Source organism: Augochlora pura, chromosome 7, assembly GCF_028453695.1.
Source record: "Augochlora pura isolate Apur16 chromosome 7, APUR_v2.2.1, whole genome shotgun sequence".
Lineage (NCBI taxonomy): Eukaryota > Metazoa > Arthropoda > Insecta > Hymenoptera > Halictidae > Augochlora > Augochlora pura.
The window spans coordinates 18,538,273-18,651,497 of record NC_135778.1 but is presented as its reverse complement, the minus strand read 5'-3'; the positions used below and the strand labels follow the sequence as shown (position 1 = coordinate 18,651,497).

At 34.5% G+C, this 113,225-nt stretch overlaps 5 protein-coding genes and 1 pseudogene across 10 annotated transcripts; 4 read left to right on the top strand and 2 right to left on the bottom strand.

Moving 5' to 3' along the window:
- The first annotated feature begins 22,153 nt into the window (after positions 1–22,153).
- Positions 22,154–40,493, top strand: LOC144473435 (aquaporin AQPAn.G). 2 transcript variants are annotated; one of them, XM_078187295.1, is made up of 5 exons: positions 22,154–22,330; positions 34,656–34,913; positions 35,771–36,055; positions 38,248–38,445; positions 39,281–40,493. In XM_078187295.1, exons 2-5 carry the CDS (start codon positions 34,656–34,658, stop codon positions 39,317–39,319), a joined length of 780 nt encoding a protein of 259 aa, XP_078043421.1. In that variant the 5' UTR covers positions 22,154–22,330; the 3' UTR covers positions 39,320–40,493. The 2 variants fall into 2 exon arrangements, with proteins under 2 accessions (XP_078043421.1, XP_078043420.1); XM_078187294.1 differs by having other exon boundaries at positions 22,155–22,330; positions 39,429–40,492.
- Positions 39,913–46,143, bottom strand: LOC144473432 (uncharacterized). 5 transcript variants are annotated; one of them, XM_078187288.1, is made up of 3 exons: positions 45,666–46,143; positions 43,477–44,970; positions 39,913–43,407 (listed from the first exon to the last, which is right to left on the bottom strand). In XM_078187288.1, exons 1-3 carry the CDS (start codon positions 45,816–45,818, stop codon positions 41,536–41,538), a joined length of 3,519 nt encoding a protein of 1,172 aa, XP_078043414.1. In that variant the 5' UTR covers positions 45,819–46,143; the 3' UTR covers positions 39,913–41,535. The 5 variants fall into 5 exon arrangements, with proteins under 5 accessions (XP_078043414.1, XP_078043415.1, XP_078043416.1 ...); XM_078187289.1 differs by having other exon boundaries at positions 39,913–43,700; positions 43,785–44,970; positions 45,666–46,142; XM_078187290.1 differs by having other exon boundaries at positions 39,913–43,697; positions 43,785–44,970; positions 45,666–46,142.
- Positions 45,385–58,473, top strand: LOC144473433 (sodium/potassium-transporting ATPase subunit alpha). The gene is made up of 11 exons (XM_078187292.1): positions 45,385–45,696; positions 46,349–46,501; positions 47,331–47,534; positions 48,008–48,320; positions 48,859–48,987; positions 50,666–51,072; positions 53,044–53,313; positions 54,015–54,329; positions 55,254–55,671; positions 56,279–56,567; positions 57,705–58,473. Exons 1-11 carry the CDS (start codon positions 45,640–45,642, stop codon positions 58,273–58,275), a joined length of 3,126 nt encoding a protein of 1,041 aa, XP_078043418.1. The 5' UTR covers positions 45,385–45,639; the 3' UTR covers positions 58,276–58,473.
- A 130-nt stretch (positions 58,474–58,603) lies between these two features.
- Cpap3-b (cuticular protein analogous to peritrophins 3-B) lies at positions 58,604–63,103 on the top strand. Its single transcript, XM_078187293.1, has 4 exons — positions 58,604–58,743; positions 62,039–62,356; positions 62,435–62,831; positions 62,901–63,103. Exons 1-4 carry the CDS (start codon positions 58,707–58,709, stop codon positions 63,016–63,018), a joined length of 870 nt encoding a protein of 289 aa, XP_078043419.1. The 5' UTR covers positions 58,604–58,706; the 3' UTR covers positions 63,019–63,103.
- Positions 63,104–66,355: 3,252 nt separating this feature from the next.
- Positions 66,356–73,653, top strand: LOC144472484 (protein obstructor-E). The gene is made up of 5 exons (XM_078185619.1): positions 66,356–66,433; positions 68,261–68,455; positions 69,526–69,710; positions 72,580–72,812; positions 73,562–73,653. Exons 1-5 carry the CDS (start codon positions 66,382–66,384, stop codon positions 73,596–73,598), a joined length of 702 nt encoding a protein of 233 aa, XP_078041745.1. The 5' UTR covers positions 66,356–66,381; the 3' UTR covers positions 73,599–73,653.
- Positions 73,654–88,258: 14,605 nt separating this feature from the next.
- LOC144473619 (uncharacterized) lies at positions 88,259–88,942 on the bottom strand (annotated as a pseudogene).
- Between the last annotated feature and the right edge of the window lie 24,283 nt (positions 88,943–113,225).

The following is a 113,225-nucleotide window of genomic DNA, read 5'->3' as shown; positions in this document are numbered from 1 at the left end:
AAAAAAACTATTATCGCTACCGGATCTCCTCCTTCGTACTGTGCAATTTTGTTTCAGCAAATATTTCTGTGAAACTTATAGTTTCGAAGATATTTGAGGTGGCAATAGTTATTGCCCCAACCTGTATAGTATTAATTACATATATTCCTTTCTTAGTGTATTGTATATACACACATTCACTTTAATCGTTTACTTTAATAATTAATGAAGCAATTGAGTAAAGCACGAAACATTCACGAAAGCCAGTATAGTGGCGCGTCGTGCCTAAGAGGTTAAAGCGACACGATTGAATTTATTGTAGATCTCATGTTAAATGTAGCGATTCATAATAATGAGTTACGTGTGATTATGTATTCTATGGTAACACGATTATATTGAATATTTTATTACCGTTCTAAATTGCAAATATTTAGTGTAATGAATGTATTATTTAATACAATATAACCTGTTAGCTGCGACGCGTATACACGTCACAAGGATATAGCAATTTGATATCTTATAAGAAAAATATTTCTCCTACGATCTAGGTTAAAATGCTTAGAAAACATATTCATAAATTTCGCACGGTTTAGAATAATTCTAGAACAACTGTCGACAAAGCTACACTTATTATGATCAATAAAACGCATAACAAAATTGATCTTCAAAATCAATTGATGCAGCTAAGTGATTAAAATATAAGGGTTTTTTAGTATTCACTAGACAGTACGCGACCTACCGAGAAAAGTCCCAATCAATTTTATATTAACCGCTGTCATGTTCTTCCTGCTCTGTCGATAAATTAGTAACTGCTCGTAAATCTTAATTACTAACAACGAGCTAAACAAAAAGTTTCGGAGATAATTGAGCACTAGAAGTACCGATGATTAAAGTGACACAATTTCAATTCTATGGGAGTGTTACACGAACATAGTTGATAAATCTTGATATTTTTATATTCACGTCATTGCATCTTATATGTCATTATTATTTATACTAATAATAAATATTACATTATCATTATTATCATTTATACTAATTAGAATGCATATATTTGGAAATTACATATTATATCCAAATACGAGAAAATGTAACATAACAAACATTATATTCAAAGTGATACACAAAACTATTGACGGAAATTAATTTGTATTAACATCAGGTTTACTGAACGCTAAAAACAGATATTTTATACCGCGTCATAAAAATAATCAGCATATTATTTATTTAGATTTCGAGCAATTTCTATATGTATGTACGTCTTTTTTTATGTATGTCCAATTTTTTTATTTATATGTCTGTTATATGCATGTCCAACAAAACATTAAATAAATTCTCATATGCATATTAATTAAATACGTTTTCATTTCATTTAAATTAAAATAAATTAGGATATTGATTATTAAAATTTACGAGTAAGTCGCCGATTTTTATATTTTGATTTATTGTTTCGATTTCCACTGTTTCGTTTAAATTTATATAAACTAGTGTCTTGTTTATTAAAATCAATAAAACAATCAACGATTTCGATTTACACAATTAGGTGTCTACAGTTAGAGAAAAGCATTGGCGATTATATTTTCTTGGTTGTTTTCTCGTAAATGTTATTCACGATACGGGCTCTGCATTATAAAATGGCGCCCGCTAGAAAAAAAACGCAATGTGTCAGCTAATTTCACGGTAATTGCACAATGGTCTTACACGAAGGAACGGGGATCTCATGTAAACGCAAATAACTCTGATTCGCGCGGAATGCTTTGCCGCGGAAAACTTTTATACGAGCCTCGCAGATACTGAATCACAATTTTCTCACCGGAAACGCACTTACCGGTATGCGGCAGGCTTCACAATGCCGTGCACTCAGGATACCAAGCGAGTTCATTCTTTACGCGTGATCCTTGCGCATGGCACGCCAATTAATTAATAACGGGCTGTTGCATATGAAATGTCTATTTGTAAAATAACATTTTTGTAAAATATTTCTGTCAACAATAGTTTTCCAGTATGTTCCGCATACCGTTTTAAAACCACGATTTATTCAGATCTTGTTTGAATTATTTTTAATTTTTAGCTACAGTTCATTCCAGTACTTTATTCGATTGTTAATCAATTGATTGTGAATTTGAAGCATTTATGATACAGAAAAAAATACAGAACAATGAAAACGTTTAAGGAGTCTTTAATTGCTATTGCATTTTATATTCAACTTGGTACAATAAATATAGAACAATAGTGCAATTAATTAAATATTTAAAATGCCTACTCTTTGAGAACTAAACTTAATCTCTTTTGGTTTAAGTATGTAACACTTTGGACAGAATATTTTTTTTCTATAAATGTATTGTATAAGTAATTACAAAAATTATGATACGTAATGTAAAATAATTTGTTTGCACTGCAGTAAAATATTGGAATATAATTTATACAGAAATTATACAGAAATTATATAGATATTACGTAGAAATTCTATAAACTTTTCTTCTGGTATTTTTCAAACTATAAATTGTCAAGGTTGATACAAACAGTTTAATCGTGCAACGTCCTCACTGTGTACGTCGAATAACGCTAATGACGGTTGCGTGTCAGTTTTTTCAGTTTATATCTCGCAAACAGCTCGTGCAAGAAGGTTGATAGCATTTTAGAAATGCCGTAACGCATCAATATGCGCTAAGAGATGTAAATATTAAATCAAATATTGTACGTGATCTTCAAAGTGCCTCTTTTTCGAAGTCGAAAAATTCCACTGTTTTCGTAAACAATATTCACCTACTTTTAACATTATCCATTATTACTATGCACAGTTGTTAATTGGCTCTCTCTACAGTCGTCTTATTTTACTTACAATACATATACACTATAAGTAAATAATTGTATTCCAAATTCACAATTCTATCTAATGCACGCTGAATATTTCTGTTATTTGTAATAATTTGAAAAAAATTTTGGCGTCGTGAGAATGTTAAATAGGATCAGTGAATTGCAGATTTTTATGCAAAATAAAATCTGTCTCCATGAATCATAAGATACAGCACTCGAATAAAAAATTCCTTCTTTAATAGTTTTAATGGATTAAAAACAATGCATTAGCATTTTTTAATTGCTTTAATCTTTCCACCTTAAATTGCAACTACTTAATTTTGCTGTAAATACATATTTCTTGAGCATCGTCAATGTCTTATTAATTATGCGTTTTGTAGATTGCGCATAATCTACATATATCTAATATCTACAATAATTTGTTATATCTAATCTACAATAATTTGTAGATTGTGATCATAAGACACAGAACTCAAATAAAAAATTCCTTCTTTAATAGTTTTAATGGATTAAAAACAATGCATTAGCATTTTTTAATTGCTTTAATCTTTCCACCTTAAATTGCAATTACTTAATTTTGCTGTAAATACATATTTCTTGAGCATCGTCAATGTCTTATTAATTATGCGTTTTGTAGATTGCGCGGTGAGATGTCGCCATAATGAAAATACTGCCGTGCTAAACGATAACAGAGAAACTACTGTACGTGACGCTTGAATTATTTGAGTACTTACGATTATATCTCTCCTGCACTTCTTCATCATCCTTTACGCTTGCTGATGCATGTCGTGGCGGTCTCTCTGTTTCAGTGTATCCCTCCGGAAACACGGTAGACACGTTCATAATACCAGTGGACCTGTAGAACTGGAAAGCATAAAAGGATTTATTTACTTAATCGCCAAAAGCGAGGAACAGAGTTTTAGCTATACGTAAAATTTTACAACTGTTGGTTGTACCAACATGTTTATTATTGTACATGTTCAAACAAATATGTTTCCATGTAGAATGTCGTTTCAGCTGAAAATGTTAGGACGGAGGATTTAATTGTATTTTTTACACCCAACTTCACACTTAAGCCGCATAATTATTGTATGTTTTGAGAGCTGATATAGCAAGGCTTGTGTGTGAAAAAGTCCAATTGATTCTACGCAGTAGTTTTTGGTTGGTGCCCTTTTAAATATGGAGAGCAATGTGCAGCATTTTCGTCATATTTTACTTTTTTATTATAGAAAAGGTAAAAATGCTATTCAAGCCAAAAAGAAATTAACCGATGTGTATGGAGAAGATGTGTTGACAGTACACCGGTGCCAGAAGTGGTTTGCAAAATTTCGATCCGGCAATTTTGATGTCGAAGATGCACCACGTTCTGGAAGGCCGGTTCAAGCTGATAAAGTCACGGTAAAGGCATTAGTTGATGCAAATCGGCGAATAACAACACGTGAGATCAGTGAGAGGTTAAATTTATCAAATCCAATTGTTTATGACCACTCGAAAGGCCTGCGTTTAACCTCGAGGCTCGATATATGGGTTCCCCATGTTCTCACGGAGAGAAAGGGGGCATAGCCGATTAAGATGGTCAAAACTGTCCTTAGAGGTTTTTCAATGAGTCATATACCGTTCGATAGCTGACCAATAAAAACTCATCTGTGCATTTGTGTCGTTGCGTTGACGTCTGTGATTCGCTTCTCAAACGTCACGAAAATTATCCACTTGTGAAGCGCATCATTACTGGGGACGGAAAATGGGTTGCATATAACAATGTAAAACGCAAGAGATCATGGAGCAAAGAAGATGAACCGACTCAAAGCATTTCCAAAGCCAATATCCATCAAAAAAGGGTGATGCTGTCTGTTTGGTGGGATTTTAAAGGAACCGTTTTTTGTGCTTTTATCGGATAACACAACAATTAATTTGGAAGTCTACTGTCATCAGCTGGACAAACTGAATGATGCACTTCAACAGAAAAGGCCAGAATTAATCAACAGAAAAGATGTAGTGTTCCACCAAGATAATGTGAGACCTCGTACAAGTTTGATCATTCGCCAAAAGCTTTTACAGCTTGAATGGGATACAATGCCACACCCACCATATTCTCCAGATCTGGCACCTTCGGATTATTATTTGTTCCGGTCACTGCAAAATTTTTTAGACGGTGAAACGTTCGCTTCAAATGAGGAGGTCAAAAACCACCTCGATCAGTTTTTTGCCAGCAAAGACCAAAAATTTTATGAGCGTGGAATCATGCTACTACCAGAAAGATGGCAAATGGTATTGGGAACAGAATGACCATTATATAATTTAATAAAATATTTGTTCATTATACGAAAATTGTCTTTTATTTTCACAAGAAAAAACGAAATTGCTTTCCGAACAACCCAATAACTTCAGCGAACTTTAAAACAAAATATGCGAAACTGATCATTTGAATTTAATCGATAAATTTAAGGTTAAATTGAGTTAGGTGTACACAAATGAACAAGGAATTAATCCACCTGCCTCGAGGAACAAGTAAGAAAGGAAAAAGAATGTAGTCGCTATAACTTACGTTCATTGTCAGCATTAAAATGACCGAGGAACTCTCACGATTCAAACATTATAATCCCGTCTGTTGCGTACCACTGACAGATTCTATTTACCCGATCGCGTTTCCGGGTTGTATAAGGCGCGTCGCTAATTTGACGTTTAAATTCGATCTATTAGCACCTGGTGTTGAGATCAACAGTGGTGGTTTCCGATGCGTGAACCGTGTTTATCGAGAGACAATGTTTATAGAACACTTCGCTATAGAAATAATTAAAATATAAATGAAACGAAAGAGTGCGAAACGAATGTATCAAATCAAAAATCATTTTCGTTCATGGTATAAATTAAATGACATTATTCGGTCAGGAAATATTATATTTCTCATATATTTTTAGTTTAGTAAATTTTAGTGCATTTCAATAATTAATTATTTATCAAAGAAAATGATGTAGTTCATTTTTTACACATCAACAGTATTTTTTGTAACTGTGTTCATTTATCTCGGAATTTTGTAAGCTATAACTAGTTAGTCATCTATTATAACTAGTATAACTAGTATTAAGTAAAGAACGATAAAAAATTGAAATGTTCATTTAACTACTCAAATACAAATAAAACATAATTTTTAGTTTTTATTACTAAAGTTTTAAATAGGTTTTACATATTGTTAAAAGTTATTAAAAATTAATGACATTTATGATATAATAATAAATCTTAAATATTCGTAATAATCGTGTTTAATTTAGCTCTTTACTATTATTTAATAATATTAGGTGAACTGATAGATTTTTCGACAAACTAATTCGACTGCGCAACGATACAAATGTTATAGCCTGTCGGGTTTGCATCGTTTATAGGACGCTTCAGCCTTTTCTCATGTGGCGCATGAATTTTCATTGCGACCTAAATGCACCTCGATGACGCTTTCCCATCTTGTATTCCGAAGTTACCGTTTGATAAGATCGCTGCTATTCTTATCACGGTATTACCATTTCCTACACGTTATACTTTCAACAGATCTAAGCCGAATGAAGAAATTCAGTTTCACCTTCTTCGAACAATAAGCTTTCTAATACCAAAACGGTATCGTCTCCTTCTTCTCTATTTTAACCGATAATTATGCGCATAAAGTTATTCCTATTTTATTAGTAACATAACACATCATTGTAATATTAATTTTCCAAATATACTACTTAAAGTATATAGTCTACTGTACATAATCTACGCATGTCCTATCCATTTATTTTATTCTATATATTTATTTACCTATTTATTATCTATCTCTACATATATTCACATTCCTCATGTTCGTGTATTTATTTATTTATCTATCTATTTTCTTTTATCTATATGTACATTATTATTTATTGTTATTTACTTTTTATCTCTTTTTTGTTATCTCCACATGATTTTATATTTATTTATTTTCATATTTATTAGCCAAAGTTAAACTTATACTTTGATAACTACTTTATTTATTATATTGCTTTTTAGCGCCCGCAAAATAGCGGTGAATTTGTAATTACTCCCGGGTATTCTATGTAAGCTCGGGGGAACATTTAATGATAAAATAAATCGTTTTTAATTTTTCAAATATACTACTTAAATTATGTTCAAATTAAATTCAGCAGTAGCCAGAAATGTGCTGAATTAACACATGGAACAAATAAGGGTCAACGATCATAGTAAACGTAGCCTCGCGGCAACCGCAGAATACCAATTCTAGCTCAATTGCGAAAGGAATCAAGGTAAGGGATTAAGCAACAGCCGTGGCTTCCTCGTGCACGTCATATAGCGAAACTCTAAACTATCCTTAGTTAGAATTACTTGTTAATCCCTTGCCGTACTTTGACGAGTCCGACTCGTAATGGAAATTGGTAGTAATAAATTATTAAGTATGCATGTTATTCTGTTCTTTAAAATTGGAATAAAATTCTAATCCCTTATTATGAATCCTTTGCACTCGAATGGTGACTCTAAGGCACCACTAAAATTGTTCTATTACGTTCCAAAATAATTTTTATAACAGTAAGGTTTGGATTTAAAAAATTGTTGAGTAGTAGAACTGTTGTTGTGAGTTACAAGAAACAATTTCATGCGTATAAAATACATTTTGTTTTATAAAATGGAAATACTATGATCCAGGAAAATTATTTCACATTGACAGTCAAAATAGCTTCGAGCTTGCAAAGGGTTAATATTTAAGCAGTTGAGTAAATTCAGGCACGGAACAAATGTTAACGTTCTGTCCCTTCTAAGAAATTTTAACAATTGAAAACTTCCTAATCGTAGTGACTGTGAAGAAAATGGTACGGCAAGGGGTTAACATTCTTCAATTGAGTCACTTCGATGTTGTAACAATTTTAAGATTAAAATATTTTACCTGAACCAATCAAAAGTGAAAGGTTAAGTTTGTACGACATCGATTACGTTTCAAACATTCTTATTATAATATATTAGCGTAAAAATTAATTTTCAAATCTGAAGAAATATTAGGCTGGAAATATAGATAGTAAAATCGTCGTATTCTTTTTTGAAAGATAGTTATTCAATTCAAATATGACCCATCTGTTTCGATACACTTCTCTCGGCGAGTTTTTAATATATGAACACCATTTTTAAATAAATTTTAGTCCTTTAAATGAATGATTTTGGTTCTTAAAAAATTACATAGATATCCGCGGAATTCATATTCGTACAAAACTCTAAATGAATGACAAAAACACAGAATTTTGAAGAAATTTTTTCGGAGAAATATGACGCCGGCATTACACAATAGGACTGTAAAAGAGGTTATGTAATAAACAACAATATAGCGTAAGCAGCGAGACAAACATTTACACGTAATAAAAACCGTAATAACATGCACCAACCTAATAAATGTATCACCCGCACGTGGGTGACGCGGCGGTCAAAGTGTTGATCAAATCGAGAAATTTTTAAAAAATAACATCTGCAAGCGCATGATAAAACTACTGTATAAATTTTAGTACGGTAAACATTACTTTTTTGATATGGGACGAGAAATATTCGTTCACTGTAGGACGATCGCTTATTGGACAGGTCACCCTATTGCAGAGCAACTGCGCGCACGTTACGGATCACGCGAGACCGACAAAAAAATTACACTCACAGGATTCCGGGCCCACTGTTTGACCGTCGGTTGGATGGTCAAAAACTCGTGCCAGAGATGCAGATAGGAGGGCTTCTTGCTCACTGACCGTTTCATCCCCCGATCGACTTATACCCCTCGGGCGATTCTGTTTAACGTGGCCGAGGCGTGCTCCAGTCGTAAACTTCGCCACTGCGCACTTCCACGGTCCACGTGCCAAAGTTTACGTCGAGTGGCACGCGAAACCACGCGCGGCGGAATCCTATGGAACGGCAACAAATCGGCGCATGGAGTGTAAAGCTTCCTCGACTTCCGCGAGATCTTGACTAACCATGAATGTAGCGTGACCGCGTCGGGTGTATCTTGATGTCGTCGCGTACTACATGATGCCCTTGACAACAACCCTGCTGCAGTTGCGTGTCTGACGCGGAGAGACGATTGCAGCGTATAAAAACAAACGTATTCCGATCAATTTTCTTCCGACAATGATACGACACCTTTGATCAACCGATTTCCACCGCCTATTTCAACCATCCCGCCTCGCGTGCCCCCTTTCCTTTACCTTTTGTTTACCGAAGCCACTTGATCGTTAACCGCGTCGTACACGTTTAACGATCGTTTCCTATATTCCCTTAGCCCTCTATGGGCCCGTGTAACTTTCAGGTCATATTTTAATTTATCGACATTTTACGAAATAATTATAGATTTTTTCATGAGATGGCGCATAAATCTGAACTCTATGACGTTGCCAACACAACCAATACTAGTATTCATGACTATTGCTAGGCTCATGAACCTGAAATAAATGCTGTGCAAACTGTCGGCAGTAAAACTACGCGAAACCATTTGATCCAATTGATATTATTTGTGCTTTTGCCAGTGATTACCAAACTAAAAATAATAGACATAATAACTCTGGGTTCGTATATCAATAAGAACCAATTTGTTTGCATTTCAATTTTCAATTTGTTACCGTTTTTGATGATACAGTTTTGTAACTTTGAGGTTACAGCGGGCTATTGTGGCAAATTTCGGTACGTTTAGGATAAAGCTTGTACATTCTCCCGTTTTCATTCATCAATGAATCCGCGATCTCGTGACAATCTTATTCCCCCTGAAAAGTGTTCTGTAATCGGTACTTTTTATGTAGTTAATTATTGGTCGTATTAACTGTTACACTTATCATAGAGCGGCTTTACGATGCTCGTCCGCAATATCGATGTTTCCATTCGCAACAGAGCGAGCGGTTACTTTATTGTTCGCGACTCACGGTTTATCGCAATCACTTCGCATAAAATAATCCCGTCTTTAACGCCAGGACGTATCAAGGTCGGTGATAAGAGTTTCTTTGAAGGTCGGCTAACAGTCTTCGGCCGAGACTTCCGATCATCGCTCGCGAGGCCTTACTTCTACTGTTCTCGGACAGGCTGGCCGAGATTTTGCCGGCGATTAAATTTGCAACTGGGTCGTCTGCGCGAATAAGAAGGTTTAGGCGAATGCTACACGGACGAAGGCCGATTTTTCGCGCGGGAAATATTTGCTTGTCCAGGGGAGAACGGTACGAAGCGTATTCTCTCCATTGCGTGCAAATCAATACTCAATCCTTTCAAACTTTTTGCGTCCTATATGGAAGCCGTTAACTGATATTACAGTGATGGTGAGCTCGCGTGCAGATAAAATCGGCACAATTAGCATATGGGAGGTCAGTCGATGGATTCGATGAGAAAGAGCCACGGCGGAACGTCACACCTGCAGTGTCTTGCACTCGTTGCGAAGATCTACAACTGAATTTCTTCACGTTCCTCGATTTTATTTCAAAACGCTTCGTCGGTTGTCCCTTGCAAGGACTGTTGCCTTCTATCGAACAACTGCAGTCGTGTGTCAATGAGATGATATTGCACAGTGCAAAATAATACGTCGTTCCATATGTCTGTGCGGTTTTAATTCGTTCAGTGCTGACGATCAACCACTAAAATTACCACAAAGTCAGAGCTAATTAATTAAACCGAAACTAGAAACGTTTAAATTTATTGTAGGGCATGACATTAGAACTCTTCGATCATCCGGAAGTTAAATTCCGTTTGTTTAAATATATTACAACGAAAATGAATTTTGAAAATTGGTCAAAAATTAGTGTTACCCATATATGATTTCAGTTGAAAGTTTTTGCAACGCAATTATCTAATAGTTACATCTCATACGTCATTCGATAAATTCTCCTGTTATGCGATTGTTTACTTATTCGTTCCGTGCAAGCAATAAAGTGATTAATTCTTTTGAAAACTACGCAGTGTCGAGCTAACAATAATGAACATCAACATGTTTTATTGCACCATTAAAACCCTAATTTTCTTTTTTGTTACCATGATTTTCCTTAGTTTAAAAAAAAATTAATCGCTTTATTACCAATTTAATTGTACTTACAACAAAACTTGAGATGTTCAGTTTTGTTAACTTGACACTCCGTAATATTCGGGAAATTAATAAAAAATCACACACCAGGAGTTAAACAAAGCTATAATGTACAAGACAGAAAATTTTCATCGAAATTAAATAATTTTGCACGAACTTATTGATCGTCTCATAATTATTTTAAAACAGATTTGAATGTGAATGCACCTTGAATATGTTAATTTTATTTCACTAAAAATATCGACATCGTTACAAGTCCAGTTGTGAATCAATGGAAAGATGATATTTTATTGATATTTTATTTATTATTTAGGGAAGTGGATGTTCTTAATTTTTTCAGAAATGATACTGTTCATATATTTAACATTCTACAAATATTTTAGATTATATAAATATTTTATATTAATAAAATGTAATTAATAAAATATAATTAATTTGAGATTATATATATTTCATATATATAAAGATTATTTTTCTTAGTCAAGTCCTTGAATGGTACACGATTATTGTAAATAGAAAGTAATAAAAACGAGAAGGGTGTTTTATAAAATCGGTGTAATTTAATAAACAAATGGTATAATGAGAAATCAGAAGTGAGGGGCAACTGATATTGTTACTTATACGTGTCAACATATTGTACGTGAGATTTGTATTGCTGTTTTAATTTTTTTATTTAATCAGATACACAGTTACAAATACTTTACTAGCTAATTTGCTAAATATTATTTATTTCCTACTAAGCTTTGGTATCGATTACCATACATACAGTACGATTACCTATAACATAACTTACTAAATTATTTTTATCTGCGTTTCAGCCACGAATCGTAATAGTAACTGTAATTGAATTGTGTTCTAGACTGCATGCATTCGATTCGAATGCAGATTAGCCGTGGAATGTTTGCGACGTTTGGTTTGCATTACGTAGGGTACAATAAACAATATTTTAAAATTATTAGACAATAATAACATAATTCAAAATTATTTTAGTTCAATATTTTAAGGTTAGCATTTCGCGAAACGATGTTGGAATGTTTGTGTTTAAAAATACACGTGATGCTTTTCATAAATCGTAGGAAATATGTAAAAGGCTATTCCCTACAAAGCATGTGGTAGTAAAGCGTTTAAAAGACCATAAACAACAATTATGCAGGCTATTATTCATATTGTCAATATCGATACGTATTTCTTCGACTTACCATGAATTCTGACTCGTACAACTTGATGCGACTACTGAATGTGCTACATACGATTGTGCAATATTATTAAAGTTTAACGCGGTACAATCGACAGTCTATGTGCTCGTTCATTCATTTCTTATGAGATTGACTTCAATTATTTATGGTTGTTTTTATTTCTGTATACGTTATATAAATAGACTTTGTCAATAAGTTATTTTCGTAGATCGAATTGTAATTTAATCGTTAACAACTCGAATAGTTGTTTGAGAGTTAAATTATAAGATAAAAGAAACAAATCTTCAGAAATTATTTACAAATAAATCATTTGCTACTGTCTATAAATAATTAATCTTTTTGATTTTCAGGGAGGTTAGTTATAGATATATTAGATATAATTAGTTTTAAATCTTTTAGTTATATTTGTATAGTTTAGTATATTTAGAAAGTTAAAAAGGTACTTCGCTCACACTAAATATTATATAATTTGTACATGTAATATTTCTCGAGTTTTCATGTGACTCTTTATATTTCACATGCTTTCTATAATGTACCGAAAAGTATTTTATACATTTCTATAGATTTTATCAGATATACAAAAATAAATGCAAATACATTTTTTAATTTAAAAATTGTTACTTATTGATACATAGAAACAAAATTAAACACTTTTTCTTTTTTATAAATCACGATTTTAAAATTTCAAAAACGTACTGCGGAAATGTACAATCAACGTAAAATTAGTAATGACATATTTTGGAGTGGTAGTGTGTGGTCTAAATCCAGAATCGACAGCTTCGAAGATACATCTTGGAACGGGTGGTTGTTTTTCGTTAAGGCTCCTTGGTACAATTATAGCGCTGCAATCAATTTAGGCAGATATTTCAATGGGTGCCTATTAAATTGATGGATTTCTTCGGGTCAGCGTACACAGCGTACAAATGACAAAATCGTGCTCAAAATCTTGCAGCCAACATCTTTTGGTTATTGAATTGTTATACATCGAAACTCACCTTGTTTCGAGGGGACCATCCTATAATAGTCACAAATTCTTGCTGGGTAAATTTTCAAAAAAGTATTCTCTCATTTGAGCTTTACAAAAATTGTTTATATCCAAATCATTAATTCTCCTTTTTTAATCATGTAATTATATTTCGAAACACTACCACATGCAGGGCATAAGTAAATCCTATCAATATCTTGTAATTTTAACAATGTAATTATCGTCTAAAATTAAAAATACTACTTCTATTTTATGTCGTGTCATTCTTAGTAAACAAAATTGGATTAATATGAAGTATATTTTAAATGATATTTGATTTTTTAAAATTGAAATTAAACGAATTTTACAATTGTTTAATTTTGTAAGTGGTACAAGTCCATTTGGAGCCCGTAAGTATACATCGGTTTAGTAAAATACGCATAAAACTTTATATAACCAAATTACATTTGATAAAACATTAGAAAAATTGCCAGACTTCATATAATTTGTCTAAATTTTTTAATTAACAGATATGTTAACCTTTAATTTTCTCGAAACAAGAGAAAATGGCCTTACACCATTTTCAAAATAAACGGTCCATTTATCGGACATATTGTTCAGTGAATAACCGAAAATCAGACACGGTTTTGTTGAAATAAGTCGAAAAACCACGTATCGCCTCGATTGAAGAACAATTAGATTCCCGCGAAGGAGACACGCTTACTAGGACGTAGATAATTGTCAGTAATGGTCGAGGCGTTCACAATGAGAACGACCGTCTCGGTAAAATGTAGAACGCAACTGCACGTACGTACACACAGACGCAGAGGAATACGTTTCTTATCAGACAGATTCCCGCCGCGGAGAAAAACCGAGGTTGACAGCCGCGAGCTCGTGAAAGGAGTGGTAATGATGATGATCCTGTTATACTATTTCCAAGAAACACCAGGATCGCTTTTATACGGCTCGCGAGTTCAATTTATCCTACGCCGGCGCTGATGCCTAATATGGGATGAAATATGAAATGCTTCTCGCGTTTTGTCTTTTACCGAGTGTAAAGTAATTTCAGATCGTAATCTGGGGATCGTGACAGTCGGTGAAACGAGCACCGGTTCAATCTGATAGATGCGCCGTTGTGTAAATCGCATCGCTGATAACGGTGAAAGGAAATCGCTACTGCGCTGCGGCTTTTTATGTATTTTTCGAACACGCACGAGGAATACATATCTAACGAACGGCTAACTAATGAAACATAACTTTGCTTTATACTTTTCACGGAACCGTATCGGTCTTTTTTTTAAAGTTGGAGAATTGAAGTAGTTGCTTGAATTATTTCGAATAAATATTTATGTCAAATTTAATATTCGAGTATTAGTTGAATATTTTATTTGAGTAACAATTATTCATTGTTCACAACATATTATTTTATTTTCTTTATTTGAATAAGTTTTTCGAACTTTCGTAAGAATATTTGTACACGAATTGAATTTCTTCGAATTGAATTTTTGCGAAACGCTTAGTAATCGAAAATGAGAACACGAGGAAAAGTTCTAGGAAACTTAACCGGAAATCATGTGGTATCTTCCGTTTTCGTTGAGTTGATAGTTATTTGATATTATTTTCAGGAAACAGGAAAACCGGTGTCCGCGCCGATTGCAAGACAAAGGAACTGCACGAGCATTTGTTTCTTTTTCTAAGATCAGGCTTTTACGAAACGCATGAAAATGACATTTGCCAAAATTGTAAATATATGATTATTAAAATGTTAAGATACATTTTTGGGGAATCTTTTGGTGGGTGTTGCAAATCTTCTTAACATACGATAAAAATTTTGTCAACGAAAATATAAATTTTATATTTTTATAATTATTAAACTTAAAATTTTGAGATATTTTTTATTTTATTTATCTTGTTTTATTTCTTTTATTTCTATTATCTTTTTAAATGTGGGGTGCACTAAATAACATAATATTGCTAAATATTATAAAATATTCTTTTAATATAATAAGACTTATATTTATTAAAACATCAAATTGTATTCGAATGTTAACGATGTAGATATAACGGTAAGAAACATTTTTACTGTTATAAAATCCGCATAAATTGTAATATGGTGATAAATTGTGATATTTGCGACGATCAAGTAGGCAATTATAAAACGACTACATTTGGCTGTAGTGTTTACGAATGCGATAAAATGGTTCGTAACGTTTACACCTCCATAAACTCTAGTGACTTTCGCAAGGAACGCTTAATCAATGTAAAAATAGAATCATTTTTAATTTTCCAGACTGTAATTTTTGATCTTTTTATTGCTCACAAAAACTTAATTATCTTTTCGGCTAATAGTAATACGAAAATTTTGTTCGCCCTTTATTAGCGTTAGTAATTTGTTAAATAATTACTAATGAATGCACTACTTCTTAATAAATTTGAATTAATAATAGCTATTAATAAAAATTTAAATTTCAGCATATTTTTAATAGAAACTTCATTACGAATTTTTAATTATAATAGCTTCTGAACAGAAGTTTGAAAAGTATTCCAATTTTCAATTATAAACACAGGAACTTTTCCAACAAGAACTAAGATACTGTTAAATTTCTTAAAGTTTCTTAAACGCATCAATTTTGAAAGGATCATGCGTAATGCATAAAAGATGCAGTTTACTAATTGCTTATTATAAAATAATTGATTTTAAACAATTTAATTATCTATTAAATGAATTAATTATTTCGTTCTGAGACTTTCATCGGATACTCTCGAATTAAACTTCTATAATTAATTTAAATAACTTGACTATTTATTACGCTAAGTAAACACATTTTATTGTTGTCATAGTTCTTAAACTCTTATAGAACGCCGTCAAATAGTATCGGATCGGTTTATTATGGATTAACCTCATAGATAATCTTATCTATAACGGGAAACAATGTTGCACGATTCAAGTTCAAGTATACTGCTTTATTTTAGTGCGCGTACATAGTAATTACTCTTTAGGAGTTATGTGCTCAGGGAAAAATATCTAATAATACAAGAATTACAGTGTCACTCGACATGAAACAATGTTATTAAAAGCCGTGAAACGTTTGATTAACGCACACTACTGCCATTCTCACGCCGATTCATCCGAGTTGGATTAGCATATAATGCGACAAGTTAATCTTGTTAGGGAAGTTGATATATGAACGAATTAAATCGTTTTAAAGTGGAGAATCAGCGGAGGCGTTACTTGTTACGTTTTCAAATGCAAATCCGCTGTGCGACCCAATCCATAATACTAAACGATTCATCCTGTACTGTAATCATTCCTATATCTGATTCTGATCGAGGATGATTAAATTTTCAATCCGACTGTTGTCATTGTTTTTACATAGAAGAATGATTGCCATTCTCAATAATGTAAGCGGACAATTTATTTTCATAATGATCTAATTGGTAAGCAACGTCGCAACACGTCTGTTGAAAAATTTATGTATTTATACCGCAATTAAATGATTTATCTCAGCGATGTACATCAGTGAACTATTATATGAAGAGAATTTAAGCTTTTACGATCAAAATCTGTTCGTGATTATAGTGTTATTAATAAGATATATTTTAGTAAAATAACCACAGATTTAATGGGTAATGATGATGTTCAAAGGTTACGAGCAATATTAAACAAATTTAAGGAGGCGTTTTTACTGGGAGTACTTACTAGTTTTAAATAGGTACAGTTAGTCCCATAAGTATTCGTACCCTCAGTGCTTATAAGAGAAATTTGTTGAAATCAAGGGACGCATGTAAGATTTTGCAATAAACTTTTTATTATGAATGAACACATGTATGAAGTTTATTTATACCAAATTATAACAAAATTGATTAACTAATAACAAAAATATATTGATCTTACTTCTCGTAGTACGTAATAACAGTCCTCAAAAGTAATCGTACCAGTGTAGATTTTGTCAAAAAATCGCACATTAAAGTAGCTTTTTTACTTTATATTAATTTTCTAGTATTTAGTGGGTCCACCTTTATGCCTTATTATATCGTTTAATCGATTTGGCATACCTTCTACCAGTTTTAACGTGATATTTGGTTCAATACTATTCCAAACTTCCAAAATTTAACATTTTGCACATTTTTTAATTCTAGTTCTGTATTAGGCTTTCACCAAACTTTTCCTCTTCCGTCGCATCCAAAAATATTAAATAAGATAATAAAAAGTTTATTACAAAATTTTACATGCGTCCCTTGATTTCAGCAGATTTCTCTTATAAGCAATGAGAGTACGAATACTTATGGGACTGACTGTAGGTATATATACATGAAATATGAAACAGTTTGAGAAAAAATACAAGATCATGTAAAGAATAATATTATTCGCGAAAGGAGTTCGCCTTTTGCAAGCCTCTTTTTTTAATAGATAGAAACGATTGTTTATAGATTACAGGGCTTCGAACGTGAATACTGTATCTGATAAATATCCTTTACAATTCTGGTAAAGTGTTTGGAATACAGACATGCATTAGCAAAGGGACTATACTCAGCGTAGCCTTCAACGTGGTGAACTCGACTTGAGACAATTATTTCTCTTAGAGATTCCGAATTTTAATGAAAATTGTACCAATATAATTATACGTTTCGCGACATCACGAAAAATCTTATTAATTAGCTCCCATCGTATAAGCTCCGATAATAAATACACGTTTAGTAAAATGCACAGGCTACAAAAAAGGTGTAATTGTATTATATTTACAGAGTTACATAGAATTCGCAAATAAAGTAAGGAACAATGAAGACATCGGAAAAATTTGAAAAAATTCGTACATTATTTGCAATATTTATTTATCGCATTATCATTGTATTATTTAATTGAAATATTAAAATACGTCCTGGAGAATCGTGTATTAGCGATCGTTAACGGTTCCTTCAACAGCAGTGAACGTTACGCGTCCAGCATTGTCTTCGCAGCAGAAGATGCGGTCTGTGCACGCTTCCCTGTAAACCGTTAAATTCACAGGCTGTGATTCTGCATGTCCAATCGGACGTCAAGAAAGAATGCTGGTCAAATAAGGGGGTAAAGAGTGCAACTTGTCAATCTAATACGAGGAACGAAGACTTGGAAAGTATCGTCGCATACCAATTAGACACGGGAAATGTTTAATTTAAGTGCACATCGAGGGAAGCAACTATTTTCCACGTCGTATAAGCGTGACCGATCAGACGGCGGATGCTTATGCAAAATCGAATTTCGAAACACTACGCTCGTAAATCGAGAGTTACAGAAAAACTCAAACCGAGCATCGACGTTTAAATTTTGCTATATTTTAGAAGCTCGCGCAATTGCGATTTCAAGCATGGTAGAATCATTGATAATTAACGAAAATCTGTTAAAATGATAAGTAAAATCTCTTAAAGTTAATGTTAACTTATTAGTTAATTAACTTATTTACTTTAATTAATTAACTTACTAACTTAACGTTAACTTATTAGTTTTCTTAAATGTTTTCTAATAAGTTAGAAAAAAAATAAAACTTAATGGTATAATAGCGGTGACTTATTATTGCATTATAAATTATATAAAAAGAATCTTGTAAATTATTGTTCAAAAATTAAGATTGTATAATGTAATTGGTTGTTGTTGAAAACGTTAAATTTGTTTGAGAAACTGCATTTTTTACAATTTCATTTTTCCAAATCTAATCAAAATATTTTCATGTAAAGAAATTATACTTTTATCTTCTTATATTATGTTATTTATATAACAGCTAACTGGTTAATTGAAGTTTGAAGAATATGTTACAGATTCAGCTAACGTTAAATACTAACTGTCCGCATAATCCTTTTCTCACTTTTCTCTCGCATTTTCCGTTAGAACTATATATAATTCGTTTACAATGGATAGCGCGTCTTAATGTTAATTGAATTGTTTACATGCTTTGAATACCAATCTGTTAGACGTTCGACGATTAATTTCAAGATCGATCGTAGTCGAGGTTGGGTCGGAAGCTCAATGAAATATGTCACGAACATCGATCGGGAACATTAATTGTAGTTTTCGCGACGTTCAATAATTAGCGAATCAAACAAATTGTCACTATTTCATAATGTCTTCTGAATCATTTAAACGACCTTCGCTTGGTTTCGAAAGGAGTTTGCCGTCCACTATAAAAGTTTCCATTCATCAATCCGGTAACTTTACGAGAATATGGCGAACGCAAGCCATCTATCATTTAATTATTTTAAACGTATCTTTTTCCATGAAAGCGAGAAGAATGCAGGACTCGTAATGTTCTGAATCACTGGTATTGTGCGGAAAACAAATTAGCAATTTTCCGTTCGCGTTTTCCAAGTAAAGCGAATGAGCAGTTCGTGAGAAAGCAAATAAACAAATTACTTCGTAGGAATATTTTATAAAATACGAATGAATTTATAATATAATAATAATAGTGAACTGCGATAATTGTATAAAACGTGTTGCAATATTTCACATTTGTATTACTTATAAATTCACATATTATGCTATCGTGATTTATATTGTATAATACTTTTAATTTTACTATATAATAATTAATACTAATAATTTTGATACTGAACTTTTTAACTATGAACATAACAATAGAATTAAATTAATCCGGTTGTTATTAAATTTTATATGATAAACATAATACAATCAATTTTACTTTAATTTAAAATTAATTACATTCTAAATTTCTATTTAAATTTCTATTAAAAGGTCTACAAAAATTTAAACTTTTATTAAAAATCTATCGTAATTCAAAGTTACAATATAAATCCATTCTCCAACATTCTTCCTTTTATTTCGGGTGAGACATTATGCCAGGAAAAAAATAAATCATACACATTTATATTGATCATCATGCATGCGCTGGTGTTGCAAAAAAGGTGTGCATTTTTCTTCATCAATCCGTGAAGGACCTGAGTTTTTGTTCCCGTTGGATATAATTATCGTAGAAACGGGTGTAGTCGGTGTATGAGAAATGAAACAAAAGCATGACGATACAGATTTATCTCCCCTCGTATGAATAATATCTTAGCATGTTTACCACTGATTAAAATACATCGCTTTATAGACTGTTTTACACGTATGGCATATTACGTTCAGTAATTTCCAAAATTCTATTTATCAATGCAGTTAAACATTTGGAATAAAATGTAATAAATTATGTATTTTACTAACGGAAGTTAATGTTGAGATATTTTTTTAATCCTTGTTCGAATGAAATATAAAACGTCGCAACCAGAACAATTCAGAATTCAATTACATCATTAATTACATCAAGTTACAGTCATTGTTAATTAATAATCATCGTCGAAATCATATTAATATCCAAATCGAGACTTCACTGTTTAATTATTTTTGAAACAACCGTTTATTTGGTTTTTATATTAAAAATTTATTTAAGACTAGTTTTATAATTATATATTATAAAAATATATTAATTATATTAAGACTAAAAATGTTTCTTTTGTCTTTTGCTGCAAGTAAATCATTATAACAAAGTTGAGTAGTAAAAGAATATAATTTGACCGCAGAGAAGAAAATATGTTAAGCATTTAAATTGCACCGTTATTATTACTAACAATTACATTTATGTAAAAGAAATGCTTCCTGTTTTTAGTTTTGAGAAACATTGAGCAGAAGGTCACGTTCATAGATGACGAAGGAGAAAAAATGTGCAAACCGTGTTTCCAGTCCGAATGTGTTTAACTCCTCCAGCAAATAGCCACCTGCTAACAGACTCGTTTTTTTTTCATCGTAATTAACACTAAACGCTGCGATATAGTGTTGTACAAATTCGAATAAAGATTTTAAAAAATGTACGGTATGTGTCCTATTTTCTGTTCTTTTTATTCAACGTTCCTTTTTCATATCATTAAAAAACTGCTAGGTAATGTTTAATGAACTACAATTGAATTCCTAATGTTTAAAAAAACGATAAGATATTATAAATTTAAATCAATCATTTTCAAGTTAAATTAAGAAATTTGTTAGATCTCAGAAATCAAAAAAGGAAGTTTCCTTTGTTAAAAAAGGAAGCCAGATTAAGTGGCAGCAAATAAAATTGCGTTTCTTGTACTTTTAATAAAATTTTTGTACATAATAGATGTAAATAAATAAATAAATATTACGAAATAACATTGTACTATCCCAACCGGAAAATATTCAATCAAAATCGTGGATATGACTGTTAAAACAATTATTTGGGCGTTCATCGATGAATTAAAATAGAAAATAGTATCGTAGAAAAATTAACGGTATTTAAACAAAATTATGAATACAATAAAAAGCGCACTTGTCCTCTCGTCAAGTATAAAATAATAGACTGTTCAATAATAAATAAAAATTAAAAATATTTAACTATACAACCCCTAAATTAAACTTGTTTTGAACAAAAAATTGATAGAAATAAAAGAGAAACAATATCAAACTAAAATAATACGTAGAAATAACGTAACATATTGATATGATTTAATTATAGATTAGCTTTATTTCAGTTTTGTATACTTAGTTGTAGTTAAATTAAAAATATATTGTCTTCTGAAGTATTCACTAAAGAACTGTATGGGATTTATGTTTATAGTACAGAAGAAAATTATTTTGTTTTAAAAAATAAATGTATTTCACACTATGATTTAAGAAGATGACAATATTTTATTTGATGATAATAAATTGAATAAATCTTCTTCGCAGAACAATTTTTTAAAAAATATTTAATTTTCAAATAAAATACTATTTAAAATGTTATCTCAAAAATTTTGTACAACGAGTAAGATATAGTAGATTTAAGACTACATTCTTTCGAACGTATAAAATATTTTGATTTTAAAAATCATGATTTAAAATAAAATAGTTATTTGCTATTTGCCATTTAAAACGCTTTTTTATTCAGCTTCGTGCACAACACGTTCCAATCGCGCGGTACCTGAATTCGATTGTGCAAAAACGCGGAAACCAGAATTGTGAAGTACGGCGATCGAAAAGATGAGCCGGCACAGTCGAAATCGAGTACCTCGTCCGACTGCAGATTTCAGACAATGCTGTTACCTGGAGATCGTCGTTCGCTTTAACCGTGATATCCCTACTCTGGGTACCAACTACCAGACTACAAGAACGTACGCAGTTAGATCCCTATGCGAGACCAGCTGTTTTCTATGCTCGGGAGCCTCGACAGTTGTTGCCCGGTGACTCTTACGGAGAGTTCGCTTCTCCCGCAACTGCTGCCGCTTGTGGTTCAGGCCTTGTGTCCGGAAAGTTCCGTCAAACTTCACTGAAAAATCCTTTCCACCCTGGACTGCTCTTAGGTTATCGTCAAGGTCAGTTACATCATTTTCTCAGCTTATTCAATTCTTTTCCCCGGCTCGATGCGGCGCCGTTTCTGTGCGCGCGAACCGACCGTGTTTGCTACTATATAATATTTATCAATGCCGAATGTAACCAATGTTTATCAAGAACCGATAACGCCGTTAATAGATGCGTGTACCATTGTTCGGAAGCGTTTGCGCGTAGGTTTAACAGTTCGAGCAGCATCAAATTAGTATTAAATGTAAATCCAGGTTATAATACTCGCGTTACTTATTGACACTTCGACACCGGCTCTTTCTAATAAATATGTAACCGAATGTACTAGAGATCAATTATAATATTGTTTATCAATTAATTTATTTTATTTTTTTAAATAAACCTCTTCAGTACGTTAATGTTTCTATGAACCTTAATAAAACGTGTGGAAATTTCAAGATAGAGATTATTACACTAATTGCAAGACATTTATTTCGTTTCTTAACAATTTTTACGAATTGAAAGTAATGCAACGATATTTTTAAATACTTTAAATATTTTTAATGTTCCGTATTTGATCATTTTTGTCATAAATGCATAACATCCGCAAAAAAGGTCTATTTTGAGTTAAAATACTTTTAATACTCCGTATACTTAGAATTACAGCATTAGGAAGATTTCGTTGGAAAATATTAGTGTGATATTTTCAACTCGTTAAAATTGTTAAACAATGAGACAAATGTCTATTTGACTTCTATCTTTTGCAATCTTGATATATAAATAGATAATGTCCTGAGAAAAGATACTTTAAAGCCGCATATAAGTGGTTTGTTTTTTTTTTTTGTTAAAATAGTGTCAAAATTCATACTTCAGTGTAATTGTTCCTAATATTTCTGACACTTATGGCAAGAATGTGCAGTTTTAATTTGAATTAGTAGAGAGATTAAACAAAATTTTAAATTTCATTGTATTTTCAATCTAACGAAATTATTTAAAAAAGAGTTAAATTTTTATTTAGATTTTTGAGTTCTTACAATTGATGTGAACAATTCATTTGATGTATACAATGAAATTCTAGTCGATTACATTGTATATAATTCATTCGATTACTTTTCAGCGATTTTGTTTGTTTTCGTTTCTTCATTAAAAACAATTCTGAGAACTAAAAAAGATGGAAAGACGGAGCAATATAACTTATAACTCGGAAATTGCACAAGATTCATAATAATAGAATAATAGAAACTGTTTCCTCGACTATCACGAATAGACTGCGGATCTACATGCAACATAAGAATTTGTTGAATCAATTATAAGAAACAGAAATTAAATAGAAATGTTTTTTTTGTATGAGTTGAATGAGTTCAGAAAAATATACGACTATTCTAAAACTCTTCTAATGGTCTCTTCAGTCGTTCCGATCATAAATGCATACAATGTTCGGTCTAATATCGTAAATACCAAGACTATTAACATTTAACCCCTTGCCGTACTATTTTCTTCATAGTTACAAGGACGAGCATTTTTCCTATTGTAATAATTTCTTAGAAGGAAAAGGAAAAATACTTAAAATTCCGGCTTAAAAGAACGGAATAACATTTATACCTAACATGATATTAATACTTTGCCTTTGTTTTGTAAATCAGAAACAGCTCTATCGAATAAATATTATACACTTTGTCGAACAGCAACAAATCGTTGTAAAATGAATGAAAATATATGTTGGGGCGTCGTCAGTAATAGCGACGAATTGTGACGTTATATGTGTGGACTTAAATGGAGGACCGGAATTTAGTGGCGAAAAAACTTTTATATTTAGCCTCCTACTATTTACACCTTTCCTTTGGAAGTCCGAGGTCCTCGAATTCTATTCCAACTCTGACGTTCCAAAAAATCTTGTCTCTCGAGGTAAACCGCTACCCCTCTCGCGCATTTCTAATACTCGCCGATTGGTTTTCCATGATTTTGGCAATAACCAAACCAGCGATTCTGTTTCAAGAAGGCACACTTTCTTTGCGCCTTTGCGCGTCCTTTTGGGAAGTTGCTGGGATATGGAAGGTAGGGGCGACAGCGATATTTTAACAAAGACGGGAAATTCCTCCAGGTGCGATTACGGCTGGCCACCGTTGTAGACTAACATGGGACTTACCCTTCGGAACTTTCCTCTTTTTATGCTACGTCTTGACTATCGAGGTCGAGAGAAGCGAAATGCTAAAGTTAAGAAACAAAGTATGCGTTCTCGCGGCAGGACAAGTAATTTCAATCTAAATTGCATGACAGATGTTAGCCAAAAATCCTAAGATGAAAAATAGCCGGCTAGGCCCGTCCGTGTCAGAAAGAATATTAGTACTGAGCACTAACAATATAAAAACGCTAGGAACATATTCTCCAACCCAATAGAAAGTCCTCCGATTATTCGACATGCAATTTGCACGCCTTTTGGGCACGTGTCGCAAATTCACCGTGACAATTAGTATGTGGAGCGGTTTGTCAGAAAAACACTTTGATTTGCCCGTTCACGGAATTGCTAATTGTTATCCACGTGGGCCCGGAACAGAAGGTTGACCGCGAAGCAGAAATTGTTGGCTCCCGATCGGTATATCGCATGCTCTCGAAATAGTGTAATGCAAGACAAATGGGTTAACTAAACAGCGGCAATGTTTTTCGCTCGAAATCGTCCAGAAATTGCGAAACGAGAATTCAGTGACAAGTTCGCGAGGTGACAGTAGAATGAGTCTCCTCTATGAGCTATCTTGAAAAGTGGAACGACTGGATTACCGGTCGGACCGAGAGCGCCGTCGAGTAATTTAATGTTGCTCCGTTCATTCCGTGACAAGCAAACCTCCGGGATTATGAAAAATAATAGAGAATTCGAGCTTCAGACGAAAACAATAAGCATATCAATTATTCTGTAAACTTGAAAAAAGCGTGTGAAAATTTCAATCAGTTGGCAGAAAGTAGAGAAACGGATAACAGTATTTATGCTCGGAGTTTAAATTCACCAAATTGTTCTTCTATTCAATTTTATTCTTTGATTAAAACATATTAGGTTTGTGGTTAGAAATTATATTTTAGTTTAAAATTATATTTTATATTATAGTAAGCAGTCCCTTACAAAATGTCGACAGTTAGAGAATTGAATACAAGAGAACGAGTACTTTATAATCGTCGAACATATGGTGAATCTTTGAAAAAAAATTGCTATAGAATTCAACGGTTTAAGAGAAGGTGTCAGGAAGATATTTCAAAGAATTACTGGAAAGCGAGAAAATTTAATTAGAAGTGGAAGGAAGAGGAAGGCAACTATTCTTCAAAATAGACAAATGGTTCGGAAAGTTAAAAATTATCTATTTCTTAGTGACAGAGAATTAAACAAAAATTGTGTTCTCCCATTAAAATTACACAAATAAACTCTCGTATAAATGAAGGCAATTTGCATGGATGTATAACGCGAAAAAAACCATATATTTCGGAAGATAATATATATTCTATGTTGCTACAATCCATCGTGGATTTAATCTTTTTTCAAAATTGGTCGAAATCAACGTTTTCAAAATAAAAGTTACTTGATGTTTTCTATCGAATTCAGCCATTAAGTATCGTAAACTGTTTATGCCTTTTACATAAGTCAAATTGTAGACACATATAAATATATGAAGATGTTAACTTGGGATTGGAATTGGTCCAGAAATAACATCTGAATCTAAAAACAATATCACAGTATTGCTACATTATACTATTACAATTCGAAACATAATTTACGAATATAAATATAATTATAGAAATAATTAAGGAATATAAATATAATTATAGAAATAATTAAGCAATATAAACATAATTATAGAAATAATTAAGCAATATAAACATGATTATAGAAATAATTAAGCAATATAAATAGAATCATAAATACAATTAAGTTGGATTTACAGCTTTTCATTAAAGAAATGACAAGTAAAAACAGTAAACTTTAATTTCCAAATTGATTTCCGGATATGCTAAATTTACTGGTCTAAGAAACAAAGCATCGCATTAAAAACGTTTATAGAAAATTTCGTAAATACTCAGAAAATTGGCTTTGTTTCAGTAGCATTTTGTTGTGAAACCTTTCTGAGAAAGTACGAACCGAAGAAACTTAATAATGTTAAATTAATGTCAGATTATGTTAAATTAATGTCAGATTATGTCAGGTTATGTTAAATTAATATAATTTCTGAAATGGTTACAATTACTAGAAAAAAGTGACTTTGCAATTCCATTCCTTTTCGATTTAGTAATATCGGTTACTTTTGATTATATCGAGGCATGTTCAACTACCATTAACAATTCTAGTTAAAGACAAAAAGTCGAAAATCACTGTGTAACCACGTAAATTGTGCGATTTCTTAAAGCCGCACGACAAAAACGCCATTTTTATTGTGAGAACAGAATTCGCGTGAACTCTCGTAATTTTTGTAGCATGAATAATCTTCAGGCAATAATATCTTTCATACGGAAATACGAGATTAAAAGACTAAGAATAGTATCAATATTAGTTCTGTGCACTGTGCAATATCGCAGATAATAAGTTCATCGCGCAGAGTTATTCAATGCTTGTGTTTAATCGAGATAAAGAGATCTGACACAATTCTACGAGTTCTGAAATTTGACGATTGCGGAATGCGATGTTCGAAACAGGATACAAATTGTTGAAATTTCGTGTGATTTTCCACTGTTATGGATTCAGTACTTTGATGCAGACACGTTGAACATTCTACTATAACTTCAAAGAGGTAACAGATTCGCTGCAAAAGTGATCAAACTGTAAATTCATAAAGTTATCGGTAAAGTTCTTAACCTCCACGTTTATCTAAAATAATTTTATTGTATTGTCTAAAATAATTAAATACCGCAAGTTTCGACGAGCTACATACTCGAAACGGTCCATTCGAGCCCTTTAACCTCTTAGGCACGGTTGGATTTTGCGCAAATATAGTTTTTCATAACTAAATTACCATTTTTCTTAATATATATATATTTTAAGGCATAGTAATATATAATATTAGCTATATGTATATATTCTGTTCTTAGTGTATTGTACATGCACGCTTTCACTTTAATCGTTTACTTTAATAATTAGTAAAACAATTGAGTAAAGCACGAAACATTCACGAGAGCCACCATAGTGGCGCGTCGTGCCAAAGAGGTTAACTTCTGCATCGTGGCAAAACAAGTAATACTTGGAAGAGATTTAAATGAAGCTTTATCCATATCTATAAAAACGATGGTAAAACAGGCCGAGACGTGGAAAGATAAGGAGAGATATCGTGCACCTGTACTGTACCATATACGGGTAACGAGCGTCGTACACGATGAGTTCACGACGATATATTACAGAAGACACAACGAATGATTTATGTGAAATCGGCCGGCTTTTACTGCCAATTCATCGAAGCTTAGTAGAACGCGCATATGCGTTGACTACGCTGGTAATAAATTCAGTATCCGGTTTCACACCTTTTTTCACCGGAAATCTATTCATGGAAGAAAAAATTCGATACCAAATGAGAATTACACGGGATCGCAATAAAATTCTGAGAAAATGACGGACGACTTATTAACGAGATCACTCTGAATCTAAAGAAAACGATGGCGAATGTAAAGTTCTGCGAATCCATAAGAGGAAATGTCAAATGATTATCGATATTTTTAATAAGACGATGCAATGCCTTCGATCGATTAAAATTTTTAATTTTATTAAATGATCGATGAAAACTGAATTAATTGACGAAATTAATTATCGATTGCCGATAGAAAAAGACAATTTTTTAATGAAATTCGAATGATATTTTCTACATGGATATTAATTTGTATTCTTAATAATTCGAACATAATAGAACGGTTTTCGAAAATTCTTTTCAACTCAAATTTAAACATAACCTGACATAAGATCCAAATTTACTAATTATCACACTTTCTCAAGCTTTATTTAAAGTCGCTTTAGCACTTGGTTATTAATGATTACATGATCTTTTATTTGACTATAGTCGATAATTTTGACTTGTCACTGTTTTCAACTTCCTCGAAATTCTTCTTTTGAACTAGAAAAATTTCTAAACGTTATCTGCAGACAAAAATTTTCCTACAACTGATATGTGGAAAAATTCGAATTCGAAGAATGAGTTCTCTCTTGCACGATTTCGAGCAACCATAAAATCCGCACCACCGTGCAATAACTTCTGTTTTTTTCTTTGCTTCGAAACAGCGCAGAATAGGTTACCTCGTAGCGGCCGAGTGTTTTAAAACGTCCGAGTCTGCCGTTGAAACGGTAAATTTCTGGAACGTAAACCGTGAAATCGGATTACACTGCGCGCGCAGAAAAAAGTAATTTCGAGATATGATATCATCGCGAAAATCGAACACCCCCGTGCCGACCACACCGAGCTTTAAACGACATCATTAATGACAGCCATTTGCGTAATCCACCTACCAGATGTCTTGTCGGAAAGGATTTAGTCATTTCACGTTACATTATTTGCAGAGATCCTACTTGGCCAACGAACGTTTCATAATATAACCTAAACTTATACAATGTTTATTTTTATAAAACGTGGAATACAGTTCGAACAATTAATCATTCTAATTGCTTCAATTTGATCTTAACGTTTGCGTTAGAAATAGATTAATTTCTAGTGTAATCGGCTCGATCTAGTTATTTTTGGGCAGTACTGGCCCATTCCGTTGTACAATTAGTATGCGCGTGCGATGATGAGTTTCTTTCTTCTTCTTCAGCCAGCAGTGGTACGCGCAACACGTGGTTTTATCTTGTCCGTAATATTAGTATTTCTATTGTATGTATATATAAGTAGTCACGTTAAGTTCAGATATTCATTCTTTTTAATTGCTTCTTAATTTCGCGTATTCCACAATTAAATCCTGACAGTTTGAAAGATTTCTGATTTATTATCGCAGTTGAAGCGATCGCTTATTTTTTAACACGTTCCGTCAGCCGAGCTGTATTTAGTCGATACTTCATTCTGGTCAATTGAAGCTTTAAAGATCAATATATTATGTTTATTTACCAATTATTGTGATTATAACTGTGAAGCAAGCTTAATATGGATCTATTCTTCCGGTGGAAATTATTTTTTGGATTCTAACTTGTCATAAAATATTTTTTCAACGCATTGAATAGCAATTTAAGCGTGCACCACCAGTGATACACGTAGCACGGAATGTGTTAAGAAAACCACAATATGCTGCTCGAGTCAATTTGCTTTCAGCTTATGAATCTTCTGAATTTTATTACTATTGTTCTAGAGATTATTTTGTAAGAAAATTGTAATTTAATTCGAACGATCAACTCCATTGCTTGACTTGTTTGTTTGTTCTTGGTATTTGAACGAGTTCATCCTCGTATTCGGGCGATTGACCTAATGGATTTTATAAGTTAAAGAATGCGAAATATTTGAAACGAAATTTTAAAAAATTCGAAGTTATTACGATTTCATGGAGGTACGAAGAGAGGCACAATCTTAAACGAGTTTTTCTTGAAAACCGGTTTCAGAAATATCTTGGTATCTAACGAAACGATTTCACAGATATTTTATACAGTTACTTTTTACACAATTAGCTAGTACATGTCATGGGGTTTCAACGACCTATTTTATAGCGTTTTATTAAGGATAAAAAGTGAGCAACTTTTAGGTGGATATTTTTTGGTTATATATATATTGGTTATATTTTTTTTCAGAAACTTTAGAAACCGAATATAACAAATACTAGTGAAACTCTTTATATCATAGTTTGCTCTTCGAACTAGAAAATGTTGATAATGTATCTGGAATTTAAGCTGGATTACTAATTTCATTAAAAAATAGTAATAGTGACTACAGTACTTTAGTCTTTTATACAATAGTGACGTTCTTTATAGAATTATCGGAATGCATTCTTCTTAAGTAGGGTCTCAACGTCTTATCAATTAATAGATATTAACGAGATATGCAGTGGCTTATGAGTTTGTCAGGTTTATACTTGAGAAAAATGTGAAATATCATATTACAGTTAAAACAAGATATTATAACATAATACTCAATAAAAATTTAGCAAGTACATGTAAATACGAGCAGCATACTGATTCTGACAATTGATTCACAATTATAAATTAATCAATCGTGGACATCATATGAATTAAAACGAAATCTGATCAGAATTAACAAATTTACAAATGATTTTATAAATGAACGTTAATAGTTTAACGCAGTCAAACAAATAATTTTCAGAGCTAACAATAACAATTTTGTAGAGCGAAGGTATAATTTTCAAATCTTTCATCTCAATTGATTGAGAATAGTAATTTTTAACATGAATGTTTCTTAATTCCCGGTGTAAAAAGAATTAATAACACCGTGAAGATTGATGACGAAACAAATATTTGGAGTCAGGAAGGCTGGATGGCAGGCTCACTGATGTCAGTGATTTATCACTGACGCTGTAACTTTTCATGACGGAACAATTCCACGTAATAATTCGTGCAATTTCCGAATACACTTGAAGGCCTTCTACCGATAACGTAATTATGTATACAAAGTACTGTTACATACACGTGACAGTGCAAAGACATATTGTGCACATATGTATACAGTCCACAGAAACTGCAGTTTCATGCATTACATTCATTTTTATTGTTATATTAATTAAAATAATTTTTATTATTATATTCATTTTATTTCATGCTGTACATTCTTCAAAGTACTACTTAATTATAACAAAAAGTTTTACAAATTTACATTTTTCCATTGACATATTAGAGATTATTGAAAACTGTGTTTTTTCCATATAAACAGTGAAAATTATCAATATTTAAACAGCGAACTTTTTTGGTTGAAAAATTTATTTAATATTGTCAAATAAATATCATAATGCGTAGGAATAGTTCATTTATTAAAGAAATAGACATAATTTATATACATACATATAAAAGTTATATACATTGATTTACGAAAGAATTTTTAAACAATTATGCAAATTCTGACTAAAATGTGTATGTAGACGATTGTATTTGATTACAAAAGATGTCAATAAAATAGAAGAAAATCAAGAATATCATTGCGCACACGAAGTGGGTCGGAATGTAAAAATTCCGTAATGCCATAATGTCATATAATCGTCTTTCGTCGTGGGAACAGATGATCTCATCCGAATTAAATCCATTATTAACTCTCCTAAAGCGTTTTCCTCTGCAACACAAACGTATAACTCGCATATTTCTTATTCTAAGCCTTTCGATAAATTTCCTTCCGTCTAGGTCCCCATAATTATGGGGAACGTTATATTCAAGAAATACTTCATTACCATTACGAAGTGAAGTGACACTTGAATTACTAAAATTAAACTTAAAATTGGACGATCTGAATATGTACAGTAATAATGAAAATTAATAATCATATATATGCAATTATTTCAATTACAAAATTTATCAGTAGCAATTACATTTTATATTGTATAAGGTTCGGTCAGTTCTTAAATTTTATCTAATTATTAATTATAATGGGTATTCATTCTATTATAGTTATTATTTACAGCTTTTTCTCGTTCTAATTATTTCAATCATAAAATTTAGCGACGACAATTATATTTTATTGCAACGGACTCATGCCAACTTAATTTTGAATCATCTTCGATAATGTGCAAAAGTTTATTGTAGTTTATTGCTTGCCGGCTAAACTTGCAATGCAACAATCTCAAAATTATTAATGAACGAATTTTTAGATATATGTGCGAGCAGATAATAATGTAAAATGGTGAAACTGCGTCACTTTGCGTAAACTTACAAAATTCACCGTTAGCGCTCGAGTGGCGACTCTGCGGCGCCATGAAAATTACTGTAATACATTTCAAAATTATTTTTAATAGACAAGGCTTCGATTTAAAAATTGTTAAAAGAGTAACTATTATATGAGTCACGAGTCTCAATTTCGTATGCATAAAATAAATATTGTTACATAAAATGGAGACACTAAAAGTCAGAAAAATTATTTTAGATTTGCAGTTGAAATGGCTTCGAGTGCAAAGGGTTAATAAATAGATTTTTGGGTAAGAGCGAAGCTAAACCATTGGCTCGTCATTTTTATCTTCCGTCTAAAGTAGATTATTAGGAATGTGATCAGAGGAAATATAACAAAAATGAAGGAAGAAGGGAAGATGGATGACCTAGATCTACGCGAAGATGTTCGCGCGCCGAGTATGAAAGACGTTAAATTGAACGGCGTGGGTGACGATTAGCTTCTCCTACATTCCGGTAGAAATGATTAAGTAATTCGAGACGATCGGGACCAGTTGTCGAGGATGTGACGATCTACATGCGTAATGCAACCTGGATGTGTCGCTCGTTAACGTAACGTTTTGTTTCTCCGACGTACGTAATCTGTTAACGGCGCGCGAACGTCGGACGTACACGCGTCCTCGATCTAAATCTATGGTGCGAACACCAGTGGGACCGTTGTTAAACGACGGTACGGATTAATTATCAAAATGCTTGATCCTTGTACCATATCCTCTATTCGACTCTATCGCGCGCTGCATTTCAAAGATGTTTCACATAAAAAGATAATCCCACGGTGGATTAAATAAACTGTATGATAACATTAACTGACAAACATTCAAATCATTAATATAAAATTTTGACGATAGTTAAAAAAATCTTGGAAAATTCTATAACAATGGTAGTTACTACTACACTGAACATTTTTTTGCACTCGCAACAATAATTATCGAATGAATTATAAAAGTGTAAAGATATTCGAAGAATTTTGATTATAAAAAGAAATTAATTTTTATTTCGTTTCTGCGTCTGTGAATCAGACTGTGAATATTTGTGAGAAATAAAATTTTCCACCACAGTTGTAAGAAATATGAATTGAATAAAACTAAATTGTACCTTTTAATCATTTCAATAAATCGAAAACAATGTGACTATATATTATTGAATATAATTAAATTAAATATATCTCCTAATATTAAATATATCTATATTTGATAATAGATTATTATTAAGTATATATCTCTTTTCAGTTTTATATTTCAATTACAAATGTTTGTTGTAAATACTTAGAATCCGCAGTCTACTTAGAATGAATTTTGGAATACATTTGTGTTGTAGGATGACTTGCAGTCCACTTAATAAAAATTAATTTGTTAGAAAGCGTGGATGACGTTTAGCTTCGTATTCTTCGTATTAATACACACATATTTTCCGTATTAACGAGATTATCAATGCTTTTCCATACGTCACGCAAAAAAGCATGACCTGCCCTTCGGAATCCTCTCCTTTGCCAAGCGCGGCTCAAGGACTGTTAACGAGCAAATGGGAATCGTAGACGACGGCTGGCAACATGTGAAAAAGTGGGCATCGCTTTTTATGGTTAAATCCGCACTGTTGCAAACGGTCACCGTTCTCTTTATTATATCTAGTAGTGGGATCAAGTTCAATGTGTGCACAGGATGTCAATCACAACTGTCCTCCTTATCCTCAATCGTCTCAATCTCGACAGTAAATTCTCCTAAAACGAACTGCAAAATCGGCCTGAATAAATCGAACGTAAGCAAATCAAATCGATCTCGGATATAAAAACGATCATCACATTATTATAAATTATATTTAAAAGATACTAAATGAAAAATCAATTTTGTTAGAACGCAAATGTTTAACAGTCGACAAAACAATTTATAATTTTCAACAATTATAGAATAAACGCTGTGTTTGAGATAAAAGTTCTGCGAAAGAAATATTACTTGGAAGTTAATGAATAATTTGTTAATTTTTTTAGCTGAAGTTTGGTATTGCATAATCAATATACTCTGCTGTGTAATTCATGTACGTATCGTATCATCGTGTACCCAAAACAAGTACCCAAATATTAAAACAGTTATTCTTTATTAGCACTAAAACTACAAAATCTTTTACAATATACAAAAATTGTAAATAAAAAGATCGGTATAATGTAAAAATATATTTTAATTTATACAAATGCAATTCATTAAATATCTCGAAACAAAAAATATATGACTTAGACCACTTTCATAATTATGGGCACATATATGATGTTAAAAGATCACCAAACGTGGCATATACGCAAATGCGTCTATCTCGGAGTTGGATAAACCACGACGATATATAAACATTCTCAGTCTAAATATAATCGAAGAAACCACAATTGCTTTCCATTCTGTTCGCGATTATATAAAGTTTAAGAGGATACTGTTACACTTCGATACAGTTTGCATCTCGGCTGCATCCTATCATTAATAATACACCGCTGTTGCACAATGATCCGACGTCTTTCGTTGGCTTCCCGACGTTGATGAATCGAACATTTTATTTTGCAGATGGACAACTTGAAAGCGACTCTGGGCACAAACGAATTCGCCGAATCGAAGGCTAATCTTTGTCGGGCGCTGGTCGCAGAATTCCTCGGAACCATGCTGCTAAATTTCTTCGGATGCGGCTCTGTCGCCACGAATAACGTCGTCGCCATAAGTCTAGCCTTTGGCTTAACCGTGGCCGCCGCGATTCAAGGAATAGGACACGTATCTGGCGGCCATGTCAATCCTGCTGTTACGTTCGGTTTAATGGCTATAGGCAAGGTCAGAAAACTTTACCTTGCAACCCCATTTTCGTAGACGTGAATCAATTCTGTTGGATCTTCACCATGAAATTGTACACCCCTAATTATGATGGTTACTCTGAAAAATTAATCTTTTAATGCCGACCAAAAGTGTCGTATATACTTATTTATGTAAGCGAAATATACTAAACCTACAAGTGTTTATTAAATCGTTAAGAAAACAACATCTTCCCAAGTGTAGTCACAACGATAAAGTGCATAGATTTTATATTAAAATTATAGATTATAGTATGCATTTCACGTTTAACGATCTAATAAATATTACTGTTTGAATTTGTCTATTTTCACATGTATTTATGCCAAAGATGTTAGTAAAGGTTACATAATAATTCATAGAAAATACTCATCAAATGCATCAAAATACTGAATGCATATAAATGTGTTTTAGCGGTCATGAAGTACTGTAATAATCGTCGTGCATGCAATTTTCTAGTTATATTGATTTTTCTTATATTGCACTATATAGCTCACATATTAGATCATAAAGTGCATAATTATGCTTTTAGCTTATTGCAGTATTCTAATGTCGTTCGGTCACGAAGACATTAAAGAGGAACCACCTTTCGTCATACACAAATCAACGTAGAATACAAAATCCCAGAGTATTAATCCATACATATTAATCAACAGAATTGAAATATAAAAAAAATATGTATCTATGTCTCCAAATTTGTCAAACTAAACTTTGCATCCTAAACAAAAATAGCAATATTTAAACATGATCAAAGAAAATAGAAAACTACATTTTCATTGTAATTAATTTAAACATCAATCAATTCAGTGTCATGTTACTCAGAGTGTTCATTTATGTTTCAGATATCGATAATCAGAGGATTATTGTACGTCTTGGCCCAAAGTATAGGCGCTATCGCAGGATCGGGTGCAATAAGGGCTCTCTCTCCTGACACAATGGAGAACGCTTTGGGTGTAGTAAGTCTTTCCAAAGGAGTTACACCTGTGCAAGGTTTCGGCATCGAATTCTTTCTGGCGTTCATATTGGTTCTCGTCGTATGCGGTGCATGCGACGCAGCTAAGCCACATAGCCAAGGAGTAGCACCCCTCGTGATTGGACTTGCGGTTACTGTCGGCCATCTCGTTGGTGTAAGATCTAATATCTATTGACCTCCACTTATTTTTATATATCACTATTATTCCTTACATTAGGTTGGGGAGAAAGAAATCCATTATGTTTACATGAACTTCAAGACTTTATTTAACATGTTTCCGATTATCCGATTTGGGTCAAATATGCACCGTTTTCTTCTAGAATTTGTTGCCATTTTAAAGGTACCTTCATAATGCCCCTCTCGTAGAAGTCTTGGCCCCTATTAGTGACAAAACTCTTGTAATCGACTTTCACAATCTTCTCTCGATGCCAATTTCTTATCACTAAGGAAATTTTACAATTCAAGATAAACATGGTAGTCGCTTGGTGCCAGGTCTGGACTATATGGTGGATGCATCAAAACGTCCCAGCCAAGCTCCTGAATTTTCTGACGAGTCACTATAGACGCGCGTGGCCTGGCGTTGTCTCGATGGCACACAACACCTCTCCTGTTGGCCAATTCTGGCCGTTTCTGGTCAATCGCTAGCTTCAAACGGTCCAGTTGTTGACAGAATAGATCCGAATTTAATGTTTGGCTATATGGAAGCAACTCATAATAAATGATTAATTTCCAGTTCCACGAAATGCACAGCAGAACCTTCTTGGCTGGTTAGTCCTCGTTTGGCCATCGCCTGACCTGCTACACCAGGCCTTGACCATGAATGTTTTCGCACAATGTTGTCGTATGTGATCCATTTCTTATCCCCAGTCACCACGCGTTCAAGGAATGGGTCGATCTCATTCCGTTTGGCCAAGGCATCGCAGATGGAAATTCGAAGCATCATGGTTTTTTGTGTTAATTGATGTGACACGCAAACGTCGAGCTTCTTTTTAAATCCTGCTTTGTGCAAATGGTTTAAAACCGTTTCATGGTCGATCTTTAGCTCCCGGGCGATGCTATGACTGCTAACATGCCGGCCAACTTCAATTATTTCTGATATTTCTGTGTGAGAGAAAAATAATGGATTTCTTTTTCCCCAACGTAATATATCACTATTATTCTTTATATGTTCTACTATCAGCTACGTAACCAGCAAAATTAATAAATACAATCATTTTAACTTCATAAAGTATTAAAATTTGTATAGTACAATAATATGTACAGCTAGTTAAAGTAATATAATTTTGATACAATTAGTTTTCACAAGTAAATACAAATAAGGTTTCGTAAAAAATCTGTAACCTAAGCATTACGTCTTAAAGACATTCACCTTATGTAAATTTTTAGGCCTGAACGTCTCATGACCTAAATTGGATATCCGAAAGGGTGATTAGAAGGATTAACAGATTAAGCTCAATTTTTCCTGTTCTACTAAACGGAAAATTATTTAAAAAATTATGAATATTTTACATTCTATCTAATCAAAACGCAACACCCCGCATTTTTCAGAATTTTTAGTAGCAAACTCCATTTTTTAAAAAATCCAGAAGTATGAAAATGCTAATTCTTGTTATTGAAAATATCAGGCGATTATACTTATATTTTGATAATAGTAGTGTTTTATTATAGTTATATAATACTTTGTATACTTTCTCAGATTTTTCGAAAAGGGCAGGCATAGTAAAAAATATCAAAAATTCAGTAAAACACATTTTTCTTACTAAAGTCCGTAAGACACCAGTTTTATATTAATTCTGCAGATATATGTTGTCGTAAATATTGTTAATATCTTTTAAACAATTTTTTGAAATATAAATTCTAGTTAAAGAAATAAAAAATCGAATTTTTGACGTTCCTTTAATTTTATGTAGATATATTATGCGCTATTATAGTACTTAAAAATATACTTCATAAAAAAAAATATATAAAATACCTGTTTCAGAAATTTACTCATTATAGTGGAAGCCATGACGTGAAAGTATACGCAGAGTCATTTTAATAGTAGCTTAGGTTTTTCAATATCTTGAAAATCATTAAACGAAACTAATTAGCAAATTGTGGATTTCTTCATTTAAAAGAAAAATAAGTAGATCAAATGATAAACAGCAAAAACTTGTAAACAGTTTGAAAATAGTATTATACTACTACCAACACATTAAAATGATAAAAAGGAAATAAAAATTTACAAAGCTTTTGCATCTTGCAATTAATGAAGACAGTTTTTGTTTCGCGTGAAGAATTGCGGTCTAATAAATACTAATGTGTATCATTGACGTTAAATCTGCATGAATTTGTTTATTCGAATAGGTACCGAGAACTGGCGCAGGAATGAATCCAGCACGATCATTAGGTAGCGCCGTTGTAATGAATGCGTTCGACAATCACTGGGTTTACTGGATCGGGCCGATTTTGGGCGGAATGGCAGGCGGATTAGTTTACGCACACGCGATTGGTTCCGCAAAGGAGCCGGAAGGATACGCGTCTGTGGCGAGGGGAGAGAAGGAGGTACGATCTTGAAGAATAAGCGAATGGGACATGTTAATCGTAATTGGATTACTTTTTAATTTGCCAATACATACAGTACCTGATTTTAATGAACACCTAAGGCCAATTATCGCAGTGATTTATTATTTCTTCTACGTCCAACAAATAAATTTATCGTTGCGATAGCAAACCTTCGTAAATCTCTATGTTCCGAAATAAATAAATAAAATAACTAATACAGCAAAGTACAGTGCATTATTATTCAATAAGTTATGAAAATTTACTGTGCTCCGAAAAAGTAATAAATAAACAAAGAAGTTCATTCTTAAATTCGAAAATAAATATTATTAATAGTTGAGTTCATACTTCAATATTTAAAAAGTATTTTGTAATATCTACGGTAACAAGACCTAACAATAGGACTATATTGAAATTGTCAATACTAAGTATGTATTCTGTCACTAAATTGTTAATTTGTTTGAAAAGCAATACATATAATGAGTTTTTGGACATACTCGATAGCGAAAATATTAGATTAAATTTGATAATAGATCCGACTACATGTTTCCAACTAATACTGACAAAACTGTGTAATTTATTGACTATTTGTATATAACTTTAATTATATTATGAATAAAATGTACAGACAAAATACGGTTACGAAAGTTAATGTAACGGTTAAAGGTAACTTTCAAATTGGAGTTCATATAAAAGTAGAATACATCACAAAAATAATAATTGGAAATTCTTATATTCTCGTTGTAGAATCTTTCTATGTTTTCGACGCATTCAAAAATACAAGATGGTGCAATCTTTTTATTTTTTTTTTTAATTTTCAATCGTCTCTGCCCCACAGCAGTTCGAGTACATAGACAGTGGACGGGGCGGACTTTAAGAAAGGAGGATACACAGAAAGATTCGAAGACGGGAATGCTATTTCTTGTACAATTCATACATAATGAGTGATCGATCAATCGAAAATATGCGAAGTGTTATTTTTACAGCTGGAGAGCCTTACCACTAAGAAGGACGTCAACCCCGCATAAACTGCCCGGCGTTCTTCGTCGTCCTGTTTAAAAAAAAAACTCGAAAACTTCGAATCATTACATGCATTCAAGTCGAATATACATATACGATATCCATGAAATCGAAAATTTTGAACTCTTTTTCTTCCCTTAACCTCTCAGGCACAGCAGGATTTTGCGCAAATAAAGTGTTTTGTAACTCAATTACCATTTTCTCTTAATATATATTTCTTTCCGTATATCAATATATAGTATTAATAACATATATTCTTTTCTTCATATATTGTATATACACACTTTCACTTTAATTGTTTGCTTTAATAAATAATAAAACAATTGAGTGAAGCACGAACCATTCACGAAAGCTACTATAGCGGCGCATCGTGCCTAAGAGGTTAAGCGGGAAAAATATTAGTTTTAATGTCATTAGTTGAGAGAAAAATAGCTTGCAAACGATTGAATGTTTTTAACGTAAACAGAAAAGAATTTTGTATGTATTTCATAGAATTTTATACATTGATTTCATCTGCATACATTAAATAAAAACATGTATTATTTATGAAGGGTCCGAGACTATGTTTTGTATTATAAATGTTATGGTTTATTCGACGATTGGAAGATACAGAAGGCCAAAGATGAATTGCCGAAGTAAAATTGTGACGATGTCACATTTCCAATTCGATTTCTACGTTGCAATAAAATGTGTACTTTTAAAAGTAATCTTCAACAGCTACAATATTGTATGATTTTAAAATTAGTATTGCTTTAGTCACCGATATACGTCGACCTATTCTTAGTTAAAATTGCTAGAATCGTTTCATTACACTATCTACCATGCAATAAAAAAATGTAACGTCAGCCATTTAATTTTCAATTGCGGCAGCTTGCTTTCAGCATTTAATATAATTTTTTTACATCCTTGTCGGTGGATTACTCGTAACCATTCAATACCGTTGTTTTGTATCTCGTGTATTTATAAATCCGTACGCTACATTTTATTTTTATATATTGTACATCCAAATACGGTGGAAATAATATTATCACATATGTTATTTTGTTTATATAATATCATATAAAATAAAAGAATAATATATTGACAATAAAATGTGTGTGTGTGTGTCTTCTATATCCTGTTGTATGAAATAAAATGTAAATGTTCATGTAAAAGTCATCATATCAATGTAAATATAAATCATTAGTACCATATTAGATGTGCGGAAGAGGTTGTCCTGGAAAATAAACAACACTCGATTTTACATTTACACACCATTGTCTGTATTTGATACATAGTTTCAAATGTTAATAGAATATCGAGTAATCTATTTACTGTCTTCACACTAACCTCGTACACATATTCATAGTGTTACAATAAGTTTAATTCCTTAAAGTACCTTGTGTGTTCCCAATAATGTAATCAATTGAATAATAATGAGACATTCGATAAATTGCACCGAACATGAGACATTGTAAATGAAAAGGACGTGTTCGGAAAAGGGCGGGGGGAAAGGGATTTCACAAATAGATATATACAATTGTCTTACGTCCAATATCGATATACATGATCACCAGGAAGTGAGATATCTAAAACGAGTGCCTTTCACATGTTCCTTTAATTGTATTTTCAGTATATTATCTTTGTGTCGTTGCGACGTTATATAAATAACAAATTTCTTGTAGCACATGGAAATCGTCAATTAGTTTTCTTAGGTTTTAAATAATAATTTTTTACTTTCTTATGAAGAAAGGTTGATTAATAGGCACTATCCTTTTTCGTATCTCAATAGTGTCGTTTAATGATTAATATGCAAACGCGAATCTACAACTGCCACACAACAGAAAAATGAAAGATAAATACAGAAGTTTAGATACAGCGTGACAATAAGATATGAATAATCTTAAACTCACATTATTACTTAAGAAATCTAATGACAAAACGATCGTAGCGTTTACCTATATGCATCCTCAATGCATCGAGATCGAGTTCCAAATTTGTAACATTGTGATGAAGTCATAGCTTATATTTTAACCCAGTATTTCTTAATCGAAAGCAACATTTTCAAGTATTCAACAATAGGATCCAACAAGTTCAGCCTTCCATCTGTTGCAGTTTATCTTCAAGACTGTCTTGACTATCGTTAGTATCGTTCAAGTGTATCGTGTGAGTCTCGTGATCAAGTTCTATCACAGACTCTTCCAATTCGTTCTTTTGGACTTCTAGCACGTTGTCCGATGGTTCAAAAATATCTGCAGACTCTGAAAGGTCCTGTTCGTCCAAGGTTAAATTCGAGTTTTGTTCAGGTTGTTCTATTATAATTGGTTCTCCATCGGTTACGGTTTCTATTTTGACATCGGACTCTGGCAAATCCTCTACCACTTCCATCGTGCCTTCTAATTTAAGAGTTATACCCTGATCTTCGAGTTGTTCTTCGACCACTTCTTTTTTTATCGTTGCATTACCTTCGTTGGAAGGACCTGGTTTCGGTGCCTCAGCACTCTTTGTAGCAACATCCGAGACAGCGGGTATTTGACTAAGATTAGTCAGAACTGTTTCCTGCATCTTCACTACCGAGTCAGCTGAATCCAATATGCTACACAGTTCCCGACTCATCTCTTCCACTTCTGACGGTTCATCCGACTTGACCAATATAATTTTCTTATTTCCGTAAACTTTCGAACTGGTTATTAATGGCTGTTTACCTTCTCTTCTAAGTGGTATAATACCTGATTTTGGAGTAACTGTAAGCTCCTTTTGTACAGTTTCAATTGGTTTCATATCAACAACTAGGGGACTGGCCTTTTCTTTCTCTAGTACAATCGGCGTATCTTCTTTCGACATTGACGCAGGAGTTGTTGTCACAGATGTTGTTGTTATAGGAGTTGTGGTTGTTACGTCATTGTCATTATACTCTTGTTCTTCATCGTACATGCTCTGCTTTTTCTTCACGAACACTCTCTTCAGTGGTAATTGTTGTTCGTCCTCGGATTCATCGTGCCGCTCTGGCGACAATTCTTCCATGGGTTCATATTCTTGCTGCTGCTTACGCGCTTCTAGCTCTTCAATTTTCAAGCGTTGCTGTTCCACTCTCTTTTCTAACTGTTCTAATTTCTCTTTAGTTTCCTGATCGCCTCCTATTAACGTAGATTTTTGAACAGTCGCAACTGTTGGTTTCGATGTTGGCGGAAGTGTACTTATTACAGGCTGCGAAGTTTTCAACTCGAATTTCGGTGATTCACTTACCATAGTCTCGGTAGTTTTCAGCGGAGTTGATTGTTGTCGTGGTTCAGTAGATGATTGTAAAACTGCTTGAATAAGACCTGAATGCTTGTCGAGTGGCTTCTTAACAACAACTCTCTTGACAACGTTACCAGTAGGTAATTTTGCCAGCTCTGCCGGATCTATTATCGTACCATCGGGATTCATAATAACTTCCCGTGTGGTATCTCCTTGCCGAATAATTCTACGAACGATTACACGTTTCGTAACTTTGTGACCTGAACTATTCAAGTCAGACATGATTCCTGACACCTCGCCTTCTTTTGTTGCTGGAGTTGTAGTAGTTTCGGTAGTTCCGGACGGTTTTCTCACAACAATTCTTTTTATTACTTTAATGGTACTAACAGCTTTTGGTGGGTTAGTAACTACAGTAGGAGTTTCCACTTTATCCTCTTTCACCGCGATTACATTTGACGTATTACTCTGTCCTTGTTGCGGCTTCGATTGGTTTGTGGTTGTAGGTGATTCTTTACCTGGATCTTGAGCAACGTTTTGATGCTTCAAAGGAATTTTGTGTTCCTTAAATACAGATGCAACTATTTTCTGAACTTGTGCTTCTGTTTCGTCTACTCGAGAAGTCTTTGCAGATTCCTCGTTTGGCTTAGGCTGCGGAGTTTTTGCAACTTGTTGCGTCTGACTACTATTTGGACTTTGTTTAATCTTTGTATCCTGTACTTCTCTACGCTGAATGGGCATTAGTGTTTTAATTGTCTTTTTAATCATGTTTCCATCTTTACGTCTCACATATACTACCTGTTCCTTTTGATTTTCATCCTTCTCTTCCCTCTCTCGATCCTCTTCGCTTTCTGATTTATCGGGTTTACTTGGTTTTGGAAGCTTCTTCACGATGTATGCCGGTGGTTCATAATCGTCGTCGCCATCCGAATATTGTTCTTCTTCTTCATCTTCGTCGCTTTCTAGTTCAAGTTTAGTTTTATTGTCTGGCTGCAATCCATCTGGTCCCATTTTTTCACCTGCTTCAATATGTTGTTTAATATGAGTGACATAATCTGCCCTATTTCTGCAAGATTCCTGGCAGACATCGCAAGTTAATCCCATACCTGTGCGTTTTGTGTGAGTTAGCTGGTGTACTTCTAAGCTCTCCTTGCGCTTGAATGCTTTTCCACAATCTTCACAGACGTGACGTTTTTCTACAGAATGCGTACGCATGTGTCTAGTTAGATGATGAGATAGGAGGAATGAACGAGGGCATAGCTTGCACAAATATGGTCTGTGCCCTGCATGAGTTGTTAAATGACGAGCTAATTTAGTACTTGTACGGAATGCATCCTTACAGTACTCACAAACAAACGTTTTGTCTTCATTATGAAGCACCTCATGCCGTTCCAACCCTTGTTTATAGGTGAAACGTTTGTTGCAAATATTGCACTGAAAAGGTTTTTCTTTTTTGTGAACAGAGTCCTCATGTTTTTCTAATTCTTCAGTTGTAAAGAATTCACGATCGCAATGCTGACAACCATATCGCAATTCGTCTCTATGAACTTTTTCATGACGCTGTAGCAAATTTGCTCTTGAAAATTGTTTATTACAAACTGGGCAAGAGAAAGGTTTTTCCTCTGAATGTGTACTCATATGCTTTCCTAGATCATACTTGGAGAAAAACATACGATCACACTCTGTGCATTTATAGTTACGGTCTCTATGGGCTCTTTGTATATGGAGAGCAAGCGCTTGACGCAGAGGGAAAGTACGATCACATTGATCGCACGCATGCACCCTTATCTCACCTGGTTCTAGCTTACGTTCTTCTTTAGCACTATTCGTATCTTGATCTCCCTCGCTACCAGCATCCTGCTCCTCCTCATAAAAATCATGTTGTTCTTCTTTCTCTCTCTGCTTTTCTACCTGTCTGTCCCTCTCTCTTTCTCTGTCCCTTTCTCTCTCTCTATCACGATCCTTGTCCCTTTCTCGTTCTCTTTCTCTCTCCCTTTCTCTTTCCCTATCTCTTTCTCTATCTCGTGTCTCTCGTCTTTCTTTGTCACCATTGTCGACTCGTGGTTTTTTTGCTGGTTCATTTTGAGACCTCTGTTCCAGTGGTCGTTTAGCGGTAACTTCGGGAGGATCATTAGGAATCGGTGGGAATGGTCTTGGCAAAACACCAGACAATGGATAAGCTCTCAACGCCTCGTCTGCTTTCTTACACTGCAGTTTAAATTTGTAAGAACGGTCTAGATTCCAACGACACATACTGCATATCATTTGTGGCATTCCATCCGCTGCGTAAACCTTAAACACAATATATTAAAGTATTAAAAAAAGTATTCATAAATCTTATCCATTTTATTTCGATAAATGTCAAATATTTCATAATATATATATAGAACAAAAATTTTATTTACACAAACACTTTCCACAAAATCAAAATAATTTTGCATTGTGTTTACATAGATGAGAAAATTGCTACATTTTCCGCCAGCTGGAATAAATCGATAAGTATATAAATAAACAATCGTCGATAAAATAACAAATTACAATTTCATATTGGAACGCGCGTCGTGTTTTACCATCGTTACGTCCGAAAACATTTATCTACGACGATCGTTCTCCGAATATGGTTTATTTATTGAAATGTTAATTGTGTACAATGTAACAATGTATTTAACATAATAGATGTGCGAAAATTTCACAGCAATCGAAGTTCCGTAGAGAACCGGAGAAAACAGCTTGATCGGCAAATATGATATCTACGTTATCCAAGCTGTTCTCTGTTCATTGGCACAGCATGTATTCGACATGATAAAAAGTATCGATAATAAAACGAGCAGAGGAAACCGAGTACCGTTAGCATGAAAAACAAATAAGCATATGGAGCGGGACTATTGTGGAAAACCATGTGGGTACATTGGATGAATATGGAATGGAAGGTGAGGAGAGAGAATGGTGCTCTAGCGGTCGATGCCGTCTTCAAAGAAAATAATTACCTCGATGGCGACGCACGACATGATCTGCAGGGTAAGCGGCACTTGAAACGGCTTACTATGATCTCTTTCATAAATGTAGCTAAGTGGATCCGATTCTGTCAGACAGAACCGACAGACTCGTCTGGAACGGAGTGGCGCCGGTCTGTTCTCCATGTTTTTCTGCCTACCGTCCGTACAGACACCCACGAAGACACGCACTCACGCGTCTCTCACGTCGTTCTCCTCTCGGCCCCTCTCAGACGTAGTATACTCGCACTTTTCGATCACTGCGACAACAATCACGCCAAGATTGTATTGTTCATTAATCGGATATCAAAGAAATGACGCCGAGCGTCGGTAAGCGTCGCGTCACGTACGACAAACGAGCGGGACGAAGTATACACCGCTTTGGCGCTATTATGGCGGTCCGAGAACCCGTTTCCTCTGCGTGGCGTCGTTCGAGCGTCGAGTTTCGTCAAGCTTCAGCCTTTGCACATCAGCGACACCATCGACTTCTTTTCGTTTCACGGTCGGTAAAACAGCGTATCGTTCCAACGAACGCAGACTGGAAAATACTCGCGAACCAATCCTGCAATGGAAGTTTACGTATAAACTTGAATCATCAACCTAGTGCGATCCAAGTATCTTGAACTGTATCATTAATTCAAAGTGAAATATCGGAAGTATGTGGTGTTTGTTTTCAGGCTTATGTTATCGATGCTGTCGAAAACGCCCTGCTACTCGAACGCCCTCTCTATATATGGAACGACTCATTAGCGAACTGCATACGACTGCAACCAAACACAAAAAAAAGAAACGCCTGGCGGTTAGCTCTTGCAACGTTGTCGGCTCCCAAAGTACGACCTCGTCTGTGGTACAATGTTGTCGTGTCTTAAAGGGTTAATTTCGTACAAAAAATATTGTCGAAGGCTCGCCAAAGGAATAATTGTCTCTTAACTCTGTTTGTTGCTAAAGTTTGCAGGAATTTCTCTAATGGATTACTATTGACTGAAACCGAATAAAAATTGCAGTCGATAATTTACTCTGTAGAAAATACACTTGTTAGAGTTATGTTACTCTAGTAGAAAATACACTCAATCAGGGAACGCGAGAAACATTTTCAATGTGAAAATGATAAAAAGTTTTTTCATGCATGTAATTTTACGTCTGTAAAACGTTACAAAAGATATACATCATTTTCTGTATAAGTAACATTGTCATTTTATTTTTGGTCATAGAATAATATGATATTTAACAGAAACAGAGCTATCTAGTAACAATTTAGAGTTTCTTACTTGTGCAAATAAATAAGTGACTGAATTAATATACAAATGACTGAATAAATATATAAATGAATGAATAAATAAATATGTTATTAAAAGTAAAACTATGTTTTGTTAATTGGTTGCTTTAAATAATTCTGAATATAATAATAAGCACATTTAGCGTGTACAATTGAAGTATGACACACGATCGTTCGAAGATCCGTGTGCATCGATATCTCGATGGTATTTTGTAACTTATCGCATATCTCGGTTGCCGAGGCTATTTTTCTACGAAGCATATTTTTCTTTTAATTTTAATTCGGCAGGACGCGCAATGTGTCGCGGTTTTATGAAAATATCCCGATATTTTGGCAAGCGAAGGCAACGGCGAGTTTCTAATAATCTGGAATCTCTTCGCCAGGATATCGAAACAGACGTTCACCTCCGTACAGCAGAAGATTTATTGCAAAGTCTTGGAACTGATGCGGCGAGCGGTTTATCGTCGACTGCTGCACGCGAACTCTTAAAAACCTATGGATTCAATGCGCTCACGCCGCCAAAAAAGACTCCCGGCGTATTCAAATTCCTTCGTCGATGCTTCGGAGGATTTTCTGCGTTAATATGGGTACACAATACGTTCATTAATATCGTCAATACGATCAATATTATTTTGCATATTTTAAGTATATATATACAAATTTATGATAAGTTGCTTTTAACAAATTATTACGAAGGTTTCATAATTATTATTATTTTGTGGATTATATTTTCGTAAAGAGTGGCAACGCTTTGAACAAATTGTTGTGAAAACTTTTTAAAATAATATATAAAATATTAAAATAAATATTAAATATTATATATATAATATATATTAATAAAATAAATATTAAAATATTAATAAAATAAATATTAAAATATTAGTATATAAATATTAAATATGTAATAAAATAATCTCTTTGTCTATTACTATTTTTAGCATTATTTCTTTAGACAATTTGAAATAACGAAATTATTCGATATATAAATTATTTCAAATTTTTATTATTATTTAAATTGAAATTGCGTAATATATGGTTTTAACGTTCACCGATTTTGCAGATCGGAGTTATTCTATGCTTCTGCAATTATATTTTGGAAGCCAAGATCAACGGCGAGGCATCGAACGATCATTTGGGCCTCGGCATCGTGCTGGTCGCTCTGATTATAATTACCGGGATATTCAGTCATTATCAGGAGTCGAAAAGTTCACGAATCATGGAGTCGTTTCAGGACATGGTACCCCAACGAGCGAAGGTATTGCGAGACGGTGAAAAAAGGGAGCTGTGCGTTGCCGAATTGGTAGCCGGGGACATTGTCCTTATAGAAACCGGAGACCGTGTGCCCGCTGACATTAGGATCCTGGAATGTCAAGGTAAATTCGCATCTGTTGTAGTTGCGGACTTAACTTTCTTATTTCTCGAGAAAAAAAGTCCTCGCCTTTCTCTTCGTTAACGCTCGACGTATCGCATTGATTTTGTGTTTTATAAATCCAATTTACAGAACCGTGAAATGCTGCGCAGTGAGATTATTCAAATTGCCCGATAAATTGCCAGCGTATTACAGAGTCTGTTCAGAAAACTAGTCTATAAACAGTCTGTAAATTCAATCGAATTGCTATCAAATTAGTATAGATAATCCACGAAACTGATTTCGTTTCATATTATTAAAGTATATGTAATAACGGACTAAACTATTCGTGTAACTGCAATCATTTTTAATATGCAATAATTTTTAAAACTAGACTAAATTGACTGTACAAAAGTAATTATATTTTTGGAATCCTCTAATGATTAAACAAAGTTTTGTCCAAGTCCCACAAATTGATCTCTTACCGTACAGTTTTCAGAATTAATAATCTAGTCTGCTATTCACTGTTCACGTTTCTGAAAACATTCTGATTGCATTTCAAGGTTTGAAAGTCGACAATGCCTCGATCACCGGCGAATCCACGCCACTCCTAAAAACTGCAAGCGTGGTGACAACGACCAGCGTCCTCGAAGCTAAGAACATGATTTTCTTTTCGACTAACGTGGTGGAAGGTACGATAAACGTGCCCATAATTATGAAAGTGGTCCAAGTCATATATTTCTTGTTTCGAGATATTCAATGAATTGCATTTGCATTCATTAAAATATATTTTTACATTATGCGATCTTTTTATTTAGAATTTTATTAGTCTTGATTAACGGAAATTTATTACGAATATGAAATTTTCTGTGAATTTGATACGAAAATGTTTTTAAAGTTTGAATTGGACCATTTTCAAAATTAACTGAATGTCCTATAAATGACTTAAAGTAATGAAGAACTATGAGGTTTATTTGAAACAATAACGATAATGAAATAATTCATGCACATTCATTAATGATTCTAAAAAAGTAATGCATTTTTATCATTTCGAGTTTTTGAGATTTTTAAAATGTTCCTGAAAAACTGGAGGTATGTATGGTAGTAAACACGTAATATTTCTATGTTTTTTTTCCGATATTGGTCTAGTGGTGGGGCGTACGAAGGAAGTAGCTTTAATATTTCCGTATATCTTGGGTCTTCCTCTTTTAAATGAAAGATCGAAAACGTGGAATTCAGGAGCATCTAAAGAAGTTTTATAGAACATTTTATATGGTTCATTTTTCACGGATCTCATCCATTGTATTTGCGGCCAAGAGACAGATCGCCCGCGGTATTTTTTCCTCTTCTTGTTGTTGACTCTTCTAGCGATCTCGTTGAAATAAAATCCGGCCGCGACATTCGTTTTAGCGAAAATGTATTTCTTCTTCTACACTTTTCTATCGGTTCATAATAGTGCTCAGGGTTGTATAAGTAATTTGCTTTTTTTATTTTCATTTCTATCAACCGAAAATCACGGTAATTCGGTAGAAAGGAATGACCCGATACCAAAAATTTCTGGTCTATTGTTTCAATATTTTTACTCGATGACTAAGCAATTTTCATCCATGTCAATGCTACTTTAATGTTACGATTTTGGCCTGGACAAGCATCGCTGTAAGCTATTACGTGTTTTTGAGTAGTTACATCCTCCTTATGCACATCGTATATCGTTAGATAAACAGGAATGATTTGCCGTTCCTGTTATTATTTGATTGTCATTTTTCATTTTATCGGCTTATTACGTAGTTCAGAAATGCGTCAAAGAGGGCCACGCGTCATTTTCAAGTTACGTTTATATAATTTCTTTAAATTTTTGACTTAGACCACTTTCATAATTAACACTAAACGAATTCCATATAATGTTGAAATTATAACCACCATCTAACGGTTCATTTTCGACGATATCGTGAAAATTACATTGAATAAATTTAGTTTAACCCTTTGCAGTCGGAGCCACTTTAAGTGGAAATCTAAGATATTTGTTTAGGCTTGTAGTGTTGCCATTTTATGTGACTTCGGGCTTTTTATAGAATTTGCATTTTGTGACTCGTGCAACAGTTAACAGCTCTTAACTAAATATAAATAAATATGATAAAAATTATTTTGAAACGTGGCATGGTTATTTCTATCGGTGCCTTAGAGTCGCTACTCGACCGCAAAGGGTTAAAATAACTGATAAACTCATTTCTTTTAAATTTTGACTTAGACCACTTTCATAATTATGGGCACACATAAACAATGTTTCTAATCAATTGTTCTCGCCGATTTCAAAATTCGTTTCTGTCATGTCTTCCTTAAAGTACGATCTATTTAAAGTATGAATAATAGGTACCGGGAAGGGAGTCGTAGTCGCCTGCGGCGATCACACCGTGATGGGCCGAGTTGCTAAATTAACATCGAAGTTGACATCGAGGCCGACGCCGCTCTCCCGCGAAATCCATCGGTTTATGAAATTAATTTCGTCCTGGGCCATTTTCCTCGGACTGCTGTTCTTCGTTTTATCGGTGACCATGGACTACAGTTGGGTCGACTCGACCATGTTTTTCATCGCCATTATAGTCGCGAACGTGCCAGAAGGTTTGCAAGCCACCATGACCGTCAGCCTCACTCTAACGGCTAAACGAATGGCAAACAAATATTGTCTGGTGAAACATCTCGAGGCTATTGAAACGCTAGGATGCTCCGCTGTTATATGCAGTGACAAAACAGGAACGCTCACCCAAAATAAAATGACCGTAAGCTTCGTTTCCCTTCGGCTGAACTTTTTCCTTTTGCCATTCTATTCGGATGCTCCTGCTAACGAAACTTAACACATATTCGTCCGCGCGACGAAAATTCGTCATTTCGCAAACAATCGCCAACAGCCAAATGACGAAAATTCGTCGTTTCTATATTACAGAAAATAGTTGATTCTTCTTTAAATTCTAAATGAATTGATTTTTAATTTTTATCAAACAGAAATAATTATAACCAAAGATGGTATAATTATAATCTTCACTGAAAAATATATGATTTTAACAAGTTACGTTATTTTTATATAGACCATATCATTTCTATAGATAATGCCAAAAGATCACTTTGTGAATGGCGGTGAAAAAAATTACCGGACAAATATGTAACACTTTACTGACCATTTATGCCATTATAGGGTAATTAAATCTAACATTTCTCAATTTTCATAACATTAGCATTAAACAATATCTAGTTCATTTATTTTACTTATTATATTCATCATGAAAGGTATTTAAAAAATTGTATAATAATACGGTAGCTTACAGTAGTACATTCTAACTCTTTTACTTCAATAATAGATAACAAATTATTGGTTAGCTTATAAAAAGCTGATTTATAGGCTTATTATAGGCTATTATAGGTTGGTAAAGCGTTAAGGTACCTACCGGTTAATATATTCTCTCAATTTACCTCTTTACTGCGAAATATTTTGCGTGCATATCTTCGTAAATTTATAAAAGTAGAAACATAGAAAAGAATATATTAGTAAATTTTAATTTTTATTCAGGCGGATGATTTAAGAAAAAATTTTAATTTTTTTTAGATATACATTCGTAAGCAATAGTTGTTGTATCTGTACGAGAAAGAAATGTTGAAATTTCATATAATAGGTTCGTTGTTATTAAATATCCAATTTCACAGAGATGGAAATTTCATTACTCAATTGTGTAGCGAAAGGTCACATCAAATGGCAACTATCCCATACGAATAAACCTTGATATTAACAAACGAGTATACGATGTTAACCGAAGAGAAGGATAGATCGTCGATTGTTTTTAAATAAGATCTTAAAGTATAGCAAATCGAACAATCCAAGAAAGAACAAATCTATCAAATATAAATTAAGATATAATGCAGTGAAATATTTAAAGATTCTAACAAACAAAGTATTATCGCAAAGAGCACATGTTTCCATATATCGCGAACTTTAATTGTTTACAATATTTTTAAATTTGGGCCAATCAATTATACATTATAAAATACAAATGAAAATTGTATTAATTCGTAGAAAACGAATATCGATATATTTATATCTTAGTTTTGTTTCTTTACAATGGCTATTATTCTTACAATTTTTAATAAAGTTCTATGTATTTTAGATTTATATGCTATTTTTTAATACTTCAAAAAATGACTAATCAGAAGTTTAAAATATTTTAGGAATTGTCTTTAGAATAAAATATTTTATTGTTGAAACAATTATGTAATAAGAATTATACATAATAGTTTAACTGTAATAACAGTATTAAAATATGTATCGTCCCAATCAAATTTTCAATTTCGGTTTCGTTTAAAACACATCTAAAAGTCATTGTGTTTCCTATGGTTCTCTTAACCCCTTGCACTATAACAACGAGTTAGACTCGTGATATAGATTTCATGTAACACCTGCTAAAGATGAATATTATACATTTCTTCTACAACGAAATCAAATTGAATTCCTCTGTTATCAAAGTCTATAAACGGAAATAAATAAAGACAATAGAAAAGACAAAAATTATCTGACCCTATTAAGAAAAATATTAAGGACAACTAAGTGCTAATTAACATAACATAAAAGGAGTCGTAGTGCAAAGGGTTAGTAACACTATAAATAATTCTCAATTGTTCCATAAAGCTAAGCTTAATTTCACATATTTACATGTTCATATTTCGGCGTGTTTGAGGATACTTTTGAACAGAAAATACCGTAGGTTCGACATATGTGGTACGACGGTGAACTGCGAGAAATAATGGCGTCGGATACATGGAAAAAATATCTGAAAAACCCTGGATTCGACAACCTAGCCAAAGTAGCTAGTCTCTGTAATCGAGCAGAATGGGCTTCCTTGCCGGAAGATCTACCAGTGCCGCCTTTGCACAGAAGAAAAATTTTTGGGGACGCCTCGGACGCCGCTTTGCTGAAGTGTATGGAAGTTCTAGTGCGAGGTGGCGTGGACACATACAGGGAAAATTGCACAAAGGTATTTGTTAATGTCCAGTACTAATGTTCTTTATGACACGGACGGGCCTAGCCGGCTATTTTTCAGTTTAGGACTTTTGGCTAACGCATGGCGAACGCATATTTTATTGCTTAACTTTAGGATTTCGCTTCTCTCGGCCTCGATAGCCAACACGTATCATAAAAAGAGGAAAGTTCCGAAGGGTAAGTCCCATGTTAGTTTACAACGGTGGCCAGCCGTAATCACACCTGGAGGAATTTCCCGTCTTTGTTAAAATATCGCTGTCGCGCCCACCTTCCATATCCCAGCAACTTCCCAAAAGGACGCGCAAAGGCGCAAAGAAAGGGTGCCTTCTTGAAACAGAATCGCTGGTTTGGTTATTGCCAAAATCATGGAAAACCAATCGGCGAGTATTAGAGATGCGTGAGAGGAGTAGTAGTTTACCTCGAGAGCCAAGATTTTTTAGAACGTTAGAGTTGGAATAGAATTCGTGGACCTCGGACCTCCAAATGAAAGGTGTAAATAGTACGAGGCTAAATATATAAGTTTTTTCTCGACTAAATTCCGGTCCTCCATTTAATACAATCCACACTTATAACGTCACAATTCGCCGCTATTACTGACGACGCCGTGACGCCCCAGCAGTATTAAACATAGTCACGTTCGTATTTGATACCGTAATCGATACGTTGAAAATCGCCGTGCTTCTTGCCCGATTCCAGATCATCGAAATACCATTCAATTCGACGGACAAGTTTCAGGCGAACGTTCACATGTGCGGCAAGAAGTATTTCATTTCTTTTAAGGGCGCGCCGGAAAAAGTTCTGGAACGATGTTCCACCCTGGCGTTCGGTAACGAGACCAGAGCGCTCGATGAGGAAATCAAGAAAGCTTACACGGAATCTTGTTATATTCTTGCGAACAATGGCGAACGTGTACTTGGATTTGCTGATCGCGATCTTCCCGCTACTGCCTTTCCACCGGGTTTCATCTTCAAGGCTGATCCCCCAAACTTTCCACTTCAGAACCTGAGGCTGGTAATTTCATTTACACTGGAATGAAAAGCGTAGCGATATCACTTCTCGCTTTTTAGTTTTTCGAATTTTCAAACTGCAGCATTTTTAACCCTTCGCACTCGAAGCTATTTCAACTGCAAATCTAAAACAACTTCTGGCTTCTAGCGTTTCCATTTTATGTAACAATATTTATTTTATGCATATGAAATTGAATCTCATAACTCATATAATATAGTAGTTACACTTTTAACAATTTTTCAATCTAAGCTTTGGCGATGTCTATTAATAATAATTTTGGAATGTATTATAGTAATTTTAATGGCGCCGCAGAGCCGCCACTCGAGTGCTAAGGGTTAAAACGGTAAACGCTATTTGTTTCGGGCATAATTAATATTCTATTTATTGAATAAGACGAATCTTATTTTGCTTTATTTTGAATTATCTAATTTCATTCAGAGATATTGTCACATCTTTTTTATTAGTAATCTAATATAAAAATGGTTTACTTTAAAACTTTTATTTTGCTGATTAAGGAAATGTAATTTAATATAAGTTTTATGTATTTTATTTACTACTACTATTATGTATATAAATAAAATCATATTATATGTGAACGAATAAATGATATTTTCTAATTTCTTTATGCTTCCATTTTGTTTGTTTCTTAATAAAAAAAAATGTAACGTAACCTTTACGATAAATATAAAGTTATTTATATCATAAAAAAATCAAAAATATAGCAATAATAATATAACTAAAGCATAATATAACTATAGTATAACTAAAGCCGTGTTTCCGTTCGGAATACCTTGTTTTTCAAGTAACTTGCAATATACGGTGTTATCTAGGAAATCGACGATAGAAATTATTACCAGCACGTTACATTAGTTGATTGATCAATTAGGCTACTTTGCATAAGCAATTTGATACTCTCCATATTGTTAGATTGGCTTGATCTCGATGATGGATCCCCCGAGGCCAACAGTACCAGATGCAGTATACAAGTGTCGTTGCGCCGGAATCAAGGTGATCATGGTAACTGGTGATCACCCTGACACAGCGAGAGCGATCGCGAAATACGTTGGCATCATCACCGACGATGTTCCGCAAAATAATAACAATCGTAACGAAAGCTCGATCGTGGTGACGGGAAACGAATTACGAGACCTGGAATCGGAAGAGCTCGACTCGATTATAAGGAACTATACCGAGATAGTTTTCGCGAGAACGTCGCCCGTGCAGAAGCTGCAAATCGTCGAGAGTTGTCAAAGGCTGCATTTGATTACCGCCGTCACTGGCGACGGAGTTAACGACTCGCCGGCGCTAAAGAAGGCCGACATTGGAATCGCCATGGGCATTGCAGGTATTTTTTTTTATATAATTGCAACCATTTACTGCCACTTTTATCAAATAAACGAATACAAGCAAATAATGCTTATTGCAATATTATATATGCAATATTTGCTTAAATATTGTAAATTGCTATTCTTTTTCTAAATAATAATTAAATGGAACTGATAAACTGAGCATTATCGCCCGCGAATATTTATGCAAAATCAAAATTTCTCAAGATGATTTTAAGAAACAGAAATGGCACAAAAGTGACCTGTTTCTTTTAATAATACTGATCAATTGAAAATAGTGTAACAATGGTATTACATTATTTTTGTGTCTAAGTTCGTATATTAGCTACACATATTTACCATATACGCATAAAATCCACAGCTTAATTATCACTGTATCTAAATCGACAACATTTTCTTCCATACGATTTACTCGAAAATATTACAAATTGAAAACATATTTTCATGGATATTTAAAGAATAGTTAAAGATTTAAAATGTATAGAAAAGGAAAAATTTTACATATAAATTGATGATCTATATTTTTTTATTGTGCTTACTTATCAAGGGTCATTTATCCTAGTTCTAGTGTTAAATAAACATGTACCAATGCTTCATTATTGTTAGGATCAGACGTGAGCAAAGAAGTCGCGGACATAATTCTGCTGAACGACGACTTCGCGTCGATAATTACAGGAATCGAAGAAGGGCGAAGACTGTTCGACAACTTGAAGTCAAGCATCGCGTACACGCTTGCCAGTAACGTACCCGAGATAACACCCTTCTTGGCGTTCATCATTCTCGGGATACCGTTGCCTGTAGGCGTCATTTGTGTATTGTGCATAGATCTAGGCACTGACATGTGGCCAGCTGTTTCTCTGGCATACGAGAAGTCTGCATCCGATATCATGCTCAGGTATCGATGATATTCTATAAAAAAAATTGTTTAGATATCATTAGACCTATTGTTATAACTCTTGAACGAAGTATAGTGCTACGGATTAGTTTTTTCACTTTTACATCCACTGAGTCTCTAAACAGGCTCATAATTTCATTTTTAACAAATACATTGTGAACAATTTATGCATTGCTAGACCATGGATTTTACGTATTTATGATAAAATGAATCGGTTAAATATAAAACCAAAAAAACATTGGAAGCATTTAAACATACTGTTACGTCATTTTTAACTTCTTGCAATTGTAAAAACAATGAATATATTTCATGTGCCTTTAGTGTACAAAAATTTTATGAATATTGGTTATGTTCTTGAGATAGATACTTGTGTGAATCCGTAATACAATACTTGTGTAAAAACATAATTTTTACTCACGTGTATTGGAATATTGTCAGTATCAGTAGTATGTATGATTAATTTTTATTTTTAAAACCAAGGCTATGTTATACAATTTCTTAAAATGGAGTTTAATGTTGGCTGCAATATTGAAAATGAAAAGTGCGTACTTATACGCAAAAAGAAAACCATGAGTGATTTTGAAAAGCTTAAAAAATTACAGCAATAATAAACATATTCTTTGCAACATATTGATCATATTCATTCATACTGTATCATCGCAGATTTTATGCATTTATTTATTTTGGTAATCCTTTTAGACATGTTTGTTTTATATAGGCCGAGATTAGTATAAATGTAAATTAATTGTCAGAAATGAACAATGATAATGGAATAACAATATTTATACTTTGTGTCGAAATGAATACATATCACCGCTATCCAAGTATTAAAATTGTTAAAGAAAAAAGAAGCATGTTTTTGGTACCTACGTTGATGTATTAATAACAAAAGAATAAATATCTGTAGCTTCGTAAAATAAAATAAAATAAAAATATTTCTTCTGCGATTTATGTTAATATACTCATGGTATTCACTTTTGACTCAATTGTAAAAACGATTATACAAAGTATAATCGATAAAATTCATAACAAAATTTATCTTCTAAATATATCGACGCAGTTAACTGGTTAAGAGAAATGACACAAACGGCAACCACAGAATTGTCATAAATTGTTGACATTGCAATTGCATTTTAGAAAACCCCGAGTGCCGCATCGAGACCATCTTGTCAGTCGTCGCTTAATTTTCATGGCCTACGGACAGATCGGCATAATAGAAGCTTGCGCCGGGTTTTTCGCCTACTTCGTAATAATGATGGCGCACGGATTTATGCCCGTCAATCTGCTCGGTCTACGATCGACGTGGGACAGCGCGGTGGTGAACGACATGCCGGACAGTTTCGGCCAAGAATGGACGTACGAGCAGCGCAAGATTCTCGAATACACTTGCCACACCGCTTTCTTCGTGAGCATAGTGGTCGTTCAAGTGGCCGACGCGATGATTTGCAAAACGCGGCGGTACTCTCTTTTTTATCAGGGCATGCACAACTGGGTCCTCAACTTCGGCATACTTTTCGAGATAATCATGGCGTGTGTAGTCTGCTACGCGCCGTACATGGACGAGATCCTCAGGACTTATCCGTTGAGGTTGGAATGGTGGTTACCGGGCGTGCCGTACGCCGCAATTATCCTGATCTACGACGAGCTGCGGAAGCTGTGGATCCGAAGGAATCCTGAAGGATGGTGGGACCGGGAAACGTGCTACTGAGTCTCTGGGAAACGAGCGAAGAAGAAGAATCATCGTAGAAACGAGAAACGATTACGCCGCGGAACGTTCGGAAAGAAGTCTTTTGACAAAATATTCGTCGCTTTTATTAACGAACATCGCGTTCAAAGAAAAACACATCTAGGATTTTCGATGTTACGATTTTGGTGTTCGGTTAGCTCGTCGCGTCTTTACCAACTGTTCGATGCGCGTATGCACAAGAGCAATGAATCTACCTATGCTTCTACGCGGTTGTCGGGTGTTGTAATCCGGCCGATGGAAAAGTGGGGGATGCATATAAGGCTCTGGGACCCTCTCGATGGGGCCCAGTATTCTCTAGTCATCAATTCCTCCACGTTCGAAGAACCGTGATTTGATTTCAAGATAAAGATCAGGCCCGATTCCCTTTCCAGTCGCTGCCATCCTCCGTCAGGATGAGGACGGAGGTTTTTTGTCTGCTAATCTGTCTCGGTAAGTAGTCTCGTTGAAAGAATATTTAAACAATCGGTCTCTATACACTAGACAATCGATTTCGCATTTTTACCGATCGAAACAATCGCATCAAATCCGAACGCGACAATCGCGGACGCAGAGAATTTTGAAAAGTAAAAGTGGCACGTGAATGCGGCCTTTAGCCAACTTATTGTGTGTCGCTGTCCGTAGTGTAGGCGCGTCCGCTGTTTTTAATTGCTGCAACGATTCTTATTATCTCGGTTGCACCATTGTTGGCATCTTGTATAAGAATGTATCCATTAAATCGGTGTCGATTCGTTGTTGACCGGTATAGCTGTATCTAAGAACGGAACACAATATGGAAGCTACACGGCACCCGAGCGGAATAATTTTCAACCGATTCGTTTACGGATTCACACGCGATCGAAAATGACGCGGAATCTCGGCCCGACCACGAAAGAACTTGCGCCATCGTTTGTTATTGAGAAATCAGTGCGCCTTTATAGAAAGTTCCATTTCTCCACGTGCCGACACGCGGGCGAAAAAAATTCTTTAATATTTATCAACCGTCTAAGCAGATTCGCTTTCCAATAACGGTTTAATTTCAAGATCTTTTTCTTCGTTACGAGATCATTGTTCACCGAGTGCTCGAATATTTTCCTGGCCTGGTAACAATTTCGCTCGATCGAATTAGGGAAATTCGCTTTCACGTACTCGACCCGGCAGATCTGATCTACGTGGCGCACTGGCAAACCTGTCCGGGGCTCTCAAAAATTAATCGAAATCAATGCAGAGTGTTGGAAAGTTAACAAGTCCGAGTGATTAAACGACATTTAAGTTCTGGCCGATCGGATACACGGGAGTCAGGGGGGGCACTTTCTCGCTTTCTTCCGTCGGCGAGGTCGACCGGAGCCGCGGCGTTTACGCGCGACCGGCGTTTATTCAGGGACGCAAGACGCCGCTACGACATGCTGCCTTGAAAATACTCCCGCCGACTAGTTGACCCTCTCCTTACCCGTTCACCGTTTTTATTCTTTGCTCTTTCTTTTCCTTCTTTTTTTTTTTTCTTCTTCCCCCTTTCTTCTCGATCCGTTTGTCATTCCTCGCTGCCGACGCGAATGCATCCGCGTTGCATCACCACGCCTACCTTCGGGCAAACGTGTGTAAATTAAACTTGCTCTTAGGCTGGCGTCCGTGGAAGTATGTTCTCCTTGTAATAGAAAATGCGAGAGGCTTTATTTCTTCCGATTGTTTATAAATGTCGAACTGAGAACGAGATTATTATTTTGTCATTCGACTGCGCATTGAATGCATTTATGACAAAACTGGGTTGGTGCGATTTGAAATAGTAGAAAGATAAGAAGAATTATAATAATTACAATAACTGCGGATTTTATGCATTTATGACAAAATTAGGTACTTGTGAATCGAAATAGTAGAAAGATAAGAAGAATTTTTAAATGTCAATGCATTATATTTAATCGACTAACATGAAGAACTTGCTATATTCAGTTTCTATTTCTTGCAATTTAGGCAGAACATTTTTATTTTGCATAAAAATTCACAGTATATTAATTATTAAGATTTTTACTCGGTTAACAAGAATTATAAAAACATATAATATAGTTTACATTTTTATACAGTAATATGTTCATTAGAGACCTCATTATTTAAAAGAATTATTCCTATTCTTTATATTTTGAAGGAGATGTGCTTATTGCAGTAGATTGTAGATTTTTATGTGAAATAGAAATTGTTTGCATTAATTGTAAGATGTAGAAACTGCAGAAACAGTTTTTCTCTGTTTTTTAAATCCTTCTCATTTATTCATTTTATTCGGTTAAAAATAATGTAACAGAATTTTTATAAATACTGTATTATTGCTGTAAATACTATTAATGTAAATACTATACTAATATTATTACTGTATTATAAACACTGTATTATAATACTGTATTTATACAATATTTATAAAAACACTGTTACATTATCTTTATTTAAATTTTAATTAATATTCAATATTTAAAGAATATAAATTCTTTAAACATTTTCACTGTTTTGTATTTGACGTACTCGTGTTTGTTATTAATATATAAAATACGCAGTGTAGTAATAGTTATGAAATCGAGATCGAATTTACTTGTCGAGTCTCCATTGTTCTTGAATGTCTTTAAAACAATATCTTTTTAAATATATCGAAATTAGAACGACTTCATTCTAAAATACATTTTACTTGCAATGGAATTTTTTAGGCAGACGATCTTACTCAAATTTAATATAAATATAAATAACAAAATTTATCATTTCTTTTATAAACTTACTATTATTGCATAGAAGTATAATGAATGTACATAACATTTAAAATGTAAAGCAAAATTAATACATTCCGCGTTTTAGACAATTAAAATAAAATTGTTATTTGTTGATTTATTGTTCCTTAATTTTATATTCAGCTTGAATCTTATAGTTCATACTATAAAATTATAGTATATACTATAGACTATAATTAGATTATAGTCTACTCTATAGTTCATGCTAAAACTGTTTGAGTCCAAACCTCCTTATCTTATTTTTATAAATAAATAAGAAAATAATAAAGCTAGTGTAACGAAAACGCGTGTACGAAATAAAATAACAAATATTATACCATACAGTTGGAAATAAAACATCGATACTCTTCAATTATTTTATTTTGCTCACAGCTTTAAACTGCTCCTAGTTATTTTTCTTATAAATGAATAAAATTCGCGATCTACATACTAAATTTTAGATAATATCTTAAAATTGTATTCCGAAGGAAAGATAATTGTTCCCTTAATTATAATTATAATAACTTTTATCAAATTTAATTATAATTGTTTGACTATGAACTGCGCAGTTAGTTCATTATATTTAACCCTTTGCACCCGATGCCATTTCAACGGGAAATCTAAAATAATTTCTCTGGCTTCTAGTATTTCCACGTTATATAACAAAATTCATTCTACGCTTATGATATCGAGTCTCGTGACTCATGTAACAGTTAAACTTTCAATAATTTTTTAAATCTTGCATTTATAATTAAAATCGTTGTTTTAATTTTGGCAATATCTATCAAAATAATTGTGGAATGTATCACAGTAATTTTAATGACGCCGCAGAATCGCTGCTCGAGTGCAAAGGGTTAAAATCGTGTTCGAAATTTTTCACCACAAAGTCGTCTAATCTCGTAACAGAAAATTGATTTATAATTTTCGTTCACACCTTTTGATATTTCCATGTAATGCTAAGGTCACGTTTACAATGGGTTCACGCTAATTTATCGACTTTTTAGGTGCAGTTACTTCCTTATCGAGGAAAGAAGCGGCAGCGGAGCAAAGCCGTAGGAAAGTAGCGTCGCCAGCGTTGCAGAAAAAGCAGACTGCCCCGGAAGAGCAAGAAGAATACGACGAAGACGAATTTCAGGATCAATGTCCCGAGCCCAACGGCTATTTCCCTGCCGCGGAACAATGCGACAAGTATTATGACTGCAGGGATGGCAAGCCTATCGAGAAACTTTGCCCGGACGGCTTGGTGTTCAACGACTTCAGTCCTCAGCACGAGAAATGCGACTTGCCTTTCGGTATCGATTGCTCGAAACGACCGAAATTACGTATGTGTTATGTACCTGTCTCTCGAATCGACGTCTATAGCCCGACTGTTTAGTAATCGAGAATTAATTCATGCACAGAGAAACCACAACCGTCCCCGCACTGTCCGCGAATGCACGGCTACTTCGCGCACGAGGATCCGCGTATATGCAACACGTTCTATTACTGCGTCGAAGGGAAGTTCAATATGATCACCTGTCCGGACGGTTTGGTCTTCTCCGAGAAGACTGGCATCTGCAATTGGCCCGACGAGGCGCAGAAGAAGGGCTGCGGTTCCAGGGAACTTTTCAATTTCACCTGCCCAAAGGTCGACGATTCCGTCGCTGCCACGCATCCGCGATACCCTGACACCGAAGACTGCCAATACTTCTACGTCTGCGTCAACGGCGAGATACCCAGGAGGAGCGGTTGCAAATTGGGACAAGCCTTCGACGAGAGGACCGGCAAGTGCGACTGGGCCAGAAAAATACCGGAATGGTAAGTGTCCACGAGTAAATTTTTTAATCGCGAGCAATGATGATATTACTGTTGCTTTCAACGTTGCAGCAAGGATTGGTACAAAGGTCAGCTGACCGACGAGGAATTAGACGCACTAGAGAATCCACCGCCGAGACCGAAACCAACCGGTGGCCATAGTAGAAGGAAAGGCGCCAAACCAACGTAGCTTTAAGGCTGAAATCATGTGTAGATTTTAATACTCATTGACCTTTTTAAATATCATCTGGAAAATAAAAACGATTTTAATACGACTGCCTTTGTGTTTTAACTAAACTGCATATGTTTGCCGAGCAAGATGTAATTAACAAGCTAGTGACATGTATTTTCTACTCACATGCAGACGTTATGGCTATTTCAAGAAAATAACAAAGATATATTTATTACCATTTTTTCATAGTTTAAATATGCCATAACATTACATTCGATTTTATAGAATTTCATTATTTATCTAATGCTGTTACGTTTCACTTTGTACAATTTTTAGTGAAATAATTTCGCGTTTAATTTCATATAATTTTTAGTAAAACCATTTCTTTTTTAATTTCATACAATTTTTAGTAAAACGCTTTCTTTTTTAATTTCATACAATTTTTAATAAAACACTTTCTTTTTTAATTTGATACAATTTGTAGTAAAGCAATTTTCACGTTTAATTGTACGATTTTTGGTAAAATACTGTTACGTTTAATTTGATAGAATTGTTAGCGTTTAATGTTGTATACTTTTTCTGTATTTTGTATTGCAGATCCGAGACCAAATATCTCTCTAACGAACTGAATAATGTTGTTAGGGTGTTCCATAAGTTTCTTCCCTTTTTTGATGCCAAATGAATACACGATATTTGTTGTTTTAGGTGGCATTATTATGTTATATACGAACCGTTCTGTTCTATAACCTTCTTCCACCTCTCAAGAAGCCTCATTAATTATGCCCTCTTTCCAAAATTGTTGAAGCTTATGTGCAAAATATTCATCTAGGTGCATTTTTATTTCGCTTATGGATTTCAAAGATTTACCACGGACAGAATTTTTTAAGGAGAGTAACAAGTGATAAGCGGATGGAGCAAGGTCTGAGGAGCTAGGAGGATGAGGTAGAACGTCCCAATCACACTGTAATCATTTTTGCATTACGGCCAACGCAACACGCGGTCTTGCGTTGTCGCGATGGAAAACGTCGCCTCGTCGGTTCGCCAATTCTGGCCGTTTTTCTGCTATGACGGCTCTTTAATTGATCCAGTTGATTGCAATATTTGTCAGCATTGATCGTAGCACCTTGAGGAAGGAGCTCGTAGTACACTACACCTTTCCAGTCCCACCTAACGCACAAAAGAACCTTCTCCGGATGAAGTCCAGGCTTCGCAACAGTTGAAGGACTATTTTCCTTAGACCAAGTGCGTTTTCGATGCACAATTTGGTATAAAATCCAAGTCGCGTTACCAGTGACAAGCCTTTTTAAGAAAGGATCCCTTTCATGTCGCTGGAGAAGCAAATCGCAGGTAGAGACGCGGTTCATAAGGCCGGCTCCGTCAATAGCTGTGGAATCCAAACTTTATATCGATTCGCATATCCCATCTTGATTAAATGTTTATGTACCGTTGTCTTGGGAATATTAGTGGCATCCCCTATCTCACGCACACTATATCGCGGATTTTCAGTGAGCACAGTCTTGATAATGTCTGTATCCGTCGTTGCTGAGCGGCCGCTGCAGTGTTCATCTTTCAACTTGAAATTGCCAGCTATAAATTTTTTAAACCAATCGCGGGTGGTCCTAATAGTCGAAGTACCACTCCTGTAAACGGTGCAAATCTCGTCTGCAGTGTCCTTTGCACTATTGCCTTTTTTAAAGCAATGAAGCATAACATGTCGCAAATGCTTCTTTTGGCTCTCTATATTGAACGGTGTAGAAAAAATTTTAAAAGAGACTTTGTCACCAACGAAACGTGCTTTGAAAGAGCACTGGAACGACTGAAACCGATGCCATAAACGGCTAAGAGATAAGTCTGCATATTTATATAAATACAGCCACTTAGAGTCACTCATAGCGTAGCGCGGAAGAAACTTATGGGACAACCTAATATATTTGTAACACGGTCAGAAATACTCGGCTTTTTCTCTCGCTTTAATAACGAATTCGAATCGCGCGGTCTCACGGGAATTTTCCCATGAGGAGAGAAAGTGATAGAAGCCTGAAAGTTCTTCGCATTTCACGGGAAACGCTTCCGAAATCTAGTCGATCGGACAGTGGGTTAGCAACGCGAGGCTTTCAAGGTAATAAATTCGATTTAGTATCGCTTTCATAACTAATCACTCGGAGCAATTTTATGTAACGCGATGACAATCCTAAGAAAAAGATACACATTTCACAATACGTTCGAAAATCGTTTCAATTTAGCCCTTTGCGGTCGAATGGCAACTCTCAGGCGCCTCTAAAAATTATCATGCCACGTTTTCAAATAATCTTTATCGAATTTACTAATATTTCAAAAATTGTTAAGAGCTATTATCTGTTACATAAGTCATAAAATTCAATTTTATAATGAATAAAATGCTCTAGGTTATATAAAATGGAAATACTGTAAGTCTTTTGGATTTCCATTTAAAATGGCTCCGACTGCAAAGGGTTAATGTTGTTTTCGATCACCGCATTAGTAGCCGAGAAAGAAACGTACTAATAGACAACAGTTAACCCTTTGAACTCGAAGCCATTTCAACTGCAAATCTAAAATAATTTTTCTGGCTTCTAGTCTCATATTTGTCTTTATAACAAATAAAATATTGTCCCCATTTATAACAAAACTGCATACATTTTGAGATTACTAAATCCATTTTGCATGTGCCTACAAAAAAGGTTTATCTAAAAATTGGAATAAAAAATCATAAAATTAAAATTAAATCAAGTAAAAATCAGAGGCTTTAATGAAATTTTGACCGCTTTGGTACTTGTATAGGAAGAGTTACATAAACCATATACACAGTCTGGATATAGACTCGAAAAGCTACAGAAAAATTAAGGCTATAAAAAGTATGTAAAGACAGATTGATAAATGCTAACGAAAAAATCAGCGCTCGATAGTTGGACGATAATTTCCGTTTCGAAATATTGGAAAACCGCAGCGGACCGTTCGCGTAGATCGTGATAATTGAGATTTTTCTCTAAAGAATAGAGAAGGACGCGCGGTGAGAGCGTATCTGCGGAGAAGAGAAGGAAGCCGAATAACAACGGGCACGCTGGGAAAAGAGAAAGAAGAGTAAAAGCGCGTGGTCCCTCACTGATCAATCCTGATTCCAGACAGTTGTTCACCGATGAAAACGCGGCGAAAGTGGGGAAGAATCATTGGATGTAGTGGGGACCAATGGGGTATACCCTCGTGGTGAGTTGCCGAAGAGCTGCAGTGTTTCGCGACGGAGGCGGCATTTGAAAAGGAAACCAAAAGTATCCATTTGCGCTCTCCGACTTTTCTCTCAGTGTCCAGTGACCGTAGTAATCCTTGAAGGATTGCGTGATCGTCTTGAAACCAGAGGAGACAAAGATGATCGGGGCAGCGTCTCTCGTAATTTTCTTGGCCGCGACCACCGCGACGTGTGAGTATTCCACCGCATTTCCTCGAATTTATAGAGAACTTCTTTCTACGAAAAATCTCTGCGCACTTCTGAAAAACTTCCAAAACGTACCGAACTATAAATTCGGCTACGAAAACACTCGAAGCTACGGTTAATTCGACGGGGATATATTCGGTAAGAAATGCACTTTCACTGCGTAAAACATGCGCTCAAATGTACTTATTCGGGCAATTAACGCGCACGACTTGACGATAACGCGTCGCGACAGAGAGGTAAAGTTTCCAAGGCTCGAAACGAAAGGAAAAATGGTGCATGATAATTGTCGAGAAGAGAAAAAAGAACGGTTTCACTGGAGCGCGGACCTGCACGGACTTTCTCTTGGCTCGCCGGGGGCACGGGTCCACGGCTCAGCTTCGAAAATGTAATAGAATTTCCGGTATTGTAATCGTCGGCCCGACGAAACCGGTAAAACGTCCTAACGATTTAAATAACAGCCACCGCGCTGGACATCCTATAGGAAAAATATTGGCCGGCCGTGTTACCGCCGCGTTCACGGAGGTATTCATTCCACGCAGAGAGTGCGTAAGCGCTGCGACGGTCAGCGTCGAACTTTCTAAAGCGTAAATGTCAGATCTACGGCTGGGAAAGTTGCATAAGTGTATCCGAGCAGTGTAGTTATCGTCCCTAGACGTATGTAGAACCAATAAATTACATAAAGAAACAAAACAATGCCGATCGAACGAACACACGTATCCAAGATACGGAGACAGAGAAGTTGGGTTCGATCACCTCTCGCGTTCACTATCACACTAGTCGCTGGGCTACTTTATATGCTTCTTGGAGCGTGGCATTGATTTCCGGTATATCTTGCAAAGTAAATGCCGCATGTAATGCGGAGAAATTTCTGAAATTTCTTTGCCTTCTGCCTCGCGCTTTTACATTTTTTAAAGCGAATCGAATAATGTCGCGAACTATTACTGGGATTTTAAAATCCACAGGCGGGACGGCGCCTTTCTTTATTTATTTATCTGTCATTTCCAAAACTATTTTCAGCGGAAGTATAAAAACGGGAGCTCATTTATTTCGATAATAATTAACATTACTTTGCATTTAGGTTTACTGAAATAGTAACGTTTTCATTTAAAACTTTTTCCATATAATTCAATTATACATTTTTAAATGATATGTATAAAACATCTGTAGAAATCTGAGAAAACTGAAAGTACTTCAATTTTTGATATTCTTTTTGCCTTTTTTGTTCAAGCAATCAATTTGTTCCACGGAAAAAGAAACGTTAGCTTTCAAATTTCAATGGTTGGATATAAATTTATTTTGCGGCTATTATGTAGTTGATAATAACTGCGAATTTTATTCGATTATAGCAATAATGACGAAAGAAATATCAGAAGTGAAAGAAACAAATTAAAACAAGTTAAAAGTATCTTAAATTATTAAACAAACAAGAAATTTTCTATTTTGTTCCTGTTTGTTGCAGTTCATGACAAAATATTGTATTTGTTTTTTATTGTAATAATATTATAGAGGCAAATGAAACTTACAATAATGAAATTAAAAATTATAATTACAATTTATTTCTTATTTGCTACCAGCGCTACATTGCTTTGTATTTTAATGTTGTATTTTATTTTATGCGATTATAAGAAAAATTTCTCGATTAAACTTTCATGTAGTGTTATGTTGTAACATCTATTTTAAAGTTGTTCAATTTCTATACTTTCAGAGCATTGAGTTTAAACAGAGTAAATATTTTTATTATAAAATTGACTTGAGGAACCTCACGAAATGGGGTTGGCTATTTATTTACATGTTGTTTTACCAATATTACAGATGGTGCGTTCAATTGTCCTGACAAAGATGGTCAGTACGAGCATCCGAAACAATGCGACAAGTATTACGACTGTAACGACGGCGTTGCCGCAGAAAAACTATGTCCGGATGGTCTTGTTTTTGACCCATTAAATCGTAAGGTCAACAAATGCGATCACGTGTTCAATGTCGATTGTGGGGATCGTCTCGAATTACGTAAGATTATTATTTATACTACAACTAAATTTAAACAATCCATTTTGATAATCATCGCATTTAACTCTTCTGTCGAATATCCTCTGAAAAAATATTATCGCTTTCAGAATTGTGGTATTTTTTTCAATAAAGTATTTAAATATTCTCAATTTTGCAGTGTAGCCATTTTGTACCTCTTTAAATCTGTGTTCATTTAAGTTAAATAAATGAATAGTAGTACACACGAGGCAGTAGACACTTCAATTCTGACAGTTACTATAATTTTTCAAAGTTCAATAAAATTAAATATAATTATTATTATAAATATTAATTAATTAAGTATAATTTCTGTTTTAACGTATCATCTTTACTTGACGGTAAGATCAATTATTGAGTAAATACTTAGGTATCTATCCCCATTAATTACACATATTATACGCATTTCAATTAACGATATGCATTTGCCATTCATTGTAATGAATTGTTGCCATTTATCACATAGCTCGACTGTAATGAGTCACTAGAAGGTAGATATATCATTATAATTCGTTCTGAGAAACGAACATTACTTAAAACTTGTCGCAATACGTAGATGCATCAGGAATTACGTCTCCCATAAAAGAAAGCAACTTAAAATATTATCCAATCAGATTAGCATTTGAATAGCGAAACTTGAATCTACTTGGACACTCAGTGTAAATATTGATATTTAACTTTGATATTATAATATTGATATTAAACTAACTAAAGTAAAAATATTTTATATACTATTAAGATCCATAAAGAAGTAAACTGTCTAGTAATTTGAAAAATATGTTGAAAATAATATGCTAAAAAGCAGCTGTTGATTTTCATTGACAAAATGACTCGAAACATTCGAAAGACAGTTTATGCTTGCCCCGAGAGTATTATTGCATCTTTCTCCACATTAAATGTACATACGCCAGGCGTTAAAAATATATCTGGAATAAAATTGCGGCTTGTGTTGCCATGCCGATGGCTTTTGCGGTTGATGTCCTTGACGTGGGAGATACAGTAACAATTGGTAGCGAAAGTGCTTTTAACTCCCGTTATATGTTCGACCTTCGCAGAGCCGCCGCAACCGACGAAGAAGTGTCCGCGAAGGAACGGTTTCTTCGCTCATCCGGACCCATCTGTTTGCAACATCTTTTACAATTGCATCGACGGCGAAGCTATCGAAATCACGTGTACCACCGGTCTGCACTTCGACGAGTACAGCGGAACGTGCGTGTGGCCTGACAGCGCTGGTCGCGAGGTAGGCATACGACAGCATATTTAAAGTGTTTTAAAAATTTTACTTAATATTTTACATTGCAAGTATAAGAAGCGGACGTCTAATATTTACGTAAACAATCTTTATGAACAGAACGCAAATTTTAAATCACGCGCAAAATATATATATATATATATATATATATATATATATATATTTTAATATTAAATATTATAATAATTGATATGTAATTGTATAATTAATATTAGTAACTATATTTTAATATAATATTAATATAGTTATTAATATTAATTATAAAATTAAATAACAATTAATCGACTGTCATCGAATGTTCATAACTAATCGAATATTAATATAGTTATTAATATTAAATTAGGTCATATTATTCTATCTGATGATTGTATTTGAGATACTAAAACTTGATTGAGTCGTTTTATTTCATCTGGTAAAAATTTTATATACTAACACATGGTAAGTAAATATCATTATGATTTTTAACGAATATTTGTTACATACAAATACATCACAAATATGCTTTTTTAACTTTTGTACGAATATCCCTAAAAATGTAAAAGTTACTTCAACTTTATAATTAAACTTGTTATACTAAGACTGGGTCAGGTCACATCATTCTTTCTGATTAATATCTCATGTACTAATAACACTGAATTAGGTCATATAACTCTTTCTAATGAATGCTTGATAAATCTTCTGTTTCTCTTTTTTTGAAGCACCGGTCAATTAACGCTGATTTTATACCAAACGAAATACGTGATCATAATTGCGGGTGAAAAGATTTCAGAAATTACCAAGTCAAATTTTGAAACTTTCGAAGATAGTTTACGTGTTGATGTGGACTAGAAATTTTGGTCTGGAATAAGTCCCGTAACATAGTTCATTAAATAGTTCGATAGTTTATTTGTTAAGTAACCTTAACAAATATATCTTGTCTACCAGGAAAATGATTTAAAAACAATAAATATATTTAGCCTCTTATCATGAAATGTGTTTGTATAAATGTACATTATACATTACGAGAGCTCGCATTTTCTTCTATATAGAAATATCAATAATTAATGATTTTGGAAACAAAATAGAAAGAGAAATTGAAAACTGAATACTTGCTATTATATCCATCCATTATTTTTAATCCATCAGACATTTTTTATGTCAGGATTAAAACATAAAAAATTCTGTAAATGGATAAAATTCACGAACAAATGCAATCTTTTAAACACGTATTTTTGCAGAATAAAATTTGAAACCATCTATATGCAGTTAACATAAAAAACAGAGACTTTAAAAACAAATGTGCTAAATTCGATTCAGAAATTAACAGACATTTACATACACCATCGTTAACCCCTTGCACTATCATTCAGGGGTGCAAGGGGTTAACATAGTTCGTCGATAATTAAATGTAGATATTCAAGATGGGGACTTGAATACGTCAGAACCAATAACTGTGGGCCATTTAACCCCTTACACTATGACTCCTTTCATGCTGCGTTGATTAGCAGTTATTTGTTCTTAATATTTTTAATAATAGGACTAGACAATTGTTGTTTTTCCTGTTATTTTTATTTAATTTTTAAACTTTGATCACAGAAGAATTAAATTTCGATTTAACAAAAATTAATAATATTAATATTTAGTAGATTTGGTATGAAAGCTTTTTTGTCACGAGTCTGACTCGTTATTATAGTGCAAGGGGTTAACGCGACGTTAGCCGTTGTCACAATTTAACATTTACACTCGTCATCGCTGCTACTTGATTCAAGTGGTTCTGCATTAGTAATTCGCAATTATAACAATTACGTTGCTCTGTATAATTGATCAATGGGGCGGACCATAATTATTAGTTTCGTAATTGGCTATTTAACAGTGTCTGTAAATAGCGACGCGGAATCGGAAATGTGTAATGGCTGTGGCTGCATAGAATGTTGTACTAATCGAATGTTCTCATCCCTCCTCTTTTTTATAACTTAATGTCAAAGTGACGCTGTCGTAAAAAATGAATGTAATAAAAGGGCAAACAAATTATTTTACCAAGTATTTTATTGGAGTCAAAGAAAAATATATTTAGACAATGTTTTCTTCACATTTTTCACACAAAGTGTGAACTATGATATTTGTGCCTTTTATTTAACTATTAGACACCTATTTATTTCAATAACAAAATGTCGTGACATTTCTTCGTTTGTTCGTAAAATTCGTGCGTGTCAAATTGATATCCAAAGACAATTCCAAGAAACAAACATTGTCATATTTTTATGTTATACGTTTTCTGATTGATAATAATTCGACTGTGGCTTCTTATGCAAAATAAATATTGTTATTACATCAACTACAAGAAAGAGAAATTAAGTAAAAAGTTAATCTTTTACCTTAATAATTTTATTAAATTAAACCTTTGCACTCGAACCCATTTTAAGCTTAGATCAAAAATTGCTATTTCGACCAGCTATAGTATAGTTCTTAACTTTAAACTATGAATAAGCTAATTTATGCAATGAAATTAAGTCTTGTGACTCGTCAAACTGTTACTCTTTTAACAGAAGGGTCTTTAATAATGTCAACATTATTTTGTTAATTATATAACCATTTTCATTGGCGCTTCAGAGGAGTCACTCGAGTGCAAAGGGTTAAAAATAATGCAATGAAGCTACTCACTTTTGACATGGATGCATAAAAACCGCAATCGGATAATATATACATATACATTTTGTTGAAAGAATAAAGTCATAAAGCCAAGGATGAATTTTCCTAAAAATAGCAGATAAATACGCTTTTACATTTGAAAATAGTATCAAATTGACACCAGAGACGAATGCGGGTAATGAAAACGCCTAATTATGGAATTTTATATAAAAAATACTATGTCATTCAGGGTTGTGGAGTAGTAGACAAGAAGCTGAAAGACGGCTTCGAGTGCCCGAAGGAGAGTCAGGTCGACACCAGAGGAATGGTCGTCGATCACCCGAAATTTGCTCATCCGGACGACTGCCAGAAATTTTATGTTTGCCTGAACGGTGTAACACCGCGTGAACAAGGTTGCAGCGACGGTACCGTTTACAACGAGGAACAGCAAAGATGCGATGCGCCTGAAAATGTTGCCGGATGGTACGTACGGATAAATGAAATTTTCAAAAAACAATTGCCATTAGTTACCAATCCAAATTTTACACACTACAGCTCTCACTTATTTGTACAGTTTCATTTCCTTTCGAAACGACTTTCTTAAGGCTTTCAAGTGCTGATAAAGGACTACTTCATAAGAATAAGAAGAGTAAAGTGCACGATTTCTCTTATGTTCTAAAATAAATAAATTCCTTTCACATTGTCTTCGCAAAAGCAACTTTACAATTACTATAATTTTTAACTAAATAATTTAAAACTGGTTCGACAGTTTTTTTGTGAATGCACATCATACTAATTTCTCTTTTCTTATAAAACTTGTTGATTTAGTATTGCAGAATTGATCACTTTTTAAGTGTTCTTTTTGAATACTTTTATTATTATAATTTTTAAATTATAATATATTTTATGATATTAATTTATGTTACAATAAAATTTCAAGAAAACTGTCAATTTCAAAAGATTTACAAGTAGAAATTTAGAGTAGAATTTAGGTCAAATAAATAATAATTTTTGATTTATTAATTTATATAATTCAAATTAATTTAATTAATTCATATAATTTCTGATTTATTATGAATTGAGATTATTGAAATTATTAAAAACAGAAATATGTCTTTATTTTACTTCTGTGATAACGAGAAGTTGACAAAAAGAAAAATTAATATTTTGTATAAATATCCACTGTTCAGTGATAAGAGAAACGACTAACAACGAACTTGTTTTTGTTACAGCGAGGACTGGTATAAGGATGACGTCAAAAAGCCGTGAAACGTCATCACAATTTGTATGTCCCGCATCGGGATCTCGATATCATCGTAAAATCACATCATCTTCGTTTAGCGCGTAATCCATGTGTGTGTTTAGATATTTGAGTGTTCGTATATAATAAATAATCTATTTTACCTTATTCGCATTGTTTCCTGATATTTTACTTAAAATCCTTCCTTAATTCTTCCATGGTATTAATATCTTGTAATCGGTGATTTACGTTAATTGTAAAGTTCTTTATGCGAAGCCTTTGTGGCATTATTGCAGATCTGGAGTAAAAAGGGATATTACCGCATAACTGATAACTTACTTTCACAGTGGAATATAGCGACGAAGATGCAGGAAATCTTCGACTTCTCTTTCATATTCAGCCAAGCAAATCGACAGAAACTTTCTCCTCGGCGTTTCAATATTTTTTGTTCGTCGATCCACTGAACGGACGACTTTCGTGTTAATGCGCTTTTTACACGCACGTCCGATTTGCTCTTTATGTGTAGAAACTGTATCTAGTCTATACCGGGTGTCTTGTTTCAATTCATTCAAGAATGTTTCATGATAATTAGATAGCGACGTCTGAAAGTGTACCATGAAAGTGAAACTAAAGAATTCCGAGGAAAACATTATATAATAGAATGATCTTCAAGATACTGCTTTTAGTAATGCAAGCTTTTCAAGTCTCGGATAACAATAATATTGTACTGAAATTTGTGTTTATTATAAATTTGTATATTTTAAAGGCAGGTTCGTTGAGGAATTGAAAATGAGTATGTTAATTAGTATCGAACAAACAAGCATAGATTCCTTTCCATCGATAATCACTTTCTACTTTCATAGTAATTTTTCCGATCACTATTCCGCGCTACTCTTCTTCCTCGTTTTAAAAACCTTCAGCCACTGTTACTGCTCATGTTTTGGAATTCGATTGCATCATTTTCTCGTTACTTTCTTTCGTCCAATGTAAGACGCGGTGATGTAAATGAATTATTGGTTGAAAAATAAGTTGAAAATAGGATAAAGAACAGGAAACAAAAAAAAACTTTTGGTTCCTGATTCATGATTTAGAATTATGTGTACGCGAACATAACCTTTGCAAACTTGTAAAACAAGAAGAGAAATTAGAAGGGAAAGATGAAGGAACAGGTACATAACGATATAGAACAGGAAGTGACAAGATCTAATTTTGTGCCTAGAACCGCAAACGTAAGTGAAATCTCTACCAGATTGTATTTTACGAAATGAAACAAGACAGGATAGGTCGACACAAAATTACAGGGAAGGAAGTGAGAGAGAAGTATAAAACGTTGCGAACAAAACGACGCAAAACCAGAAGAGATAAAATCGTGTATTTAGTAATTATACATTGAGAACTTTGTGAAATGCAGACACAGAAATGTTAAAGTATTAGGTTGTCCTATAAGTTTCTTTCGCGCTACGTTATGAGTGACTCTAAGTGACTGTATTTATATAAATATGCAGACTTATCTCTTAGCCGTTTATGGCATCGGTTTCAGTCGTCCCAGTGCTCTTTCAAAGCACGTTTCGTTGGTGACAAAGTCTCTTTTAAAATTTTTTCTACACCGTTCAATATAGAGAGCCAAAAGAAGCATTTGCGACATGTTATGCTTCATTGCTTTAAAAAAGGCAATAGTGCAAAGGACACTGCAGACGAGATTTGCACCGTTTACAGGAGTGGTACTTCGACTATTAGGACCACCCGCGATTGGTTTAAAAAATTTATAGCTGGCAATTTCAAGTTGAAAGATGAACACTGCAGCGGCCGCTCAGCAACGACGGATACAGACATTATCAAGACTGTGCTCACTGAAAATCCGCGATATAGTGTGCGTGAGATAGGGGATGCCACTAATATTCCCAAGACAACGGTACATAATCATTTAATCAAGATGGGATATGCGAATCGATATAAAGTTTGGATTCCACAGCTATTGACGGAGCCGGCCTTATGAACCGCGTCTCTACCTGCGATTTGCTTCTCCAGCGACATGAAAGGGATCCTTTCTTAAAAAGGCTTGTCACTGGTAACGCGACTTGGATTTTATACCAAATTGTGCATCGAAAACGCACTTGGTCTAAGGAAAATAGTCCTTCAACTGTTGCGAAGCCTGGACTTCATCCGGAGAAGGTTCTTTTGTGCGTTAGGTAGGACTGGAAAGGTGTAGTGTACTACGAGCTCCTTCCTCAAGGTGCTACGATTAATGCTGACAAATATTGCAATCAACTGGATCAATTAAAGAGCCGTCATAGCAGAAAAACGGCCAGAATTGGCGAACCGACGAGGCGACGTTTTCCATCGCGACAACGCAAGACCGCGTGTTGCGTTGGCCGTAATGCAAAAATGATTACAGTGTGATTGGGACGTTCTACCTCATCCTCCTAGCTCCTCAGACCTTGCTCCATCCGCTTATCACTTGTTCCTCTCCTTAAAAAATTCTGTCCGTGGTAAATCTTTGAAATCCATAAGCGAAATAAAAACGCACCTACATGAATATTTTGCACATAAGCTTCAACAATTTTGGAAAGAGGGCATAATGAGACTTCCTGAGAGATGGAAGAAGGTTATAGAACAGAACGGTTCATATATAACTTAATAAATCCACCTTAAAGAACAAATATCGTGTATTCATTTCGCATAAAAAGAAGGGAAGAAACTTATGGGACACCCTAATATGTAGACACTGACTTGGTGTTAACCCCTTGCACTATGATTCCTTTCATGCTGTTAATTTACTACTTTTTACTACTTTCTTTGATAGGACTGGACAATTCCTGTTTCTTGTATTGTCTTTACTTATCTTTCGTTTCTTTACTTTGATAACAGAAGAATAAAATTTGGTTTAGTTTTGAAATAAATCAGTGATATTCATATTTAATGGATCATGTATCAAATCTTTATCACGAGTCTGACTCGTTATTATAGTGTAAGGGGTTAATAAAGCAAATTCTAACGGTGCAGCTTGATATCATCGTCAATTAATAAAACATTATTTTTTGTAACATGAACCAAATATAATGCCAATTGCTCAGTTTTTATTTTATGATATGACATGTCTATAAAAACTCATTACACTAATATCAATGAGTTGAAAAACAAAAGGAACGTGTAATAAAAGTATAAACAAAATATTCTTGCTATGAATGTTGATCAGTGTTTCATATGCAATTAGTTGTTTTTAGTAAAATGAAAATTTTTAGTAGGATAGTTAAGATGGTGTTTCTTAACATAGTTAGCAAAAGGTATTATAATAAATTTTAAATAGCCGGACCAAATCAAAAGGACTTCAGGATGATAAATTCATCTTAAGCATGACCAGAGGTTATATGAAATGAAGGTTCGAGAAAAACCTTAGTCTACATTGGGATATCATGGGTTACCTAAGAGTAGCTGGTAGGTTTTTAGAACTTAGCTAACTTAAGATGGTTCAAGGGTTTGTTAAAACCATCCAGCGTACCTTTAGCTACATTAAGGTGGTTCACGAGTTTTATAAACTATTTCGTCCTACTTTGAGCTAGTTTAAAGGTTACATAAAGGGTTTTTCTGAATTTTAAAATGGTCCAGGGATTTTTTAAACTGCCTTATTTCACATTAAGTTAGTTGGGATTTTAATCTAGGTATTAACTATAAATTATCTCGCAACTTTAAATGAATCACAAAGTGCAATTTTCTAGTATTAATTTGAGCTTCCAAAGTATCGAAACTTTTCATCCTATTTCATATACTATTCAATTATTATACTCCAGTTGAATTGTAGTATACAGAATACTCTATTCTTACTAATGAAACTGAATCTGAAAATAGTCGATAAAGTCGCACGCATCATAATAATGGTAATAAGGCTTTCCAAGACCGAAAGGTTCATGACAGACAAATTCTTACAGCTTGTCTGTATAATAATTGCATCTATTTCTGTACTCATCTAGGCTTTGAAAACAGAGTTAGGATCTGTGCAGACATCGCATCCTACGAGCTTTTCTGTTTCTGATTTCAGGGACCCGAATCCCCCTTACCGTTTCGCATTACCGATAGTTCACGAAAAATAGACGCCTTAGTAAGAAGCGAATATGCTGTATATTTCATTTCTACTACGAGCGTTGGATATTACTTGGAAGCAAGAAGTATGTACAGCACAAACATGTACAGATAAATATATACACTTACTAATTTATCATTTATATTCTATTTTTATAAAATAATACTGCTAGTTCGACAAGATTTTCTTCGTTCAAAGACAATCGTGATTGTAAAGATTAATCAAAATTCTAACTTCTTCACGCGAGGTGGCCGATTTAAATGTATTTAATAATAATTTCAAGATATGTACAAATATATTTACTAATAATTTTATAATAGGAAAGAAATTGTAGTTTGAACTTTAATAAAATATATTTTACTTACCGCGAAACGTCTTTGTGCACGTGATCTCTAACACGACTAGGCGGAAGAAAGTTATTCAATCAATACATTGGTACAATAAATTCACCAACATAGGTTTTCTAACATTCATATTATGATAATTGCGAGTTGTAAAAAATTAATCTTCGGCAGCAGAACCTGAAACAATCGTACGAAATCGCGACGTGCAGAAATATCCCTCCTACTAAAAAACAAAGTACCACATAAAGGATTGCCGGGTAATCTATTGGTCACTGTATTCGTCAAAATTTTGTACGAAATACAAAAATAATTAGTACCTTGAATATTGACTTACTATTTGATGAGTGAGGTCAGAGACCTGGAACAGAAAGAAAACCATAGTTCAAATATGTCCAACACCGGTCATGAAACAACAAACTATAACTATCTACAAACTATAACATGTAATTTGCATATTGAAGAAGGTTATATTTACATCTCTTCTTCCTTGACGAAGACCGTGTAGATCTCAGACATCCACGTAGTCTCGACATCTGTAACAATAGCAAGAAATTCGATTAAATTTAAGCACTATTAAACTACCCAACAATCACATATACCAGGGCTCGAAATGATTTGGAATGCAACATTATGTAGCAGGGAACTCCTCCTGCTGCCACCGCCGCAGCGTCTCGCTTCCCCGCGTTGTTGTCATCGACTCGGAGCACCTCAGGCACGTACCGTAGTAACTATTCGCGGCGCATTAGGGCGCGCTCGTCTCAATAGATTTCCACATCACCCATGAGCTACTATTGTTAATACGTTTTTTATTTTCTCAGTAGTATTCCCTGCAAATCTACTCCACTGTTCCGTGCGATAATTTCCAATCTACGATAAATATGGAAAATAAATTTCGAAATCAGTTTTTGATTTAACCGACAAAATTTTATTAATGTTCAAATTTGTATGTATGTAATAACGTTTAAAATTATTTATTCCGCACTTATGGTAAATCTAACAAATAGTAACTTTCTTTCTCACAGCAAAAACGTCGATAAATTCGGTTTTCATCATTTTTTGATAATGGCGCATTTGGCTGAAAAATCTAAGAAAATTTGAGCACGTTGCTTACGAAAGTACCTTATCAAGGAATTAATTTAAAAATGATCCATATTTTAGTTTCTGAGAAATCTTCAATTTTCGATTTTCTTGATTTTCTGTTTCTGATAATTATAGCTTGCAACTGAAAAATCTGAAAAATTCTATAATATGCTACAATATGCTACCTGATGTCTAAAATAAGCCACATTTTTTTCAAAATTTTAAGAAGCCATTCTCTAACATTAATTATTGTATAATACTAATTATAGCTTCCGCCTTTTTATCTCTGTATATATAGGTTCTGCTTTTGGAGCTAAGAAATAATTGCAACAATCGCAAGTGAGATTCAGAGACGCGTATGATCAATCTAAACTTTGGCAACCGTCTCTTGATTACATTGTGGTTTTGTAATTTCAGTATTCATTTATACGCAATTCAAACTAAGGTGAAATTTCTTGCGTAGAGGCGAGAGGATCGGTTGAATCTGTGCTGATTGTAAGAGTACTTTAAAGCACCGTGTACATACAGACGAAAGGGGACGTGGAAACTCTCGGTCCAGCCAGGGTTCAAGTCTAATCGCAATCAGATGTACATCCGTAAGTACGTTACCGATTCTAGAGTGTTTGGAGAAATTGACTTCGAACTCAAATTCACTCGATAGTATTGATTTGGAATGAAACTGCAGATTCTAATGTGATTTGTACTCGCAATGGCAGAATAAATTCGGTATATACGAGTATGAAACTGCAGTTCCATATTGACTTTATTTTAATATATTGTAACTACGAAAATATTTAACGTTATTTTTATGTTAATTTTATCGATTGGATGAATTATTGAATTTTAGGTTAAAACGTTTCTGTATAACAAAGACTTCAGAGAGACATTCATATTTTGCAGAATTTATACACGAAACAAATTCGGCACAGTTGTGCACGTAAGCACGGCTTAACATGTAGAGGGACATGTTCTCCTATCTATTAGGATAATATTCAAGAGACTACACAGAAGTTCGGTGAATGGTTGAGGTATAATATTAGAAACGCTTTGAAGGGTGAAGTTATACTAATAACAGAACGAGCAAAGCTTGGTGAGCTCTGTAGAATATGTAAATTGCTTTTCGAATGACTTGATAAAGGCATCTTGCGGATTTAACTATGACGTTCTACGCCGGAAGCTTCAACCGCTGGTTTTTCTTTTAGCTAGGATCGACTGTGAATTACCTTGAAATGTTATCGAATTGTCAGGATTTGATTGTGGAATACGCGAAATTAAGAAGTAATTAAAAAGAATGAATATCTGAACTTAACGTGACTACTTATATATATAACACAATGGAAATATTAATATTTAACATAACCTGACAAGATCAAACCACGTGTTACGCGAACGACTGCTGGCTCAAGAAGAAGGAAAAATCGCAGTTAGGGGACAAAAGACTCGCTACAACGCACGCCCATACTAATTGTACAACGGCATGGGCCAGTGCTGCCCAAAATAACTAGATCGAGCTGATTACATTAGAAATTAATCTATTTCTATCACGAATAAATCAGCAGAAGAGAAAGATTGTCATTAAAAATACAAAATTATGTTAGCAGTAATTTCTTTGAATTCGAACGAATTTATTATACTATTTTGTGAGAAATATATCGTATTATGTCAATGCACGGGGTGGATACGGTTCTGCGTGATGTTCTTTTGTTCAGTCTGTTGCGTATATTCGGCCATGTGGTGTGAACGCGTGTCTTAATTGTGCTATTCCTTTTTTCTTAACACGTTTATATTAAATAGTTAATTTATAGTTGCATGTTTGTTTCACTAATAACCCATATGAACGGGGCAACATATTTAAACTTAAAATATGTTTCAGACTTTCAAGTTTGATTTCTAAGAGAAATTCATATAAATCATTTACTGTATTATGCACACGTAAATAACGGAAATAATTGAACTCGTGAAGAACAATATCATTCATATAATTAAGTTTCCTTGTGTAATAAGTGTTGATTATTAAATGTTTATTACATCTCTTGCATAACTCGTATAGTAAGTTTGTTATATTGTTTTGTAGAGTATATACTTAACACTTTATCGACCGGTAACCTATAAATCGGCTTTTCCCACCGATCGGTAGCCCGTGAATCGGTTGCCATAGTAGCCCCTAATTTGTTATCTATTATTGAGATAAATGTGTTAAATTGTACTACAAGCTTCAATATTATTATATAAATTTTTAAATACTAAATACCTTTCGCGATTAATAAGATAAATAAAATCAAAATAGAAATGAACATTGTTACGACATTATAGTGATACGTATTATAGTGAAGCATATAATACATGGTTTCTATTGCAATATTGATTTATTTAATGTATACAGCAAATAAAAGAAGCAAGAGAAATACTATGAACGTATAAAGTCAGCAATGAAGAGATCATATCGATTAGGTTATGGTTACTTTAAAGACATTACCTTCGTGCACTAAAGACAACTCCTAGAATCCTAGAAGCGTACAGTAGACACCTGCACAGATTCGAAATCAACAATTTATTATTATTGCATTCTCGGAAGAAGGTGCGATAAATTCCACATTAAATGGAACAAGCGATAAGTAAAAGGCCATCCGATATTCTATCTAACCTTTCGGAGATCCCGGCTCAAAATACGTGAAAAGTTTTCGAACATTCTTTCTCAAAGTTCCTACTCCCACTCCTCTCTCTTGCTCTCCCTCTCTCTCTTCCTTCCCTCTTCTTTCGCCGTTGCTCTCAGCTTCCCTATCTCTCTTACTCGCTCTATCTCTCTTGGCCCGATATCAAGGATTCTCCAACACTAGCACGAAGCTTTGCTAGGGCTTGTAGAAAGTCTTCACTCTATTTTTTAGTATTAGGAGGAAGTGGTTGCCGTACCGATCGGTAATCGATAGCCGTGGAGTGCAAGAGCTCGTAAACTGGCCAAACAACGATACGTACGAGACGATTGGTTTAACGGCGCCTGGTGTGCTTACAGGTGTGCGATTCGTGGAACAGGTGAGTGACTATGTACTTCGATCTTTCGGTTTCTACGTACATCTTCCATTTCTTCGTCAATTTTCTTCCCTCACTCTCTTTTTTTCTCTAGGATATGTAGTGCGCCAACGGACCACCAATTTAAAGCGCTGTGTGCGCGCTTCTTCCCGATCAACATTCGGAACCACTTCGAGAAATCTCGGTCAACATCGTCGCGTCTTTAACACTAGGTCTACCAGTCAGATTTGTTATTGATTTCTGCCGTTGCCTAAGCGACTGAACATTTAACCTCTAAGTGCTATTAACTAAGCGCCATTATAGTGACTTTCGCGGATATTTCGTGCTATATAGCTATACCAAATAAAATATATATTAAGAAAAATGATAAATTAGTTGTGACAAACTTCATTTGCGCAAAATCCAGCCGTTCCTAAGAAGTTAAGATGCATGTTTGTTGAATCAGGGACACCATTGAAATCAACGACACAAATTTTCTCGCCGCTGTACTCACCAACAACGTTTCATTGATTTCGCATTTCATCGACAAAGACGTAAGTAAATGTATCAAGTTTTTCCAGATATTTTTTGACCTGGATGCCGCACCATGGTTACATCGTAAAGATTCCTAAGAAATTTTATTTATTGGGTCAATTACTTCCGAGCGAATTACCACCTGACCGCTTCATTATTCAGGGTCAACCTCGTAGATGACCCTAAATGTCAGTGCGGCTAGTCCGAGCAGGACGTTAATCATGCTGTGTGGCAATGTCCGTTGTTTGAAGGACATAGAGACAAACTTATTTGTTGCCGCTATAAATTCAAACTTTTTACGCCTCAAATTGTTGGGGTCTTTTTCGTGGAAATTTATGTTGCTTCTTTAACTTGCATTGACAATTTTTTTTCTCTAATTGTATTCATTTTTTCATGTATCTTATATACATACATGCATATGTACTTTACAAGTATACGATATTAATCAGTTATATAGTACACTTAATAAAACCGACATCTCATCCAGATCGGATAAGATTACATTAATTCTACAAATTTATTTTTACTTCCGCCTGTATTTTTTACCAATTGTTAGATCACTTAATCGAATAACCTTAAAAAAATGTATTCCTGAGTATAAAACGTAGAAAGGGAAAATCCAGTTACTTATTGTTCGATAACTCAATATAAAATACAAAGGAAGAAACATTTTATAGCAATTTTTTGATTTGCACTTTTTGGAACAATATTGTGAGATTTTAAACATTTTAACATAATTATATTATTCAAGGTTGCAAATCGCGTGCGGAACATTGGATGCTGCGTACGTGGGAACGTGTATGAAAGCAACTGATGCTTGTTCGCTAGTAAAATGGCAAGAACTTGCGGAATCAATCGCGCTTGAATAGTTGAATCGTTTGGAATCCGTACATAACTGGAATTGCGATAGCTGCTCGGATAAAGTATCTCCTTCGAATCCAGTTAAGTAACACCTGACTTCCTTAAGCATTTAATATCGTAAAAATGTATACTATAGCATAGACAAATCCACAGGAACGCCGATGCCATAAACTTCAGATTGCGTTCGCGTTTGTGGATAGCTTGATTTGTCGACAATTCATCGATGCGAATTTAGGAAATTCAATCGGATTGCTTAAGCGTTTATTATGATATAATTAGAGACTAATTGATAACTCTGACAATAGTAATTGAAATTTATTAAGTATTGTATATTGTAAAATTATATGCTGTCACTGTAAACTGTAAAATTAAATATAAAAAACAAAAGAGTATTACATCATAATTATAATATACTAGTTTCCTTATCTTATGATTGCACATAATCAAATTGTTGTTGAAGCCAATTTTGGTGTAGTTGAATAAAATTAGAATTAATATTTGAATAAAACATGAACCAAATAACATTCATTTAGACTTTTTAGATTAATTTCGACTTGATATTCATACATTTGGTGCTTTTTTTAAAGAATTTTTTAGATTAAGATTAATAATTTAAAATACGATATTTGCACATACAGCTTTATTCAAAATAAGGCCTCGATTAGAAGCGAGATACAATCGAACTATGTACGTCGCACATTGTGGGTTGAGATTAGGTTCATTTTCTCCGTTGAATTTGTCCCCGTAGCATTCGCTGGCGATTTTTGCTTTCGTCGTGCACACGTGTTTTGTTCGTCGGTACATTGTTCGAACTTGTAGTTTTCGTGGGCGTTAACTCTCGTTGCGCTGTGCAATTTAGCGTTTCAGTGACGTATAATCGCGTTAAAAGTCGAGGACGAACTCGAGACGAAGCGGTAATCGGCCGTTCTATCCGATAACGAGTTTCGACCAACTTCACGACTGCGTGGCGGTAAAGAAATAGAGAATGAAGGAGTGCCCAGAAACTGGAGAAAACGATGGGGAAAGCGAAATCGAGGGAATTCTTAATGAAAGGCATAATGAGTAATTTCGTTTTGATATCTCACCCCTTTGGAATTCCACGTCGTTTATTTTATCTGTCGTAGTTTCAGATATATCACCCTTTCGATAACTTTCTGGTATTCCCAATATTTGCTGAGGTAAATTAGTTGTCAAATTAGGTATTGATTTAAACATTTGTATGCATAAATATTTAGTTAGTATTATTTGGTATTGCTGTTTAATTTTATTTATTATTAGAACACTGAAATGCATTGTACTTTGTGTAAGTTTTGATAAACTGTTTGCTGTATTAATTAATCTATTTTACACTGATTATGGAGACATTATCTTAATTACATGTTCGTGAGATTAAAATTTGTTCAATTAGGTACGAATTCATCAATCGAGAGTTTAACGATTGATTACGTTTAATCTGAGATGTAAAAATTTTAATATCGTATTTGTGTCAACAAGTATGTTCATCTGTAAAGTTGGGAAGATTAAATTATACATCTAAATTATATATTAATTAATAATATATATTTATTAATATATATTTAATAATATGTAGTAATAATACGAATTGGTCAAAATAAGAAAATATTTAACCTCACTATACTTAAGGAAGGGTCAAACATGTACCTGTGTTCTAACAATGTCTTTTTATACATTTTTATATTCTATTTTTGCATTAATCGATATCTAAAAGCGGTATTTAACAGTGTTATATAAATAAATATATCTTGAACAGTAAAAATAATATTTGTAACACTTTTTCATACACGAATAGAAAATGGCCTCCCCTTAAGCAGACCTTAAATATTCTAATAGCTTAAGCATTCAAAGGTTAGAGTTACAGCTTCGAAATTTTGAAAAATTGAAGATGTTATTAGTAATATTATTCACCACTACGTAATAATATATCTTTTTATATCATTCATTTTCGTACACAATACTGTTACTATGTTCACGTTGTTCGAATTTCAATGATACGAACACAACCGAAAGTATACTTATGCATCGTCGACTGGGAACAAAGTTATGATTGGTTCGCTAGACTGCTTTCGGGGAGCAGTATCAATTGTATGTATAAATAATTTAGAAGTTCTTCAGCCGAGGAGAAAGGACATCTCGCGAGAGAGGCTGGGCGTCTTGTAAAGTTTGCTGATGTACAGTGAGTCAAAAAAGTATTCGTACACCTAGTTTTTTTGCAATAACTTTACACAAACAAATGGTACACAAAAAAAACTATTTCGATTAATAGTCTACTATGTACAAAGATAATGTACAAATGAAGAATTTTTATTAACGCATAACAAAAAAATAATGCAAGAAATACAAATATTTAACAGCAAAAAAGTATTCGTACACTTATAATTTGACTGCTAAATTTTAAGAAGCATACAGGTATTCTAGCAATACTGACCAAAACGTAAACAACTGTTTGTTTAACCCTCTTAGCACCGAACAACGATATATCGTTGTTGGCTATTGTTGGAAAGATAGTTTTCTTAATATTTTTATTAACCCTCTTAGTGCCGGAGGGCCGATATATCGGCCCGCGCTGCAGTGGCGAAAAGTGCCTATACTTATACCTTTGTTATTTATGTAATTTCCAATGAATTTAGAAGAATTGGCATCACTGTTTCATTCTCGATTTCGTCCTTAATACACTGCTTTTTGAGTTATGTAAATATTGCTTTTCGTTTGGTTTTTATGAGCCTTTTCCCTTAACCTATGAAGGTTAAACAACGATTTCATTTCTTACTTCTTGTCCCTTTTTGAATTTGTTATTTATCAGGCTTTTCAAAATTGTTGCAAATTCTTTCCGAAATTTTACCAAACTTCGTCAAACGAGTTTTAAACATTTCGCTCAGATACAAACTCTTTCGGCCGGTACTAAGAGGGTTAAATAGTAGCATTGGCCTGTACTGTGTCTCTAGTGCATCTTTGAACTCGGTACAAGCATCACGACAGCGAAGAAAAGTGAAATACCAATATCGGTGCGAGATCGTGTTATTTTCCTTCGAAAACGTGGGGAAAGTTATAGAATAATTGGTAAAGAACTGAATTTGACTTTTACAACAGTGCAGGGCATTGTTAGAAAATATGAGAGAACGAAAACCACAGAAAATAAGCCACGACCTGGTTGGCCAAGGATACTCACAGTTAGAGAGCGTCGGAGTATAATTGAGAGGCTACAAAAAATCCATTTCTAACTGCTCGAAGTTTATGCAACGATATCGCGTTAACTTCAGGGAAGATTGTGTGCTCTCAAATTGTACGAAATATTTTGCACTCTGCTGAAATATGTGGCAGAGCTGCAAGAAAAAAACCATATACATATTAATGTGGGATTCCCCTATCGCGAGTCTTCCGAACGGATATCTCGGTGGAAGAATCACTCAATTTAATAAATAAAGGAATATATATACTAGTAATACATAGAATAATATTTAGACTAGTAACAGTACAAACGATGTTTTTAACGCTTCGATGCTGGACGCTGACTACTTAACGGTCTTCCTTTTTAGTCCCTCTCGCGATCGCTTCATTCATTTGTTTATATTATTGATCGATACCTTAAGGCCGCTGCCTCGCTTCGCCGTTCACGTACTCTCACGCATTACGAACACACCGCAGTTACAACAGAAACAACATTAGTAATATAAATAGAGAAAAGCGTCTAGGTTTCGCTAAAACGTAAATAAATACACCCATCGAATTTTGGAAACGTGTTATCTTCTCAAATGAGTCTAAATTTAACATTTTTGGGACGGATGGGAAGAGATTTGTTTGGAGGAAACCTAATACTGAGCTTCAACAAAAGAATATTAGACCAACTGTGAAACACGGTGGAGGAAACATAATGATATGGGGCTGTATAGCGTACAGTGGTGTTGGAAACATTACATTTATCGATGGGATAATGAATGCCAAAAAGTATATTTCGCCATATTTTAAAAAACTAAGCAAAATTGAGAATATATGCTGGTTTCATACCGGAACATCGTACTTATGATCAGCACCAATAGATGTCACTAATAGTACAGTGAAATTGTATATGTGATTTTTTTACAAAGTAAAAACTTAGAATTCTCATATGTATTGGCACAGTCGTAAAAATCATAAATTTTCATAGGGACGCATGCAACAGACGATTAATTTTCGTCGTATTAAGATTGAAAATGTAGTTATCGTTTGAAGTTGAAGATATAAGTGCTTTTTTGTAAATATATTCTTCTTCTTTTTTTTAAATCTTTAATTTCATATGCCCTAAAAGAAATACTGATAATTATCTTGCATTAATAAGCATGTTATAAATAAGAATTTATAATTAATGTTTGAACGCGTGATCGGGGACGATTGTAACACCGACAATCAGTTAATTATAGGACATTCCTACGCCCAATTTTCTTCATCTTATGATTTAAATGAATACTGTTGAAAGGTTTTGAATTAAAACTTTAATACACCCTATTCTTAATTCAATTTAATACTTCAGAACATTCGCGTATCCAGTAGAATAAGTGATGTATAACAGAACTACATATATAGAGAAAAATATATACAATGGTAGTGGTATTCCGAAGTGGCAATCTCACGGTCCGGTTTCTGCTTTAGAACTGAAAAATCCGTGGGCCTTCGTCGCCAACGGCTCAGCCTCATAAAGGGCCATAAAACAGTTCGCTGGGTTTGTTTTCCATCGGTAGTCATCGTTGAAATTCCAACACCCTTCCTCAACGATGATGACACTGAAACTAATTTATTCATTAGTCAATCCACATTTCTCGGCCATACATTTCAACTTTATTTTCCCCAATGGTTTTGTAAACATGTCAGCCGACATTTGATCCGTAGGACAGTATCTATAATCCACCATCCCTTGATCCTTCAAATCCTTTATATAGTGGAACTTTGTATCTATATGTTTTGTCCTGTTGCTGAATTTGTTGTTGTCCACGAGTTTAAGACAACTTTGATTATCTTCGTAAATAATTAGTTTCTTCTGGATGCTTTCTCCAAAGTCTTCCAAGAGTCGATTTAACCACACTCCTTCCTGTGTCGCCTCAGCTAGAGCAACATATTCCGTCTCTGTCGAAGATAGTGCGACACTGGTTTGCTTCCTGCAACTCCAACTTATCGACGCTCCACAAAATTGGAATAAATACCCGCTGTTGGATTTCCTATCAGCCTTGTTTTGTGCCCAATCAGCATCTGCAAAACCAATCAATTCTTTTTCGCTATTTCGTTTACCGAGTCTTAATTCATGACCCATTGTTCCCTTTAAATAACGGACAACTCTTTTCGCTTCCGTCCAATCAACTGTTATGGGTTGCTTATTATGTTGACTTAAAATTGCAACACTTGCTGAAATATCTAGCCTTGTGCTTACAGTTAGATACAATAACGCACCGATTAACTGCTGATATTTGGCATTTTCTGGCATTGTAATCCAAATCTGCATACAATTTTCTTGATGTACTCTTCTTGTTTTATACAGAAGAAACCATCTTCATTTTTCCTTATTTACATACCTAAATATTGCTTTAACAGTCCAAGATCATTAAGCTGAAAATGCTTCTTCAAAAAATCATCCACTTTGTCAATTTTATTTATGTCCTTTGCAGCAATTAAAATATCATCTACATAAACAATGAGATAAATTTGTTTTCCCTCAAAAACCTTTATGTATAAACACGGATCTGTTGAACTTTGTTTAAAATCATGTTTCTTTACTAATTCGTTTATCTTATCGTTCCAAACTTTAGCAGCTTGCTTCAAACCATAAATGCCCTTCTTTAATTTGCAAGCATGATCTTCTTTACCTGGAATGATATATCCTTCGGGTTGCTGCATATAAATGGTCTCCTTGAGTGTTCCATTGAGAAACGCTGTCTTCGCATCGAAATGCTTTACGAACATACCTTTCTGACCTGCTAGTGCTAAGAAGGTTCTAAAGGTCGTTTGCCTTACTACGGGCGCAAAAACGTAGTCTGTCCCATACTTTTGAGAAAAACTTCGAGCGACAAGCCTAGCTTTGTATCTCCCAATGCTGCCATCCGCATTCCGTTTTAATTTAAAGACCCACTTACAGGTGATGACGTCTCTATCTTTTGGTTTGGGTACGATGTCCCATGTGCCGTTTTCCTTCATAGAGTTTATTTCTTCGTCCATAGCTATCTTCCAGCTGTCCCTATTGGGTCCTGATAACGCTTTTCTTACGTTTCTGGGTTCCGTTCCTTCATCCGTAACCATGTGTGAAGAAGCCATGTACACTGATCGGTGGCACACCTCTATTTGACCTTTCAGATCGTCTGACTTGTTCGGGTCTCGTTTCTTCATTTCTTAAAGGGGTTCCGTATTCGCTGTCTTCACTCTCATCTGTACTGGATTCTTCCTGGTTGTCAGATCCATCATCTTCCATGCTTTCTTCATTATCCTCATCGCGTTTTCGGGTATTAAAAACTATAACTTCATCTTTCGAGAGTCGCTTGCGAACCGTCGAAGAGTACAGACGTGTTTACATAACGAGCCTCGAGTGTAAATATACATACGGTGAATCACATAATATTCGGACACCATATATATATATCAAGTTTATATTTTATAGTTTATAGTTTATAGTTTAAGGTTACATATCAATAATCAATATTTGTTAGAAAATGCAGCAAGGAAGTGGAGGGACATATCCCTCGCCGATATTCACTTCCGCAAGTGACACAGTGAACACAAATTCAAATGCATATACCACGTATCCATATCATAAGCAATCTGTTTTCGGCAGAACATCGATAATGTCCTCAGAAATCGCAACAAACGTCACCATGGAACAACACAACATAGTTGACAAGGAGAAACGGCAAGTAATATATGCAGATATCCCATTAAATACCCCACTAGAAAACCAGGAGGAATCTAGACAACACATCGATGCAAATTTGATAGGTCAAGAACTCGCGTGGCAAACAGTAAAACATAGCAGAAACAAAAGAAGCGGAGATCAAATGCATGCAGAAAACTATACAAATAAGAAACAAGCCTTGCACGCCATCGATAAACAAAACTACAATAGATTCTCAGAGTTGAATAATAATTCACCAATGCAAGAGGATGAAATTAACGAAAATGCTAATGTAAACGCCAGTAAAACACAAAAACCACCTCCAATATTTATGGACAATATAGCAAACTTCCCGCTTATGCTAGTTAGCTTTAAAACTGTCCTAAGAAACGAAGAGTTTTCCTGTAAGTCAATGTCAGCTGACTCGATCAAAGTAAACACCAACACATCAGACGCCTACCGAAGACTAGTACATTTCCTAAAAGTAAATAATATAGCATTTCACACATATCAACCGCGTCAGGAAAGATCTTTCAGAGTGGTTATTAAAAATCTACATAGCTCAATCCCAGCAACAGACATTAAAGCTGAACTAGAAGAAAAGGGTTTTGAGATCAGAAGTGTCACTAATATTCGTAGCTGGAAAACGAAAGAATTACTCCCATTATTTTTTGTGGACCAAGCACCAGGTGAAAAAAATAAAGAAATATATGCACTAAAACACCTCTTTAACACCATAATAGAAGTCGTACCGCCGCGTAAAAAGAAAGAAATACCTCAATGCCATCGCTGTCAAAAATACGGACATACTAAGCGGTATTGCACTAAGCCATTCAACTGTGTCAAATGTGCTGGAGATCACCCCACGAATACTTGCACCAAGGAGAAAAACACTGCTGCAAAATGTGTATTGTGTGACGGCCCGCATCCTACGAATTACAAAGGATGCAGCGTATATCGAAAATTGCAAGTCATAAGAAGCAAACCAAATAATAATACAACAATAAACAGAAATTATAGTAAACGTGAAAATGTAAGTTACGCCCAAGCTACAGCAGGTAACACAATGCAGAATGACCAAAATAATTCTACTAACATAATGCTAAATCAATTCCTCCAGAAATTCGAGTCTCTTTTTAAGCAGTTAATGGACCAAAACAGCATGATTATAAACTTGCTTACTGCTTTCGTCAACAGAAAATAACGATGCCTGACAACATGAGTGCAAACGGTTTGCAGCAACGCAAACGGGAAGTAGAATTATTTCTATATAGAAATAAAATAGACATTCTCCTAATTAGTGAAACTCATTTCACTGACAGAAGCTACTTTAATATTTACAAGTACAAAACATATAACACCAATCATCCAGACGGAACTGCTCGCGGAGGAACCGCTATCATTATTAGTGAAAAGATATCGCACTCTGAATTAATAAAATTCGAAGAAAATTTTCTACAGTCAACTAGCGTCGAAGTCAAAGATGCGTACGGTTCACTCGTGATTGCTGCGGTCTACTGTCCACCCAGACATGTAATAAGTAAAGATAAATTTGATAAATTCTTTGACACGTTAGGTGTAAAATTCATCTCAGGTGGAGACTACAATGCAAAGCATCCCCAATGGGGTTCAAGGCTCAGCAATCCAAAAGGCAAGGAACTCCAGAAAACAGTAACATCGAGAGGATATAATCACTTCAGCACAGGCGAACCGACCTACTGGCCAACCGACCCCAGAAAATCACCAGACCTCCTAGACTTTTTTATAGCCAAAGGTGTCTCGCTAACTCAGGTTCAAGTAAATACAAGCTTTGACTTGTCATCTGATCATTCGCCAATTATACTCACACTGAGCTCTACGTTTGTAGAAAACGAAAAACGGCCGTACTGGACAAACTCGAAAACGGACTGGTCTCTCTATAGAACTCTTATAAATAGTAACTTAGACCTGAAAATCCCATTAAAAACTCCGAACAATTTAGATCAAGCGGTAGAACTTTTAGTGAAGACGCTACAAGAAGCAGCGTATCAATCGACGCCTGAAATCAAAGCTGGAAATAAATATGCAATGAACTATCCATTAATCGTCAAAAACAAAATTGCAGAAAAAAGGAAGGCAAGGAAGAAATGGCAGCTATATAGGCACCCTGATGATAAGCGGCTGTTAAATAAGTTAACCAGGGAACTCACAAACCTGCTGCACAAAACTACAAATGAGCGGATCCAAGAATACCTTCAAAGTTTGTCGCCACGACAGGAAGATAACTACTCTTTGTGGAAAATTACAAAAAAATTGAAAAGACCAACTACTCACATTTCTCCTATAAAAATGGATACCAATCGATGGGCTAGGAACGATCAAGAAAAAGCCGATTTTTTTGCAAATCACTTATCCACAATCTTCACACCGAACGAAATACCATTGACCGACAGCGACTTCAGAGACATCACGAACTTCCTTAATACTCCCTTACAACCTTGCGAACTCATTAAGCATTTCAGTCCCAGAGAAATAGCACAAGAAATAAAGAAACTCAACGATAGAAAAGCACCCGGATATGATCTTATTACTGCTAAAATGTTAAAAAAAATACCAAAAAGGAAAGGTATAGTAGCAATCACACAAATATATAACGCGATAATAAAAATCCAGTATTTTCCCATCCAATGGAAATTTGCGAATATCATTCTCATCCAAAAGCCTGACAAACCACCCACAGAAGTGACCTCTTATAGGCCTATCTCTCTGTTACCAATCTTGTCAAAACTATTTGAAAGATTACTATTAAACAGGCTAACACCAATATTAACGGAAAAATGCATAATCCCGCAACATCTATTTGGCTTTTGCAAGCAGCACTCTACTATTGAACAAGTACATCGTATAGTCAATGTGATAGAAGAAAGCTTTGAGAAACGCATGGTATGTTCCGCAGCATTCATTGACATTAGTCAGGCTTTTGATAGAGTGTGGCACATGGGCTTGTTATATAAAATTAAGCAATACCTTCCTCATAACTACTATGATCTGCTCAAATCCTACTTAACTGACAGGTTCTACGAAGTTAACCAAAACGGCAAATACTCGAAGATCAATCCTATACTCGCGGGAGTTCCCCAAGGTAGCGTCTTGGGCCCCACATTATACCAAATTTTCACAGCAGATCTTCCTGAAGACGAAAATGTATTAGTGGCTACATTCGCGGATGACACTGCGTTCTTGGCTTCTCATGAAAACCCTGCGGAGGCGTCACGATTTCTGCAGGGAGCTTTGGACAAGACTTCAGAATGGGCCAAAAAATGGAAAATTAAAATCAACGCAAACAAATCAGCACACATTACATTTACTACCAGACATGTTACGTCTCCTGCAGTCAAACTAAACAACGAAAACCTTGAGGAAAAGAACTGTGTCAGATACCTTGGTTTGCACATGGATAAAAGACTGACATGGAAAGATCACATAAAAAAGAAGGGAAAGCAACTTAACCACAAAATGAGAACAATGTATTGGATTCTGGGACGACAATCAAAACTTACGTTATACAATAAACTACTCCTGTATAAGGTCGCGATCATTCCAATTTGGACATATGGGATACAACTCTGGGGATGCGCCAAGAGAAGCAACATAGATATCATCCAAAGGTTCCAGAACAAAGCACTGAGAATTATTGCTGACGCTCCATGACACATCAGGGATCTAAATCACACATCACAAAACAGAAGACTGAAAAGGAGCAAACCAACTGACTTACAGAAATAAGTTATAGAAGAAACACCGCAGATAATGGTAGCGGCAACGCTATTGAGCGATTTACCGCTTGCAAGTCATAATTAATTCATCAAATTTGCTGGTTAGCTCAAGGAAGCTAGTTGTAAATGTAATTTAGTATAAATAAAAAAGAAAAAAAAAAATCTTTCGACTCTTCAGAATATCCGACAAACATTAATTTTTCAGCCTTATCATATAATTTCCTTCTCTGCTCCTTATGGATAAGTGCATATGCATCACAACCGAAAGTGTACAAATGGCCGACATTTGGTCTTTTTGAGTACCATAACTCATGTGGAGTTTTTTCAGTCGCTTTTGTAGGAAGTCTATTTTGTAAATAATTTGCCGTATTTACTGCTTCTCCCCAATATATCTTCTCCATATTTGCATCGAGCAACATGCATCTTGCCATTTCGATTAGCGATCTATTTTTTCGTTCTGCAACTCCGTTTTGTTGCGGAGAATAGGGAGCTGTATACTGTATATTTATCCCTTCCTTTTTAAAATAATTCTGTAAAATTGAATTCACGTATTCCCTTCCTCGGTCCGACATTATCATTTTTGGCTTCTTATTATATTGTGTTTTTATTATTTCCACAAACTCCTCAATGCATGCAGTTATTTCAATTTTGTGGCTCATGACACAAATCTTTGTATATCTAGAAAAATCATCGATAATTGTAAGAATATACATTTTATTGCCGGGCGTTACCGTCTGCATGGGACCGCAAACATCTGTATAAACGAGATCCAGGATTGAATTGCTTCTGTTGCTTGATTTCTTTGGAAAGGGTATGCGTGCCATTTTTCCCTTGACGCAACATTCGCAAGTTATTCGTTGCCCACAGTCCTTTATCCTGATGCCGGTAGCTAATCCTTTTACAGCCAAATCCTTAATTGCAGCAGGGTTCCGATGTCCGAAACGTCGATGACAGGTATGCAGACAGTCTTCTGTGTGTGTCGTATTTATGACGCCGCTCGCCGCACAGGCCCTTTCGACCGTTTTTACCACGTACAGTTCTGGTGAAAGTTTCGCTGTCGCCTGTATTTTTCCGTTTTTTACAATCTTGCATTTATCGTCTTCGAAGGTTAACTTGTATCCTTCCCTTACTAATTTCTTTACTGACAACAAATTAAATCCAAAGGTCGGAACGTACAGCACGTTGCTAATTTTCATTTCGGCCACCTCGCCTGAGCCTATTTTACATTTTATGACCCCTGAACCGATCCCTTGCACCTCCGCTGTCTTTCCTTCGTCTGCAAGATATACGTGGCCTTTTCCCCCTGAGTTGAGTTCGTCGAAAAAATCCTTCGATGCCACCATATGGCTTGTTGCGCCGGAATCGACGATCCACGAATTACTCTTCTTATTGGTCTTTGCACCTAGACATGCTTTTCCAGAAATTTCATCCGAGGCTATTGCATAGAAACTATAATCATTGGAAAATTTATTGTCTGAAGCTTTATTGGCTTTTTCAGTTTTATGCTTCCACGACTTATACTTCATACAATCACTTTTAAAATGTCCAGATTTTTTTACAAAAATAACACGTTTTCTTGAATACGTTACTTTTGTTTTGAAATTCCGTTTTCATCGCTGCTTCCTTATCTTGAGAGTCCTCTCTTGTATCTTTAAGCCCCTTTCGCCTCTTGTACTCGTCTATCAATTTGCTTTTCACGAGCTTTAGCGTAAAATCAGCTTCGGGTCTACCTTCTGACGCTGTTACAAGATTCTCATATGATTCCGGAAGGCTTCCGAGTAACATTGCTGCCATAAGATTGTCCGGTAATACTTGTCCGAGAGCCGCTAATTCGTCGAAGTAATTTACCATTGTAGTAATGTGTTCCTCCATATCACCATTGTCCTTCAACACTGTTCTACATAACCGCTTTAGCAACAGTACCTTGCTTGTTAATGTAGCCTTTTGGTGATGTTCCTTTAACAAATGCCACGCTTCGCGCGATGAACTTGTACCCTTAATGTGCTGTAATTGGTTGTCTTCTACTACAGGATCAGGTTTTTCCTTCTTTATCACATTCCACAGTTTTTCTTTAATCAGCAAGAGTTCTAACTTATAGGACCACACTGAATAATTGTCAGCATTTAACTTTTTAATTCCGAAATAACCATTTCCACTGTTTGCCAATTTTATTCACTTTACTTTTCCTTTAACTGTAAACTTCTCTGTATTATCCTTAATGTTCTGCACTATCTTTAGTCACTTAAATCACTATTCACTGAGTTCTGGGCCCGTAACCTGTTGAAAGGTTTTGAATTAAAACTTTAATACACTTTATTTTTAGTTCAATTTAATACTTCAGAACATTCGCGTATCCAGTAGAATAAATGATGTATAACAGAACTATATATACAGAGAAAAATATATACAGTGGTAGTGGTAATCCGAGGTGGCAACCTCACGGTCCGGTTTCTGCTTTGGAACTGAAAAATCCGTGGGCCTTCGTCGCCAACGGCTCACCCTCATAAAGGGCCATAAAACAGTTCGCTGGGTCTGTTTTCCATCGGTAGTCATCGTTGAAATTCCAACAAATACCTATATTTATTTAGTCTCACAATTAAAATGTTTAAATGCCTGAGGAAAATTAGACAAATAAATAAAGAGCCATGGATATTAAAGCATATGAAGATGGTTAGAATATTATATAGAATATACCGGGATATTTCTGAATGCGCAACCAAAAAAGAGATTCCGTTCCAAAATCAAATTGTTGGAATCATCATTCGCCACCCGAATATAATTAATAGAATGCGTCGCGTGATTTTGGAGGACCGGTAATAGACGAATCTTTGCCCCCGCTTTACAACAGTTTGTAAACACAAAACGTAGTCAGTTGCGAAGGAATCTTCTACGGAACGCCTTTTACTGTAAATAAGAAAAGGGATCCCGGATGGAAACGCCTTTTCGTTCAGGAAGATTGTCGGAGGATGTTTGTCCATGGACCGAAGTGCGAGTTCAACGAGAATCGGGAAACGATCGCGTGGTTGCATGTAATGTAACACGTGCCGAGTGCATTCTGCCTGGGAACGTGTTGCTCTTTGTTTTCCGTTGGGCTCTGATGTTTCTTTTCTTTCGGGTGTCCCAATGGAGAGGCACACACGGATTGCCCGGGTATACACGTGTGCGCCGGGGATCCAGATAGGAGACTCTTAATCCCTTGAGAGCAAGGACCGATATCCGGGTTCTATGGGCGCAATCATTTTCCAACGGGGGCAAATTAGTTCTCCGGAAAACAGTTTTCCCGCAATTTCTGTTTCATATGATGGAATCAGCCCCATATATTTTCACGTTCAACTCGCCCAACGGAAACGTGAGTCGTCGCGTACCGGGGATTTATGCAGGAAGAAAAGATGAACGAAGGATTTCCTATAAATGGACCGTTTATTTTGAAAAAGTGGTGTAAGTCTATTTTTGTCTTGCTCCGAGAAAATGAAAAGTTAACATATCTGTTAATTAAAAAATTTAGACTTTGGTTTTTTATATTTTGGTTTCATTACACATTATACTTTTATTCTATTTCTAATTATATCGTGCAGTATAATGTAAAATATCGTACTACGCGCTTGTTAATTATTTACAATTATTAAGCTTCGGTGATATCTATAAGAATAATTTTGGACCGTGTTACAATTTTAATGGCGCCCCAGAGTCGCTACTCGAGTGTAAAGGGTTAATTCTCGATAGTAACTACGGTAAACGTATGAAAAATGCACATTTAGCGACGATCAACGTTCGTCAAAATTGTAATACAGGGGAGTAACGAAAATTGTGAGCGATTTCGCAGATTACGGTGTTCAAGGGATAATATTGATTTCGAACAAAACCGAAGCAAAGCTTGTAGTTTATGACTGAATCATTTTTAGTGTAAAGCGCAATCTGCAAAATTTACAGGCGATACGGTATGATTTGTGAAAATGGCGAATGACTGGGTGTACGGCAAACGAAGCGGTGGAAATTACATTGTTTCCCCGGGCGTGATCTCACTTTTGCTTTTTATATTTATTATCGACAGTTCGAGCGCAGCTTAGGTGTCGCCAGCTTAATCGCGTATACGCGACGCGATGGCGGAAAAACGGAAATAGAGATGCTAGACACAGAACGAACAGTTAAAATGTTGAAGGGGCCAAGAGGGTCATGGAAGGAGGAAATCGAATTTTGAAGGGCTGCCTGGAAGTGCAGAATGGCAATCGGAAATAACGAAGTAGCGTAAGCATTAGGACGAAGAGTACCGTTCCACTGGTTCAGCCTTTGGGTGGCAATCTAATGCAATTTGTCGCATTGCGTTTCATGTGCAATAAAGAAAAAAAAGAAAAAAAAGAAAAAAAAGAAGGGATATTACCGATAATGGTACTATCCTTTCAAATATAACACGCTATTGTTTTTACAACGGCTACTACATATTATTATCAAAAATATACGGGTACATGTTTACGATTATTCCGATAACTTCGCGTTCAGTTTTTTTTTTAAGTTTTTGAATTACATAAACTGCATTACGGTATTGTTTATTCCAAAATGTTACAAACGGCCGAATAAATATTCGAACAAACACAAGCGAACACATGAATATACATCCTGAGAATTTAATTATCTTTCATCGGTGAATATTTATGTTACTGCGATCTCGCGTATTTCCGTTTAGCATTTATATATGTATAATCTTCGAAAAGAGAATTTTAATTAATCTGTTGTGGTGTGAAATATTTTTAGTTTATTTAAAGTCGAATACAATCTATATTCACATCAAGTTAAACTGTACGAACTAGTGAAATTGGTGATCGTTAATTTTTTAATCTTGTTTGATGCGTCTGTGTATTTAACTCACTCTACCCTCGCACTAACTTCATTTATTATGTAGTTTCAGTCGTTTCTGATATTCAGAGTATACGATAAATTAATGGAAGCATCGTGTAATGGTTTCGATATACATATGCGGTGTAGAGGATATTAGGTAAGACGTTCTGTTATAGGTTTGACAGAATGATGCTTTAACACTTTGAAACACGTGGATGGCAAATGACGTTCAGGAGGTCCGCCACCGAGTGTCTGTTGTGTCACGGCACAACTTTGATGAATGATGACGTCAGATATTAATCAAACGTGTCGCGTTTCGTTGTCTCTTCGATAATATCAAGTGATTAGAAATTTCGTCAAAAGATGAAGATCTTATCGTTTCTGTTAAAACATAAAATAATTAAAAATGGTGCTAAAATATATAGTAAAGTGTAATGTTCATTAATCTTAATATTATCTTGAAAATATTAGGTCTTTGAATAAGTTCTCGCTGTTTCTGAAAAGACAGTATTATTAGTACTCCGCGCATGGAATTTCTAATGGTGACTCATCGGCAAGAAAGTATTGTATGTTACCATAAATTTCAGTGTACTATTGTTCACTATAGTGTCAACCACGTGTTTGTTTATTGATTCTGAAGATGTCTACTTTTGTACGAAATAAAGTGGTTTTGCGAGGAATTCCGTGAAAACGGTGGATTGTGTGGAATTAATCCAAATAGTTCGGGATCGAAAGGTGTTTATGATTGAAATCTAATTTCAATATGTATACAAGTTTGCAAAGACTCTTCTAAAATGCCGTGAAACTTTTCAAAAGTTTTGAAACACTCGAAACTCGTGAGTATTTCGAAAGTCTCTATAACTTTTAGCGAACCGGCGATCTTCGGAACATGTTAATGAAGTTGTAGTGTGTTTCAAGACTTTTCATGAAGGAAGTAACTCGTTTATAGAAAAAGTTTCGTTAAAAAACGCGCTGTTCTCTCGTGTTTCGCTTACGATCGGACATTATGGTAAACTGGATGTTTCTTTTGTAAAGACGTTCCAGTTAAAGAGCGTGTCTTCCACTGGAATGTGTATAAATAACACAGCGACGAGGTATGAATGTCTTTGCTTCTTTTGCTATCAATGTTACGGTGTCAATATTTAACCTTTTTTTCACAGTGCACAGTGACGAGAGAGCGGCCAAAGCTGCAGAAGAAAGATAGCGCGTCGACTAGGAAATGAATAGCGTGAAAAACCAAAGTGTGCGAGAATTCATCTCTCGATGTTTCCACCATGAACGTATTTCTGCTCCATTAAACAGGATATCAGCGGCGATCTTTTCATTCCGCTGAAAAATCTATTAGCAAAATAGTCTGGCTCAGTTCTTCTCGATTTTGCTCATTACCGTTTCGCCGCGATTCTTCCCTCGCACGGTTTTCCTTAACTTACGCGGCTGTCCAGTTATCCTTGTCGATTAGAGATTATAAAACTCCGACGTCGTCTTTCTAATATAGCTTTCTATTTACGTTATAAATTCGTGATTTTTCCTTGGCAAAACAATATCACAATTTGTGCAAATCAAATCAACTCATTTAGGCATCAATATATGCAGTCTTTTATTTAAGTTCCAAATTTAATATAAATTGTACAATGGCACAAACTAATGTTAATATTTGTACCACTCGTACAACACGTATATCATACGTAGTATATTCAGAAAAAGTCACTACGTATGAAGTGGGGACAGGCGACGCATGCGTAGGAGTCCCACACAGCGGCATGGCGCGTTCACAGAATGCCACCTATGGTATTGTATTCGCAACATTGCATCACGTCGCCTCGACATTGTAATTCAGAATTATAATGTTCATCCGGTAAACGCACCGCACTGTGTAGTATACGCTGTCACTATACTTCTTGCGAAGCGATTTTTTCTGAATACATTGACCATGTATGTACCGTTCGATACCAGTATCAATTGTACAAACTACTAATTATTTTCAATTTCACTGGGAACGAGTACGAAATCGCAATCTAGCTTGTTTTCTTTAATTTGACATAACCTTGATTTCTTTAATTTTCCGTCAGATACATGCATTTTTATTTAACCCTTTGCACTCGAGTGGCACCTATGACGCACCAGTGAAAATTGTTATATAATTTCTAAAATAATTTTGACATTATTATATACCTTTTTGTTTATAAGTCTGTTAAAAGCGTAGCAATTTTTTGACTCACAAGACCACAAGACTCAAGTTCACGCGCATAAATTATACTAAGTCATATAAAATGGAAGTATAGCTGGTCAAAATAGCTATTTTGGATCTACCATTGATTCTCCAGTCATACATTTCTCACAATTATCAATAAAGGATTAATTTGAATTGAAAAGAGTATGATTTAACCCTCTATGGGCCGAATTTATTTTTTAAATATCTATTTGCAGACACTTTGTAAGGCGTTTACTTTGATATTTCAGGTTGATGGTGCTGCAAACCGTCATAAATGTTGTTATTGGTTATCTCGGAGATTTTATATAATCAAGAAGCACGCACAATCCTGTGAAGAATCTAAAATTATTTGGTGAAATGTCGATATATTACTATGTAACCTCAAAGCTACATTGGCCCATAGACGGTTAAGAAAGAAGGTGTTGGAAATGGGGTCCTAAGCACGTAGTCCCCATGCGTTGCGATACGTGGCTTCTGGGCAACCATGATGAAGAGTCCTCTGCACGTTGACGAGACAACTTCCTCTTTCTCTGTGTGTCCGTCTCCGAGTGAGGTTATCTGTTGTTCGTGTTCTGTAGTTTTTAGAAACGTGTCGTACCAATGGATATATAATATATTGTTTATTTCTTTCCCGCGATCCACTCCTCCGAGTCAAATCTCTGCAGAAGTAAATTGAAGTGTAATATGTTTACATGTGGATTTATTTAGAGTGAAAGGTGCACAATGTACACACAAGTTATTTTGTCTTCAACCGGCGTATTTCAATTGAAGTAATTGTCACGCTAGTGACAAGTGCTGTATCAATGCATCAAATTCGCAATTCAGTAATAAATATTGAGAGTGTACAATTATGAAAACGATTGGAAGATAAACGGGCGCAAATTCGACGTCTCGTATGTTATACAGTAACTGTTAAAGTTACTTGTTTTATTTTGTTTTTTTTTCGAGTATAGTGGTTTACGTGAAATGTGCAAATATTGCACGAAATTGCGCGGTTTCAATTACGCCGCGCTCCTCTGCTCGAGGACGTTCTTGCGTAATAAAAGTAATTAAAATGTTGTTAATGCCGTGTACGTACAGCACCACTGAACAATATTTGATTGATTGCAGTATAAACAGTTTAGATGATAAAATAAAATTAAACGATATTTCGACGTTCAACTTGTACAATTCTATTACACAAAAAGTTAAGCTTTCAATTTTTTTTCACGACAATAACGCACTTCAGTTTTTATGAAACATGTTTTAATGTTTGCGTTTTTCGAAAATTCTATTTAAGGAAAATAAAATTGTATTTCATGAGTTCAAAATTATGATTTTACTTTTTTAAACGATAACAAGAATAGAATAATCAATCTGTAAACATAGTCATCTATAAGAATAAGCTGCGGTGTCATTAAATTACCTCCAGCGATGTACATACAAATAATATTAGTTTCACCGGAGAAATGAACTTTAGGGATTTATAAATGGAAATTAGACACGTTCAACAATAATATACTACAATATATTTGAAGAGGAGGAATTCATTTTTCGTCGCGACTGTATTTCTCGATCTGCATGCGTTCTGCCGGAGTATGTATACATATACGATCCGTGCTCTTCCTTCCGCTTGTTCTTCAGTTCCTTACATATGCAGATCGGAAGACGCAAGACCGCATGTAAAAAGATGACGTCCGCGAAAAAACAAAGACCTCCCGAAGTACTTTTTGAAATAAGGATTCGAACCAGAATAATTCAATACATTTCCTGCATTACGTACACTACTTGTCATTATTGTTATTATCGTATATATGAATCTGTAGACTACATTCTTTTAATTTTAACTATTTTAATATTAATGTCAGACGAAAATGAATATTTTGGATGTCAAACATTAAAAGCATTTAAAAAGGAAATAGTTGTCTATGCAGTCTTCGTCTTCTCCAATAAAAGCAGATAATTTTTATTTCGTACAAAAATTCATAGTTCAATTATTGTAGTCCAATCAGATATTTATTTGATTCTTCGTTAACAACTATGGTTCGTTTTTTAATAATATTGAAAGCAATAGATTGGTCAATTTACTAATGAATACAAATTATGTCATTTAAACCACACAAAATGCCATTTGGCATGTGCAGGTTAACCATTTTGTAATAATACTAAAAGCGACAGTTTGCTAATATGACTAATGAATACAAATTATATTATCCGTTCGTTTAACTGCCGTTTATGGTAATATTAAAAAGTAGCAGATTGGTAATTTTACTGATGAATAAGTGTTATACAATCTATTTGCTTAATTTACGAGTTATCAGAGTTTGATTAAAAAATAGAACAGTGTCAGTACATTCTGTTAACGGAAATTGAAAACATCTTATATTACGAGCAAATTAATAAAAAAATATAAAATAATAATAATAAATAATAAATTTTATTGTATAACAGTTACACATTACAAGTTATCAATTTTTCACTGTGAATATATTGGAAGAACGCATGAATAATTTTTTACAGTGTATGTCTGAAATTATACTTCTTATTTCCTACAGCGCTTTATGTTTACACAAATACGAAGTTATGATGTATTGTAAGCTTGTTTACTAATTCACTACAAGATATTATTGCATGACGTATTACCCGATTTTACGGCGATTGGTTCAACATAGCGACCATTAGTATCGGATATCGATTACGTAGATACGTTCCATGGAAAATTTATCACTGAAAAATATCAAATTAAAAGTTTTCAGAGTTATTGGGTAAACAAAAGAAATTATGTAAAATTACTTTCAATATTATTATGATGAAATGTTGACTACGTAATTGCATTGTTTTTGGCATTCATTGCTTTATGATGCATACATGTCATGAGAAATGTTTTCGACTGAAAAAATATTACTTACTTAAGTGGATATAATATCATTTCGTTATGAACTTGTATTGTTAAAATCGATGATTATTATCAGGTTATTGCGTACAGAGATTGTTTTTTCAGACTACTGGAAAGAAATTATTTGAAAATTAAGAGCAAAAAAATACTGAATCAATTTTTTCGTACGTATAAAATTAATACAAAATTAGCTGAGAATCTCACAATTATGTGCAACAATTTAACAATATTTATATCTCTTACTAAAAAGCTAAATTAATAATATAATCTTGAGGCAATCTTAATTCGTAAAATTAAAATTAAACATTGAACCAAAATATAATTCAAAATATACGATTGAAAGAAACGTTTAGTGAGCGCCTTGAAATTTTTGTGGATATTTTGTCTTTTAACGGAGTCTTGGTGATGAAAATAGACATCGGTGAAGCCGCGTCAAGTAAATTTGATGAATCGAATCATCGGTTACGCACAACCGCCTTAGACCTCGGTTCGTAACAATGGGAATAGAGGATTTAGTAGAGTATGGAGAACCCACTTAAGATTGAAAATTTCGTCGAAACTCGGCAAATAAATAATTCTCGAATGCGGTATTTCTGCAGAACGAAGTCCCACCTTTCTCTAGTACAAACTTCGTTCCGGTTCGCCATCCTCCTTTCTAGTTGAGCGAGATCCAAGATCGACCTTCCTTTTCCCGCAGGACAGAGCCACCCTTACCAGCCATTGATTTACATCTCGAATTGTTCCTACGGGAACACGCCTACCTGTCGCACTTCTTCCGTTCCTATTTTTCTTCGCCGACACTCGAACGACTGCGTCATCTGATTTTTCCTTTTATCCTCACTCGCGAATCTAATGGAATACTCTGTCCGCGCGACGACTATAGAATCTCAACGTTAGATGTGTCATTAACACGTTCAGTACCGACAATTGACCACTAAAATCTCGACATAGTTAAAGCAATTTAATTAATTGAAGCGAAACTAGAACATTAACATTTATCATAGGGGACGGCAATAGAACTCTTTCGCATCCGAAATATTCTACTCAAATTCACTTCGCTCAAATATGTTACAATGAAAATGAATTTTCAAGATTGGTCAGAGATTAGTGTCACCCATATTTGGGTGACGCGGTGCTTAACCCCTTGCCATACATTGACGAGTCTGACTCGTGACGGTGATTTCTAATAATGATCTGTTAAGTATTAATGTTATTCCGTTTCTTTAAGTCGAAATAAAATGTTTTTAATCTTAAACTGCCGAAAATACAATTATATGGGCACCAAACACAAACTAAAACCACTGCTCAAGGATAACATAAACAGTAACTGTTCCGTCCTGGACATCGGGCCCCAAGAACGGCATTCAGAGAAGGAAGGCTAATTTACAGTTTATGATGCTAGTAATGGTAAAAGGCTATTTTTGAGGAACCGATCCATCAAATAATTTTAATATTTCGCGCGACGCATGGTAATCGGTTTACAATCTCTTGTTCTCGGTCTCAATAGCGAACGCTGGCATCATAAACCTCGGGGATTTCCAAAGGGCTCCGCGGACAGAGGCCTGAAGGCCCAAGCCAGACTCGCGAGCGTTCCGCGGACGGCTATTTTTACGGTAAATTCAGACCTGGAGGAAATCCCTGTCAAACGTTGCTAAAACATCCCCTACCACAGAGTTCCTTCCTATCCCTACTTTAAACATTTTTCCACTTCTACCAAATTCCTTCTGCAACCGAGTTTTCCTAAAGGCTAGCACGACATGAAATTATTAGAATCGTCTTTACATCAAGTGCAGCAAGTCAGAATCGTTTTTACATCGAAGACAGTCAATTAAGAATCGTTTTAGCAACAAGTGAATCAAGTTAGAATCAAGTTAGCATTGTTCTTGCACCGAGGTAGCAAGATCAAGGAATCATTTCACTGTTATATATCGCGACGTCAATTATATCGAGATAACTTCTGTACAAAGTGTAAATAAACAGATTCTCTGGAGTTAGACTTACACCCTTTCTTCGTTAACCGGTCGTAAATCCAAGTCGTCAACGAGGCGAACGATACGACACAACAGTAACAAAATCAAGGACCTATTAAAATTTCTGAGGTATACAGGCTTAATAAACAAAATATAAGGTCTATTTAAATAGAAGGTCGCTAATAGCCTTGCAGCTGATGCGACGTAAAACCTCTAAGAAAAAAAAAAATCTTTACTTTTGTTATTAATGTTTAAGCACTAAAGTAAATGTAGACACAATATAGATATCGATTTTATTTCTCCCCTAAAAAATTATTACAGTCAAAAATCATTTAAGCTTTGTTATTGCAAAGATAGAGGTACTGCAAGGGGTTAACGTGTTTATCGTCGCGCATCAAATACGGTGTTGTTCGGGCTGCAGATGTTGGATATACAGTGGGCCGCATTAATATTCGGACACCGTCGTATTTAAGAAATTTGTCCTCCGTATCTTTACTGTTTGTTGAATTAATGAATTTATAGGTTTTCAATAAGTCAGAACACATACTTTAGATTCTACAAACGTAAGTTTTATTTACATAATTTGTATAGTTTTATTGTTAATTGATATTAAATGAACTAGTGTTTAATTTTGACGTCGCAAAAATATTTGGACATTCCATACGTTTTGTAGTTTAAGTGCCCTGTTAAGGTGGAATACTTTGCTTGATGGCAACGCTTGTAAATATATGCTGCAAGCACTATCTCATAGAATTAGTTTCACTTCAAATTTTGTTCGTGTTACACATATTATATGTGAATATGCCACGTAAAGGGAATAATACCTCGTTTAATGCACACCGACTTGTTATTTATCATCGCGAAAAAGGAAAATTCTATAGAGAAATCGGGATATTATTAAATTTGAGCAACAGCACTGTTGTGGACGTTGTACGAAGACGTAATCGTGAGGATAGAATTGAATCTATCTCTCAAAAAGGTCGCCCAAAGTTGCTTAACGATCGCGATAAACGTAATATTATTAGGAAAATAAAAGTAGATCCCAGTTTAAGTGCCACAAAATTGATAGCAGAGTTTTTTGAGGAGACCGGCAAGAAGATTCATCCCGAAACAGTTCGTCGAATGATTCATGAAAATGAATATCATGGCAGAGTTGCCCGAAAAAAGCCATATATTAACGCTATTAACCGAAAGAAGCGATTACTCTTCGCTAAACAATACACTTCTAAAGAAGAAACATGGTGGAAAGATGTAATTTTTGCAGACGAAAGCAAATATAATATTTTCGGGTCTGATGGGCACAAACTTGTATGACGTGAAGCTAATGAAGAGTTTCTTCCTAAGAATCTTCAACCAACGTTGAAACACGGTGGAGGAAGTGTGATGGTTTGGGGTTGTGTCTCAGCTGCTGGATTGGGTGAATTAGTTTTTATTGATGGAATTTTAGACAATAATAAATATTTAAATATTTTGAAACAAAGTTGACTAAAAAGTACTATTAATATGAACATTCGTAACGATTTAAAATTTTACCAAGATAATGACCCCAAACATAAATCACGTCTAGCTCAAGAATATTTATCATATAATTGTCCAAAAGTATTGAAAAGTATTGAAAACTCCTCCACAATCACCAGATCTAAATCCGATTGAAAAATGGGATTACTTAGATCGTCGAAACAGAATGTCGCCAATAAAGTACAAAGAAGAATTAAAATTGCGATTAACCGAAGAATAATCACGTATTCCATAAAAATATTTAAATAAAATTATTTCTAGCATGCCTAAACGATTAAACCATGTAATTAGCCAAAAGGGCAATTCAACACCTTACAACTTCGTATTTATTGTAAATGCATAAAATCTGAAATCTATAAATTCTAATAAAAATGTTATTAATTGTAACATCAATTGGAAAAATATAATAAAGAAATTTAAAGAAATAGAAGGAAGATCGAAAGGAAGAATAATATGGTCTTTTTTAAATTTTATGTATAGTATAAAGTCGTTTAAAATTGTTCTTCATTTGGTCTTCTACTTTATATTAATTTTCTTACTTACTTACTTAAATAAATTCTACTACAGCTGAGAATAATTTTGTACAGCGCTGTTGGCGATTATTCACAGTTGCATTATGCATATTTAGTAATACTGTATTGTGGCTACATGGAATTATTAATCCTCTAATAGCGCGTATTGATCACAATTATACATATAATTCGCTGAAACGAAATTCCACAAGATATTACTGCTGAGTAAAATGAGATTAACTTTGAATCAATAAGTATAGTAACATCACCAGTAAAATTACACTTTATGACTTTTAATTTTTTTTTCTACAACTGTCTTTCTTTAAAGCCTTTTTTGTTTAAAAACTTGTTATTTTTCTATTATTTAATCGCGTGTAAGATTAAAACTTGAATTTGATATACTGTCCACATCGTTATAGTGTAAGAGGAAGTATGAACTGACATAATTAGTAATGCTATTGTCCTGTATACAAAACACGGATATCAACTGTTAAAACACCCGATTCGCGTAAACACTTATTTTCAACTAATTATAACGGTTTTAGTGTAAGTGAATTTATACAGAAGAATTTTGAAAAATTCTAGATGTAGATTAGATATCTACTTTCATTTGCTTTATATAATTTTTATTGTATTACTTGTGCTATTGTTTCAGGGAGGGATTTATTTATAAAAGGTACTTTTTTAGTAAAGAACGTTAAAGAAAGTGTAACGATGCTCTTTGATCGTCTCGTTGTAAAAATTCATTGGACGTTCCTGTAAAAAGGCCGTAAATAGCCTGTTCCTTAAACGAGTCAACGGTAACGCGTGAAATCGTTGCTGATGGCTCCATGGAGCATTTACGCTTCGACCGGGGGAGACATACGGTCCCGGACTGCGGAATTTCACGCGGCAGTTAACACCTGGTAGATAGCAGGAGCGACGTGCCGGTCAGATAAAACGCAAAACATTGGGGCTGACATGCAATTAGTGGCAGCGCCGACTGCAAATCGCCGTGACGCGGCACCGCGAGATTTACTGTGTTCGCTCACCCCTCTCCGATTTTATCCCTGCCAGCAGCTCGTCTTCCTTTTTCCGTCCTCCTCGTCCTCGTCGTCGCCGTCGTCCGCGCTTCTTCTTTTCTTTCTCTTATTTTTTTTTACCTTCCTTTCCATTCTACTCTAATTTCATTTGCACCCTTCAAACGCGAATGCGTGGACTGGCTTTAGTCGCGAACGGACTTAATCCCTTTAACAAAACCTTCTCCCTTTCCCTTTCCTCCGCGCATCGGGAATGAATACCGTCGTCGTCGGGGAACTTCGTTTTCAAATCCGACGCGAAGTTTTATGAGAACTCATCGGAGAGCCGCTCTTTGTGTCACCGTGTTTCGTCTCGGCTCGGATTAGCCTTTTATTCTATAATGCTCGAATGTTTTTGACAGTGTACTTTACCGCGGACCTTTCAAAAAATCGATTAGAACGACCATCTTCTATTTTTTGGTGTAAGAAGAAAAAAAAATTTACGAAAGATCAAAATGAAATCTTAATAACTGAAATTCAATTTGTTTATTTTTAAAATATCGTAAAACATGTATTGAACGTATTACACATATTATATACTATGCATTAAAGATTATATAACATATAACTTCGTATTAACTTCAAGTTAAAATTTTTAAAATAGTTATTGTAAGTATGATATTCGTAATATGAATGATCAGTTTTCGTATACAAAACTTTAAACGTGTTTTTCTCGAAAGCATATTTTTCAGGACGATCTCCATGATATCTGTAAGTCTATAAACTATAAATTTATTACCTACACGTCCTGGGAGACGGCTAAAATTTGAAAAAATTGCCCAAATCACTTATTATTGTAAAATATCCATATTGTAAAATAAGAAACGAGATGTTGATTTGCAAATATTCCAGAATGTCTACGAATTCGTATAAATATAAGTGCGGAGTGCAAAGGGTTAATCCTTTGCACTCGAGTGGTGACTAAGGCACCACTAAAATTATTCTATTTCTTTTCAAAATAATTTTTGCAACAATAAGGTTTAGATTTAAAAAATTGTCAATTAGTAAAACTGTTGGTAGGAGTTACACGAATAAATTTTGTATGCATAAAAATTTATTTTGTTAAATAGAATGGAAATACCACGAACCAGAAAAATTATTTCAAATTTACAGTTAAAATGGCTCCGAGTGCAAAGGGTTAATAATATAAAATAGAATTATAGAAACACGTATGCTCGCAATAATATTGAAATAACGAATGGCGAGAACAAATATTAATTTGTATGACGAAAGTTTGGAGACGCTGCATCCAACCGGATTTCCAAATAGTACATGTCCATAAACAATGTAACCGGTTCGGATTTCATATTCCATTAGGTCCATTAGATCCCTTACACCTAGTGGTTCCTAACAAAGTTCGGCTAACTTAAACGGGTATTCTAGTGTGAAGTTGCGCGGGTTTTTAACTTTGTTAGGGAATTTTTTACAGAGAAACTATTATACCTTTTCTAGTCAAATATTTTATCATCTGAAAGCATTGTAAACGATTTTGCTTCTAATACTTCAATTATTTATTACATATAAAAAGAAGAGTTAATCAACTATTTTAAATGATGCATTTAATAATACCCACCCAACGGATAAAATTTAAGGTATAATTTACATTAAAATAAAGCACATTTATAGAATAAATAGACAAAGTGTAGAAGTTTGCGTATTTGGTGCGAGTCAAATTCAGACACACAAGTCAAATCTATTAAGTCAGAACGATCGGATTTATAGTTTTTGTTTTCATAGAAAATGATTAAATAAATTTGTGCGAGCAATCGATATCGGTTTGTCAAGGTTATTTACTATCTTCGATACTACCTATCCGCTTTTGTCGTAAACTTGTAGTCCACGTATCACAAATTGTACGTTGAACTACTTCGATAACGACCACCTTGAAATACTTTCCTATTTGTTGCCTCCATTGCGTATGTCATGTCATTTACTTTATCGCATCTGTTACGTTCCGCGGTGGGTCCGACGCGTGACCGTCGATTCGGACAGCTACACCGATTTACTATGGAATATAATAAATTTAGATCCGGATGGAAGATTAGTAGCGCGGTTAAAGATTGAACGGATAATAATTTACAGCATCGCGCGACGAACGAACTGCAACGAAACAAACAGGAAGAATAATTTTGCGCAGTGATTCGGAATCACGCTAGTCCTGACGGATCGCATCCGTAAGATCGATGGAATAATGGTTCGGCGGTTTGCTTTATAAAGTTACGATCAAATATGCGAAACGTTACAATTTGATTTTGTCTGTGGTTCTTATTTTTTTCATCAGGTATCTATACCATATAATTATACCACCCTATACCATCTTGTACATGTTGTACGACGACATCCTGTACATAAAAAGAATATCGAATTAAAACAAACAAATTTAGTTCCGGTATTAATTGTTTTCGAACCGATATTTTATACTAGAAAATCGTATTTCTATTCGAAACATAATATTATTAATACAAATAACTGACTTGCGAAAATTAAAGTTGTAGATGATCACAAATATATGTTCGGTTAGAGTAGACAAGATATTGATCATATCCTCAGACATTATCTGAGGATACACTATCAGTTAATACGATAATCGCAAAGCCAATTAGGCTGATTTCTTGGATTTTATGTCTTTTCTAAAAATAGTTGCATTTTTGGCCCGTAGAGCGACACTTAGCGATCGGTATAATTATATCGAAACCTCATAGTACACATATACATATAGATGTAGTGACTACGTTGTGTGTGCATGTATCTGAATCTACCCATAAGCTTTTCACAGAGGTTAAAATAATTTAATAAAAGAAAGACAAATAAAAATTACAAATTGCTAACAATATTATAAATTCGTCGGACAATCGATTGATAAGCAGAACGGACAGTGCCATGCGGTTGGAAGATAGGAAAAGGTGTACAGAAGTAGCGGATGGTGCCCCGATAATAATAATGACAGCAATGCAAATTCTTCATTAACGGTTTCCTCGTTTTTCCAACGATATAGAAAGTAGTTCACGTTCGCGCATCGATTATCGAGCCCCTTCAGAAATTATAACTTCGGTTAATTCGAACGAGCCAAGATTCCAGAAGCGATTTAATTACGGCGAAAAGTTCCCGAAGCCGACAGACACGTAATTTGTAAGATAATAGAAAAGTCGCGGGTAAAAGAAGGCGGTCCCGATGGAATCTGACTAATGCCAACGAAAAGAAATAAAAAGGAGGCACACTGTACAAAAAATAATTAAATCCATCTGGCGCCACCAAGATCCAGCAACTTCACGAATGCATTATCCTTCCTCTATCCCGAGGATAATCGAACAACCTATTTCTTCTCCATGTTCTCGAATAACAGAAAGTTCTCTTCACAAACCTATCAACTTTTGCTGAAACAAAGGGATAAAACGAAACAATGACAAGTGCTTCCACGTTATTGGCTCGATCGATTCCCACAGACGCTAATCGTTGGTTGTCAGGATTTCATTGTGGAATACGTGAAATTAAGAAGTAATTAAAAAGAATGAATATGTGAATAAGTGGAACTTGTGTTTTACTAGCGTAAACTGAACAAAAAGAATAGTTGAATTTGTAGGAATGCACTTGTTAAAAATAAGAAGAATTATTATATCAAGAGAAAAGAAGAGAAACATTTTTGTTGCAAACTAACATTTTGCATATATTATTGTTTCCTATTTTGGCTCAATGAATTTATTTTCTTACTGTTTAAAAAAACCTGTGAAATAAGGAATAGTGCGAAAAATCTAACATTAGTGTAGAAAACAATGTAATAATAGTAGCGCAATTGTTTGCAGCTGTAAATTTAGTTAATACACATTTAGATATTTTTATTATATATGTATATAATTAGCAGCAATATTGGTAGCAGATGTTTGAATGTTACTGTGACATATAGCACGTGTATTTTACTAGTGATTGTTAAATAGAATTACTATTCAATTTATGAAAAATTTCTCCGTTTTCCCAAATTAAAGATCATACAGTTTTCGAATTAACACAACAATAATTGATTTTGACGTACGTTAATTTGTGTACTGAATCGAGTAACAACTGTATTAATGTTCAATTAAATTTTCACGCTTTGTAGAAAGTATAGAAATATTTGAAACTCGTTAAATGTTTCATAAATCGAACGTTTTCATCTAGTAA

What these genes read in the sequence shown, in the direction of transcription:
- LOC144473435 (XM_078187294.1), top strand. Translation starts at nt 34,656, where the DNA reads ATGGACAACTTGAAAGCGACTCTGGGCACAAACGAATTCGCCGAATCG. An exon ending in GTTTAATGGCTATAGGCAAG is followed by an intron (nt 34,914 to 35,770) that starts GTCAGAAAACTT and finishes TTTATGTTTCAG; the next exon opens with ATATCGATAATCAGAGGATT. An exon ending in CTGTCGGCCATCTCGTTGGT is followed by an intron (nt 36,056 to 38,247) that starts GTAAGATCTAAT and finishes TTATTCGAATAG; the next exon opens with GTACCGAGAACTGGCGCAGG.
- LOC144473433 (XM_078187292.1), top strand. Translation starts at nt 45,640, where the DNA reads ATGCCGTCTTCAAAGAAAATAATTACCTCGATGGCGACGCACGACATG. An exon ending in ACAGGGAAAATTGCACAAAG is followed by an intron (nt 53,314 to 54,014) that starts GTATTTGTTAAT and finishes GCCCGATTCCAG; the next exon opens with ATCATCGAAATACCATTCAA. An exon ending in GCATCCGATATCATGCTCAG is followed by an intron (nt 56,568 to 57,704) that starts GTATCGATGATA and finishes ATTGCATTTTAG; the next exon opens with AAAACCCCGAGTGCCGCATC.
- LOC144473432 (XM_078187287.1), bottom strand. Translation starts at nt 45,818, where the DNA reads ATGGAGAACAGACCGGCGCCACTCCGTTCCAGACGAGTCTGTCGGTTC. An exon ending in TGTCGTGCGTCGCCATCGAG is followed by an intron (nt 44,971 to 45,665) that starts GTAATTATTTTC and finishes ATTGTGTTTAAG; the next exon opens with GTTTACGCAGCGGATGGAAT.
- Cpap3-b (XM_078187293.1), top strand. Translation starts at nt 58,707, where the DNA reads ATGAGGACGGAGGTTTTTTGTCTGCTAATCTGTCTCG. An exon ending in CTCGAAACGACCGAAATTAC is followed by an intron (nt 62,357 to 62,434) that starts GTATGTGTTATG and finishes ATTCATGCACAG; the next exon opens with AGAAACCACAACCGTCCCCG. An exon ending in GCCAGAAAAATACCGGAATG is followed by an intron (nt 62,832 to 62,900) that starts GTAAGTGTCCAC and finishes TCAACGTTGCAG; the next exon opens with CAAGGATTGGTACAAAGGTC.
- LOC144472484 (XM_078185619.1), top strand. Translation starts at nt 66,382, where the DNA reads ATGATCGGGGCAGCGTCTCTCGTAATTTTCTTGGCCGCGACCACCGCG. An exon ending in GGCCGCGACCACCGCGACGT is followed by an intron (nt 66,434 to 68,260) that starts GTGAGTATTCCA and finishes CCAATATTACAG; the next exon opens with ATGGTGCGTTCAATTGTCCT. An exon ending in CCTGAAAATGTTGCCGGATG is followed by an intron (nt 72,813 to 73,561) that starts GTACGTACGGAT and finishes TTTTTGTTACAG; the next exon opens with CGAGGACTGGTATAAGGATG.